This window comes from Tachyglossus aculeatus, chromosome X1, assembly GCF_015852505.1.
Source record: "Tachyglossus aculeatus isolate mTacAcu1 chromosome X1, mTacAcu1.pri, whole genome shotgun sequence".
NCBI lineage: Eukaryota > Metazoa > Chordata > Mammalia > Monotremata > Tachyglossidae > Tachyglossus > Tachyglossus aculeatus.
In genome coordinates this window covers 16,047,945-16,149,472 of record NC_052101.1, presented here as the reverse complement: position 1 = coordinate 16,149,472, position 101,528 = coordinate 16,047,945, and the positions used below count along the sequence as shown (strand labels likewise).

Here is a 101,528-nt window from a genome sequence, read left to right as displayed (position 1 = left end):
ATCAAGGCTACTCTTCGGGGAGCCGTTCATTATCACGCAATTATAAGCCTTCACCTCGGCATCAGCAAAGTTACAGGTGACTCTGCTAATAAACTTAAAGAGTAGCACAAGAAAATCATTCTTTCATTCAATCGTATTTATTGAGCGCTTACTGTGTGCAGAGCACTGTACTAAGTGCTTGGGAAGTCCAAGTTGGCAACATCTAGAGACGGTCCCTACCCAACAGTGGGCTCACAGTCTAGAAGGGGGAGACAGAGAACAAAACAAAACATATTAACAAAATAAAATAAATAGAATAAATATGTATAAGTAAAATAAATAAATAGAGTAATAACTATGTGGTCAAAGGAGTGATCCTTCCAGCCCAGTATTCTGTTTCCAGAGGTGACAGTGGGCTGGACGGTTGCTTGGAGAGAGAATAGAGTGGTTACTCGAGAAGATAATGATTCCTCCCCTCCAAGAGCTTACAGTCCAGTGGAAACTCCTAAACGTGCATCATGAGTCACTGACCAGTCAGTGTCTCTCAGCAGAAATGTCAGGAAATAATAATAATAATAATAATAATAATGGCATTTGTTAAGCACTTACTATGTGCAAAGCACTGTTCTAAGCACTGGGGAGGATACAAGGTGATCAGGTTGTCCCCCGTGGGGCTCACAGTTTTTTAATCCCCATTTTACAGATGAGGGAACTGAGGCCCAGAGAAGTTAAGTGATTTGCCCAAAGTCACACAACTGACAAGTGGCAGAGCTGGTATTAGAACCCATGACCCCTGATTCCCAAGCCCGGGCTCCTTCCACTGAGCCACAAAAGCTCTGGGCCCCGGGGGCTACAGGGAGAGGTTGGGAGGAGATGAGAGAGGCACACACGACTAAATTTCTCCATAGCCCCTCCCTCCATTCCTCCTTAATGCTCCCCCCCGGGCTGGCTGGTTTTATTCATTCAGCCATATTTATTGAGGTCTTACTCTGTGCAGAGCACTGTAATAAGCACTTGGGAGAATGCAACGCAACAATAAAACAAGTACATTTCCTGCCCACAGCAAGCTTACGGTCTAGTGCACAGGTTTGGGAGTCAGAGAACATGGGTTCTAATCCCAGCTCTGTCACTTGTCTGCTGTGTGATCTTGGGCAAATCACTTAATTTCTATGTGCTTCAGTTACCTCATCTGTAAAAGGGGATTAAGACTGAGAGTCTAATTTGGAACAGGGACTATGTCCAACCTTTCATTCAAGCAGCATGGAGTAGTGGATAGAGCACAGGCCTGGGAATCAGAAGGTCATGGGTTCTAATCCCTGCTCTGCCACTTGTCTGCTGTGTGACCCTGGGCAAGTCACTTCACCTCCCTGTGCCTCTGTTACCTCACCTGTAAAATGAGGATTAAGACTGTGAGCCCCATGTGGGACATGGACTGTGTCCAACCTGATTTGCTTGTATCCACCCCAGCACTTAGTACAATGCCTGGCACATACTAAGCGCTTAACAAATGCCATAATTATTTTTATTATTATTTAGTCCGTTATATTTATTGAGTGTTTACTGTGTGCAAAGTACTGTACTAAGCTCTTGGGAGAGTACACTGTAACAACAAACAGACACATTCCTGCCCCCAACGTGCTCACAGTCTAGAGGGGGAGACAGACATTAACATAAGTAGATAGATAGATAGATAGATAGATAGATAGATAGATAGATAGATGGATAGATGATAGATAGATAGATGGATAGATGATAGATAGATAGATGATAGATAGATAGATGGATGGATGGATGGATGGATGGATGGATGGATGGATGGATGGATGTATAGATAGATGGATAGATAGATAGATAGATAGATAGATGATAGATAGATAGATAGATAGATGATAGATGAATGGTTGGATGGATGGATGGATGGATGGATGGATGGATGGATGGATGGATAGATATATAAATGGATGGATGGATGTATAGATAGATGGATAGATAGATAGATAGATAGATAGATAATAGATAGATAGATAGATAGATAGATTACAGATATATATATACATACAGATATATACATATGTGCTGTGGGAATGGGAGAGAAAATGAATGAAGGAACAAATAAGAGTGGTGCAGAAGGGAATGAGAGAAGAATAAAGGAGGGCTTAGTTAGGGAAGGCTTCTTGGAGAAGATGTGCCTTCAATATGGCTTTGAAGTGGGGGAGAGCAATAATCTGTCTGATATGAGGAGGGATTGCTTTGTATCTATCCCAGTGCTTAGAACAGTGTTTGCCATATAGTAAGTGCTTAACAAATATCACAGTTATTATTGTGATTATTATTAATAGAAGGAGGGAGAGTCTAGTCATTTCCCTGAGTGTTGCCTCTGCTCCACTACATCTGCTCTTTACCCCTACCCTACTGCTGTCCCCTGTCATTAGACAAGAACTCTTGGGAACCAGGAGGCCTGAGTTCCAGTCTCCCTTCTGTCACTGGCCTTCTGGATGACTTTGAGCAAGTAGCCTCACTCCTGTGCCTCAGTTTCCTCATCTCTAAAATGGGGTTAAAATAGAGTGTGGTCCCTGTGTGGGACAGGGACTGTGTCCAATCTGATTATCTTGTAACTACACCAGTGCTTAGCCCATAGTAATAATACCATATTGAAAATACAGAAGCTTAGAATTAATGAAATAATGTCTACCAAGTGCATGGAACTTCTTCAGAGAAGGTCAGCAGAGGTCGTAAAAATAAAACTGATTTCTGGAATCCTTGGCATAGTTCTACAGAAAACAAGGACTCTAGGGTCACGTGTTGTCTCCAGCTTTAATGGAGTCATTATGTTGTTGTCCTTTCTTGATTAGTTTCCCTTCTTGTTTACTTCTTCCGCATTTACCCATCTTCCCTCGGGTCCCTGGGGAAAAGTGATATAAGGTGATAACTTGAGTGAGAGATGCAATAGAGGAATGCAGGGGGAGGACAGAAAATGCTTACTCTACTAGTAAGAACTGGAACATAAAAGGATTTTGCCTGCTCTTGAGGTGTTATCTGCCTTTTATTGATCTTTTGGTTTTACCCTGCCAACCTTGAGAAGGGAGCAGAACTTCCCAGTACATTTGGGAGGCCCAAACGTAGACTGGGGTGCCAGTACACACTCATACTTAGAATTGTCTTTGCAATAGAAAGTCAAGACAGAGCTCCTTATCTTCCCATCCAAACCCTGTCCTCTCCCAGACTTTCCCGTCACTGTAGAGGACACCGCCATCCTTCCCATCTCACAAGCCCGTAACCTTGGCGTTATCCTTGCCTCCTCTCCATCATTCAACCCACATATTCGATCCATCACCAAACCCTGTCGGTCCGACCTTCACTGAAAACATCGCTAAATTCCAAACTTTCCTCTCCATCCAAACTGCTACCACTTTGATACAATCACTCATCCCAATTTGATTACTGCATCAACCTCCTTGCTGACCTCCCAACATCCCGCCTCTCCCCACTCCAGTCCATACTTCACTCCGCTGCCCGGATCATCTTTCTCTAGAAACGTTCAGGACATGTCACCCGCCCCCCCCTCAAAAATCTCCAGTGTTTGCCTATCCACCACCATATCAAACAAAAACTCCTCACCATTGGGTTTAAAGCTTTTCATCATCTTGCCCCCTCCTACCTCACGTCACTTCTCTCCTTCCACAAACCAGTCTCCACACTTCTCTTCTCTGGTGCTAACCATGTCACTGTGCCTTCATCTCATCTGTCTTGGCGCCGACCACCGGCCCACATCCTACCTCAGCCTGGGATGCCTTCCAATCCTCAAATCCGCCAGACAATTATTCTCCCCCTCTTCAAAGTCTTACTGAAGGCACATCTCCTCCAAGAGGCCTTCCCAGACTAAGCCTCATTTTTCCTCCTCTCCCACTCCCTTCTGCATCGCCCTACTTGCTCCCTTTGCTCTCTCCCTCTCTCCCAGCCCCACGGCCCTTATAAAAATAATAATAATAATAATAATAAGGGCATTTATTAAGCGCTTACTATGTGCAAAGCACTGTTCTAAGCGCTGGGGAGGTTACATGGTGTTCAGGTTGTCCCACGGGGGGCTCACAATCTTAATCCCCATTTTACAGATGAGGTAACTGAGGCACAGAGAAGTTAAGTGACTTGCCCAAAGTCACACAGCTGACAAATGGCGAGGCTGGGATTTGAACCCCTGACCGCTGACTCCAAAGCTCGTGCTCATTCCACTGAGCCACGCTGCTTTTATTTGTCTTGATGTTTATTTATTTGTATTGTTATCTGTCTCCTCCACTCTACACTGTGAGCTCATTTTGGGAAGGGATTGTCGCTCTTTATTGTTGTACTGTACATTCCCAAGCGCTTAGTACAGTGCACTGCACATGGTAAGTGCTCAATAAATATGATTGAATGAATAATAATAATAATAATGGCATTTGTTAAGTGCTTACTATGTGCCAAGCACTGTTTTAAGCACTGGGGAGGTTACAAGGTGATCAGGTTGTCCCACATGGGGCTCACAATCTTAATCCCCATTTTACAGATGAGGGAACTGAGGCAGAGAGAAGTGAAGTGACACCCAAAGTCACACAGCTGACAGGTGGTGGAGCCGGGATTTGAACCCATGACCTCTGACTCCAAAGCCTGGGCTCTTTCCACTAAGCCACGTTGCTTCTGAAAAGGGGAGCTATAAAATCAGGGGGACTAGAAAATCTACTTAGGAACATTTACCCTACCTCATCTGAATGTATTAGGGTTTCTTGCAACATTTCCATTGCCGGATACAATCAGAGGTGCATTCTGCTGCCCAAGCAGGTAGGGACCATCTCTATATGTTGCCAACTTGTACTTCCCAAGCACTTAGTACAGTGCTCTACACACAGTAAGCGCTCAATAAATATGATTGAATCAATGAATGAATCAAAAACCTCCTTCTAGTTGTCCCCCATGGAACAGCGTGGCTCAGTGGAAAGAGCCCGGGCTTTGTAGTCAGAGGTCATGGGTTCAAATCCCCGCTCCGCCAATTGTCAGCTGAGTGACCTTGGGCAAATCACTTAACTTCTCTGGGCCTCAGTTCCCTTATCTGTAAAATGGGGATGAAGACTGTGAGCCCCCCGTGGGTTAACCTGATCACCTTGTAACCTCCCCAGTGCTTAGAACAGTGCTTCGCACATAGTAAGCGCTTAATAAATGCCATTATTATTATTATTATTATCATTATTCATGCAGACTTCTGCATGGAAACAGGCGTTCGCTCCATTGAGCCAGACCTCCGAATGGAAACAGGGCAAAATGCCCCCCCAGTCTTTTAACTTCCCCTCATACTCAGTGTAATTCTCGGAATGAAGAAAAATGCTGAACTCTGCCCCATTTATCTGTTATTTCAGGTGTGGCTCCCCTTTTAGTACTATAGATAAGACATCAGCCCAATTAACTGGTCAAAGACTGATTTCTCAAATCTCCTCCGAGAGGCCTTGCCTCCAAGAGGATCTCCAGGATCTCTCATCCCCCCACCCTATGACCCCACCCCCCCAACTAAACCGTGGCTCAGAGGCTCAGACTGAGCCCCCTCCTTCCTCTCCCCCTTCTCCCTTCCCCATCCTCCCACCTTATCTCCTTCCCCTTCCCACAGCACCTGTATACATGTATATATGTTTCTATGTATCTATTACTCCATTTGTTTATTTGTACATATTTATTCTACTTATTTTATTTTGTTAATATGTTTTGTTTTGTTGTCTGTCTCCCCCTTCTAGACTGTGAGCCCGCTGTTGGGTAGGGACCGTCTCTAGATGTTGCCAACTTGTACTGCCCAAGCGCTTAGTATGGTGCTCTGCACACAGTAAGCGCTCAATAAATACGATTGAATGAATGAACGGATGAATGGAAAGAGCACGGGCTTGGGAGCCAGAGGTCATGGGTTCTAATCCCGACTTTGCCACCTAGCTGTGTGACTTTGGGCAAGTCAATTAACTTCTCTGTGCCTCAGTCACCTCATCTGGAAAATGGGGATGAAGACTGTGGACCCCACATGGGACAACCTGATCACCTTGTAGCCCCTCCCCCCAGCGCTTAGAACAGTGCTTAGCACATAGTAAGTGCTTAACAAATGCCATCATTATTATTATTATTATTATTTGGGAACTCACACCCCACACTGCAGCACTTAGGCACCTTATCTTTACAACTCGCTACTTTCCCCTACCTATAACTTAGTATCTTTCTTCCCCACTTGATTGTAATCACCTTGAGGGCAGGGATAACATCTACTAATTCTGTTGCACTCTCTCCAATGTTGGGTAGACCAGAGGCATTATTCTCCACTCTGCCCTTCTACCCCTTCCCCACCAGGGCCTAATTTGAAAGTGTTGTTTTCCCTTTCCTTTCTTCAGCTCTCAGGTGCAGCTTAGATCACGGGCCTGGGAGTTATAAGGACCTGGGTTCTAATCCTGGTTCACCATCTGTCTGCTGTGTACCCCTGGGGAAGTCACTTAACCTCTATGTCCCAGTTACCTCATCTGTAAAACGGGGATTAAGACTGTGAACTCCATGTGGGACAGGGACTGTGTCTATCCTAATAATTAATAATAATTAAGAACAATAATTATAACATTTGTTAAGTACTTATATGTTCCAGGCACTGTTCTAAGTGCTCGGGTGGATACAACCAAATCAGGTTGGATTTAAACAACCGGGGGCTCCCAGTCTCAATCCTTATTTTACAGATGAGGTAACTGAGGTATAGAGAAGTGAAGTGACTTGCCCAAGATCACACAGCTGACAAATGGAAAAGGCTGGATTAAAACCCATGACCTTCTGACTCCCAAGCCTGTGCTCTATCCACTCTGCCATGCTACTTCTCTTTTATCTACCTTTTATCTAGAATGGCTCAGTGGAAAGAGCCTGGGCTTTGGAGTTAGAGGTTAGGGGTTCAAATCCTGGCTCCGCCACTTAGTTGTGTGACTTTGGGCAAGTCACTTAACTTCTCTGTGCCTCAGTTGCCTCATCTGTAAAATGGGGATTAAGACTGTGAGCCCCCCATGGGACAACCTGATCACCTTGTTACCTCCCCAGCGCTTAGAACAGTGCTTTGCACATAGTAAGTGCTTAATAAATACCACCATTATTATTATTGTTATTATTATTGATGCCTAGTAAGCACCTAACCAATACCATCATTATTATTATTATTATTATTATTATTATTAGTCCTTAGCTAATGGGCCCAGAGCTCCTCTAGATACCCTAAAGCATGCAACCATGTGCCCATTCATACATACCTAGGGGAATTTTCCATGGTTTTGGTAGCTATTCTCTTCTCCAGCCCAACTTTGTGCCTAAATCCTTCAAGCCCTAGGGCAGCATCACCCAGAACAGGAATTCCATCCTGGTTCCCTTCATTCATTCACTCATTCATTCAATCGTATTTCTTGAGCGCTTACTGTGTGCAGAGCACTGTACTAAGCGCTTAGGAAGTACAAGTCCAAAGCCGATGTGTTTCTGGGCAAGCCAGTGTGTGCATACACACACAAATACAGTCTTTTAGACTGTGAGCCCACTGTTGGGTAGGGACTGTCTCTATATGTTGCCAACTTGTACTTCCCAAGTGCTTAGTACAGTGCTCTGCACACAGTAAGCACTCAATAAATACGATTGATTGATTGATTGATTGATACACACACACACACACACACATTTTCTCTCTCTCTCACCTCTCACCCTCTCACTCTCTCTTTCTCCCCTCAACATGGAGTTCTGCCTGGCGGCTTAGTGATATAACGTGCCCAAGCCAACCTGTACAGTCAGAGCTATTTTATGTCACCTTTTCAACTGTTCAAAGGGCAGGAGTTGCTGCAACCGATGAAAACCACTCCCTGGGGAGGTATGTTACTATAAAGCAGCCAGTACTTCTACTCTGTTAATGCTAGGCCCCCGGGCACAGATAGATATTCTCTGAGGCTCAGTTAGCCGACCAAGCCAAGGCGGGTCTTGTCCCTTGAATTAGGATGGATAGTGTCCAGCCTTCCAAGCGACCCACACAATCAGTTTAAAGTTTGGCCCTGAAGCCCAAGAGAGAGACCTGGAGGGGGATCAGGAATGGTCTTCAAAATTCATAGAATAATAACTGTGGTACTTGTTCATTGCTTACGACAAGTACGGGCCCAAGCCCTGGTGTAGATACAATCTAAGCAGCTCGGACAAAGCCCGTATCCCATATGGTGCTCGGGAAGAGGGAGAACAGATATTGAATTCCTGTTAAGCAGATGAGAAAACTGAAGCACTGGGAAGTTTCCCAAGGTCACGCAGCGGGAAAATGGCAGAGTCAGAATTAGAACCCAGGTCCTTTGACTCTCGGACCCATGCTCTTTCCTCTAGGCATGATTAGCTTGGGCTCTCTGGAGAAAATGGTTGCAGCTATGATTTTTATGACTGTTGGATTGAGCCTCTAGGTGCCTGAAATACTGTTCCACTCCTCCTTTTGAATTTATCATCATTTTTGTTTGTTCCAACTTCTGTTTAATCTTTCCTTTGTGTCTGCCACCTACTGCCTCCCTGCCTTACACTTAAACTGTGAGCACTACGGGGGACAGGGACCTTATCTATACCTCCTCTGTACTTAATAACTGTGTTTTTTGTTAAGCGCTTACTACGTGTCAGGCACTGTACTAAGCTCTGGGGTAGATACAAGGAAATCGGGTGGGACACAGTCTCTGCCCCACATGGGGCTCACAGAACTTCTCTCTCAACACAGAGTACAGTGTTTTGTATTGTATCAGTAAATATAGTTATTACTACAACTTCTCCTAGTCTGGTAGTTAACACTGGTTTATGTCAGTCCAAGTGACTTTGCTGACTTTGCCAAGGGATTCGTAGTCGTCAGGCTGTATCTGAACTGTGTATTTGTAGCTACCACAGCATTTCGCCCTGAATTCAGTACATTATAAATACCATAATCAGTCAGTCAAACTTGGGTTGTCTTCTGTGTGTGCCTTAACAGCCCAGTCTTCAGCATTGCAGCATCATGAATCACCATTTAACACCTTAGTAGGAGTACGTGAAGGTAATTTTATTTTCAAGGAAGCTGCAGCACAGCTAACGTATTGGGCGGCCCAATATATAATAATAATAATGTCATTTATTAAGCACTTACCATGTGCAAAGCACTGTTCTAAGTGCTGGGGAGGTTACAAGGTGATCAGATTGTCCCACGAGGGGCTCACAGTCTTAATCCTCATTTTACAGATGAGGTAAATGAGGCACAGAGAAGTGAAGTGACTTGCCCAAAGTCACACAGCTGACAATTGGCGGAGCTGGGAATCGAACCCATGGCCTCTGACTCCAAAGCCCGGGCTCTTTTCCACTGAGCCATGCTGCTTCTCTAAATATATATTGCTGATTTCTGATAGCGGTCAGAGAAATTGAGATTTCTTCTAGTGAAAGACATGCATAACGGGACTGATGGGTGGAGGTTTGACTGGGAAGGAGTGGGATAACCAGGAGGAGGAACAAAGGTGGAAGGAGCAATGCAGAGACGTCGAAAGCGATGGTGGATCAAGGGGAAGAGTCAGTCAGCCATATTTATTGAGCACTTACTGTATACAGAGCACTGTACAATATAACAATAAGCAGTCCTGCCACACATGAGCTTACAGTCTAGAGAATAGAACTTTCACTCAGGAAATGATGGAGCCTCTACACTGCAGAAGAAAGTTTGCTCCAGGGCAGCTGGGTTTTCTCTAAGTCCAGCCCACCTCTCTCAGCAGCAGCAACAGCAGAAACTCCTTCAGCTCCAGGCTGGAGCCAGCGTCTGATGTATCCACAACTCTGATTGACTGGGGATATCTTCTCCTCTTGGGGGTCCCAGTGGACAGAGATTTTCTTCAGTCAGTCAGTTAGTCAATCGTATTTATTGAGCACTTACTGTGTGCAGGGAGCTGTACTGAGCAATTGGGAGAATACAATGTAGCAGACATCTCTCCTGCCCACAGCAGGATGGGAACTTGGAGAGATACTATTTAGTGTAACATCTTGTAGTAAACTAACAGAAGGAAGGTTGGTGTTGGGAAAAGAGACCATGACCACAGTCGCAGCTTGAAACCTACCTAAACTGACAGTGGGGTGGCTCGGTTGTGCAGACCGGACAGATATTGCTCGTCTCTAGATTGTAAGCTCGCTGGGGGCAGGGAATCTATCTGCTTACTGGTATAGTGTACTGTCCCAAGTGCTTAATGCGGTGGTCTGCAGACAGTAAGTGCTCAGTAAATATGATTGAATGAATTATTTCCTCCACATGGCATTTGCCCTCCCCCAGTCACTTAGAATAGTTGGGGAATCTTTGAAGACTGACACCCTTCCATATCAAGGCCAGAAAAATCTGGGGCAGAGGGAGATCATCTCTAACTGAATGAAGATTCCAGAAGGATAGACACATATCTGTTGATGAATCAATCAATCAGTGGTACTTATTGAGCACTTACTATGCGCAGAGCACTATACCAAGCACTTGGGAGAATACAACATGAGACTAGATAGTAAGCTCCTTGCATGCAGGGAACTTGTCTACCAGCTCTATTTTATTGTACACTCCTAAGCACGTAGCACGATGCTCTGCACATGATAACTGCTCGATAAATCTGATGAATTGATTGTGAGATGAAGTTGAGTAAATATGCAATTAAATCCTCAAGTTGCTATGTAAAACCCCCCACCCCAAAAAATGCCCTGTTGCTCTCCAGAGAGGGCAAATGAAGTCAGGGAGGCCTCCCCAGGGTGACTACAGAGCGGAAAGGGAGTGACTCAGTATCATCTTCACTCTTGGAAGACCTTTGAGGGTCTGGGAGATTCAGGAACTGGTCCACATCCAGGATTGCAGGTTGAAAGAGGAGCAGCAGGTGGGGAGAGAGAGAGAGAGAGAAGGGAACTGTTAATGATCGCATGATTTGGCACCAACTGCAAAACTCCCCAAATTGTTGCTCCCCCTTGGATGTCAGGATTAGGAGTCCAGAAAGAAAGACAGAACTATTTGTTCCTACATCGAGACAAAGAACGTGGCAGACCCAACCACCCCAGAGGTAGGCTATTTACAAAACAACTGTGAAATCTCAAGAAAGTTCCACGATTTGAAAGTTTGCATCCTGAGCGTTCACCTCCTCCAAGAGGCCTTCCCAGACTGAGCCCCCTTTTTCCCCTCCGCCTCCCCATCCCCCCTGCCCTACCTCCTTCCCTCCCCACATCACCTGTATATATGTTTGTACAGATTTATTACTCTATTTTACTTGTACATATTTAATATTCTATTTATTTTGTTAATGATTTGCATCTAGCTTTTTACTTCTCTTTGTTCTGTCAACTTGACACCTGTCCACATGTTTTGTTTTGTTGTTTGTCTCCCCTTCTAGACTGTGAGCCTGTTGCTGGGTAGGGACCATCCCTAGATGTTGCCGACTTGTACTTCCCAAGCGCTTATTATAGTGCTCTGCTCACAGTAAGTGCTCAATAAATACAATTGAATGAATGGATGAATCCATTTTTCACACCTTCTGCTTTTAAAAGATGAAAGGAATCAGGGCTTTCCGGGATTTCGGGTAGTTTGGAAAGACCTCGAGATAGAACCTGAAACAAAAGAAGAAAAAGTTTAAAATTGGAGCCTGGAGAGAGGAGATATCTGAGACTTTTTTTAATGGTATTTGTTGAGTGCCTACTATGTGTCAAGCACTGTTCTAAGTGCTGGAGTAGATACAAGTTAATCAGGCTGGATATAGTCCCTGTCCTGTCCCACATGGGGTTCACAGTCAAGTAGGGGGTAGAACGGGTATTGAATCCCATTTTGCAGGTGAGGAAACTGAGGCTCGGAGAAGTTAAATGACTTGCCGAAGGCCACACAGCAGGTAAGCGGTGGGGTCAGGATTATAATCAACTAGGCCATGCTGCTTCTTAACTTGAGGAAATTGTGTCTTCTCAAGATTGAAAGCGACTCTTGACTGTAAGCTCTTTGTTGGCAGGGAATGTATCTGCTTATTGTTGTATTGTACTCTCCCAAGCACTTAGTACAGTGCTCTGCACATGGTAAATGCTCAATAAATACCTTTGGCCCATATTGCAGCTTTTAGACTGTGAGCCCACTGTTGGGTAGGGACTGTCTCTATATGTTGCCAACTTGTACTTCCCAAGTGCTTAGTACAGTGCTCTGCACACAGTAAGCGCTCAATAAATACTATTGATTGATTGATTGATTGATTGAATAGTAACGGAAAGAAGTTGTCCAAATCACTAGATGACCTGCCGGGACAGGTGGAAAGTTCCTCAGTACTCTTGCTAAAATGGTCCCAATTTCCAAGGAAATGGCCGCTCCACTTTTCACTCCAGCCATGGGATTCCTTGGGTTGACCAGGCAAAATCCAATCGGGGAAAAACCCTTCAACTGGGAGCAGCCAGGAAAGCAATTCAGTAGAGGTGGGGGGAAACCATTGGCTGCAATGGGCTTTGGACTTACAACCTATGGATTTCATTTCTCTGGATCCTCTTCACTAGCTCGGCTATAACGGCAGGAGACCCCCCTGGGAGCAGTGCAGCAATCAATCAATCAATCAATCAATCGTATTTATTGAGTGCTTACTGTGTGCAGAGCACTGTACTAAGCGCTTGGGAAGTACAAGTTGGCAACATATAGAGACAGTCCCCACCCAACAGTGGGCTCACAGTCTAGAAGAGTGGGCTCACAGTCTAGAAGCAGTGAAGCAGCATGGTGTAGTGGAAAGAGCACGGGCCTGGAGGAATCAGAAGGTCATTCATTCATTCAATCGTATTTACTGAGCACTTACTGTGTGCAGAGCACTGTACTAAGCGCTTGGGAAGTACAAGTTGGCAACATCTACAGACGGTCCCTACCCAGCAATGGGCTCATGGATTCTAATCCTGGCTCCGCCACTTGTGGCTGCGTTGACCTTGGGCAAATGGCTTCACTTATCTGTGCCTCAGTTACTTCATCTGTAAAATGGGGATTAAGACCATAAGCCCAATGTGGGACATGGACTGGACCCATCCTGATTAGCTTGTATCTACCCCAGTTCTTGAAACATAGTAAGCGCTTAACAAATACCATTATTATAATTATTATTACTATTATCTGGGCATCGGTTATGGGAAGCAGCTTCGCTCAGTGGAAGGAGCCCGGGCTTTGGAGTCAGAGGTCATGGGTTCAAGTCCTGGCTCCACCAACTGTCAGCTGTGTGACCTTGGGCAAGTCATTTAACTTCTCTGTGTCTCAGTTGCCTCATCTGTAAAATGGGGATTAAAACTGTGAGCCCCCTGTGGGACAACCTGATCACCTTATAACCTCCACAGTGCTTAGAACAGTGCTTTGCACATAGTAAGTGCTTAACAAATACCATCAGTATTATTATTGTTATTGTTGTAAAATGGGCACCCTAGTGCTTAGTACAGTACCTGAAACATAGTAAGAGCTTAGCAAATACCATAATTATTATTATTATTAGTTGCCTGTGTTCTTTCAACCCCAGAGGACTGCCAATTAAATGGGGAAGGGACAGGGCTACGGTGTTCTAAATTTGGGTAAAGACAGTGGTGATTTCAAGAATTAACCTCAAACAATATGAGAAGCTACAGACTCTCCTCCCTGTCAGGCAGTCAGTCAGTCAGTCGTATTTATTGAGTGCTTACTGTGTGCAGGGCACTGTACTAAGCGCTTGGGAGAGTACAATATAACAATACACAGACACATTCCCTGACAACGACAAGATTACAGCATAGAGGGGAAGGCAGGCATTAATATAAATAAATTACACATATGTACATAAGTGTTGAGGGGCTGAAAAGGGGGGAATGAATAAAGGGAGGAAGTTAGACCAATGCAGAAGGGAGTGGGAGAAGAAGGAAGGAAGGCTTAGTCATGGAAGACCTCTTGGAGAAGATATGCCTTCAGTAAGGCTTTGAAGGGGGGAGAGTAATTGTCTGTCTCCAGGAAGTAATTATCTCCCTGGAGATGATGGGGTCCCAGAGATTATCCTAGAGATAATCTAGACCTAAAAATTTCCCTGCCCAGGTGGCTTTCTCTGCCTCCTCGATGCAGCTGCAGGGTAAGGCTGCTTGCTGATTCGAGGTTTCGCTAAAGTCTCCTGGTAGGGTCTAATGTGTGCAGCATTGAGATCTCCAAATGTCAGTTGTCAAGGTGAAAAGGTGAGGCAAAGGAGAAATATTTCCTCATGTGCACAGCTCAGACCTGCTCCTATCTCCGGAAGAGATAGGAGCAGGAGGATTTCAATACCATGGATTGATCGATTGACTGATGACAGATTTCTGTCATGTTGAGCCCCGCTGAAGCATTTTCTTTCGCAATCATTTCCTAATAACTAGAATGAATATTTGGCTATCTGATGATGGTGCCCTCTCTTCCATTGGTGTGACTGTGCAATCACCTCTCTGGAGATAAGGAAGCATGGAGGAATTTAGATGGTGTCTAGTACAGTGTTTTGTACACAGTAAGCACTCACTACGTAAATACAATTGAATGAATGAATGATTTTATACTGGGTGTCACTTTTCTAGGTTCAGTGAAAACCCCTGCAATACCAGGGTTTTGCATTACCGGATTTTCAAAGTGACTGTTTCAATTGTTTCTGCACATCTCTTAAGGTTACTGGCATACAACTACATTCATTTATTCATTCATTCAATCGTATTTATTGAGCTCTTACTGTGTGCACAGCACTGTACTGCAGCTTGAAAACACTGAAAAGTCTGAATGAATAAAATCAGGTTTTCTTATTTTTCGTGCCTGCCTGCTTTTGTGCACCTAAAAGATCGCATTTTGAGGGAGGAAAAAAGACGTTAAACAAAAAACAACATTCCGGCAGGGTGTTTTTACCTGTGATGATGGTAAGCACGGTTCCCAAGGAAGCACAGGGTAAAAAACGCAAACGCCAAAGCAGGGAGGGACCAGGTTGCAAGGGCAAAACCCATCCATTCCACAATCTCCCCCAAAAAGTTGGCTCCAGAAACGTAAGTGAACATTCCCCCTACATTCAAAGGAGACAGAAATGCATAGGACAATTTTCAACACATAATTAACCTCTTGTCTTTCAAATAAACATGCAGGTGGTCATTCTGTGTGTATGCATGTGTGTGTATGTGTGTTTGGTGTGTACATATGTTTGCACTATATGTTTGCATCCATCTGGATGTCTGCCCACCACCTAAAGCTCAACATGTCGAAGACTGAACTCCTTGTCTTCCCTCCCAAACCTTGCCCTCTCCCTGACTTTCCCATCTCTGTTGACGGCACTACCATCCTTCCCGTCTCACAAGCCCGCAACCTTGGTGTCATCCTCGACTCCGCTCTCTCATTCACCCCTCACAACCAAGCCGTCACCAAAACCTGCCGGTCTCAGCTCCGCAACATTGCCAAGATCCGCCCTTTCCTCTCCATCCAAACTGCTACCCTGCTCATTCAAGCTCTCATCCTATCCCGTCTGGACTACTGCATCAGCCTTCTCTCTGATCTCCCATCTTCGTGTCTCTCTCCACTTCAATCCATACTTCATGCTGCTGCCCAGATTATCTTTGTCCAGAAATGCTCTGGGCATATCACTCCCCTCCTCAAAAATCTCCAGTGGCTACCAATCAATCTGCCCATCAGGCAGAAACTCCTCACCCTGGGCTTCAAGGCTGTCCATCACCTCGCCCCCTCCTACCTCACCTGCCTTCTCTCCTTCTCCAACCCAGCCCGCACCCTCTGCTCCTCTGCTGCTAATCTCCTCACTGTACCTTGTTCTCGCCTGTCCCGCCATCGACCCCCGGCCCACGTCATCCCCCCTGGCCTGGAATGCCCTCCCTCTGCCCAATCTGCCAAGCTAGCTCTCTTCCTCCCTTCAAGGCCCTGCTGAGAGCTCACCTCCGCCAGGAGGCCCTTCCCGCAGTGAGCCCCTTCCCTCCTCTCCCCCCTCGCTCCCTCTCTCCATCCCACCCATCTTACCTCCTTCCCTTCCCCACAAGCACCCTGTACAATATGTATACATGTTTGTACATATTTATTACTCTATTTATTTTACTTGTACATATCTATTCTATTTATTTCATTTTGTTAGTATGTTTGGTTTTGTTCTCTGTCTCCCCCTTTTAGACTGTGAGCCCAGTGTTGGGTAGGGACTGTCTCTATATGTTGCCAATTTGTACTTCCCAAGTGCTTAGTACAGTGCTCTGCACACAGTAAGCACTCAATAAATATGATTGATGATGATGATGATGCACATGTGGGCGTTCACACAATACCCCTTGGTTATTTTACCACCAAACTCTTCCCAATATCTTCAAAATAATTGGTTTCAGGCAGGGTCTCTTAGCTGTACTGTACTCTCCCAAGCACTTAGTTAAGAGAAGCAGCATGGCTCAGTGGAAAGAGCATGGGCTTTGGAATCAGAGGTCATGGGTTCAAATCCCAGCTCCACCAACTGCCAGCTGTGTGACTTTGGGCAAGTCACTTCACTTCTATGGGCCTCAGTTACCTCATCTGTAAAATGGGGATTAAGATTGTAAGCCCCACGTGGGGCAACCTGGTCACCTTGTATTCCCCCAGGCTTAGAACAGTGCTTTGCCCATAGTAAGCACTTAACAAATACCATCATCATCATTATTATTATTATTACAAAGCTCTGCATACAGTAAATGTTTAATAAATACCATTGACTGATTGGCTGAATGATTGATTGATAATAATAATAATAATGGTGATATTTGTTAAGCACTTACTATGTGCCAAGCGCTATTCTCAGCACTGGGGGAGATACAGGGTAACCAGATTGTTCCACGTGGGGCTCACAGTCTTAATCCCCATTTTACAGATGAGGTTACTGAGGCCCAGAGAAGTGAAGTGACTTGCCCAAAGTCACACAGCTGACAAGTAGCAGTGTCGGGATTAGAACCCACAGCCTCTGACGCCCAAGCCCGGGCTCTTTCCACTAAGCCACACTGGCCACGGAAGCTGGGACAGAGTTTTATTACTCTATTTATCTATTTATTTATTTATTTTACTTGTACATATCTATCCTATTTATTTTATTTTGTTAGTATGTTTGGTTTTGTTCTCTGTCTCCCCCTTTTAGACTGTGAGCCCACTGTTGGGTGGGGACTGTCCCTATATGTTGCCAATTTGTACTTCCCAAGCTCTTAGTACAGTGCTCTGCACATAGTAAGCGCTCAATAAATACGATTGATGACGATGATGATGATGATGCAGTATGATCTCCTCGGGCCATCTGGCTCTCCTCACATAATTCAATTCATTCATTCATTCAGTCGTATTTATTGAGTGCTTACTGTGTGCAGAGCACTGTACTAAGCGCTTGGGAAGTACAATTTGGCAACATATAGAGATGGTCGCTACCCAACAGTGGGCTCACAATCTCCCCGCACGTCGGGGGAGAGAAGGAGCTCTCTCACCCTTTCTTCACCTTCCCATGCAGTTCTTCACAATCCTATTCATCTTCTAAATGCTTAGTGCAGTGATTTGCACACAGTAAGTGCTCAATAAATACAACTGAATGAATCAGTTAAGCCCCCATATTCTCTGGTACACTTGACACCTGGGAGCACACAATAGAAAGAGCAGAAGTGTTCCCACCTTTGAGAAGATCCCATCTATCTCTGGCTTGGAACGCCCTCCCTCCTCATATCCGACAGATAATGACTCGCTCCTCCTTCAAAGCCTTATTCAAGGCACATCACCTCCAAGAGGCTTTCCATTCATTCATTCATTCATTCAATTGTATTTATTGAGCGCTTACTGTGTGCAGAGCACTTTACTAAGTTCTTGGAAAGCACAATTCAGCAACAAACAGAGACAATCTCTGCCCACACTGGGCCTACAGTCTAGAAGGGGGAAGACAGACTTCAAAACAAGTGAACAGGCATTAATATAAATAAATAGAATTGTAGATATGTGCATATATACATTCAAGTGCTTAGTATTATTCAAGCGCTTAGTATCAATCAAGTGCTTATATTCAAGCACTTAGTACAGTGCTCTGCACACAGTAAGCGCTCAATAAATATGATTGAATGAATGAATATATACACAAGTGCTGTGGTGGGGAGGAGGGAGTACCTGTATATATGTTTGTACATATTTATTACTCTATTTATTTTACTTGTATGTATTTATTCTATTTATTTTATTTTGTTAATATGTTTTGTTGTCTGTCTCCCCCTTCTAGACAGTGAGCCTGCTGTTGGGTAGGGACCGTCCCTATATGTTGCCAACTTGTACTTCCCAAGCGCTTACTACAGTGCTCTGCACACAGTAAGTGCTCAATAAATATGATTGAATGAATGAATGAATATATACACAAGTGCTGTGGTGGGGAGGAGGGTGTACCTGTATATATGTATATATGTTTGTACATATTTATTACTCTATTTATTTTGCTTGTACATATTTATTCTATTTATTTTATTTTGTTAATATGTTTTGTTTTGTCATCTGTCTCCCCCTTCTAGACTGTGAGCCCGCAGTTGGGTAGGGACTATCTCTATATGTTGCCAACTTGTACTTCCCAAGTGCTTAGTACAGTGCTCTGCACACAGTAAGTGCTCAATAAATATGACTGAATGAATGAAGGAAGGAAGAAACAGATCAAAGGGAGCGAGTCGGGGTGATGCTGGACGGGGGAAGCTGAGGAAAAGAGAGGCTTAGTCTGGGAAGGCCTCTTGGAGGAGGTGAGACTTCAGTAGGGCTTTGAAGGAGGGAAATGTGATTGTTTGGTGGATTTGAGGAGGGAGGGCGTTACAGGACAGAGGTGGAACATGGACCGGGGTCGACGGCGGGACAGGTGAGAATGAGGCACAGTGAGAAGGGTAGCACCAAAGCAGAGGACTATGTGGGCTGGAATGTAGAAGGAGAGAAGGGAGGTGAGGTAAAAGAGAAGAGTGGCTCAGTGGAAAGAGCCCGGGCTTTGGAGTCAGAGGTCACAGGTTCAAATCCCGGCTCCACCAACTGTCAGCTGTGTGACTTTGGGCAAGTCACTTGACTTCTCTGGGCCTCAGTTCCCTCATCTGCAAAATGGGGATTAAGACTGTGAGCCCCCCGTGGGACAACCTGATCACCTTGTAAACTCCCCAGCACTTAGAACAGTGCTTTGCACATAGTAAGCACTTAATAAATGCCATTATTATTATTATTATTATTATTATTATTATTATTATTATAAGGGAGCAAAGTGATGGAGAGATTTGAAACCAGTAGTGAGGAGTCTTTGCTTGATACGGAGGTTGATAGGCAACCCACTGAGATTTTGAGAAGGGGAGTGACATGCCCGGAAAGTTTCTGTAGATTGATTGATGGCTGGGAGACCCATCTGAGCAGGCAAGTCATCATCATCATCATCATCAATCGTATTTATTGAGCGCTTACTATGTGCAGAGCACTGTACTAAGCGCTTGGGAAGTACAAATTGGCAACATATAGAGACAGTCCCTACCCAACAGTGGGCTCACAGTCTAAAAGGGAGAGACAGAGAACAAAACCAAACATACTAACAAAATAAAATAAATAGAATAGATATGTACAAATAAAATAAATAAATAAATAAATAGAGTAATAAATATGTACAAACATATATACAGAGTCCTCTGCCCTCTCTTTTTATGGTATTTGCTAAGCACTTATTCTGTGCTAGGCACTGTACTAAGCACTGGAGTAGATACCAGTTAAACAGTTGAATACAGTTCCTGTCCCACATAGGGCTCACAGTCCTACAGATGAGGTAACTGAGGCACGGAGAAGTAATGTGACTAGGCCAAGGTCACACCAGTGGTGGAGCCAGGATTAGAACCCAGGTCCTTCTGATTCCCAGGCCCCTACTCTATCCACTAGGCTTTGCTGTTTCTCGACTGTAAGCTCCTCTAAACTGTAAGCTCCTGGTGGGCAGGGAACATGTCTAGGAACTCTATTGAAAGGTACTGTCCCAAGCACCTAATACAGTGCTCCACACACTGTAAGCATCCAACAAATACCATTGATTAATTGATTGATTCTGCCTCTTCAAGCAACCTTGCTTCTCTTCCCCTCTCTAGCATCCCCAGATCTTGCTTCTCTTGCCCTCTTCATTTTTTATTGTATTTGTGAAGGGTTTATGTGTCAAACACTATTCCAAGTGCTGAGGTAGATACAGGATAATTAGGTGGGACACAGTCCCTGTCCTGCATGGGCGGTCACAGTCTAAGTTGAAGGGAGAACAGGAGAACTGAAGCATTGAGAAGTTAAGTGACTTGCCCAAGGTCACACAGAAAACAACTGCCAGAGCCAGAATTAGAATCCATGTCCTCTTACAACCAGCCCAGGCTCTTCCCACCAGGCCACGCTGCTTCTTCTCTTCTTCCTCCCATTCTCCTCCTACATTACAAGCTGCAAAGAAACTGTTCTTTACAGGAGTGAGTCATCTTACCAAATGTAAAAATGGAAGCCCCACTGTTGAGTAGGGACTGTCTCTATATGTTGCCAACTTGTACTTCCCAAGCACTTAGTACAGTGCTTTGCACACAGTAAGCGCTCAATAAATACGATTGATTGATTGATTGATTGAAGCCTCCTGTCATTTACAGGACAATAAAATCATGAGGGAATCGTGGGATTAATTCATTCATTTAATTGTACTTATTGAGTGCTTACTGTGTACAGAGCACTGTACTAAGTGCTTGGGAGAGTATAGTACAACAATAAATAGATACATTCCCTGCCCACGATAAGCTTACAATCTAGAGGAGGGGAGACAGACATATATATTTTCTTATTATTATATTATCTAATGGAAAAGGGGAGCTTAGTCAGGGAAGGCCTCTTGGAGGAGATGTGCTTTTAAAAAGGTTTTGAAGGAAGGGAGAGTAATTGCCTGTCAGATGTGAGGAGGGAGGCATTCCAGGACAGAGGCAGGAATTGGGCAAGATGTTGGCTGTGAGATAGACGAGATTGAGTCACAATGAGAAGGTGCCACCCAAAAGTTCATGTGGTCCCATACCAAACCTCCAAGCAGGTAAATGTTATGCAAGACAACTGGCAGCTATCATTTCTCACTGTTCATTCATTCAAACATTTATTGAGCACTTACTATGTGCAAAGCACAGTACTAAGCACTTGGGAGAGTACACTATAACAATAAACAGGCACATTCCCTGCCCACAACGAGCTTCCAGGGTTGCATCACACTGATGGCCAAGAAGTTCCTCCTAAGGGTAGGCAAAGGGGGTGCAATTTCCATAAGAAAAAAAAATAAATAAAATGGCATTTACTGAGTACTTACTATGTGCAAAGCACTGTTCTAAGCGCTGGGGAGGTTACAAGGTGATCAGGTTGCCCCACGGGGGGCTCACAGTCTTAATCCCCATTTTACAGATGAGGTAACTGAGGCACAGAGAAGTGAAGTGACTTGCCCAAAGTCACACAGCTGACAATTGGCAGAGCTGGGATTTGAACCCATGACCTCAGACTCCAAAACCCGTGCTCTTTCCACTGAGCCACGCTATTATGAATCCATCAAAATCCTATCAATTCGACCAATCCCAAGGCGAAGGGTTTGAACTACAATCCAGCATGGTGCCGCCTCCCCCTGACAGTCACATCATGGCCTCAGCATTCCCTGCTCTAGACTGGAAGCTCACTTTGGGCAGGGAATGTGTTTATTGTTATCTTGTACTCTCCCAAGGGCTTAGTACAGTGCTTTGCGTACAGTGGGTGCTCAGTAAATGAGGGTTCATCCATGTCTCAGACTGCTGCTGGCCCCCGGGGGATTTATTTTTTTTTTAGTCAGTTTCTTAAAAAAAAACAAGCATGAGGCTTCTCTTTTGTCTCCTCCATCAGCCCTGCGGAGAGTCAGACTTCAGGCAGCCAGAATCCTCCCAAAGAGTTGGGACAGCTTTGGTTTGCACCGCTTTCCTGCTTCAAGGGAAGGGAAAGGGGTTAATGGGAGGGGAGATAGACCCCTCTCCCATGAGGGGCTCACAGTCTCAATCCCCATTGTACAGATGAGGGAACTGAGGCCCAGAGAAGTGAAGTTTTTGTCTCCCCCTTTTAGACTGTGAGCCCACTGTTGGGTAGGGACTGTCTCTATATGTTGCCAGTTTGTACTTCCCAAGCGCTTAGTACAGTGCTCTGCACACAGTAAGCACTCAATAAATATGATTGATGATGATGATGATGGTGATGATGATGATGAAGTGACTTACCCAAGGTCAATCAATCAATCAATCGTATTTATTGAGCGCTTACTGTATGCAGAGCACTGTACTAAGCACTTGGAAGTACAAGTTGGCAACATATAGAGACAGTCCCTACCCAACAGTGGGCTCACAGTCTAGAAGGGGGAGAGGTCACACAGTAGACCAGTGGCAGAGGCAGGATTAGAACCCATGACCTTCTGATTTCCAGGCCCAGGCCTTCTCCACTACTCCATGTTGCTTCTCTTGCCTCTCTGCCCACTGGTCTGACTGTGGAGTAACCACCCCCCCACACACCCCCCACCCCTCCAGCCCTTTCTGCAAGGAAAACGAGGCAAGACAGTGGAGGATAACGCATTTTTCTGCTTCCCCAGTTCTGGCCGCCAGTCTGGAACCTGGGAAAATGAGCCAGGACGGAGGAGGAAAATGTGCTTTCTTAATCAATCAATTGTATTTATTGAGCGCTTACTTTGTGTAGAGCACTGTACTAAGCACTTGGGAAGTACAAGTTGGCAACATATAGAGACGGTCCCTACCCAACAGTGGGCTCACAGTCTAAAAGGGGGAGACATCTAAAAGGGGGAGACATAAAAATAATTATGGTATTCGGGAAGCGCTTACTCTTTGCCAGACACTGTTCTAAGCACTGAGGTAGATACAAGGTAATCAGGTTGGACGCAGTCCCTGTCCCACATGGGGCTCACAGTCTTAATCCCCATTTTACAGATGAGGTAACTGTGGCACAGAGAAGATAATTCAATTCAATCATATTTATTGAGTGCAGAGCACTGTATTTATTGTATTTATTGAGACTGGCTCTGCCAGTTGTCAGCTGTGTGACTTTGGGCAAGTCACTTAACTTCTCTGTGCCTCGGTTACCTCATCTGTAAAATGGGGATTGACTGTGAGCCCCCTGTGGGACAACCTGATCACCTTGTAACCTCCCCAGCACTTAGAACAGTGCTTTGCATGTAGTAAGCGCTTAGCAAATGCCATCATTATTATTATTTATTGTACTTACTGTATATATTGAGTGCAGAGCACTGCAGAACATTGTATTAACAGCTTGGGAGAGTAAAATACAATGACTTGCCCAAGGTCATACAGCAGACAAGTGGCAGAGGCAGGACTAGAACCCAAGTCCGCTGACTCCCAAGCCCGTGCTCTTTCGTTCATTCAATCGTATGTATTGAGCGCTTACTGTGTGCAGAGCACTGTAGTAAGCGCTTGAAAATGATGATAGCATTTGTTAAGCACTTACTATGTGCAAAGCACTGTTCTAAGCACTGGGGAGGCTACAAGGTGATCAGGTTGTCCCACGGGGGAGCTCACAGTTTTAATCCCCGTTTTACAGAGGAGGGAACTGAGGCCCAGAGAAGTTAAGTGGCTTGCCCAAAGTCACACAGCTGACAGTTGGCAGAGCCAGGATTTGAACCCATGACCTCTGACTACAAAGCCCGGGCTCTTTCCACTGAACCACGCTGTTGCTCTTGCCACTAGACCATGCCACTAGACCGGCCACCTCCCCAGAACCTGTACAGATGAGCCGGGACAGGGGATGAAATGTGCGCAAAGTCGGCCTGGTTTCCTTCCTCCTACGGCATTTCATGGAAAGTCCCACTTCCCTCTTCCCCTGCCACCGCCTCTGCTCGGAAAATCGGGCAGCCTAGTAATTCAAACTATAAAATGGATTGGGCAATTGCCATTAAAAAACACCTGTTTGTCACGATATCTTGAAGGATTTCACCCAAATAATATTTCACGGAGCAAAATGCTCCCACCTGCAGCAGCGCGACTTAATGGAAAGAGCCCGGGCTCGACTTTGGGCAAGTCACTTAACTGCTCTGTGCCTCAGTTCCCTCATCTGTAAAATGGAGATTAAGACTGTGAGCCCCACGTGGGACAACCTGATCACCTTGTGTCTACCCCAGCGCTTGGCACATAGTAAGCGCTTAACAAATACAATCATTATTATTATTGTGGACCCCTCCCTAAAAGCCAATCATTCTCACCAAAAAGGGACTAGTGGGTAGCGGAGAGTAGACCTAGAAGTATTATTATTATGGAACCCTCCCTAAAAGCTAATCATTCTCACCAAAGAGGGACTAGTGGGTAGAGGAGAGTGGACCTATAAGGGGCTGGAAGAGAGAAGGAAACATTTTTACCTTGAGGAATCTTATAGGTGACTTCTCCAGGTTTTCTGAGTTGACGTAGTAAATGGTCACTGTGAATATTGACTCCCATTCCCAAAAAAAACATTATGATACCTAGAAAAAGAAAACCGAGAAGACGAGAAGAGGTGATATTACATTCATAAACATCATTCTTCCTGGTTGAAAGGCTTTATTCACATCAGGAAAATTAATTCTAGAACTCACTAAAGTTCTCATTTTCTCAAGGCCTCAAAAATTGTTCTGATAAATGTAGAAATGGTAAAAAGGTGTCAAATGCAAGCAGACTTGATTTTCCCCTCTTTCAGCCTCTCAACCTCTTTTTTTTGGTATTCGTTAAGCATTTACTGTGTGTCATACACTGTACTAAGCACTGTGTAGATACAAGCTAATCAGATTGGACACAGTCCATATCACTGTACTAAGCACTGCGTAGATACAAGCTAATCAGATTGGACACAGTCCAAATACCTCATGGGGCTCACAGTCTTAATCCCCATTTTACTGATGATGTAACTAAGGCACAGAGAAGTTAAGTGACTTCTCCAAGGTCACACAGCAGAGACGTGGTGGAACTGGGATTAGAACCCAGATCCTCCTATTCCCAGGTCCATGCTCTCTCCGCTAGGCTATGCTTCTTCTCAATTATCTGTATAACTCAACTCCATTGCTTCCCCTTCCCGGTAATTTATTTTATTCTAGACTATCAGCTCCTTTTGAAATGGGTCTACGAATTCTGTTGTATTGTATTCCCCCCAAGGGGTCAGTCCAGTGCTCTATGCACAATAAGTGCTCAGTAAATATAATTGATTGAATGCTTAATTGATTGATTGATCTGCTACCCCCACTAAGTGATGAGCTCCTTGAGGATAAGGACTGTTTCTAAAACTCTAGTGTACTCTTCCAAGAACTTATTATGCTGCTCTTTACAGAGTAAGCACTCAATAAATTATATTGATTAATCCAAATTCAGGTTACAAACCCAGCAGGATATTGGGACCCCGAAAATTCCCAGCTAAGCATTGCCAGAGTTTTGAAATGCATGGAAACTGTGGTTGAGTGTATATAAGAATAAGTAAAAAGCTCGGCAGGAGACCTAAGAGTGAAACCATTCATAGGATTTCGGACAGATGAGCTTATCCTGTGCCTGATTTGGCAAGCAAAGTATGAGGAAAAGAAAGGTTTACCTAAAGTAGCCGGGTTTGTCTATACACAGTACTCAATAAATACCATTGATTGACTGATTGAGCTGCTTGCTGCCAGGTCTGACAGCAAAAGCCACATGGTCTCTAGTGGATAGAGAATGGACCTAGGCGTCAGAAGGACCTGCGTTCAAAAGCTGGCTCCGCCACTCGTTTGCTGTGTGAGACTGGCCAAGTCACTTAACTTCTCTGTGCCTCAATTCCCTCATCTGTAAAATGGGGATTAAGACTGTGAACCCCATGTGGGACAGGGACTGAGTCCAATCTGATTGGTTGTATTTACGCCAGCGCTTAGTAAAGCTCCCGGCACATAGTAAGCGCTTAACAAATGCCATTTAAAAAAAATATGCAGTGGAAAAACACCTCCACATCCTGTGGAGGTCAGGCCTATACTTCAGCACATGACAAAATTATCTTTTTTAATCTCTGTTGCCTAAAATATCCTATAAAATGGAAATCTCTAAAAAGGGTGTAAGAATAAAGACATGAATCCATCCATCTCAGAGGAGGCTCCCAAATGGGTTAGAATTATGTGATCTCAAGGTCTTTGTTAGTTTTAGGCCCTGGGGTGGAAGACCATCTGAGTCTCCATCTGAGATTCACCTGGGAACAACGTTGGGGATCAATTAATCGTATTTATTGAGCACTTACTGTGTGCAGAGCACTGTACTAAGCGCTTGGGAAGTACAAATTGGCAACACAGAGACAGTCCCTACCCAACAGTGGGCTCACAGTCTAAAAGATGCCTTTGCAGGTGAGGTGGGGGTTGAAGGAATGTTTCTGGGACACTGTGGATCCCACCTGGATTCCATCAAGCATGGCGTCACTTCCCTTTGTTTGGGGAACAAAGGCAGGACTGAGTTGCAGATTTCGGTGGCTGTTGAATTGTCCTCTTTCACCCCTTAAATTCACAGTTAGAGAAGCAGCATGGTGTAGTGCATAGCGCACAAGCCTACAGAAGGTCATGGGTTCTAATTCCAGCTCTGACACTTGTCTGTGGTGTGACCTTGGGCAAGACACAACTTCTATGTGCTTCAGTTACCTCATTCATTCATTCAATTATATTTATTGAGTGCTTCCTGTGCGCAGAGCACTGTACTAAGCTCTTGGGAGAGTACAAAACAACAATAAGCAGACTCATTCCCTGCTCACAACAAGTTTACCGTCTTACCGCATCTATAAAATGGGGATTGAGACTGTGAGCACCATATGGGATAAGGACTGTGTCCAACCCGATTTGCTTGCCTCACCTCCAATACCTGGCACAAAGTAAGTGCTTAACAAACGCCACAATTATTATTATTATTGTTAGTTTATTGGGCTGGGCAGAAACTTGGGTGGGGGACCCTCCAGGAGGGTGTATCCAGGTGTTAGAAACCCAATTCCTCCTCGAGACATTCCTTGTCGGAGTCATTCCAAAGCCTGTTTTATAGAGCCTGAGTAGAAATTCAGGGGAGGGGGAAGTAGGTTCCTTTGTTCAAATTCAGAAAGCAGGTTTGTGGGTTTAGTGATGATGGATGATTAGACAGGAGGGATTTAGTGGTGGGATCTCAGCAACCATTCCAGACTGATCTTCCATCTTTCGGCCCAGAGGGTGACTCCAGATTAGCTGGGCGATCCCTCAGGATCAAGCACTTAGTACAGTGCTCTTCACACAATAAGCGTTCAGTAAATAATAATAATAATAATGGTATTTGTTAAGGTCTTACTTTGTGCCAGGCACTATATTAAGCACTGGGGTGGATAAAAGCAAATCGGGCTAGACACAATCCCTGTCCCACATGGAGCTCACCAGCCTCAATCTCCATTTTACAGTTGAGTAACTGAGGCCCAGAGAAGTGAAGTGACTTGCCCAAAGTCACCCAGCAGACAAGTGGCAGAACTTGGATTAGAACCCATGACCTTTTGACTCCCAGGACCGGACTCTAGCCACTACACCACTGCTGCTTTATCATTGATTGATTGATTGATTGATTGATCATGCTCCAAGTGAGATGGCTGACGGGAAGACAAAGTGGATGCAGGAGTATCAAACTTTGGTCTAATAATGATGACATTTATTAAGCACTTACTATGTGCAAAGCACTGTTCTAAGCACTGCGGAGGTTACAAGGAGATCAGGTTGTCCCACGGGGGCTCACAATCTTAATCCACATTTTACAGATGAGGGAACTGAGGCACAGAGAAGTGAACTGACTTGCCCAAAGTCACACAGCTGACAATTGGCGGAGCCGGGATTTGAACCCATGTCCTCTGACTCCAAAGCCCATGCTCTTTCCACTGAGCCACGCTGCTTCTCTACAGTATTAAGTACAAAGTAATTCTGGGATTCCTGCCCATTTGGGTGGCTAGAGAATTCAGGAATAGAATATTTTGGCAGACAGTCCTCTCTTCCTTCTCTGAGCGCCTACTACCTTGGCTCCAAAAAGCTCCTAAGGGATTGGGCTGAAATGGCCAAAGCCTTATTCGCAGCCACTGGGATACCCCATCTGCTTCTTTAAACCTAAATGGACAGTGGGCTGGATTTTAAATAAGAAATCAGAGCCCAGATCTTCCCCTACCTCATCCATCATCAAAGCAGAAGGAAACAGTTTTAGTGATCTTGTCTCAGCCCGCTCTGACCTTGATGAGCCATTGAAACACCCCAAGGGGAGAGAAACCTGTTACTCCAGGTTGGAAAAGGGGAGAATAGGGTGTAGCAAATCTTTAATTTGAAGAAGGACCTCCCTCAGTATTTCTTTAAAAAAATGGTATCAATGCAGTCTCAGTTTGAAGGATTTCCCCATGTTTCTAAGAACTGACCCAGTCCTTAACCTTTAATCAATTTTGCCTGGTAATAAATTTTCAAACTAGTAAAAAGAAAAAGCACCGTGACCCAGGGGAAAGAGCACCGACTTTGGAATCGGAGAACCTGGATGTTATGTTGAACTAAAGTGACAGGTGGAATGCCCCAAGAACCAGGAAAATGCAAAGTTTGTCTGAGATGTTGGAATATTTTAATTAATCAATCAACCAATCAAAGGTATTTTTTGAGCAAAACTGTGTGCAGAGTACTGTACTAAGTGCTTGGGTGAGTACAATGCGGCAGAGGTAGTAGATACATTCCCTGCCCACAATTAGCTTATAGTCTAGAGAGGAAATGGACATTAATATAAATAAAGTAGTTATGCATACGTAAATAAAATGCTGTGGGGCTGAGGGAGGGTTGGTTATCAAGGGCTTAAACAGAACAGATTCAAGTGCACAAGTGATGCAGGAGGGACAGCGAGTAGGGGAAATGAGGCCTTAATCAGGGAAGGCCTCTTGGAGGAGGTATCATTTTAATAAGGCTTTGAAGGTGGGGAGATTGATGGTCTATCGTATATGAAGGGGAAGAGAGTTCCAGGCCAGAGGGAAGAGGGTCACCGGTGAGAAGTGAGTAGGTTGGCAATGGACGAGCAAAGCGTGCAGGCCGGGTCGTATTGGGAAATCAGTGAAGGTAGGAGGGGGAGAGTTAATTGAATGCCTTCAAGCCAATGGTAAGGAGTTTCTGTTTGGTGCGGGGGTGGATGGGCCACCCCTGGAGGTTCTTGAGGAGTGGGAAAGCATGGACTGAATGTTGCTTTAGAAAAATGATCCAGGCAGCAGAGTTAAGTATGGACTGGAGTTTGGAGAGGTAGGAGTTAGGGAGGTCAGTGAGGAGGATGATTCAGGAGTCCGACTGAGAAACCACTTAGAAATTGGTTTCTCTGATTCTCTGAGACCATTTAGGATGAACACTGAACCAAGATGAGAAATGTTCTGAAAGAGAATCACTATTTGGCCAAAGCACATTTTGGAGGGCGGAATCAAAATATTGTAACACCCAAGAGCTGGACTGTAAGCTTGTTATGGGCAGTGAGCAGATCTGCTAATTCTGTTGTATAGTACCCTCCCAAGTGCTTAGTACAGTCTCTGCCCATAGTAAGTGCTCACCAAATATGATTGATTGATTCAGTGCTCTGAACAAAGTAAGTGATCAATAAATTCCACTTATTGATTGACTGAAATAAGCTAGAGAATTCAGTCCTGTGGAAATCAGGCATAAATCAATCATTCAATTGACTGTATTTATTGAGTGCTTACCTTGGATAGAGCACTATCTGTAAAACGGGGATTAAGGCTGTGAGCCCCTGTGGGACAACCTGATCACCTTGTAACCTCTCCAGCGCTTAGAACAGTGCTTTGCATATAGTAAGCACTTAATAAATGCCGTTATTATTATTATTTTTATTATTATTACTAAGCCCTTGAGCAATTACAAGATAGCAGAAATGGTAGACATATTCCCTGACCACAAGGACATTACAGACCAGTGGGAGGAGCTTATAGTCCAGAGGAAAAGAGATTGCCTTCTTGGGGGCCATTTGATGCCAGGACATTCAACAAAATAACAGATTTTTTTCTTTAATGGTGTTCGTTAAAAATTGAGAGGGACCCAGTGACCAGCGGAAGTAAGTCAGGGACCAATTGGAGAATCACTGCTAATAAACTTCTGTTTGGGAGCTACTTTTTAAAGTGAGTTATGTGAAAAAGAACAATTTTAGATCTTCTGAGAATATATGGATGGAGTTTAGCAACTTTATGCCCTTTATCCAGAGTGGAAATATCTGGAAAGAATCTGGGGGCATGGGCAGTTCTAAGATGACAAGACGCCTAGGTCAAATTTAGTTAGCGTCATGAGCTGAAGGAACACCTACCTTTCCTGGAAATAGTAGCCAAGAAATATGTCAAAGATTAATGTTGGAAGACTAGCTATGAAGAGCCTGGAAAAAGTCATGAAATGTGCTGGTGTAATGATTGCAACAAAAATAGAAATTGGCAACTCTGTGGTATTTCCAGTGACATGTATGGATCCGAAAGCTGGGCAGTGAAAAAACAGGATAGAAAGAACAGCAGTTCTTTAGAAATGTGGTGTTGGAAAAGGGTTTTGCAAATACCATGGGCTGCCCAAAAGACAAACAAATGGATTTTAGAGCAAATTAAACCAAAGTGGTCTTTGGAAGGCCAAATGACTCGTCATAGATTAGCATATTTTGGACACATAATCAGGAGGACTAATTCTCTGGAGAAGACACTAATGCTTGGAAAAGTCCAGGGAAAACATGGAAGAGGCAGACCAGCAGCTAGATGGATAGAGACCATAACAACGATAACGGAAGAACCATTAGAAAGGTTGCGGATTATGGCAGAGGATGGGACGTTCTGGAGAAAGTACATCCAGGGAGTCACTATGAATTGGAAATGACTCGACGGCACTTTATAATAATAAAACTGGATCAAATTCTCCCTGACCTATCTTTAATACGCTTCCTAGTTCCATGTAGAAGTAAAATATGGGAAGGGAAAAGGCTTCATTAAGATACTGGTGGGCCTAGGTGGTGAAAGCCCTGTCATTCTTTCATTCATTCAAGTGTATTTATTGAGCTCTTACTATGTGCAGAGCACTGTACTAAGCGCTTGGAAAGTACAATTCAGCAACAAATAGAGACAATCCCTGCCCACAACGGGCTGCCATTCAAAGGAGCCTTCTCCAAGCCCTCTTCTATTTCCACTGTTTGTAATTTATTTTAATGTATGTCTTCCTCTGTAGGAATAGCATCTTTCAATTTTAATATTGCTGTATTTTCCCAACCTCTTAGTACAGTGCTCTGCACAGTCAGCATTCAATAAACGCCACTGATTGGTTGACTGAGAGAGGTGGTGGCCCCCACAGCTGTCAATCAATCAATCAATGGCATTTATTGAGTGTTTATTATGTGCAGATCACTGAACTAAGCACTTGGGAGAGTACAAGAGTACAATACAACAGAATTAGTGGACACAAGCTTAGAGGGGGAGAATTCTATAATGTACTGACTGCTTGGGAGAGTAAAATTCAACAGAGTTGGTAGGCACCTTCCCTGCCCACTGCAAGATTACTGTCTGAACTGGACTTCCAGATAGAGAATCAGCATGGCTCAGTGGAAAGAGCATAGGCTTTGGCATCAGAGGTCATGGGTTCAAATCCCAGCTCCGCCAATTGTCAGCTGTGTGACTTTGGGCAAGTAACTTAACTTCTCTGTGCCTCAGTTCCCTCATCTGTAAAATGGGAATTAAGACTGTGAGCTCCCTGTGGGACAACCTGATCACCTTGTAACCTCCCCAGTGCTTAGAACAGTGCTTTGCATGTAGTAAGTGCTAAATAAATGCCATTATTATTATATGCTCATCCCATGCCTTTAGTTCATTCCTTCAATCATATGTATTGAGCACTTACTGTGTGCAAAGCACTTTATTAAGCGCTTGAGAGAGTACATTATAACAACAAACGGACATCTTCCTGCCCACAATAATAATAATAATGGCATTTGTTAAGCACTTACTATGTGCAAAGCACTGTCCTAAGCGTTGGGGAGGATACCAGGTGATCAGGTTGTCCCACATGGGGCTCACAGTCTTCTTCCCCATTTTACAGATGAGGGAACTGAGGTCCAGAGAAGTTAAATGACTTGCCTAAAGTCACCCAGCTGACAAGTGGCAGAGCTGGGATTAGAACCCATGACCACTGACTCCCAAGCCCAGGCTCTTTCCACTGAGCCACGCTGCTTCTCTACAATGAACTCACAGTCTAGGGACAAGCTCACGGGGCCTGCAAGTTTCCAGTCAGGGCTGACTGGTGAGCTTTTTGAAGCTTATCCCCTCCCAATCTTCACCCCAACCCGCCTCTTCACCCTCCACTAGAATTTGTGCCACTCTTCCACTTCAGTATTCAACATGAAAAGTTGGCATCTCTGCTCCCATTCCCCCAGGCCAAAGTCCAGCCCCTCCCTGCTTACAAGTCTACCCATGGTTCTATAGTTTTGTCTGTAAGGCGACTGTGAGAGAAGGAGCGGGCAGGGGAGCAGGAGGGAAGGAAAGAGAAGTTGATGCTTTTGGGCCACAGCGGCCTACCGGACAGCCGTATGGCCAGGGAAATTGTTCTGTTCATCTTGAAGCAATACAATTCAGCTAGGAAACACCCGGTTCAGCTAGACTCCAGGCCCAGGTACCAATTCCTCAACTTCCTAAATTGAGTTTTCCAAAGAAATTCTTCCTACTCCAGAAGATGCCATCAGTTATGCCTAGAAGTTGGGCGGCCACAAAAGAACAAGGTTCATTCATTCATTCATTCAATCCTATTTATTGAGCGCTTACTGTGTGCAGAGCACTGTACTAAGCGCTGGTTGTGTATCATCAGCTTGCTGGTGAAAAATCTTCATTTTTAGCACCATTTTGGCCTTCTGGAGTGGAACTTTGCTTCTCCTGGTTTTGGACTCAGATCACCCTAAGATGCAGCTTTTCTGGGATATTACTAAGTGTAGAAAGGGTGGTTAGATATTTGAAGATTTAACAATAAATACCACTGATGAACTGGCCAGCTTATTTGTTTTTTGAACCTATGTACAAAGCTGGACTAACTCCTAATAAAAATGTCTCAAATTTTTATAGTGCTTTCATTTACCAAATGATTTCCTTTAATCTTCCCAATGTCCCTGAGCGATCAGAAGAGGCAGGCATTTTAAGAGCACTTTATGTATGAGGAGACCGAGGCACATAGAGAGTTCATGATTTACTATAGGTCGTCCAGCAGATGAGAGACAAAACTGAGACCAGCTCCCAGATAAACCCATACTCTAACCCCTAAACCACACTGCCTCATGGCTCCACAACACACTTTCAAGAATTAGGACACACAGGGAATAGTATGGCCTAGTGGAAACAGCACTTGTCTGAAGTTAGAGGAGCTGGGTTGTAATCCTGGCTGTACCATGTCTATGCTACAATTGGGCAAGTCACTTAACTTCTCAGTGCCTCAGTTTCCTCAGCTCTAAAATGGAGATAACTAGCCATTCTTCGGACCTCTTCGACAATGAGCCCTATATGGGATCAGGACTATCAATTTGATTGGACTGTATCTACCCCAGGGTTTATGACAATGCTGGGCAGAGAGGAAGCATCGAACAAATACTATGATTATTTTCAAAAGCAAATGTATTTTTGGGGAGAAATGGGTAAAAAGTCTGCTTCCATAGTGCCCTCGGTTTGAGGAGGGGAATCATGAAAGGCTCCCACTAACATTTGAACCCCACTCCCTTCCCCAGCCCTCTCTCTCAGCCTCCTTCCCCCCTAAACCTGAACTGCTGTAACTTCTGAAGATAACAATAATAATAATAATAATAATAATAATAATAAAATAAGCGCTTATTATGTGCTGAGCACTGTTCTAAGTGCTGGGGTAGATACAAGGTAATCAGGTTGTCCCACATGGGGCTCACAGTCTTAATCCCCATTTTCCAGATGAGGTAACTGAGGCCCAGAGAAGTGAAGTGGCTTGCCCAAGGTCACCCAGCAGACAAGTGGCGGAGCGGGATTAGAACCCATGACCTTCGGATTCCCAGACCCATGCTTCTGAAAAGCCTCACCTGCCACGAATCGGATGTCAGTGTACCAATCGTCAGGGTATTCGGCACAGTGTGTCAGGTAGTAACCTTGAAGGAGGCCGTTGATAGTACAGAAGAAAGCGGCCGATATAGCCAGCCTAACTGGGAAAGGCCTCCCTTTGGTGAGGAACGGGTAAATGAGTGCCCTGCGGAAGATGAAAAAGAAAAACAAACAAGTGGATGAGCCAAAAAAAGTCCAAGAAGTGATAAAAAAAGATTTCAAACAGACCTTTAGTTTTACGATATGTCATCAAAATACAGACAATCCACTCTCAATCTCTCTGTTTCAAATCATTACTTCATTGTGACCATGCTTGTTTTTCATTTCCTTTGAGTTGATGATAATCCTGATGTTACATAACTGGCGACTTCAAAAGAAATTTACAAGCAATAGGCCTATTAAAATAATTACATAAAACAATTCACAGTAAAATAAACGGCAACCAGCTGAGACTTGGTGAAATCTTTCTACATCTCTCCCTGCTCTCAGTAGACCTCTAAAGCTGCATTGTCCTCTATGACATTTTCCAGGCTCCCGCTGCCTCCTGTTCTCTCTGCATCTGACTACCAATGGATCATTTCAGCTCCCCCGTCCTCACCCTCTCCGCCACTCCACAACCTGGTTGATTTCTTTCCCACTTTCCTCAGGTTCTCTTCTGGCCCACCCCCAGCCAGGCCCCCTTCTTCCTTCTCAATCAGTCGATCAATCAGTGGTATTTACAGAGTGCTTGCAGGGTGCAGAGCACTGTACTAAGCACTTGAGAGAATACAACACAACAGAGTTGGAAGACACATTCCCTGCCCACAGTGAGCTTAAAGTCTAGAGGGGGCATGCTCTCAACTGGGCATGTTAGGTATCACCCCTGTCGGCTTTTCTTCTCCATAGCTTGAGCTCCCTCTCTGCATCCCTGCCACAGCCTACCGACACTTACCACTGGATTCCGATTCTCTTCCACTCTCTGTCCATTCCCTCCCCAGCTGACAGTTCCGCTATCCCCTCACCAAGCCCTCCTAACTCCCCTCCTACCGACCAGCCACACTCTTCCCGAGCCCATCCGTCTTCCCCTGACACACTCTTCCCTCCTTTCCCCTTCTCCCTCACCCTGACTTGCTCCCTTCACTCACCTCCACCACCTAGCCCCACAACATATATGTACATATCTGTCATTTATTTATTTATATTAATGTCTGTCTCCCCCACTAGACTGTAAGCTCCTTGTGGGCAGGAAATGTGTCTTATTGTTCTATTGTACTCTCCCAAGTACTTAATACAGTGCTCTGCACACCATAAGCACTCAATAAATACAGTTGAATGAATAAATCTTTCCATGCCCATCCATCTTCCCATGCCACACTCTTCCCATTCATTCAATCGTATTTATTGAGCGCTTACTGTGTGCAGAGCACTGTACTAAGCGCTTGGGAAGTACAAGTTGGAAACATATAGAGACGGTCCCTACCCAACAGTGGGCTCACAGCCGCCTATCCATCTTTCTGTGCCACACTCTTCCATGCCCAATAATCATCAACTCTTGCCTTTCCTATGTCCACCCCCTCCTCTCTCACTGGCTTCCTAATTCATTCATTCATTCACTCAATCATATTTATTGAGCGCTTACTGTGTGCAGAGCACTGTACTAAGTGCTTGGGAAGTACAAGTTGGCAACATATAGAGACGGTCCCTACCCAACAGTGGGCTCACAGCCGCCTATCCATCTTTCTGTGCCACACTCTTCCATGCCCAATAATCATCAACTCTTGCCTTTCCTATGCTCACCCCCTCCTCTCTCACTGGCTTCCTAATTAATTAATTATCAATCAAACCTGGCATTTATTGAGCACATACAGTGTCAGACCACTGTCCTGAGCACTTGGGAGAATGCAACACAACAGATTCGGTAGACAAGTTCCCTGCCCACAGCAAGAAGAAGCAGCTTGGATCAGTGGAAAGAGCCCGGGCTTGGGAGCCAGAGGTCGTGGGTTCTAATCCAGGCTCTGCCACTTGTCAGCTGTGTAACTTTGGGCAAGTCACTTCACATCTCTGAGCCTCAGTTACCTCATCTGTAAAATAGGGATTAAGACTGTGAGCCCCATGAGACACAACCTGATCACCTTGTATCCCCCCAGCGCTTAGAACAGTGCTTTGCACATAGTAAGCGCTTAACAAATACCATCGTTATTAACAAGCTTACAGCCTAGAGGGACTGTATGATATACATCATAGTATTAGTTAAGCACCTCTCTTCTGTCAAGCAGTAGGGTACACATGAGATAATCAGGTCAGATACAGTCCCTGTCCTTCTTGGGGCGTATTACCTCTAAGGTAAGGGACAATGGTATTAAACCCCCATTTTATGAGAAGGACCCCTTGAACCTGCTTCCATTCATTGTGTAGAGAACATGTCTACCAATTCTGTTATACTGTACTTCCCTAGCACTTAGTACAGTGTCCCACACACAGTAAGTGTTCAATAAATACGATTCTGGTCGGTAAGGCGTCAGTCTCAGCCTTGGCACTCTCTGTCCACGTGTTTTAATAATAAAGATGGCATTTGTGAAGTGTTTACTATGTGCCAAACACTGTACCAAATGCTGAGGCAGATACAGGATAATTAAGTTGAACACAGTTTCCGTCCCACATGGAACACCCAGTCTAAGTGGGAGGGAAAACAGTTATTGAGTCCTGATTTTACAGATGAAGCAATGAAGGCACAAAGAAGTTAAGCGGCATGCCAAAGGTCACCCACCACATCTGTGGCAGAGCCAGGATTAGAATCCAGGTCCTCTGATTTCCAGGTCTGTGCTCCTTCCTCTAGGCCATACGGCCTCCCACTCTCTACCTTTGGTCCTAAGCCTCACGTCTCTCCTTCCCACACATGGCAGGTTAACAGTGTAAGGGAGCCTCACCACAGGCAGTGATAACTCTTTATTAGTTATTCTCCATTTTACAAATAAAAATCGTTCAAGGTGGGCCGGCTAAGTATTATTATTACTAATAATAACAATGGTATTTGTTGAGCGCTTAGTATGTGCCAGACACTGTTCTAAGCCCTAAGGTAGATACAGGATAGTTGGGTTGGACACAGTCCCTGTCCCAAACAGGGCTCACAGTCTCAATCCCATTTTACAGAGGAGGGACCTGAGGCACAGAGAAGTTAAATGACCTGTCAAAGAAAAATAGCAGATAAGTGTCAGAACTAAGATTTGACTTCAGATCATTGAGCCAGGCCCATGCTCTATCCACGAAGAGAAGCAGTGTGGCTCAGTGGAAAGAGCCCGGGCTTTGGAGTCAGAGGTCATGGGTTCAAATCCCAGCTCCACCAATTGTCAGCTGTGTGACTTTGGGCAAGTCACTTAACTTCTCTGTGCATCAGTTACCTCATCTGGAAAATGGGGATTAAGACTGTAAGCCCCCCCGGTGGGACAACCTGATCACCTTGTACTTCCCGAATGCTTAGAACAGTGCTTTGCACATAGTAAGTGCTTCATAAATGTCATCATTATTATAACAATGTTAATACCCCAGAGATCAGGTTCAACCAATTAAGGACATTTATTGAGCACTTACTATGTGCAGAGGACTGTGCTAAGCACTTGGGAGAGTACATTACAACAGAATTAGCAGGCACATATGCTGCCCAGAATGAGTTGACAGTCTAGAGGGCTCCAAAAGAGAGGATTGTCCAGAGAATTCAGGCCCACCTAAAAAGCTGATCCTCCTTTGCCTGAAGGTTTGATTGGGTGGTAGACCAGACTGTCCCAGATTCATCTGAGGCTGTTAACTCACTGTGGACAGGGAATGTGTCCATTTATTGTTGTATTGTACTCTCTTAAACAGTACAGTGTTCTGCATACAGTAAGCGCTCAGTAAATATGATAGAATGAATGAATGAATCCTACCTGGAAAGACCTGCTCAGTGAGTACCTTGCATCAAAGAACCCTGGTCTTCCAGCATGGCAGCCTCAGTTTCTGTTCTTAATTTTGGCTAGTAACGCTCCTTTTCATTCTGCTTTGATCAGGACAAAAATCTAAGCCTGCCAGACTCACATGGTTAATTCATTCATTCATTCAATCATTATTTATTGAGCGCTTACTGTGTGCAGAGCACTGTACTAAGCGCTTGGAAAGTACAAGTTGGCAACATATAGAGCCAGGCCCTAGTCAACAACGGGCTCACAGTCTAGAAGGGGGAGACAGACAACAAAACAAAACATGTGGACAGGTGTCAAGGCATCAGAACTAATAGAATTAAAGCTAAATGTACATCATTAACAAAATAAATAGAACAGTAAATATGTACAAGTAGAATAAATAGAGTAATAAAACTGTACAAACATATATACAGGTGCTTTGGGGAGGGGAAGGAGGTAGGGTGGGGAATGGGGAGGAGGAGAGGAAAAAGGGGGACTGAGGAATGATTAATCCATTCATCAGGTTCCTGGAGCAATTCCATTCGGCCCTCAGGCAATCTCAGCTCTGGTGCCGTTTTTTGGGGGGTCTGGGGAGAAATTAACTGTATTCTCAGCTGACTCAACTCAGCTGCCTTGGTTAATCATAATAAGCTTTACTTCTCTCCTTAAAACTCTAACCTTTTCAGTGTGCCTCAATCTCCTCTATCTTGCTGCCAATTTCTCGCCTACCTCCTACCTGGATCTGGCCTGAAACGCCCTCCCTCTTCATATCCGACAGGCAATTACTCTCCCCACCTTTAAAGCCTTATAATAATAGTAATAATAATGGTACTTGTTAAGTACTTAACTATGTGCCAGGCACTGTACTAAGCATTAGATTGAAGGCACATCTCCTCCAAGAGGCCTTCCCTGACTAAGCCCTCCTTTCCTCTTCTTCCCCTCCCTTCTATGTCGCCCTGACTTGCTCCCTTTATTCATCTCCCTCCCAGCCTCACAGGTATTTACAGGTATTTACAAAACTTTCTGTAATTTATTTATTTATATTAATGTCTGTCTCCCCCTCTAGACTGTAAGCTCATTGTGGGCAGGGAATGAGTATCTTATATCGTTATATCGTACTCTTCCAAGCACTTAGTAGAGTGCTCTGCACACAGTAAGTGCTCAATAAATTCAATGAACTGAATGATTAAAAGGCCTTCCCTGATTAAGCCCTCATTTTCTCTTCTCCCACCCCACCCCAGCAACCTTTATTTGCTCCCTTTATTCACCTCACCCTCAGCCCCACAGCACCTATGTACATATCCATAATTTATTTATGTATACTAATGCCCATCTCCCCCTCTAAAGTGCAAGCTCATTGTGGGCAGGGAATGGGTCTACCAACTAATATATTGTATGAGACTAAGCACTCAGTACAGTGCTCTGCCCACAATAAGTGATCAATAAATGCAATTGATTGATGATTGATCAATTCTACCTTGCACTGAGAAAGCAAACAGAACTTGTAAGACTCCAAGCTGCCAGGAGACTCCATGAGGGCTTTGTGAGCATCAGAGATTTTAAGACTCAAGTTGGTGAGCCACTTTCTAAGGTGCCACCTGAGTCTCCAAAGACATTCCCGCGATGTAGTCAACCAATCAACCATATTTACTGAGTGCTTGCTGTGTGCAGAGCACTGTACTAAGCACTTAGGAGAGTACAATACAATAGAGATGGTAAACGCATTCCCTGGCCACAACGAGCTTACAGTCTAAAGGTGGAGGACAGATGTTAATTGAAATAAATACTTTACAGATATATACATAAGTGCTGTGATACAAGAAAAGAAAGTTCTTCATATTCCCTAGGAAGAGATTAAATGGACTGAAATCTCCCCCTGATAAACTGCACACTCCTTGAGGGCAGGGACGTATTCGTTCATTTATTCAATCGTATTTATTGAGCAATTACTATGTGCCAAACACTGTACTAAGTGCTTGGGAGACTCCAATACAACAATAAACAGAAATGTTCCCTTGCTTGAGCGAGCTTACAGTTTAGAGTACTTTACTGTACTCTTCAAAGAATTTAGCGCACTGCTCTGCACATAGCAAGCACTCAGTGAATGCCATTGACTGATTTTAAACTGTGTGCTAGTTACCTGCTATCTGGTGAAATCAAATAAATCCCCAATGTTAGAGAGAGCAGGTGGATAGTCAATTGAGTGTGGGAAATCTCAGCTACTTCCATGAATTAGGTGGAACTCCAGACAATTCATGGAAGGGGCTGAAGTAACAGCTTGTGATAATGCTTTGTGGCTTAAAAGGAGTCTGGCGGGACCATGATGATGATGATGATGGCATTTATTAAGCGCTTATTATGTGCAAAGCACTGTTCTAAGCTCTGGGGGAGATACAAGGTGATCAGATTGTCCCACGGGGGGCTCACAGTCTTCATCCCCATTTGACAGATGAGGGAACTGAGGCCCAGAGAAGTGAAGTGACTTGCCCCAAGTCACACAGCTGACAATTGTCGGAGCCAGGATTTGAACCCACGACTTCTGACTCCAAAGCCCAGGCTCCCTCCAGTCAATCAATCAGTCGTATTTATTGAGCGCTTACTGTGTGCAGAGCACTGTTCTAAGTGCTTGGGAAGTACAAGTTGGTAACATATAGAGACAGTCCCTACCCAACAGTGGGCTCACAGTCTAAAAGGGGGAGACGGAGAACAAAACCAAACATACTAACAAAATAAAATAAATAGAATAGATATGTACATTAAATAAATAAATAGAGTAATAAATATGTACAAGCATATATACATATATACAGGTGCTGTGGGGAAGGGAAGGAGGTAAGATGGGGGGATGGAGAGGGGGACGAGGGGGAGAGGAAGGAAGGGGCTCAGTCTGGGAAGGCCTCCACTGAGCCACGCTGCTTCTCTGAGCTTACAGTCTGGAGGGGGAAGGCATTAAAGTTAATAAACGATTGATGATGTGTCATTTACAGATATGCAAGTAACTGCAGTGGGATTGAGGGTGGGACAAATATCAAATGCCCCCCCAGGTCACAGATCCAAGAGCAAGATGGGGCCAAGGCCCTCCTCCCCTGGGCCACGAAGCCATCAGAACAACTCATAGCTAATAATAATAATTGTGGTATTTGTTAAGCACTTACACTGCGCCGGGGTGGATACGAGCAAATCGGGTTGGACATGAGGAACTCCGAAGTTGAAGCCACATTCCATGCTGTAAACATCTGACACTCTTATGCTCTAAGCGTAATCCCAGAGGGTCTTTAGCAATATCAGAAATTTGGTGACCTTTTCCTAAGAGATCTTGGCTCTCTTGATTCTCAGTGCTCAGTGGACCATTGACTGAGTGGTATTTATTGAGCCCTTATCCTGTGCAGAGTACTATAATCCCGGCTCCCTCACCTGTCAGCAGTGTGACTTTGGGCAAGTCACTTAACTTCTCTGTGCCTCAGTTCCCTCATCTGTAAAATTGAAACTGAGAGCCCCACGTGGGACAACCTGATCACCTGGTATCTACTCCAGCTCTTAGAACAGTGCTTGGCACATAGTAAGTGCTTAGCAAATACCAACAGTATTATTATTATTATTATTATTAGAGAAGCAGCGTGGCTCAGTGGAAAGAGCCCAGACTTTGGAGTCAGAGGTCATGGGTTCAAATCCCAGCTCCGCCACCTGTCAGCTGTGTGACTTTGGGCGAGTCACTTAACTTCTCTGGGCCTCAGTTACCTCATCTGTAAAATGGGGATTAAGACTGTGAGCCCCCCGTGGGACAACCTGATCACCTTGTAACCTCTCCAGTGCTTAGAACAGTGCTTTGCACATAGTAAGCACTTAATAAATGCCATTATTATTATTATTATTACTCCCCCAAGCACTTTGTATAGTGTGTTACGCACAGTAAGCACTCAATAAATACAATTGATCGATTGTATAGCACTTTCATTTTTCTAAAGCACGAGCACATCAGTTATCTAATTTTAGCCTCACATCTCTGTGAGGTAGATATTATTAACCCCACTCTACAGATGAGAAAACTAAATCCCACAGCAGAGGGTTCATCCTTCCAAAGATACGTGTTTGCCCAGTGGCTTGGGAGCAAGCAGAAGTTATGGCACCCACTTCTCGTCCTTGGGCTACCTCTTTCCTACCCAGGCAACCATGGGGCCCGGGCTAAGCCCAGTCACACTCCATAGATCAGCTCACTAACTTAGGCCAAAGAAGTTTCTGTCTGAACCAAAAACATTTTAAACGAAAGGTGGCAAATAATTTAACTCTCCTCATCAGGCTCTCCCAATCCAACACATACTCAAGCATGGCGGTGCATTTTCCAGCACCGCAGCCAGTTTTCTCAAACCCCAGAGTTGAAATTTTCTGGTCTGGCGGGTCTCACACTCTCTTACTTAATGTGGAAACATGGCTGCACTGATGAAGTGCATTCCTTCATGTTTCCAGGCAATTGCCAGGCAGTGGAAAAGGAGAGAAATGTTATGAAGCTCTGCTATGATCCTCAAAGAGATCCGCTCTCTAGAAAGGATAGTAGAACCCAGCAACAAGGGCTTCTCCTTTTATGATGATCTATAGATTCTGCTTGAGAATGGCAGTCAAACCTATTGAGTGCTTACTGAGTGCTTCCCTTCAAAGCCCTACTGAGAGCTCACCTCCTCCAGGAGGCCTTTCCAGACTGAGCCCCCTCCTTTCTCTCCCCCTCCTCCCGCTCCCCCTCCCCCCCCGCTTTACCTCCTTCCCCTCCCCACGGCACCTGTATATATGTTTGTACAGATTTATTACTCTATTTATTTTACTTGTACATATTTACTATTCCATTTATTTTATTTTGTTCATATGTTTTGTTCTGTTGTCTGTCTCCCCCTTCTAGGCTGTGAGCCCGCTTTTGGGTAGGGACCATCTCTATATGTTGCCAACTTGTACTTCCCAAGCGCTTAGTAAAGTGCTCTGCACACAGTAAGTGCTCAATAAATACGATTGAATGAATGAATGAATGCTTGGAAGAGTATAATATAACGGAGTTGGTAGACACATTTCCCGCCCACACTGAGTTTACAGCAATGTCAGGTCCCCAACATCACTACTGTTGGGTAACAATTTGTCTATGTCTCCTAAAGGGTCCTTTGCTCTGGGCTTTCAAAATCCCAAGTGTGATCTATTAAGTCTGTTTTCTCACTCTAAGCACTCTCACAGACAACACGGATGTCAAGTTATCAGCTGGGATGTCAACTGAGAAGCAGCGTGGCTTAAAGGAAGGAGCAATGACCTAGGAATCAGAAGAACCTGGGTTCTAATCCCACCTCCGCTGTGTGACTTCAGACAAGTCACTTAATTTCTCAGTGCCACCGTTACCTTATTGTGAGCTCAATGTGGGACTGGACTGCATCCCACCAGATTAGCTTGTATCTATCTACCCCAGTACTCCGAACAGTTCCTGGCCCACAGTAAGCACTTAACAAATACCATTCAAAAATAAATAAACATTGGCCTCTTTTGGTCTAGGGCAAGGAGGGCTTCCTCTAAACTTTGGTCACTTCAGTTTAAACATGAAGTTGGTAGTCTGCTTGCAGTTTGAAGTCTCAAACGGCTAACAGGGATAAGGAGTTGCCCATAAGGATTGAGGTGGGAGACCTGTAGCTAACCACAGATCAGGCATACAATCCTCAGCCCCAATTATTCTGCAGCACTTGAAACCACCTTTTTCCTCGCGCAAAACCTCCTCTTGGGAAAGAGAACTTTGTCCATGAGATTCAGCCGGTTTGTTTTGCTTTGTTTTGTTTTTTATCATATTTGTTAAGCACTTGCTATGTGCCAGGCACTGTCCTAAGCACTGAGGTAATCAGGTTGGACAAGTTCATGTCCCTCATGGGCTCACAGTATTAATCCCCATTTGACAGACGAAGTAACTGAGGTACAACGAAGTTAGGTGACTCGCCCAAGGTCATACAGCAGACAAGTGGCAGAGCCAGTATTAGAACCAGGGTCTTTCTGAATCCCAGGCCTGTGCTCTATCCACAAAGCCATGCTGCTTCTCATCTTGGACTTGGCTAATGATATGAGAGGGAGGAAGGCCACTGGGAGAAGGTGGAATCAAGTTATACAGCAAAATTTCCATCCACCCTTTTAGCGCAAGTACAAGCCTCCTCTGCGAGTGGTTTCTAACAAAACCACTTGATTCTTCTACTTTGGGACCACTACTTTTTTACTCACTTTCTTCTTATTCTGATCATCCAATTTTAATTTCTTTTTTTTTTTATTTTCTGGACATAATAAGACTGTTAAGCATCCTGCAAATATAAAGTGCCTTAGCAATGCTAAACAAATACTAATTTTGAAGTGTTCTTGGTTTTCAAAGGTTAACAGAAATTGCCAATCTCAATTAAAACGAGGGAAAAAACTTCAATCTCCACACGGTGTAGGCTGACTAATATATTTGTAAGCCCTTTGTAAATATGTAACCTATTGCCAAGAATCAGAGAGCCTGTGGAAACATTCTCCCAATATGAGGTTTTTAAGATTCCATTGCCAGTCAAGTAATTGTGACGCACTGTGGGTAGGTACATAATTGCACACAGACGCTTAGTATTTCACATCTCCCTGAAATGGAAGTGTTGAGCGTGTTGTTCTTGGTGTAGTGAGTGGAGCTGAAGGGGCCAAAGGGAAAAACCAGCGGTCGCATTGACTCTGAGGCCCCATAAAGACTCTCACACAGCTTGCGGTTGCAGCGTGTGGTTGTGGGATCTGACAGTGCTGGTACCCATCCTCTTTGCCTGGAAAGCACCGTGATCTAGGCCTTGCATAAGTCCCTGCTCAACCAACAGTAGCCTCCCAGCTGTTTTGTTTCTAGCCCTACTTGATTGTCTCCTAACCATCTTAAATGAACAAGAGTCACTCCTGTGGCTAGAGTCCCCAGAAGTGGTAAAATACCAAGAGATGGAGTGCGATGGGCCTTTAGGCCTGGACTCCATTTTATCTTTCCAAGCCGCCATTTACTGGAAGCGAGCACATCAGCATAGAGAAGCGGCATGGCTCAGCGGAAAGAGCACGGGCTTGGGAGTCAGAGGTCATGGGTTCAGATCCCGGTGCCGCCAATTGTCAGCTGTGTGACTTTGGGCAAGTCGCTTCGCTTCTCTGTGTCTCAGTCACCTCATCTTGAATGAAAATGGGGATTAAGACTGTGAGCCCCACGTGGAACAACCTGATCACCTTGTATCCTCCCCAGCACTTAGAACAGTGCTTTGAACTTAATAAGTGCTTAATAAATGCCATCATTATTATTATTATCCTCCTCTCTCCTTTGTTTCCTCCTATCTAGGTGTTTTTCTTAACAGAAAGTTTGGTGTGGCAAGGTTTTGAGACAGGATGAAGCCAGGTCAGGATTCCTAACCCACTTACCAGTAATAATAACAATGATGGCATTTGTGAAGAGCTTATTATGTGCCAAGTACTGTCCTAAGCACTGGGAGAGATACAAGGAAATCAGGTTGTCCCACGTGGGGCTCACAGTCTTCATCCCCATTTTGCAGATGAGGGAACTGAGGCACAGAGAAGTGAAGTGACTTGCTCAAAGTCACACAGCTGTCAAGTGGCAGAGCCACAATTTGAACCCATAATAATAATAGCATTTATTAAGCACTTACTGTGTGCAAAGCACTGTTCTAAGCACTGGGGAGGTTACAAGGTGATTAGGTTGTCCCGCAGGTGGCTCACAGTCTTCATCCCCATTTTGCAGATGAGGGAACTGAGGCACAGAGAAGTGAAGTGACTTGCCCAAAGTCACACAGCTGACAATTGGCAGATAGATGGTTGTCTGGGGAGGAACAATGACAGCAAATTGGGGAATAACAGGGGAAGAGAAGCCAGGGAAGGTGAGACCGGATGGTGGAGAGCCCTGAAGCTGATTGTGAGGAGTTTTTAAGTGGGGAACTAGAGGCCAGCTAAGATCCTTGAGCACGGGGGCAGGTCCCCACATCCTTTTATGTACAACTCATTCCTTTCTGCCTCCCATTCTAGACTCTAAACTCCACGGGGGTAAGAAATGGGTCTACTGGCTCTGTTTCTTTGCACTCGCCCAAGAGCTTAGTACAGTGCTCTGCACACAGCAAATGTTCAATAAATACCATTGATTGAATCCTGGGTGAATTTGTAAGAATCCTAGTTTCCTCCCAACCTCTGCTTCACATTGGCCCTGACGTAGAGCCCTCCGAGGTCAGGTGGAAGGTAACTCTAGAATAAGGCCACTCGAATAAAGCCTCTAGAACAAGACCCCGGGTTCATTCAGTCATATTTATTGAACACTTACTGTGTGCAGAACACTGTACTAAGTGCTTGGGAAGTACCGTCTTCGAGCGACAAAGCTACAGCTGCATATGAGAAAGAAATATGAGAAAGAGGACAAGTAGGTCTAATGCTGAGAGACCAAGACCCTATAGAAAAAAGCATTTCTAGACAGGATTTGGAGGATGCTCATTGGGACCTACATTAACATGCATGTTCAAAGCCTCAGACATCCACATTTCAGCTCATTCTCTGCTCTGGGTAACTGGGGGACTGGAAGGAGTTTAGGAGAGTCAGGGATGCTCTAGAATATGACCTGGGGCAAGTCACTTCTCTGTGCCTCAGTTACCTCATCTGTAAAATGAGGATGAAGATCATGAGTCCCAGGAACTGTGTTCAACCTGATTATCTTGTATCTACCCCACTGCTTAGAACAGTGCCTGGTACATAGTAAGCACTTAACAAAGACGATAACAAAAAATAGTTACTGTATGGCCACAGGTCCCGGGGTAATAATAATAATAATAATGGCATTTATTAAGCTCTTACTATGTGCCAAGCACTGTTCTAAGTGCTGGAGCACTGTTCTAAGTGCTGGGTAGCCACACTGCACACTGATTGTGGTGGAGGAAGGGCTGGAATCAGATAGTGCGCAAGGTAAATGTCCACCATCGAGCACCACGGTAGCCAGGAGGCCACGTTGGTCAAGAGGCAGTGGCCGGGAAAACTGTAAAACGACCCAGAGGGACCGAAGAGGGGAATGCAAAGTTTTCTGGAGGAAGTGGGAGGTTAATTGAGGTCCTCCCATAAAAGCACTCTTGGTCCAGGGGTTTCGCTGGGCTCCCACATGATGTCATCACATTGCACTGCATGATCGTGGAACAAAGCATCATGACATGGAACAGAAAAATGTCATCATATAGACATCTACAAGGATGTGCTGGTGTAACTTGATGACATCATACAGAACACGAGGGACTGGCCAATATTTCCCTGCTTTGGCAACCGATGTCTGAAACTGGGCTTGGGTGGAGAGTCTTCCCAATTGATTAAAAATCCAGTCTTCATTTTGGCCTTTGACCTAGAGAAGCAACATGGCCTAGTGCAAAGAGCACAGGCCTGAGTGTCAGAAGTATAAATACCATAATTATTATCAAATGACCTGCTCTAAAATGCAAATGAAGCATCTATGTTAGGTCCACAATTCAGAACTCTAAAACTGGTTGGACACCAAAATACTTGATTTGAATTGTGATGCCTTGTCGGCCCGATATTGTCTGTTCACACTAGCCTCCATGTTTCCCTTTCCTACTTCCTAGTCTAACCTTTCATCATTGAATGATCTGCTACTCAAGTAACAGAATCCACACAAAAGGATTGCTTAGTGATTAGAGCACAGGCCTGGAGGTCAGAAGGACCTGTAGCCTAATCCTGGATCTGATACTTATCTGCTGTGTGACCTTGAACAAGTCATTTAATTTCTCTGTGCCTCAGTTACCTCATCTGTTAAAAGGAGATTAAGACTGTGAGCCCTGTGTGGGACAGGGACTGTGTCCAGCCTGATTAACTGGCACACAGTACACACTGAACAAATACCATAAAAGAAAACAAAACAAACACTGATAGCATTTAACTTTGGTTGGGCATAAAGTTAGCCAGCTGCAAGTGGTAGAATACCTTCTCCCCCTTGTGACTGTAAGCTCCTTGTGGGCAGAGAATATGTCTATTGACTCTGCTATATTGTACTCTCCCTAGTGCTTAGTACAGTGTTCTGCACCCAGTAATCACTCAATAAATATGACTGATTGGTTTATGGTGTGATTGGCCTTTGCGAACTCTCACTTTGTTGATTCAAAGAAGTGGTTCATAACCACCTGTGTATCTTCTGGACATATGCCTCCAAAATCCCGCTATCACCATATACAAGTTCCTACATGTATGATTCAAATTTTTAATGATGTTCCCAAATTGTTTAGTTAAAAGCCTTTCCCAAAGGATCATCAACATTTTCTGACACCAACTTCCAGAATCCTTGTTGCATCCTCAAGAATGGCTGCCTAGAACTGGTTGGGAACAAGATAGGTCCTAGTACATCAATCAATCAACGGTATCGCTTCACTTCTCTGGGTCTCAGTTCCCTCATCTGTAAAATGGGATGAAGACTGTAAACCCCCCGTGGGACAATCTGATCACCTTGTAACCTCCCCAGCGCTTAGAACAGTGCTTTGCACATAGTAAGCACTTAATAAATGCCATTATTATTATTATTATTATTTATTGAGCACTTACTGTATACAGAGCACTGTACTAAACACTTGGGAGAGTACAATACTTCAGAGTTTATGGACACACTTCCTGCCCGCAATGAGCTTACAGTTTAGAATACATCACCCTGATTACTTTTGTTGGTAATGGGAAAAGGCTCTCCTTCTAATCCTGGTGTGATGAGCCACATTACCGCGGAGTAATTTTCGGATACCTAATAAATTTTTCAAGGCAGCCAAATTATTTCAACAGTTACCAGAATCAAAGTCTACCAGTGGTGTTGAATTCTTGAGTCAGGTCTATGAGCGCCATAGGGAAATCTTAATATTGTTCTCAATATTTCTTTTTTCCTAAAAAGGTATTTATTCAGCACTTACTACGTGCCAGGCCTTATACTAGGAATGCCAGAGTAGATAAAAGCTAGTCAGGTTGGACACAGTCCACATCGCACATGGGGCTCACAGTCTTAATCCCTATTTGACAGATGAAGTAACTGAGGTATAGGGAAGTGACTTGGCCAAGGTCACACGACAGACAAGTGGCAGAGCCGGGATTAGAAACCAAGTCCTTCTGACTCCCAAGACCATGCTGCTTCTCTGCTGCTGCTCTCTCTTATAGGTAATGGCCAACAAAGATCGTCATTCAACAGATCACCAAAATGTATTAAGCACCTACTGTGTAAAGACGGGAGCAGCAAGGCTTCGGGGAAAGAGCACAGGCCCCGGAATCAGAGGACTTTAGTTCTAATCCCGGCTCTACCAGTTGTCTGCTGTGTGACCTTGAGCAAGTCACTTAACTTCTCTGTGCCTCAGTGTCCTCACCTGCAAAATGGGGTTTCAACACCTCCTACTTAAATCTTAAATCCTAAATTTAAATTTTTAAATTTGAAGATTTAAATGTAAATTTAAAACATTTAAAGATTTAAATTTAAATCTTAAATCCTTAAATCCCTCCTACTTAAACTGGAAGTCCCATGTGGGACAGGGACTGTCTCTAACCTGATTAACTTGTATCTACCCCTGCACTTAGAACAGTGCTTGACACATAGTACGCACTTAACAAGTACCATAATAAATAAGAACTCTCTCCTAAGCACTTGGAAGAGGAAAAAGATTTAGAAGATCTCTCCCCAGAGGAAAGATGGTGGGGGAAAAAGATCCTTAAGTTACAGAAAGAGGGAGAAATAGAATCAGTAACGTGTACATAGGAAATACAGGGGTTGTGGTAACTTAGATGCTTGAGTCTTGAGCCACATTGCAATTCTGGGAGAACATAACTGACGATTCTTTCTAGGAGTCCAGGAAGATTTTGGCTACGATCTTGCCAGCAGCAGAGAGCGGCACTATCTCACAATAGTTTCCACATACAGCGCCAAACCAACCGGATTCTAAAATTCCATTCTTACACTTTCTTCTCCCATTACCAGTAATTTAAACCGGGAAAATATCCCAGAAGTTTTCACAGTTGCCAACAAACAGCACCGGGATGGGGGGAAAGGGTGACTGGTCTGTGGCAAGTTCTGTGGATGAACCAATCACATGACTTGACTAAATAATCCCAGTTGTTTAAGAAGGAGGCTGAACTGGTCAATGACTTGTGCTGCATTTTATTATACTTGCAGATTAAGCACCTTAGTTAAGATGCTAATACTAATCGGAATGTGCTTTCTCAGTCGTATTAAAACACCTGGAACGGTTTAGTTTATACTGTTCATTGGGTTAAACTCAGGTTTAATGTTTTTCCTTTTCTTTTTTTTTTAACTCCTCAATGCCGAATTTATGGACTGGTAGCCTCCACTGACTAGAACCGCTCCTGAGTTTAAAAACCCTTGGGATTTAGGAGAGCGTTTGAGCTACAGAAGGAGAGGATAAACCAATTTTTCTCCCCCATGCCTAGTCCCCTGTGTATGGTCACGAATATTTCCTTATTCTTCAACACCTCAGCTAACAATAAATATGATTTTCTTGCCTTGTCCCTTGTTTCCTTAAATATCTTCAATTCCAACTTCTTTTCATTTCTAAAGCAATATTCTCTTTTCTCCATTAGCAGACCCTTGTGAAGACTCTTTGCATAGCATCCAGTCATTTTTCCTTCCCCAAGGTTCTGGCAAGGTGTAACCCACAGGATCAAGGCCAGAAGGAAATTAACTGATACCTAAAATAAATCAGGCTAGTTGCAAGTAAGAATGTTAATAAAACTTCTTCTTCTGGTATCTGTTTAGTGCTTACTATGTGCCAGGCATTGTTCTAAGCGCTGGGGGAGATACAAGATAATCAGATTGGACACCGTCCATGTCCCACAGGGGCTCCCAGTCTTAGTCCCCATTTTGCAGATGAGGTAATTGAGGCACAGAGAAGTGAAGTGACTTACCCAAAGTTACACAGCGGAAAAGTGGCAGAGTTGGCATTAGAACCCAGGTCCTTCTGACTCCCGGATATGTGCTCTATCCACTAGGCCATGCTGTTTCTCATAATAAGAATGGTATTTGTTAAGCGCTTACTATGTGCAAAGCACTGTTCTAAGCACAATACGACTCTCAGCCTGAGTCTGTGCTTCCAACCAATGCTCGCTGCCGTCTATGGCAGCAACATGGTCATCATAGAGTTCATTTTTTCATCATTATTACCTAGATTTTGCTTTACAGTAGAAGATTCTCAAGGGCAGAATCCATATCTTTTCTTCCTCTGAAAATTCTGCCATACCCAACCTTGAGCAGCAAGACAAAGTGGAGAGAGCCCGGTCTTGGGAGTCAGAAGGTCATGGGTTCTAATCCCGGCTCCGCCACTTGTTGGCTGTGTGAGCTTGGGCAAGTCACATCACTTCTCTGGACCTCAGTTACCTCATCTGTAAAATGGGGATTGAGACTGTGAGCCCCATGTGGGACAGGGACTGTCTAACCTAATTTTCTTGTATCCACCCAGCACTTAGTACAGTGCTTGGCACATAGTAAGTGCTTAACAAATACCATAATTATCATTATTATTATTATTATTATTATAGCTCTGATCAAAACTTAATATGAATGGCTAAAACACAACCAGTATGATCTTGGCCAAAATGTCTGGTCTTGCTAAATTTATGATTCCCCATCTCTAAAGTGCTGATTATCATGCTGGTCACCTTCATTCTAAAAGAGATAAGGTTAATGAGGGCACATAGAGTGAAGTATCCTGAACTTCGGAAATGGAAATTAAATGAGTGATATTATTTAAGAATATGCAAGCATCGGTGCTATTCACAGTGGTGAAGATTCGGAAGTTTTTGTGAGAAATCACTGCACTCTTGATTAGATTAAAAATTGAAATTGTTTTTCCCCCATCCCTAAAGGAAAGCTAGAATGAAACCGAAAGTCCATAAAGTTTAACGAAATGTCACTACTGAGGTACCAATCCATCCATCAATCAAAGTTATTGAACTCATACTGTGTGAAGAGTACTGAACTAAGTGCTTGGGTGAGTACAATATAATCAATCAATCATATTTATTGAGCACTTCTGTGTGCAGAACACTGTACTAAGCGCTCAAGTGAGTACAATATAACAGAGTTGGTAGACATGTCCCCTGTCCACAAGGCGCTCACAGTCTTTTCTGAGGTATATGTGGAAAATGAGTACACACCCAGAACTCTAAGAATTTATTCTCATCAATGAATCATTTTTGAGCATCTGCTAGGTATCTGGCACTGTGCTGGGTATTTTAATTACAGAAAAGCTTTTCTGCTTTCCACGATCTCAGATGTAATCCTGAAAGAATAATAATAATAATAATTGTGGTATTTGTTAAGCGATTACTATGTGCCAGGCACTGTACTAAGCGCTGGGGTAGATACAAGCCAATTGGGTTGGACACAGTCCCTGTCCCACATGGGGCTCCCAGTCCTAATCTCCATTTTACAGATGAGGTAACTGTGGCCCAGAGAAGTGAAGCGACTTGCCCGAGGTCAGGCAGCAGACAAATAGCATAAATAACTCCATGGCAGGCCTTGCTAATCTCAACTAGAGTTTTTAAATATCTCTGAGACACGAAAAACCGGAAGGTTAACCAAAATGAGTTTGTTCACTTCTGAATTTTGGAAAAACCTGTACATCTTTCACTGCCTCTTACAGTCCTCTAGACTGTAAACTCATTATGGGCAGGGAATGTGTCTGTTTATTGTTGTACTGTACTCTCCCAAACGCTTAGTACAGTGCTTAGAGCACTGACCGGAGTGAATGAACTGAACTGAATTGAATGGATGAACTGAACTGAATGAGTGAACTGGCCATAATCTATAGTATCAGAAAGGGACTGATCAGAAGGCAAGAGGACACTTGGGAGTTTAGTACTTTGCAAGCTTTGAGATTATGCTTTGTACTCTTCCAGGGCTAGGATCAGAAAGTCCACATGTCCTGGTGAGAATCTAACCCAGGGGAATGAAACCCTATCGGACTTTGGTCTCCCGTTATCTAGAGAAGGTGTATTCCCAGCCACGAATAGTTAGACTGTGAACCCCACATTACACAGGGACTGGGCCCCCCGGCCTGATTATCTTCTGTCTACTCCAGTGCGTAGTATGCAGCACTTGGTTCAGAGTAAGCACTTAATAAATACCACAGTTATTATTGTGAAAGAGAGAAGACCTCTCCCTTCACCCCTTCACCTCTCCCCAGAGTCTCCAGTTTATCGGAGCTGTCATCTGAGTGAAGATGAGAATGTTCTGGGAGCTTCATGCCCCATCGGTGGTCATCGTTGAGGGCTTACTGTGTACAGAGCACTGAACTAAGCACTTAATCCGGATTGGAAGGGAGTGTTTAGAATCTCACTGCACCAAACTGCTAACTTTGTTTTTTTTTTTTATAATGGCATTATTGAGCGCTTACTATGTGCAAAGCAATAAATGCCATTATAAAAAAAAAAAAGTTAGCTACACCTAAAAGGCCTTGGGAAGGACTCCCAAATATCCCCAACCAGTTCAAACCTCTCCCTAATGATTTGCTTTCAACTCAGAAGCTCACCAGCCCTCTCTGAGTCTGTCAACAGCATGCAACTGGAGACACTTGGTACAGCCACAAAAAAGGAAACCACCACTCAACAAAGGAACTCCCATTTAACCGAAGTCATTAACGTTCCCTCTCATCATTTTTATGAAGCAATTAGACCTTTCTATTTCAAAAGGCCTTTCCTGAAATGACTGCTATTGTTGCTCACCTTTCATGAGTCATTCCACTTTCTTTGCTGAAAGAAATCTGTTGCCTGACGCTCCTGAGAGTAGGAAGATGTCACAACCGTGGGCTTGGTTTCCCTCTTAAGGTGTGAGGGAATGGGTGGGTGGGGAATTATTTTTTTAGGGCTCAGTGTGCCAAGCACTACAGTAAGCACTGAGCTGAATACAAGCAACTCATGTTGGACGTGGTCTCTGTCCCACATGGGGCTCACAGTCTTAAACCCCATTTTACAGATGAGCTAACATGCACAGAGAACTGATTTGTCCAAGGTCACACAGTAATAATAATAATAATTGTATTTGTTAAGCACTTACTATGTGTGTGTTCTAAGTCACTGGGGTAGATACAAGCTAATCAGGTGGGACGCAGTCCCTGTCCCACGTGGGACTCACAGTCTTAATCCCCATTTTGTAGATGAGGTAAGAGGACCAGAGAAGTGAAGTGACTTGACCAAGGGCACATAGCAGATAAGTAGCAGAGATGAAATCAGAAAGGTGCTTCTAACTCCCAGGAGTTGCTCAATCTATTTGCCCATGCTACTGCTCTCATTCATTCATTCAGTCATTCAATTGTATTTATTGAGCACTTACTGTGTGCAGAGCACTGTACTAAGTGCTTGGGAAGTACAAGTTGGCAACATATGGAGACGGTCCCTACCCAACAGTGGGCTCTCATCATCTCATCTCATCTCATCCCATGATGCTTCTCATCTGAGAAGCAGCATGGCTCAGTGGAAAGAGCCCGGGCTTTGGAGTCAGAGGTCATGGGTTCAAATCCCTGCTCTGCCACTTCTCAGCTGTGTGACTTTGGGCAAGTCACTTAACTTCTCTGCACCTCAATTACCTCATCTGTAAAATGGGGATTAAGACTGTGAGCCCCCTGTGGGACAACCTGATCACCTTGTAACCTCCCCAGCACTTAGAACAGTGCTTGGCACATAGTAAGCGCTTAATAAATGCTATCATCATTATTATTATTATTATCTGTTTGCCATTCTGAGCTCTTCTCTCAAAAGAAAGAGAAGAGGTAACTAGGTGTTTTTGTTTGCAAATTCCTAACAAACCTCCAAAGGTTTCAAGCTTGAATATTCAGGGCTAGAAAAGTCATGCCCCTTTGCAGGGGTCCAGATCCTCTAAGAGAAGAGTTGGGGGGAATTCCTCCATTTAGGGGGACCCTAAATGAGCTGAAGGGGGGACAACCACCCCCACACTCCCACTCAGCATCTCTGGCACCAGGCAGGCAGCTCCTTCCACAGGCAAAAACTCCTCACCCTCAATTTCAAGGCTGTCCATCACCTCGCCCCCTCCTACCTCACCTCCCTTCTCTCCTTCTCCAGCCCAGCCCGCACCCTCCACTCCTCCGAAGCTAATCTCCTCACCGTACCTCGTTCTCCCCTGTCCCACCGTCAAACCCCGGCCCACGTCATCCCCCTGGCCTGGAATGCCCTCCCTCTGCCCATCCGCTGTGGCGGACTTAACATCTGGGCCTAGGTAGTAAGCCAGGCCACCTGGCCTTCTGTGCTCACAGGAAGACTTACAAGGAGCAATGAAGGAAGTCAGACTGCTAGATGAATAACTTGACGCAGTTCTGAGAATGGGAACGTGCAGATCTAGGCATGAGCTCAGCCTTGCTGATAAGCTTAGCCTTGGTGATGAGCTCAGTCTTGCTGATGAGCTCAATCTTGCTGTTAAGTTCAGCCTTGCTGATAAGCTCAGCCTTGCTGATAAGCTTGCAGTCATCCGCCTGTCCCCTGACTCCCTTGAGGCTCCTCACTGTATAAAATTCTCCACAGTGTGCTGAATAAACAGTCTCCTTGTCCACCTTGAGACTCGCCTGGCCTGCGTTCTTCCATTGCGAGTGCCCGTCTCCCCACTGCGCCGGACGCGTGGAGGCAGACGGCAACAAATGGCGCCCGAACAGGGACAGGGACATGAAGCCTGGACCCTCAGACTCAGCACCGCAACCCTCACGAAGCAACTCATCACTGCCTAGTGACTCACCAAAGAAAGGAACCGAAGAGGTGAGGGCACTTAAGTTTACTTTCATTTTCAAACACCAGGCTTACAGCAGGGAAGAAAATGGGACAAATTCAATTCCGTTCTCGGAATCATTATATCCAATTACTTAAGGATGTTGTAAAGGAGCGTGGGTTGATTATCACCACTGCCCGGATTGAACAATTTTTGGAATGCGTGGAAAAATGCTGCCCTTGGTTTCCAAAGGAAGGAATAGTGGATTTAGAACGATGGGAAATAGTGGGAAGGCAGATGAGTTCCAGACTACGAGAAGAAGGACCCCAGGCTTTTCCTATCGCTGCATTCTCCTTATGGAATGTATTAAAGATTTGCCTTACTCCTGAACACAAAATTCCCTTGAAGGAAAAGTTGGCGGGGATAGTTGTGGCCTCCGGCCCGGACGAAGCTATGATTTGTCCGGACCCCCCTTTGCCTCCCCCGCCTGAATCTGCATTGATAGACTGTAATCCTGAGCTATGGCCGAAAGGAGAGTGGAATCCTTTCACTGAGCCAGCTCCGTCCGCACCACCCCCTCCACCACCCCCTTCATGGGTCCCGAAAGCAGCACAAACACCTCTGCAGCGAGCGATGGGGGCTGCTATGGAAGGGGGAGAGGAGATACCTATTGAACTGTTGATGGGTTTCCCTGTGATGGAGCAACCGGACCCTGCTAATCCTGGTCAGGTAATACGTACCCACGAACTCTTGAATTTCAAATTATTAAAAGAAGTGAAACAGGGTGCTACGACATATGGACCCACGGCTCCTTATGTGCTGGCACTCATAGAAAGTATTGCTTCCTCAATTCTTTGCCCGTATGATTGGCAAACCTTAGCCAAGACTGTCCTGGATGGCGGAGACTATTTGCTTTGGAAGGCAGAATTTTTTGATTTGTGCGCGGAGCAAGCGCGTCGCAATGATTGCGCCCAACCTCCAGTTCAAATCACTTTCGAGATGCTTACAGGGACTGGGCCTTTTGCGGACACTGCCAATCAATTAACTTACACTCTGCAAACATATCAACAAATAATGATAGCGGGGAAAGCTGCATGGCAAAAGCTCCTGGCGAAAGGAGAACAAAACTCCAGTTTTACAAAAATATTACAAGGACCATCAGAACCATTTGAACAATTTGTCAGCCGCCTGACGATGGCTATCCAGCGCAGCGTCAGTGATAATGCGGCGGGAGTTATTTTATTAAGACAGCTGGCTTACGACAATGCTAACCAAGACTGCAAGCGTGCCTTAGCTGGGGGCAAACGGACCTTGTCCATCACTGACATGGTACGCCGATGTCAGGATGTAGGGACAGCCTCTTTCAATGCTAATCTAATGGCCGCAGCAATGCAAAGACAAACTAAGGCAGACATGGTGTGCTTTCACGGTGGAAAGAGCGGACATATTGCGAAGGATTGTTGTAGCTCACGACAGAACTCTTCCAGACCGCTACCAGCCTCAGTATGCCCAAAATGCAAAAAAGGACGCCACTGGGCTTCTGAATGCTGCTCGATGTTCTCAAATAATGGCAGCCCTGTGCCGGGAAATGGATGCAGGGGCCGGCCCCAGGCCCCAACAACAATAGGGGCAGCGATCTCTCTGCAACACGCAGCTGTTCCGAAGGAACAGGCTCTGACTTCTCCCGACAACTGTCCACCATTGGCGAATTGCAGCGAGCCACTAGCGGCTCCGCTGGCCTCGACCTCCCCGTGGTGGGACACTTGATTATAACCCCTGAAATGGGGGTTCATCGAATCCCCACGGGGGTCGCTGGCCCTCTCCCAAAGGATACTGTGGGACTCATCCCGGGCCGTAGCGGACTAACCCAAAAGGGGTTGATTGTCTTGCCGGGAGTGGTGGATGAAGACTATTTGGGGGAATTAGCTGTTTTGCTGGTGCACCAAGAGCGATTATTTTTGTTGCACCACTGTTGGCTCCGGCTCTTCTCCCTTTGGACGCTACAGCCGCAGCCTCGCAAGCCCACCGGCGCTTCCACCAAGAGGCGGGAATGTTGCGCCGTCAATTTGGCATTTCTCGGGAAAGCGCGCGGGCCATTGTGAAAGCTTGTACCTCCTGTGTTACTACATTACCTACGGCCTCTGAAGCCACGAATCCCCGTGGTCTTGCACCAAGAAAGCTGTGGCAAATGGATGTCACGCATTACCCTCCTTTTGGCAGATTGGCTTTTATTCATGTCACTGTTGATACCTGTACATTATTTACTTTTGCATCGGCTCACACTGGTGAATCAGCCAAACATGTTATGGATCATTTGTTTCTTGCTTTTGCCTTTATGGGAACTCCACAGGTATTGAAAACCGACAATGGTCCCGCATACACTTCTAAAGCGTTCCGGTCTTTCTGTAATATTTTTGCTATTCGCCATGTTACGGGTATTCCATACAATCCCACGGGTCAAGCCATTGTCGAAAACCGTCATCGTTGGCTCAAAGCCTTTTTGGAAAAACAAAAAGGGGGAGATGAACTGACCTCTCCCCATAGACAATTACAATCTGCTATATATACCCTTAATTTTTTAACTATGGATGACAAAGGTCTCACCCCTGCTGAAAAATGGGGTGGCAGGGACACTAAAGAACACCCCGAAAGAGTAAAATGGAAGGACCCTCTCACGCGACAGTGGCGAGGGCCAGATCCCTTATTAACATGGGGCCGAGGGTATGCTTGTGTCTTTCCAGAAACTGAGGACCGCCCGATCTGGATACCCACAAAGAACATATGTCGCGTCCTTTCTACAGCACGCCCTCCCTCACCCTGCATACTTCAGGAGCTGACAGAGAACCAGGATACAGACTACGCGACCCTTCCTCTGGAGGATCAGCAGCAAAGTTCCTGAAAATGATGATCGCTTTCCTGATTCTCGCCTCCTCCACTGTTGTGACTACTGAGGACTATTGGACTTTTGTTCCGTACCCTCCGTGGGTGCAGCCAGTTACGTGGCAGGACCCGGTGGGAGATATTCTCACTAATGCTTCTGACCTTGTAGGGGGGGATGCAATTCCATGGGAAGGACCAGGGGAAGAGGCGTTTGTCAATGTCTCCCTCCTTGCTACTCGCACTCAACTTTCTTTTCAATGTTGTGATTATCGTTACCCTCATATCTGTGTGACCCCATATTATTATAATGCCACGTTTACCGGATTTTCGTGGTCCGCGATCTGAAATCGGCTCCAAGGAGCCTGGCATTCTTCGAATGTCTCCCTTGATTTGTCACACCTTGCCTTACTCTCCGATGCTATGCAAAATACCCCTCCCTTGACCATTCCTGCCGATATTGCTTCACCGATCATTTCTGCCCTTGAGGCGGTTAATCCTTTTAATTGGCTCTCAGTGCTGCTTCATAGTCTCCCATATATTATTTTGTTGATCTTGGCCCTGTTTTGCCTGCCCTGCCTTGCCCGATGGCTATCTGTTTTCCGGCGCCCGCTTCTTACTCAACTCCATGCTTTGCAATTGTTTCAAAAACAAAAAGGGGGACTTGTGGCAGACGTAACATCTGGGCCTAGGTAGTAAGCCAGGCCACCTGGCCTTCTGTGCTCACAGGAAGACTTACAAGGAGCAATGAAGGAAGTCCGACTGCTAGATGAATAACTTGACGCTGTTCTGAGAATGGGAACGTGCAGATCTAGGCATGAGCTCAGCCTTGCTGATAAGCTTAGCCTTGGTGATGAGCTCAGTCTTGCTGATGAGCTCAATCCTGCTGATAAGTTCAGCCTTGCTGATAAGCTCAGCCTTGCTGATAAGCTTGCAGTCATCCGCCTGTCCCCTGACTCCCTTGAGGCTCCTCACTGTATAAAATCCTCCACAGTGTGCTGAATAAACAGTCTCCTTGTCCACCTTGAGACTCGCCTGGCCTGCGTTCTTCCATTGCGAGGGCCCGTCTCCCCACTGCGCCGGACGCGTGGAGGCAGACGGCGACAATCCGCCAAGCTAGCTCTCTTCCTCCCTTCAAGGCCCTACTGAGAGCTCACCTCCTCCAGGAGGCCTTCCCAGACTGAGCCCCCTCCTTCCTCTCCCCCTCCTCCTTCCCTTTCCATCCCCCCCGCCTTACCTCCTTCCCCTCCCCACAGCACCTGTATATATGTATATATGTTTGTACATATTTATTACTCTATTTATTTATTTATTTTTATTTGTACATGTTTATTCTATTTATTTTATTTTGTTAATATGTTTTGTTTTGTTCTCTGTCTCCCCCTTCTAGACTGGGAGCCCACTGTTGGGTAGGGACCGTCTCTATATGTTGCCAACTTGTACTTCCCAAGCGCTTAGTACAGTGCTCTGCACACAGTAAGCGCTCAATAAATATGATTGAATAGAATAGAATAGAATACAGTCAGGGTGGTTTGCCACCCCCTCCTAACTCTGGAGCCAAGAGGAACAGGAGCCTTCTCTTCAAATGAGCCCCAGTAATCTTTCATTTGTTTTTGATAGCTTCCTTTTTTTTTCTCCCTCTATCCTTCTATCTGTGTTATTCTTCTCCACCTTAGACCAGGAGCCCTTTGTAGGGCTGCTTAGTCCAGTGCTATGCACGTCGTGAATGCATAATAACCTGGCTCAGTGGAAAGAGCCCGGGCTTGGGAGTCAGAGGTCATGGGTTCAAATCCCGGCCCCGCCACTTATCAGCTATGTGACTTTGGGCAAGTCACTTAACTTCTCTGTGCCTTAGTTCCCTCATCTGTAAAATGGGGATTAAGACTGTGAGCCCCCTGTGGGACAGCCTGATCACCTTGTATCCTCCCCAGCGCTTAAAACAGTGCTTTGCACATAGTGAGTGCTTAACAAATGCCATTATTATTATTATAACAATAAAATTGTTATTTTAGATTGATTGCACTGTGGGAGGGTGACCAGATATCTGGTTTTACAAGAGACTGGGCTGTCTCCTGTCTGTAGGTATTGATTCAGAACCAAACTCCTTTAATTCTTTACAAGTCACTTAATGTCTGGTTTGGGTTTTTTTTTTTTGGGGGGGGGGTTGTTTTTTCGGGGTTTTTTTAGCCCAACCTCCCTGAGGCCCAAGTCATAAAACTGTCGGAGCTCAGGCATGGCATCCAAGTTTATCGGGCCTGAGAGGAGAAACCAAAGGCTGAACTGCCAGGGAGGGGTTGAGAGATGCCCTCCCTCAGGAGACAACTGAAAGATCACACAAGATTGGCACACTCCAGCAAAATGTCTGCTGTGACATCTCCGTGTTACACCAAGAGAAGCAGCGTGGCTCAGCGGAAAGAGCCCGGGCTTTGGAGTCAGAGGTCACGAGTTCAAACCCCGGCTCCGCCAATTGTCAGCTGTGTGACTTTGGGCAAGTCACTTAACTTCTCTGGGCCTCAGTTCCCTCATCTGTAAAATGGGGATTAAGACTGTGAGCCCCCCGCGGGACAACCTGATCACCTTGTAACCTCCCCAGCAGCTTAGAACAGTGCTTTGCACATAGTAAGCGCTTAATAAATGCCATTATAAATAAAAAATAAATAAATAAACCAAGTGCCCGGTGTAACATATGTGTTATCACATGCCAATCCTTGCTCCGGGCTGCAATTAGAAAGGTCCACCAGTGGCCACCCTAGATAGGGGACGGGCTTGACCACTCTGACCACTCACCCTCTGGATGGGAGAGGGACAATCCTGCATAAGGAACTTGGATTTGTGACCTTTGGCCATTTGGTTTTCACCCTCAGCCCACTGACACTTTGATGATGATGATGATTCATTCATTCATTCAATCGTATTTATTGAGCGCTTACTGTGTGCAGAGCACTCTACTAAGCGCTTGGGAAGTACAAGTTGGCAACATATAGAGAGAATGATGATGATCAAGGCATTTGTTAAGCGCTTACTATGTGTGAAGCTCTGTTCTAAGCGCTGGGGAGGATACAAGGTGATCAGGTTGTCCCACGTGGGGCTCACAGTCTTCATCCCCATTTTACAGATGAGGGAACTGAGGCCCAGAGAAGTGAAGTGACTTGGCCAAGGTCACACAGCCGACATGTGGCTGAGCCAGGATTAGAACCCATGACCTCTGACTCCCAAGCCCGGGCTCGTTCCACTGAGTGATGCTGCTCCCGTATCTATAAACTATGTATTTTAAATTGTTTGTATTAATGTCTGTCTCCGCCTCTAGACATTAAGCACACTGTGAGCAGGGCATGTATCTACCAACTCCGTTCTACTGTACTTTACCAAGAGCTTAGTACCAGTGCTCCGCACACAGTACGCTCTCAATAAATATCACTGACTGACTGATAAAGAACAAAAAATAATTCACTGCTTTATGTTCCTGCATTATCCATGGAAATGTTTCTTGGCTCCTGAAGGAATTAATTAAGCTGAAGCCGCCAGCCCTTCAAAACACACATAAAAGGATTAACGGTGGAAAAGTATTTAATGAAAAATGAATGGTTTGTGCAATAATCTCTTATTCCTTCAGGGATTTGATGACAACACAAAAGAAAATATAACTTTAACTGCGGTTCTTGGAAGAGAGTAATGGGTGATGGACCTGGGGCAAATCAGAGCCGATGGGTGGCCCAAAAAGAGTCTGAGAAATATTCATTCAGTCGTCAATCATATTTATCGGGCGCTTACTGTGTACAAAGCACTGTACTAAGCACTTGGGAGAGTACAACAACAAATGGACATATTCCCTGCCCACAGCAAGCTCACAGCCTAGAGGGTCTCCTTAGAGGATCGAACCAAAGGGATTCCTTTTTTTAAAGGATTAAATCCAGTTGCAACAGTATTTATTAGGCACCAACTGTGTGCAAAGCACTGAGAATAGTTCTCACTTGTGGTACCCCGACACGGTCCCTGGCCCTGAAGGGGTTCACAGTCTAATAATAAGTGGAGAGGAGGGGACTAGCGTCAGATACACAAGGAAAGATGTAATAAAAATATACAAAAATGAAATGAAAGGCAGGGGTAAAGACAAAAGCTAAAAACAAGAACAATAGGGCCCTGGGGCTATAGGAGCAGAGGTTCAAAGTCTTGCGCTCGGAGTCTAAATAATGGTCACAACAACAGCCCCAGTGACGGTATGGGAAAGTACAATTCAACAGAGTTGGTAGACACATTCCCTGCCCACAACAAGATTATCTATCTGTTCATTCAACCGTATTTATTGAGTGCTTACTGTGTGCAGAGCACTGTACTAAGCGCTTGGGAAGTACAAGTTGGCAACATATAGAGCCGGTCCCTACCCAACAGCGGGCTCACAGTCTAGACGGGGGAGACAGACAACAGAACAAAGCATATTAACAAAATAAAATAAATAGAATAGTAAATATGTACAAGTAAAATAAATAGAGTAATAAATCTGTATAAACATACATAACGGTGCTGTGGGGAGGGGAAGGAGGTAAGGCGGGAGGGATGGGGAAGGGGAAGGACAAGTTGGCAACTATATAGAGATAGTCCCTACCCAACAGCGGGCTCACAGTCTAGAAGAGGGAGACAGACAACAAAACAAAACATGTAGACAGGTGTCTGCTCTCCCTCTTAGACTGGGAGCCCCATGTGGGAACTGATTATCTTGTATTCACCCCAACACTTGGTCTTGCCACATATAAAGTGCTCAACAAATACCACAAATATTATTATAATACCTACATCTGGTCATCCATGAGCGCTTGTTGTGACAGTGTGACCAGAGTGGAAGGTGCTTAATTGGTAAGTCTTCATGGTGAGCGCCTTGTGGGCAGGGAACAGGTCTACAAACTCTGACTCCTCCAAGCACACAATATTGTGCTCTGCACCTTGTAAGCACTCAGTGAATACCGTTGATTGATTGACCGGCTCTTCAGAAGAACTTTGAGAGAAGGGAGAGAAAGGGCAAGGAATGTGTCTAATAATAATAATAATGATGGCATTTATTAAGCACTTACTATGTGCAAAGCACTGTTCTAAGCGCTGGAGAGGTTACAAGGTGATCAGGTTGTCCCACGGGAGGCTCACAGTCTTAATCCTCATTATACAGATGAGGTCACTGAGGCCCAGAGAAGTCAAGTGACTTGCCCGAAGTCACACAGCTGACAATTGGTGGAACCAGGATTTGAACCCATGACCTCTGACTCCAAAGCCCGGGCTCTTTCCATTGAGCCACGCTGCTTCAATGTCTGTTTACTGTTGCATTGTACTCTCCCAAGCAGTTAGTACAATATAGAATTCTCCCCCTCTAGACTGTAAGCTCGTTTTGGGCAGGGAACGTGTCCACTAATTCTGTCAATTGTCAGCTGTGTGACTTTGGGCAAGTCATTTCACTTATCTGTGCCTCAGTTCCCTCATCTGTAAAATGGGAATTAAGACTGTGAGCCCCCTGTGGGACAACCTGATCACCTTGTTACCTCCTCAGCGCTTAGAACAGTGCTTTGCACATAGTAAGCTCTTAACAAATGCCATCATTATTGTTATTATTATTATTATTACTCTCCCAAGTGCTGGGTTCAGTCACTGGGGCTCTGGTGGTGACTGTTATTATGTAAGTGTTCAATAAATACTATTGATTGATTGATTGCACACAGTAAGGGCTCAATAAAAATACTAATAATAATAATGATAGCATTTGTTAAGTGCTTATTATGTGCCAAGCACTGTCCTAAACACTGGGAGAGATACAAGGAAATCAGGTTGTCCTACATGGGGCTCACAGTCTTCATCCCCATTTTTACAGATGAGGGAACTGAGGCACAGAGAAGTCAAGTAACTTGCCCAAAGTCACACAGCTGGTCACTGGCAGAGGCGGGATTAGAACCCACGACCTCTGACTCCAAAACCCGGGCTCTTTCCACTATGCCACACTCCTTCTCAATAGACTGACTGGTGAGAGGAGTTCCAGGTTGGGAGATTTGCATTAATGACAGAGCGGGAGGTCAGGGACCGAGGAACCGTGGAGACCAACTAGTCATTTTCCAATGAGTCCTCAAGGATGGGCTTTGGAGTCAGAGGTCATGAGTTCAAATCCCGGCTCCGCCAATTGTCAGCTATGTGACTTTGGGCAAGTCACTTAGCTTAGAGAAGCAGCGTGGCACAGTGGAAAGAGCCCGGGCTTTGGAGTCAGAGGTCATGGGTTCAAATCCCAGCTCCTCCACTTGTCAGCTGGGTGACTTTGGGCAAGTCACTTCACTTCTCTGTGCCTCAGTTACCTCATCTGTCAAATGGGGATTAAGACTGTGAGCCCCCCGTGGGACAACCTGATCACCTTGTAATCTCCCCGGTGCTTAGAACAGTGCTTTGCACATAGTAAGTGCTTAATAAATGCCATTATTATTATTATTATTCTCTGTGCCTCAGTTACCTCTTCCGTAAAATGGAGATGAAGACTGTGAGCCTCCCATGGGACAACCTGATCACCTTGTAATCTCTCCAGCGCTTAGAACAGTGCTTTGCACATAGTAAGCGCTTAATAAATGCCATCATCATCATCATCATCATCATCATTTGGAGAGAGATGGTCAAGAACCAGGTCCTGAAAGCTCGGGGACCAGACAGAGGCTGAAGAGACCAGACCAGACCTCCGGCCACCGAGGATAGAGACCACTCACAGCGTCTCGAGGCAGAAGGTGACTCTCGCTAGCTCTCACTTTCTAGCATTTGGATGGAGTGGTACCCTTTCAACTGCAGTCCCAAGTCCCTCTCACTCCCTGGATGGCTCTTCTCTAGAGCCCCAGCCCGAGAATCATTTCCAATCAATCAATCGCATTTATTGAGCGCTTACTGTGTGCAGAGCAGTGTACTAAGTGCTTGGGAAGTGCAAGTTGGCAACATATAGAGATGGTCCTTTTGCAACAGTGGGCCTCTGGGACCCAGGAAGCAGGGGACGTGCCAGGCTTGGCTCAATGGGCTCCAGGTAGATGAGCAGACTGAATCTCCACCTAACTGAGCAGCCAGCGAGGGATGCCAGGCAGCCGAAGGCTGCCAAGATGGTGAAATACTGCCTCGCTCATGCCAACCAACTCTACTGCATCGTTCTCTCCCAAGCACGTTGTACAATGCTCTGCATCCAGTAAGTGTTCAATAAATATTATTGATTGATTGATTGATTGGAATGAAGAACTGGTCAGGAAGGGAGGACCATCATGGAGGGAAGCAAAGGACAGGGGAGAGAGGACAGAGTGACTGCCCTCTGGGAAGACAGACTGCAAATAACTACTTACAGGCCAACTCCTCTTTAGTGAGAGGCAGGTGCGAGCTTGCCAGGCTGCCGTCTTGACCTCTTTCGTCTCTCGTCCTTCATGTAGATACAAGCCCCCATGGAGAAATAATAATGATAATAATAATGATGGCATTTATTAAGCGCTTACTATGTGCAAAGCATTGTTCTAAGCACTGGGGAGGTTACAAGGTGATCAGGTTGTCCCACAGGAGGCTCACAGTTTTCATCTCCATTTTACAGAAGAGGTAACTGAGGCACAGAGAAGCTAAGTGACTTGCCCAAAGTCACACAGCTAACAGTTGGCGGAGCTGGGATTTGAACACATGACCTCTGACTCCAAAGCCCAGGTTCTTTCCACTGAGCCATGCTGCTTCCCTATAAAGAAAGACAGGAACAGAGGAAGAGAGGAAGACAGGAAGAGTTTAGAATAATGCAGCGCCCTTCCTGATTTAGACAAGCTAAATGGTGTTTAGTTTGACTGGGACTTGATGGGGGAGAATGGAGGGGCAATCAGAGGTCTTCCCGAATAGCAGAGCACTACTGCTCCCGAAGAGGTGTAACGCAGCAAAAACATGGATCGTTCCAAGCATGGCTCCTTTATGCCCACTCTCTTCTGAGAGACAGTCGGCTTAATGGATAAAGCACAGCCCTGGGAGTCAGAAGGAGCTAGGTTCTAATCCCACTTCTGTCACTTATCTGCTGTGTGACCTTGGGGAAGTCACTTCACTTCTTTGTGCCTCACTTACCTCATCTGTAAATTGGGGATTAAAAGCGTGAGCCCCATGTGGGACAGGGATTGCATCCAACCTGATTAACTTGTATCTACCCCAGGCCTTAGAACGGTACTTGACACATAGTAAGCGCTTAACCAGGGTCATAAGTATCCATTATTTTTCCGGGGAGGGGGGGTCCTCAGTGATAGGGAAGGAAGCAGTAGTCAAAAATTCCATTTGCCTTACAGTCTTTACTCCCTAAGCCAGCAGCCTCCCTATTTGCTATTGTCTTTTTAATCAGGGACTCCCTGCTTTTCTGGAAGGACCTTGGAGTCCCTATTCTGCTCCCTTCTGATTCAATCATTATCTAGGCCCCTATTCTGTCCCCCTGACCCTTGGGCTTAGTAGAGTGGCTCTGCACCCACTAAACCCTCAATAAATACCATTGATTGATTCATTCATTGACTGATTTCTCCACTAAGGGTGAGAGCAGACTGTGAGCCCGTTGTTGGGTAGGGACCATCTCAATACATTGCCGATCCGTACTTCCCCATCATCATCATCACCAATCGTATTTATTGAGTGCTTACTATGTGCAGAGCACTGTACTAAGCGCTTGGGAAGTACAAATTGGCAACATATAGAGACAGTCCCTACCCAACAGTGGGCTCCCCACCGTCCTTCTAGACTGTGAGCCCGTTGTTGGGTAGGGATTGTCTCTATCTGTTGCTGAATTGTACTTTCCAAGCACTTAGTACAGTGCTCTGCACACAGTAAGTGCTCAATAAATGCGATTGAATGAATGAGAGGAATATAACTGTTACTTATTAAGTCTGGACTACGTATCAAACTGAGATGGATGCAAGATTGTCAAATAAGTCATTGTCCCTGAACCACAAGGGAGTTACAGTCTAATTCATCCCTCCCTACTTCACAGATGATGAAATAGCTGGCAAGTGGACAAGGTTTTGGGCTGGTTTTTGTTTATTCTTTAATGGTATTCGTTAAGGGCTTATTATGTGCCCAGGCACTACACTAAGCACTGGGGTAGAGATAATAGGTTGGAAATAGTCCATGTCCCACTTGGGACTCACACCCTAAATCCCCATTTTATGGATGAGGTAACTGAGACACAGAGAATGACGGTATTAAGTACTTAATATGTGCCAGGCACTGTACTAAGCACTGGGGTGGATTCAAGCAAATCGAACTGAGCATAGTCCCTGTCCCATGTGGGGTTCACAGTCTCAATCCCCATTTAACAGATGAGGTAACTGAGGCCCAGAGAAGTGAAGTGACTTGCCCAAGGTCACACAGCAGACAAGCATCAGAGGCAGCAATAGGACCCAGGCCTTTCTGACTCTCAGTCCCATGCTCTACCCATTGGGCCACCTTGCTTCTCTGTTGGGACTGGAACCCAGGTCTCCTGACTCCCAGCCCTGTCCTCTTTCCATAAGGTCATGCTATTAATTAATTAATCAATCAATCAATCAGTGGTCTTTATTGAGCACTTATATGTGCAGAGCACTGTTCCAAGAGCTTGGGAGCATACAATACAAGAGAATTAGCAGTTAAGGTTCCTGCCAACAGTTAATATCTTGGTCCCACTGAGTCATCCTACCTCCTTAAATCCGCCAAACAATCACTCTTCTCTCCTTCAAAGCCCTACTGAAGGCACACCTCCTCCAGTGGGCCTTCCCAGACTAAGCCCCCCTTTTCCTCAGCTCCTCAGCTTCCACATCACCTCGGCTCGCTCCCTTTACTCCTCCCCCCGTCTCCCCGCCCCACAGCACTTATGTCTATCTGTATATGTCTATAATTCTATTTATTTATATTGATGCTTGTTTACGTGTTTTGATGTCTGTCTCCCCCCCACACTAGACTCTAAGCCCTTTGTAGGCAGGGATTGTCTCTCCTTATTACTGAATTGTAGTTTCCAAGCACTTAGTACAGTGCTGTGCACACATTAAGCGTTCAATAAATACCATTGATTGAATGAATGAATGAGTTTGGAGCCATAACATCCAGAGTGACCCAGAGCTTTAAAGGTTTTCTCAGGACAGGGCAGTCTCCAGCCCAGCTTCTCTCCTTCTTCCTCCCTTCTTGCCTCCTATTTATTCATTCATTCATGGAGAAGCAGCGTGGCTCATTGGAAAGAGCCCGGGCTTTGGAGTCAGAGGTCATGGGTTCAAGCCCTGGCTCTGCCAACTGCCAGCTGTGTGACTTTGTGCAAGTTACTTAACTTCTCTGGGCTTCAGTTACCTCATCTGTAAAATGGGGCCCCCCGTGGGGCAACCTGATCACCTTGTAACCTCCCCAGCGCTTAGAACAGTGCATTGCACGTAGTAAGTGCTTAACAAATGCCATTATTTTTATTATTATTATTATTATTATTCCCTTCCCTCACCAGCTGGTAGCCACAGCCATTGCTCTGAAGCAGCCGTGCAGTATAATAATGTCACATTACACCATGCTTTCACAAGTCTCATGGGGGCCCCCCCATAAATAGTAGAGTCCTGGACCCCCTGATGGTGAAATCAGAGCACTAATCTGGGCTAGCACCTACTGAGGGTCGTTGCATGGGGCAGGGGGATTAAGGCATTTAAAGCCATTTGATTCTCAATGAAGTAAACTATGTTAAAGTGTATACTTGGCTCCGTGCACCAATCACTCAAAGGTTTGATTTTATATTTCAAAATATAAATATAAATATAAATATTATATATAAATATTATATATAAATATTATATAATATATAAATATAAAAGTATAAATATATTTCTCCCCCTTTTAGACTGTGAGCCCACTGTTGGGTAGGGACTGTCTCTATATGTTGCCAATTTGTACTTCCCAAGCGCTTAGTACAGTTCTCTGCACACAGTAAGCGCTCAATAAATACGATTGATGAGGATGATGATATTTGTCTCTTCTGCACCAAAAGCTGCTGACTTCTGAGCTGGATGCTTTATTTCTGCGAAATTGGGTAGCTGGATAAACTCTGGAATGGGACAGCAGGGAGTTTAGTTGTCACATCTTTTGTGGCTTTTTCATTTTAGGAAAGGCCTTTTGCTTTTTTGGGCAAGTTGGAGTGAGCGGAAGATTTGGACCACAGATGTGCCGTGGGCACGTAACCCGAATCCCCATCCTCTCCACAGTCTCTATCTCATTCCTTCTAGGCACCTTGGACAAGCGCACAATCTCCACTGTTTGCAATAAAATATGCTTATCCTCCATATGTCCTGTGAATTCTCCATGTCCAATACAACATGCATCACCAAGCCATGCGGTTTAACAGTCTGGCAGGCCTCACACTTTTTTTATGCCTTCGGGGAATTGGTCCGGATGTTTCTCAGAAAACCAATAGAGTGCAAATTAGCCTTCCAAGAGCTCAAGAGGGCAAACTGAGTTATTATCTATTTACCCACAATGGAGACTCAGAAATTTGAACCAGATAAGGGGAGAGATAAACAGATGGCGGGGGGGGGGCATAAAGGTGTATAAATTCAAAGCTCTGGAAAATTTCAGAGGAAGTCAGGAGGAAAGGTGTCCGGCTTCAGAATGTCACAGCGATATTCCCATTTTCCCTGGGATGAGACAATAAGCAAGTACAACCTAGGGGGTGTTCAATTTTCTTAGGGTCGGGGGTTCAACAAGTAATGCTCCGAATATCTTCTGCCAGTGCTGCAAAATGAATTTCACCATTTTTATTTCTTGCAAGACTGGGCACCCTTCTTCAATTACAACAGATACAACTCACTACTAATCAGTCAATCAAGTATTGAGTGCCTACTGTGTGCAGAGGACGGAACTCGGCACTCAAAGCAGCCACAATGAAGCAGCATTTTGAAGAGGTAATGGCAAATGTATACAATGTGCAAATAGCTGAATAGCCGTGCTAGCCAAATAACTCTGGCATGTACTTCAATAACAACAGTAAGTCAAAATCAAACAATAAAACCCAACCCCCATACCCATTTCAGCAGAAAAGCTGTTTAGAAACTCTCTCCTTATATACAAAGTACCCACTCTAAAGGCCAACTGGACCAAAACTCTGAATCCTTTGTGCTTATTTTTGTTCTTATTGTTGCTACACACATCAGAGAGAGAGAGAGAGAGAGAGAGAGAGAGAGAGAAAGAGAGAGAGAGATCAGAATCTCTGGGAATTACTCAAATGTGGTTTCCAGCAGATAAGGCACCTGAGTTTATGTCCCGTGACATAGTTTTAACAACCTTGGGAGCCTCACAAGTATAATATCACTGACAAGTTCTTCCTAAAGAGAAATACCACCTCCAGTCCACCTGAATGCCCAGCTCCCCCATTACTTTCTATCACTAGATCATAAACTCCTTGTGGGCAGGGATCATCATCATCATCAGTCGTATTTATTGAGCTCTTACTATGTGCAGAGCACTGTACTAAGCGCTTTGGAAGTACAGATTGGCAACGTATAGAGACAGTCCCTACCCAACAGTGGGCTCACAGTCTAAAAGGGGGAGACAGAGAACAAAACCAAACATACTAACAAAATAAAATAAATAGAATAGATATGTACAAGTAAAATAAATAAATAAATAAATAAATAAATAGAGTGATAAATATGTACAAACACATATACATATATACAGGTGCTGTGGGGAAGGGAAGGAGGTAAGATGGGGGGATGGAGAGGGGAACGAGGGGGATTATTCCTCACGCTCCTTTTGTGCTTTCCCATGCACTTTGTACTGTGTGTTGCACTCAAGGGGTCCTCAGTAAACACTATTACTACTACTATTACTAATAATAACAATAATTATGGTACTTGATGAGATGTAGATATGGTCCCTAAACCCCAAGAAGCCCACAGTCAAAGAATAAGAGGGAGAAGGGGTTGGTGACAGGCACATGTGCAAAGGTGAACAAAAATTATGAAAGAATGCTATCTGCTGAACCCAGGAATCTCACTCAGGGTGGCCTCCCAGCTTCCTCCCGCTTCCCAGATCCTGCCGGACATATTCAGTCGGGTGAAGTCATTCCGTCTAATCTCCTTCTGGCTGACTGCCTTGGAACAAGCCCTCAGCAGCCCCAGCTGGGAAAACAGAACCCTGTCCTTGCTTTGTTACTCTACGTTTGCTCCTTCTAGGTTCTAATCAATCAATGAATCAATGGTATTCCTTGAGCGCTTACTGTGTGCAGAACGCCAGACTAAGCGCTTTTTATGGTATTTGTTAAGCACTTACTATGTACCAGGCACTGTACTAAGCACTGGGGTAGACACAAGCTAATCAGGCTGGACCCAATCCATGGTCCACGTGGGGCTCACGGGCTTATTGGCCATTTTACAGATGAGGTAGCAGAGAATTTAAGTGACTCGCCCAAGGTCACACAGCAGACGAGTGGCAGAGCCGGGATCAGAACCCCGGTCTTTCTGGAAGCGCTTAGAAAAATACAATATAACAGAGTTGGTAGATGCGACTTTGCTTTAGACTGTGAGCCCACTGTTGGGTAAGGACTGTCTCTATATGTTGCCAATTTGTACTTCCCAAGCGCTTAGTACAGTGCTCTGCACATAGTAAGCGCTCAATAAATACGATTGATGATGATTGATGATGATGCGATCCCTGTCCACAAGAAGCTTACAGTCTACCAGGGGAGACAGACATTAAAATGAATTGCCTCTCGGCTTGGTGTCCCTGCCTCCCGTCTTTCCCTTCTCCAGTCCGTATTTCCCGGGCCACTTTTTTAAAACATTGTTCTGCTCACCTCTCCCCACTCCTCAAGAGCCTTCAACGGGTACCCCGTCCTCCCTGAATTAAGCAGAAATTCCTGACCGTTGGTTTTAAGGCACTTAATCAGCTTTCTTCCTCCTAACAATTCTCTCTTCCCACCGTGCAAAGCCCTTCTGAAATCCCACTGCTGTAGGTGTTCTCCAACTCACTCTTCTTCTCTCCAGGTCATATCCTCCCAGCTTTGGCATCACTTTCAATTCATGCCCTCACACCCACCCGGGGCACTTTGTAACATTCACACGGCATGACATGGCACTTTAGTTTTCTACTATTGAAACATTCATTCAATCATATTTCATTGAGCACTTACTATGTGAAGAGCGCTGCGCTCAGACTTGTACTTCCCAAGTGCTTAGTACAGTGCTCTGCACACAGTAAGCACTCAATAAATACGATTTAATGAATGAGTGCACGCAGACTTGTACTTCCTGAGCGCTTAGTACAGTGCTCTGCACACAGTAGGTGCTCAATAAATACAACTGAATGAATGAATGAACTGGGGAGAGTACAGTATAGCAGTAAAAAGACACATTCCCGGCCCACAATGAGCTTACGGTCTAGAAGGGGAGACAGACATTAATATAAATAAATAAATTACAGGTATTTTCGTAAATACCAGGAGGCTGGGAGGGAGATGAATACAGGGAGGAAGTCAGGGTGACACAGAAGGGAGTGGGAGAAGAGAATAGGAGGGCTTAGTCTGGGAAAGCCTCTTGGATGTGCGGACAGAAGACAGCTCTCTTCCACCTTCCCATCGTTTTCCCTATTTGTATTTTGAGTCTGCCTCCCCTGCTAGATTGTAAGCTTTTTGAGGGCAGGGATTTCACATTCTGACCCTATTGTACTCTTCCTAACTTTTACAACAGTGCTCTGAACACAGCAAGCACTTGATATATGCTATTGAACTGTGGATTGTAAGCTCAATGTGGGCAGGGAATGTGTCACCGACTTTGCCCCGATCTCGTCTATCTCACCCCTGACCCCTTTCCCACATCCTCCCCCTAGCCTGGAACTCCCCTCCTTCCTTTATTCATTCATTCAATCGTATTTATTGAGTGTTTACTGTGTGCAGAGCACTGGACTAAAGCACTTGATAAGTACAATTCGGCAACAGAGACAATCCCTACCCAACAACGGGCTCACAGTCTAGAAGAGGGAAGACAGACAACAGAACAACAACAAGTAAACAGGCATCGATAGCTTCAAAATAAATAGAATTATAGATATATACACATCATTAATAAAATAAATAGAATAATAAATATGCACATAGATACACAAGTGCTGTGGGGCGGGGAGGGGGGTAGAGCAGAGGGAGGGAGTAGAGGTGATGGGGAGGGGAGGAGGAGCAGAGGAAAAGGGGGGCTCAGTCTGGGAAGGCCTCCTGAAGGAGGTGAGCTTTCCTTCCATATATGCCAGACCACCACTCTCTCCACTTAGCATTATTATTATTATTATTACTTATTATTATCATTGCTTATTTACTCATATTACTGTCTTTCTCCCCCACTGGACTGCAAGGTTATTTTTTATAGTATTTGTTAAGTGCTTACTCTGAGCCAGGCACTGTACTAAGCGCTAGGGTAGATACAAATTAATCTGGTTGGACCCAATCCCTCTCCCACATAGAGCTCCCAGGCTCAATCCTGTTTTTACAGATGAGAAAACTGAGGTAGAGAAGTGAAGTGAGTTGTCCAAGGTCACTCAGCAGGCAAGTGGCAGAGCCAGGACTAGAACCCAAGTCCTTCAGATTCCCAGGCCCTCGCTCTAGCCACTAGGCCAAGCTGAATTACGGACAAGGAATGTGTCTGCTAATTCTGTTGTATCGTGCTCTCCCAACCACTTAGTACAGTACTCTGCACATAGTAAGTCCTCAATAAATACCAATGATTGTTTAGTTGATTTATTATTGTACTGTACTCTGCCAAATGCTTATTACAGTGCTCTGCCCACAGTGAGCACTCACTAAATACCGTTGATTGATTGGTTGATTATACACCCATTCCCTCTGGCATCCTCATCCTCAGTTTGTTCTCCAAACCCAGGATCCACTGGATTCATTTTCTTCCCTGGCTGCCCAGCATGTGTGTGGAGGTGGGGGAGTGGGGTGTCACTTGTCACAGGCATGACTCCTCTTCTCCAGGCAGGCCCAAAGACCAGCTGAGGGGCAGCCGTATGGGCATGACTTTCACAGGTGGCAGGGGGGATGGAGTGGGGAACAGGGCAACAGAGCCCTGTTGTGGGGCCATTAATAACTTCTCAAGTGGCTCACTAGCCCTCTGAGTGGGCTTGGAGGGATGAAGAACAGAAGAGAAGAGGGGAGGGAGGGAAGGAAGGGAGGGACAGAGGGAAAGGAGGGAGGGGAGGGAAAGGAGGGAGGGAGGGAGGGAGGGAAAGGAGGGAGAGAGGGAAAGGAAGGAAGGGAAGGGAGGGGAGGAGAGGAGGGAGAGGAGGGAGGGAAGGGGGAAGAGGGAAAGGAGGGAGGGAGGGAAGGGAGGGAGAGAGGGGAAGGAGGGAGGGAAGGGAGGGAAAGAGGGAAAGGAGGGAGGGAGGGAAGGGAGGGAGAGAGGGGAAGGAGGGAGGGAGGGAAGGGAGGGAGACAGGGGAAGGAGGGAGGGGAAGGAGGGAGGGAGGGAAAGGAGGGGAGGGAAGGGAGGGGAGGAGAGGAGGGAGAGGAGGGAAGGAAGGGAGAGAGGGAAAGGAAAGAGGAGAGGGAGGGAGGGAAGAAGAGGGAAGGAGGGGAAGGAAGGGGAGGGAAGGGGGGAAAGAGGGAAAGGAGGGAGGGAGGGAAGGGAGGGAGAGAGGGGAAGGAGGGAGGGAAGGGAGGGAAAGAGGGAAAGGAGGGAGGGAGGGAAGGGAAGGAGAGAGGGGAAGGAGGGAGGGAGGGAAGGGAGGGAGACAGGGGAAGGAGGGAGGGGAAGGAGGGAGGGGAAGGAGGGAGGGAGGGAAAGGAGGGGAGGGAAGGGAGGGGAGGAGAGGAGGGAAAGGAGGGAAGGAAGGGAGAGAGGGAAAGGTAAGAGGAGAGGGAGGGAGGGAAGAAGAGGAGGGAGGGAGGGAGGGAAGGAGGGGAAAGAAGGGGGGAGGGAGGGGAAGGAAGGGGAAGGAAGGGGAGGGAGGGAAGGAGGGAAAGGAAGGGGAGGGATGGAGGGAAGGAGGGCAGGGAGGGAGGGAAGAAGAGAGGAAGGAAGGGAAGGGAAGGGAAGGAAGGAAAGGAGGAAGGGAGGGAGAGAGAAAGAGGAGGAAAGGTGCACAGATAGCATTTTTTTTCATTTGGAGATGGGAGGTTGGGTTTTGGGGCTCGGGAATCTGTTCAGCCCCACCCTGGGGGGCTCTTGTTGGAGCCCCGGATTGTGCCAAAGGATGGGATCCTGCCCCTAAAGCTATGGGGGTGAAAAAGTGGCTTCCGGGGGCTTGGGTGGGAGCGGGGGGAAGAGGAGAGGGAGGGAGAGTGTGAGGGAAACAGGATGGGGGGAAAGATGAAAGGTGGGGGGCGGAGGAGGGATGGACAGCCATAGTGTTTCCTCCCTATTATCCTCCATTGCCTGGGGATGCCCTGGAACTTCCCCGCAACTAGACTAACCTCGCGCTGGTTCGAAATTGTGCCGGAGCGCGCAATCCGCCGCTGCCCGCTCAGTTGATTCTCGCCTCCTTTCTTGGGAAACCCTTCCCAGCCCGCTCCCCTTTCCCCAGCTACCTCTTCCCCGGTCTGGGCTGGTCCCTCACTTGGGAAAGTCAGGGAATGGGAAGGGAAGGAAAGACCCTCCACGTGGGTGGGGAGGGATGGGATGGGATGGGAGGGTGAGAGGAAGGACCGGAGACCCCCAGAGAGGGAGGAGAGGTCCGGGGGTGGAAAGAGATGGGGCTGGGAGAGGAGGGGGGGGGGGGGGGGGGAAGCGGGGATGACAGGAGAGATCCAGGGATGAGTGGGCCGAGGGACCTGGGGGGACGGGGGAAGATGGGAGCATCCCACGGGGATGGGGGGCACACGGCGAGTCCTGGGGGGCGGGGGAGTTGGCTGGACGGAGGGACCCCGAGGAGATGGGGGGAAGTGGGTGGACAGAGGGACCCCCCGGAGTTGGGTAGACGGACAGATCCGAGGGTGGGGGAGATGGGGAGGGACGGCGGGAGCTGGGTGGACGGAGGGACACGGGGAAAGGGGGAGGTGAGTGGACAGAGCGACACGGGGGACCGGGAGGGGATGGGGGGAGCGACAGACACGGGGGACGGAGACCCGGGGGCCGGGGAGGATGGGCTGGACAGAGGGAGGTGAGAGAAGGACAGTGGGCAGGGGCTGGCTGGCCGCAGGGACCCGGGGGAAGGAGGAGGGGAGTGGACAGAGGCTGGCTGGCCGGACGGACCCGGGGGAAGGAGGAGGGGAGTGGATAGTGGACAGTGGACAGGAGATGAGTGTCCGGAGGGACCCGGGGGAAGGAGGAGGGGAGTGGACAGGGACTGGGAGTCCGGAGGAAAGCGGGGGAAGGAGGAGGGGAGTGGACAGTGGACAGAGGATGAGTGTCCGGAGGGGCCCGGAGGAAGGAGGAGGTGGGGGACAGGGGAGGTGGGGGGGACAGTGGACAGGGGCTGGCTGTCCGGAGAGACCCGGGGGAAGGAGGAGGTGACTGGACAGGGAACGGGGACTGGGTGTCCGGAGAGACCCAGGAGAAGGACGAGGTGAGTGGCCGGGGGTGGTGGGTGGACAGAGGGAGGAGGGAGAAGGAGAGATGAGTGGGCAGTGGACAGGGGATGAGTGTCCGGAGGGAGCCGGGGGAAGGGGGAGGTGAGTGGACAGTGGACAGGCGATGAGTGTCCGGAGGGACCCGGGGGAAGGAGGAGGTGGGGGGACAGTGGACAGAGGATGAGGGTCCGGAGGGGCCCGGAGGAAGGAGGTGGTGGGGGAACAGGGGAGGTGGGGGGACAGTGGACAGGGGCTGGCCGTCCGGAGGGACTCGGGGGAAGGAGGAGGTGAGTGGACAGTGGACGGGGCCTGGGTGTCCGGAGGGGCCCGGGGGAAGGAGGAGGTGAGTGAACGGGAAGGTGGGGGGACAGAGGGACCCGGGGGCCTGGGGAGATGGGGGTGGACGGCGGAGGTGGGGGGACAGAGGGAGGAAGGAGAAGGAGGAGGTGAGTGGGCAGAGGCTGGGTGTCCGGAAGGGCCCGGGGGAAGGAGCAGGTGAGTGGACAGTGGACAGGGGATAAGTGTCCGGAGGGAGGACCCGGAGGAAGGAGGAGATGAGTGGGCAGTGGGCAGGGGCTGGCTGTACGGAGAGGCCCGGGGGAAGGAGGGGGTGAGCGGACGGGAAGGTGGGTGTCCCGAGGGAGGGAGGAGGAGGAGAATGGACAGTGGACAGGGGCTGGGTGTCCGGAGTGCCCCGGGAGAAGGAGGAGGAGAGTGGACAGGGCCTGGGTGTCAGGAGGGAGGCTGTCCGGAGGGACCCGGGGGAAGGAGGAGGAGAGTGGACAGGGCCTGGGTGTCAGGAGGGAGGCTGTCCGGAGGGACCCGGGGGAAGGAGGAGGTGAGTGGACAGGGGAGGTGAGTGGGCAGTGGGCAGGGGCTGGCTATCCGGAGGGGGCCGGGGGAAGGAGGGGGTGAGCGGATGGGAAGGTGGGTGTCCCGAGGGAGGGAGAAGGAGGAGAATGGACAGTGGACAGGGGCTGGGTGTCCGGAGTGCCCCAGGAGAAGGAGGAGGAGAGTGGGGAGGGTCTGGGTGTCTGGAGGGACCCGGGGGAAGGAGGAGGTGAGTGGGCAGGGGAGGTGAGTGGACAGTGGACAGCAGCTGGCTGTCCGGAGGGACCAGGGGAAAGGCGGAGGTGAGTGGACAGAGGGAGGAAGGAGAAGGAGGAGGAGAGTGGACAGTGGACAGGGGCTGGCTGTCCGGAGGAACCAGGGGAAAGGCGGAGGTGAGTGGACAGGGGAGGTGGATGGCCAGAGGGATGAGGGAGAAGGAGGAGGAGGAGAGTGGACGGGGGATGGCTGTCCGGAGGGGCCCGGGGGAAGGCGGAGGTGAGTGGACGGGGAGGTGGATGGCCAGAGGGAGGAAGGTGAAGGAGGAGGAGGAGAGTGGACAGGGACTGGCTGTCCGGAGGGGCCCCGGGGAAGGCGGAGGTGAATGGCCAGGGGAGGTGGATGGCCAGAGGGAGGAAGGAGAAGGAGGAGGTGAGTGGGCAGGGGAGACGAGTGGACAGTGGACAGGAGATGAATGTCCGGAGAGACCCGGGGGAAGGAGGGGGTGAGTGGACAGTGGACAGGGGCTGGCTGTCCGGAGGGATCCAGGTGAAGGAGGAGGAGAGTGGGCAAGGGTTAGGTGTCCAGAGGGACCAGGGGAAAGGCGGAGGTGAGTGGACACTGGACAGGGGGTGAGTGTCCGGAGGGACCAGGGGAAAGGCGGAGGTGAGTGGACAGGGGAGGTGGGTGGCCAGAGGGAGGAAGGACGAGGAGGAGGAGGAGAGTGAACAGTGGACAGGGGCGCTGGCTGCCCGGAGGGACCCGGGGGAAGGCGGAGGTGAGTAGACAGGGGAGGTGGATGGCCAGAGGGAGGAAGGAGAAGGAGGAGGAGGTGAGTGGACAGGGAGCCGGGTGTCCGGAGGGACCCGGGGGAAGGAGGAGGTGGGTGGACAGGGGAGGTGGGGGGCCAGACGGAGGAAGGAGAAGGAGGAGGAGGAGGAGAGTGGACAGTGGGCAGGGGCTGGCTGTCCGGAGGGACCAGGGGGAAGGCGGAGGTGAAGGGACAGGGGAGGTGGATGGCCAGAGGGAGGAAGGAGAAGGAGGAGGAGGTGAGTGGGCAGGGGAGGTGAGTGGACAGTGGACAGGGGGTGAGTGCACAGAGGGACCCGGGGGAAGGAGGAGGTGGGTGGCCAGGGGAGGTGGGTGGCCAGAGGGAGGAAGGACAAGGAGGAGGCGAGTGGACAGTGGACAGGGGATGGGTGTCCGGGGGGACCCGGAGGAAGGAGGAGGTGGGTGGCCAGGGGACCAGAGGGAGGAAGGAGAAGGAGGAGGAGGAGGAGGAGGAGGAGGAGGGAGTGGGCAGTGGGCAGGGGCGCCGGTACCTGTGGAAGTAGTGGGCGCAGAAGAGGGCGAGGAGGAGCAGGGGGGTGGCGGGGGGCGCCGTGCGGCGGGGGCCGGAGGGCGGCCAGGGCGGCGGGCACGAGGAGGGCGGGCAGCTCCTGCAGGCACCAGGCGGCTTGGGCCGGCAGGCGGGCCGCCCCGGGCAGCAGCCGCTCCGTGCCCCGCCCGTAGGGCGCCGGCCGGCCCAGCAGCGCCGACGCCGCCCCCAGCCCCGCCACCGCCCCGCTGCCCGCGCCCACCGCCCACACCCACCCGCAGGACGCGGGCATCGCCCGGCGACACCCGCCGCCGCGGGACACCGCGGGACGCCGCGGGCCGCCACGGGCCGCCACGGGCCACCACGGGACACCACGGGCCACCACGGGCCGCCCGCCTCTCTATACGCGCACACCCACCCACCCACCCGCACACACACACCCACCCACCGCTCACACCCACCGCACACACCGCACGGACACGCCCCCGGACCCTCCTCCGCTCCTCCCGGACGCACCCGCCCTCCGCGGAACAAAAGAAGAAGAAGAAAGAAGAAAGAAAGAAAAAAAGAAGGAGAAGAAAGAAGAAGAAGAAAGAAGAAAGGAGAAGGAGAAGGAGTCATTTCCAATAAGAAGAAGAAGAAGAAGAAGAAGAAGAAGAAAGAAGAAAGAAGAAGAAGAAGAGAAAGAGAAAGAAGAAAGAAGATGAAGAAGAAGAAGAAGAGAAAGAAGAAAGAAGAAAAAGAAGAAGAAAGAAGAAGAAGAAGAAGGAGAAGGAGTCATTTCCAATAAGAAGAAGAAGAAGAAGAAAGAGAAAGAAGAAAGAAGAAGAAGAGAAAGAGAAAGAAGAAGAAAGAAGATGAAGAAGAAAGAAGATGAAGAAGAAAGAAGATGAAGAAGAAGAAGAAAGAGAAAGAAGAAAGAAGAAAGAAGAAAAAGAAGAAGAAAGAAGAAGAAGAAGGAGTCATTTCCAATAAGAAGAAGAAGAAAGAGAAAGAAGAAAGAAGAAAAAGAAGAAAGAGAAAGAAGAAAGAGAAAGAAAAAGAAGAAGAAGAAGAAGAAGAAGAAGAAGAAGAAGAAGAAGAAGAAGAAGAAAGAAGGAAGGAGAAAGAAGAATGGAGAAGAAGAAGAAGAAGAAGAAGAAGAAGAAGAAGAAGAAGAAGAAGAAGAAGAAGAAGAAGAAGAAGAAGAAGAAGAAGAAGAAGAAGAAGAAGAAGAAGAAGAAGAAGAAGGAAGAAGGAAGAAGGAAGAAGAAGGAAGAAGAAGAATGGTCATTACTACTACTACTACTAATAATAATAATAATAGGGATGATGGGGATGATGATGATGATAATGTTGGTAGTTGTTAAGCGCTCACTACGTGCCAAGCACTGTTCTAAACTAATAAGAATAATGATGTTGGTAGTTGTTGATTGCTCACTGTGCCAAGCGCTGTTCTAAGCTAATAAGAATAATGATGATGATGTTGGTAGTTGTTAATTGCTCACTGTACGAAGCTCTGTTCTAAGCTAATAAGAATAATAATGATGATGATGATGATAATGTTGGTAGTTGTTAAGCACTCACTATGAGCCAAGTGCTGTTCTAAGCTAATAAGAATAATAGTGATGATGATGATGACGATGGTAATGTTGGTAGTTGTTAAGTGCTCACTATGTGCCAAGCATTGTTCTAAGCTAATAATAAGAAGAATGATGATAATAATAATGATAATGTTTGTAGTTAAGCGCTCACTATGTGCCAAGCACAGTTCTAAGCTATTAATAATAATGATGATGATGATTGATGATGCTGATGACAATGTTGGTTTTTGTTAAGCACTCACAATGTGCTAAGCACTGTTCTAAGCTATTAATAATAATGATGATGATGACTGATGATGATGATGACAATGTTGGTTTTTGTTAAGCACTCACAATGTGCCAAGCACTGTTCTAAGCTATAAATAATTATTATTATTACTATCATCATCATCATCATCATCATGACTGATGATGATGATAATAATAATGTTGGTATTTGTAAAGCACTCACTATGTGCCAAGCACTATTCTAAGCTAATAATAGTAATGATGATGATGATGATGAAGACGATGATAATGTTGGTATTTGTTAAGCACTTACTATGTGCCAAGCACTGTTTTAAGTGCTGAGTTAGATACAAGGTAATCAGGTTGTCCCACATAGGGCTCACAGTCTTCATCCCCATTTTACAGATGAGGTAACTGAGACACAGAGAAGTGAGGTGACTTGATAATAATAATAACAATGTTGGTATTTGTTGAGCGCTTAGTATGTGCCAAGCACTGTTCTCAGCGTGGGGGAAAATTCAAGGTGATCATGTTGTCCCACGTGGGGCTTAAAGTCTTCATCCCCACTTGACAGATGAGGGAACTGAAGGCCAGAGAAGTGAAGTGACTTGCCCAAGGTCACACAGCTGACAAGTAGCAGAGTAGGGATTAAGAATCCATGACCTCTGACTCCCAAGCCCGGGCTCTTTCCACTAAGCCACACTGCTTCTCATGATCCCAATCACATTTCTTATGGGAAAAATCAGGATTCTTCATCATCATCATCATATTGTGCAAATTTATTACTCTATTTTATTAATGATGAGTATATATCTATAATAGAATTATAGATATATTAATATAATTATAGACATATTAATAAAATAGAGTAATTCATCATCATCATATTGTACAAATTTATTACTCTATTTTATTAATGATGAGTATATATCTATAATTCTATTTACCTATTCTACTTCTGTCTACTTCTATTTATCTACTCTGTCTACAGTAGATACCTGTCTACTTGTTTTGTTTTGTTTTATTTTGTTGTCTGTCTTCCCCCCTTCTAGACTGTGAGCCTGTTGTAGGGTAGGGAATGCCTCTATGTGTTGCCAAATTATACCTTCCAAGCACTTAGTCCTGTGCTCTGCACACAGTAAGCGTTCAATAAATACAATTGAATGAATGAAGGAATCATAAATCCTAACGTTTAGACTTGGACTAATGTTTGGCATGGGGTAAGTGCTTAATAAATACTGTAAATATTGATGCTAATGATGATGATGATGATGATGCCTACTTTTCTGGTCAGACCAGCAGGAGAACAAATGAAAAAGGGAAATAACCTACCCACCTTCCTACCTTCCCTTAAACTCACTGTGGGAAGGGAACATTTCTATCAAATCTGACATATTGTAAAAATAAGTGGTAAAAATAATAATAATAATAATAATAATGATATTTGTTAAGTACTCACTATGTGCCAAGCACTGTTCTAAGCGCTGGGGGAGATACAAGGTCATCAGGTTGCCCCACAAGGGGTTCACAGTCTTCATCCCCATTTGACAGGTGAGGGAATTGAGACCCAGACAAGTGAAGTGACTTGCCCAAAGCCACGCAGCTGACAAGTAGCAGAGCCGGGATTAGAACCGATGACCTCTGACTCCCAAACTCGGGCTCTTTCCACTGAGCCACGCTGCTTCTCTACCGTATTTGTTAAGCACTTATTAGGTGGCAGGCACTGTACTAAGCGCCGAGGTCATTGTGAGAAAATCGAGTTGGACCCAGCCCCTGTCCCATGTGGGGCTCAAGGCTTGATCCCCATGGCTCAATGGAAAGAGCCTGGGCTTTGGAGTCAGAGGTCATGGGTTCAAATCCTGGCTCCGCCAATTGTCAGCTGTGTGACTTTGGGCAACTCACAACTTCTCTAGGCCTCAGTAACCTCATCTGTAAAATGGGAATGAAGACTGTGAGTCCCCCGTGGGACAACCTGATCACCTAGTAACCTCCCCAGCGCTTAGAACAGTGCTTTGCACATAGTGAGCGTTTAATAAATGCCATCATTATAATAAAAAGGATGGTATTTGTTTCGACTCCACCAGGTTCCTCTGGAAAACGGGGATTAATAAATCTTAATAACGATGATGTTGTAATGTTATAATGTTATCCTAATAACGATCGTGGGGTCAGCTAAGTGCTTACTGGGGGCAGGCACTGTACTAAGCACTGGAGTGGATGCAAGCAAATCGAGTTGGACCCAATCCCTGTCCCACGGGGGGCTCACAGGCTCAATCCCCATTCTACCATCATAGCAAGGATGGTATTTGTTAAGTGCTTACTAGGGGCCAGGCACTGTACTAAGCACTGGGGTGATTGCAAGCAAATCGAGTTGGACCCAATTCCTGTCCCACGTGGGGCTCACAGGATCAATCCCCATTCTACCATAATAATAAGAACGGTATTTGTTACAATTCTACAAGGTTCCTCCGGAAAATGGGGATTAATAATAAATACAATAATAATAATAATGACACTTATTAAGCCCTTACTGTGTGCAAAGCACTGTTCTAAGCACTGGGGAGGTTACAAGGTGATCAGGTTGTCCCACGGGGGGGGCTCACAGTCTTAATCCCCATTTTACAGATGAGGTAACTGAGGCTCAGAGAAGTTAAGTGACTCGCCCAAGGTCACACAGCAGACATGTGGCTGAGCCGGAATTAGAACCCATGACCTCTGATTCCCAAGCCCGTGCTCTTGCTGCTAAGCCACACTGCTTCTCATATGATCGATTGTCATACGATTGATTGATCAGTGCTTTGTACAACCCGTGTATCAATGCCAAAATATTAGCCCCACATTTAAAGGGCAGAAAGACTTGAAAAACATTATTAAAGCAGACTATATTTCTACTGGTTGGAGCCATTGAAGGAGCATACTATGTTAAATGCCAGGGAAAAGTCGCAAAAATGTCAAAGAACTAGTTCAAAGGCATCTTGGTCAATCTTAAAACCCAATTTCTGGAGTACAGGCTGTTAAATGAGTGCCAACGATGGTCATAAATCTCAAAGTTTCATGAATGTAACAAAGCAATACAACTCATAGTTCAAATGCTGAGGTCCATCCTCAAACCCTTAAGATAAATTTGGCCAAAGGGCAGTTTGCAGAATTATTTAGGGAATGGGAAATGAGATTTTCCATCCCTTTCCTCCATGCAAAGTACCAGAAAGTCTCTATTTTTTAAAAGGTGAAGACAATTTCGAATTCAGGAGGCTCATCTTCTCATCCTGGATGGTCAGAAAGAAGACCCAGTGTAATTCCGGTGCCCATATAGACCCCCAAACCGGGAAGGAGATGAGCTCAAATTTGCCCTTAATTTAACCAGCAGGAGGTCACCCACCAGTGACCTCGGACAGGGGTCTGTGAGGGTCTGAGGAGCAGACCGCAGGAGGTCATTAGGGAATTGAAGGAGTGACTGTAGAAGGACGGGAAATAAACTGTGTAATTCTTGAATTTAGATGCTAGTGGCAGTCAGTAAATCGATTGAGCACAGGCCTAGAAGTCAGAAGGACGTGGATTCTAATCCCAGCTCTGCCACTGGCCTTCTGTGTGACCTCGAGAAAGTCACTTATTCATTTCTCTGCTCCTCAGTTACCTCATCTTTAAAATGGGGATTAAAACTGTGAGCCCCACGTGGCACAGGGACTGTGTCCAACCCAATTTGCTTGTATCTACCCCAGCACGTAGTACGGTGCCTGGCACAGAGGAAACGCTTAACAAATACCACCATTATGATCATCATTATTATGATCGTTATTATCAATTGTATTTGGTAAGTGTATTGACTGTATGCAGAGCACTGTACTAAGCACCTGGGAGACTACCGAGAGAGTTGGTAGGTACAATCCTGCCCTCGAGGAGTTTACAATGTAGTGAGGAAGACAGACAGTAAGATAAATTACAGAAGGAACAGAGGATAAAGATAGGCACTTATGTACTGTGAAGGTAGAGGTGGGAAGAGGATCAAAGTGCTTAGGGGGTCAGAGATCCAAAGCCGTGGGTAATACAGAAGGGAGACTGAATAGGATGGGGAGATGAGAGATTAATCAGGGAAGGCTGCCTGGAGGTGATCAGCTGTGTGACTTTGGGCAAGTCACTTAACTTCTCTGTGCCTCAGTTACCTCATCTGTAAAATGGGGATGAAGACTGTGAGCCCCCCGTGGGACAAGCTGATCACCTTGTAACCTCCGCAGCGCTTAGAACAGTGCTTTGCACATAGTAAGCGCTTAATAAATGCCATTATTATTATTATTATTATTATGTGAATCTAGTAGGGCTGAGAAGGAACAGGAAAGAGAAGGGATTCATTCATTCATTCATTCACGCAGTCATATTTATTGAGTGCTTACTGTGTGCAGACCGCTGTACTAAGCACTTGGAAAGTACAAATCGGCAACGGCTTGGCTTTTGGAGTGGAAAGCCATCAGCAGGGATGGCTTTTGAAGGATGGGCACCGGGGGTGATACAGAGAAAGTTGTTCATGTTTGCCTGCATATGGGAAAGAGGGAGGCGAAGATGCGAAGAAACAAAGGAAAGATAACAATGAGAGAGAGAGACAGAGAGAGAGAGTGAGAAAACGGGACAGAGAAGGATGGGAGAGACGGGGGTGGCGGAGAGAAAGATACCCTGGACCCTCTTTATCATTCACTTTAAGGTACTCAACCAGCTATTCCCCCTCCTACTTTACCTCGCTGGTTACCCACCCACCCCCCATATTTCACTCCTCTAACACTAATCTTCTCACTGTACTTCGATCTTATCTATTCCACCACTGATCCCTTGCCCGCATCCAAGCTCTGACCTGAAACTCTTTCCCCTGCATATTCACAGACAGTCCACCCACCACTCTCCCCAATTTCAAAACCCTCCTAAAATCATATCTTCTTCAAGAGATCTTACCCAACTAAGCCCTCATTTCCCCTATACCCTTTCCCTTCTGCATCATCTATGCACTTGGGTCTGGCCCCTTGAAGCCCTTGTTTTTCTCCCCAACCTCAGCCTCATGGTACTTATGTACCTATCCACAGTTGATTTTAACGTCTGTCTCCTCCCTGGACCACAACAAGCTCCTTATGAACAAGGAACGTGTCTACCAAATCCGGAGCACGGGCCTCGGTGTCAGAATCCCGGCTCAAAATCCCAGCTCCGTCATTTGTTTGCTGTATGATCTTGGGCAAGTCGCTTAACTTCTCTGGGCCTCTGCTTCCTAATCGGTAAAATGGGGATTATAAAACTGTGAGCCCCACTTGGGACAAGGACATGGACCGTGTCCAACCTAATCAGCTTTTATGTGCCCCGGTAATTAATACAGTAATTAATTAAATTAATAATAACAAATTATTATTATAATTTGTATAATTAAATTATATAATTTAATAACAAATTGTTATTATTAATAATGATAACAAATAATCCATCCATAAACTGTATTCATCGAGTTCTGCTTCTTCATTGGAGAAGCAGCGTGGCTCAGTGGAAAGAGCCTGGGCTTTGGAGTCAGAGGTTGTGGGTTCTAATCCCGGCTCTGCCACTTGTCAGCTGTGTGGCTTTGGGCAAGTCACTTAACTTCTCTGGGCCTCAGTTCCCTCATCTGTAAAATGGGGATGAAGACTGTGAGTCCCACTTGGGACAACCTGATTACCTTGTATCTACCCCAGCGCTTAGAAGAGTCCCTTGCACATAGTAAGCGCTTAACAAATACCAACATTATTATTATTATTATCGAGCGCTTACAGAGTGCAGAGCACCATACTAAGCATTTGGGAGAGTACGATATAACTGAGTTGCTTAACAAATACCATTAAAAAAAATGACCTTCGATGTATAGTACTCTCCCAAGCGCTTTGTACAGTGCTCTGCACACAGTAAGTGCCCAGTAAACATTGTTGATTAACTGACTGATTGGCTGATTCGTGGCTGGTCCAGGGCACTGACTCAGCTGCCTTCTTTTGGTCAAGTGTAACGGGAAGCTAATCTTAATGACGGCATTTGTTAAGCGCTTACTACGTGCAAAGCACCGTTCTAAGCGCTGGGGAGGTTACAAGGTGATCGGGTTGTCCCACGGAGGGACTTACAGTCTTAACCCCCATTTTACAGGAGAGGTAACTGAGGCACAGACAAGTGAAGTGACTTGCCCAAAGTCACACAGCTGACAACTGGCGGGGCCGGGATTTGAACTCACGACCTCTGACTCCAAAGCCCGTGCTCTTTCCACTGAGCCACGCTGCTTCTCTAATAATTACCTTATGGGTAATAATAATAACAATAATAATCAATCAATCAATCAATCGTATTTATTGAGCACTTACTGTGTGCAGAGCACTGTACTAAGTGCTTGGGAAGTACAAGTCGGCAACACATAGAGACGGTCCCTACCCAACAGCATCAGGTCAGTGGCCTGGGTGCTGTTCAGATGGCAGATGTGATTCTGTTGCGGCTACTCCGGCCACTCTGGCCAGGACTACAAGCCCTTTGCTCTAGCTCTTTCTCACCTTCACAGACAACGTCTCCGTGGCTCCCAATGTCATAACATTTACGTAGCCCTGGTATTTACCCGATGAATTATTTCAGCCTGGCCCAAGTCGACTTGGGAAAAGTCTTCGAAGGGAACACTGAAGGTCACCCGGGTTTTCGCTGACCGGAACTGAAATTCCATCTACACCAGCAATGTTCTAATTATTTCATAATTCAGCATGTGGTAGGCGTTCTCTTTCCTTCACTCTCGCTGTTTTTCTCCTTTGGAGGAACCCACATTCTTCATGGGAACAGACATTTCTCATATATCCTGCTTAGTCTCTCTCTCTTTACCAACTTTTTCCGTTGTCTTCTGAATTTCGAGCAATAAAAACATGATGTTCGTGAATTCTGCTTGTAAAACATCGTTTTGTAAAAGGGAAAATTTCAGCAATCCCAGAGAGGGAGAAAAATTAAAACAACATCAGATAAAGGAGTAGTAAAATTACAAACCGCACCGCTTCAGAAACTTTCAGGGTGTAAATTTTCTGACTTTTCTAGCGGAAACTCAGATACCCACCTATTTCGATTGGTGGGAGCTAGGGCCTGGAACTGATTCTGAGCCAGTCTCTGTGTTACTCCCACTCTTTCCCCTTTTTACGAGAACTTGAGACTTTTAGCCAGACCAAAGGTCCATTCTGACCTCTGATAGAGGCCCCGGTGATCTCCGGAAGGATGCGTGGGGTGGCATCCCTAGTTGCTATTCATCCTTACGGTTACAGTTGGATCACCTTACTACAACCCCATCTTCCCTGCTAGTGACCCAACGTAGACCGCCCTTTTTGAACCTTTAGATATTTTGGACGGCGCAACTTCTGATGAAAATGAATTCTATAATCTTAACCCCCACTGTGAGAAGCAAGAGTGTTTCCATGTGTTGCACTTGGATCTGAGACCTTTGGGCATTTGATAGTCACCCCACCCACAACTCCATAGCAATTACTCACATATCTAATAAATTCTATATTGTAAATTATTCATATGCACACAGTAAGTGCTCAATAAATGCTACTGATTAAATTTATATTAATGTCTGTTTCCCGCTCTAAACTGAAAGCTTATGGGCAGGGAACGTGTCTACCAACTCTGTTGTACTGTACTCTCCCAAGCTCTTAGTACAGTGCTCCTCACACAGAGGCACTCAATAAATACCATTGATGATGATGATAATGATGATATTTGTTTGGAATCTGCCACCTTTAAGTTTCATTATTGTGTGCCCCCTCCCCCTGGTGTTCTGGAATTTGATGAAGAGCAGTTCTGTTTGCTTTGTCTGCCCCTTTCTTGAATTTGTAAACATCTATCTCCCCCTCTGCCTTCTTTCCCACTTTTTCCTCTCTAATCTTTCATTTTAATGCCTCACCTTCCTCTCTCTCCACATCCCTTGCTCTATTTCTCCCTCCCTCCCTTTCTCTCTCTATTTCTCTCTCACTCTCTATTTCTCTCTTCCTCTCCCTTTCTCTTTCCTTCCTTCTCCCTTTAGAGTCCTCTCTTATCCCAGACTTATTCTTCCACGGAGGCATTACTCTCCCCATTCGATCACATCTACCTCTTGTCTCCTATCCTGCTCCTGGGACATCTCCGATTTCTCTACAGCATCACTGGACAGCTGAAGGGGAAGTTAGAGCTATTATTCATCTCTCACTCAACCGTAAGATTCTTGAAGGCAGAGATTATGTCTGCTAATTCTATTGTTTGCTCTCAACTGCTATTAATAATGGCATTTATTAAGCGCTTACTGTGTGCAAAGCACTGTTCTAAGCGCTGGGGAGGTTACAAAGTGATCAGGTTGTCCCATGGGGTCTTAATCCCCATTTTACAGATGAGGTAACTGAGGCTCAGAGAAGTTAAGTGACTTGCCCAAAGTCACACAGCTGACTACAGTGCTCTGCCCACAGAAGATGCTCAATAAATACTATTGATTGATTGAGTCCAGTTCAAGGCAGAACCTAATGATCACCGGTGCCACTGACGGAAAAATGTTCTCAAATGACACTGTCTTTAAATTAGTCAGTCTCTCGGACTTCTTGATGATTTGATGGGTCTTGTAATGTCCAACTCGTCTGCCCCGCTTCCTTCCCTCCCATCCTCCCACCCCCAAAGGCTAATGAAGGCTCTAAAGGAAGGAACCTGAACAGCCAGCTCCAGGAGTATAAACTACCCAAAACGGTTGCACATTTTCCCTTGCTCCAAGATGGAAATAAATCGAATGTCACCCCAATGACAATGAACTAAAAAGTTGAAATTATCATCACGGATGCTAATAATCCTTTGCACTTGGTTTTTCATCTGGGAATTTCCGCCTGCTTCGCAAACATGAAATTCACAATTGGCCGATTCTCCCAAACCTCCTGGATTTTCTGCCAAGTCACACTAGTGGCTGACCCAGCCTGGTTTTTCTTTAAAGAAAGAAAAATCTCTCTGCTGCTCCCAACTCCCACCCCTTCCCCACCGCTCCAGCTCTGCGGGCACCGAGACCCCGCTGGAGGGGGAGTCTTTGTCAAGGACGATGGAAAAGCCAGGGAGAGTGGTGGCAGGAAGACCCAGGGAAGAGGACGATGGTGGGTCCTGGAGCTTGGCAGGACAGGAGGCCAGTGCTCTCTGCAAGTGAAATCGCAACATTAAAGACAAGGTGCAGTGTGGCTCAGTGGAAAGAGCCCGGGCTTTGGAGTCAGAGGTCGTGGGTTCAAATCCTGGCTCCACCAATTGTCAGCTGTGTGACTTTGGGCAAGTCACTTCACTTCTCTGTGCCTCAGTTACCTCATCTGTAAAATGGGGATGAAGACTGTGAGCCCCCCATGGGGCAACCTGGTCACCTTGTAACCTCCCCAGCGCTTAGAACAGTGCTTTGCACATAGTAAGTGCTTAATAAATACAAAAAAAAAAAGGTGGCTGAGCCCTGATGGCTTGTTGCAGGTCCTAGTCTCAAACCTTATAGATGCCTCAGTGTATTAAGGTGTCACCCTTAATCGTGTTAACTGAGCGCTTTCTGCATGCAGAGCACTGTACTAAGCTCTTGGGAGAGTAAAATTTAACAATAAAAAGACACATTCCCTGCCCACATTGAGCTTCAACAGGGGTTCTTCCAATATGATAGATGAGCCCTTCCAAAGTTTTGCAACAGTGCAAAAACACCAACTTCTCTCCTTTATTCCTTCTCCTTCCCAGATCATCATCCAATCAATCACTGTGGGCAAGGAACGTGTCTACCAACTCTGTTACGTTGCTATATTGTACTCTTCCAAATGCACACAGTAAGTGCCTAATAAATACACTTGGATGATTGACTGATTGACTGGTATTTATTGGGTACCTATTTATGCAGAGCACTCTCCCCCTTCTAGACTGTGAGCCCGTTGTTGGGTAGGGACCGTCTCTATATGTTGCCGACTGTACTTCCCAAGTGCTTAGCACAGTGCTCTGCACCCAGTAAGCACTCAATAAATACAATTTAATGAATGAATGTACTAAGCGCTTGAGAGAGTACAACACAATAGGGTGGGTGGACATGCTCCCTGCACTCGGGAAACTTAAAGTCTTAGTCGGGCAGCTGAGTAGCACTTTCAAGGTTTTCCTGGAAAGAATTGTGCGTCAAATAAACTAACACATCACTATCTCCAGCTCCTCACAGAGCACTTTGGCCACCGCACTTTTGCTGCAGAGGTTATGTGAGGATGCCTAAAGAGTGCTGCATGGGAAACTGGAATGGAACGTGCAAACCTCCTTCCCTTCCCCACTGCACCTGTATATATGTATATATGTTTGTACATATTTCTTACTCTATTTATTTATTTTACTTGTACATATCTATTCTATTTATTTTATTTTGTTAGTATGTTTGGTTTTGTTCTCTGTCTCCCCCTTTTAGACTGTGAGCCCACTCTATATGTTGCCAACTTGTACTTCCCAAGCACTTAGTCCAGTGTTCTGCACACAGTAAGCGCTCAATAAATACAATTGATGATGATGATGATGATGAAAGGGAGGATAAATGTTTTACATGCAGAGTGAAGCTTAAACCATGAGGAAAGAGCAACAAGGTTCTGGGAGAAAACTGCAACAAGTCTGCTGGGGGGCTTTTCTCTTTGAGCAGAACCTTAGGAAAACCAGGGGACAGCGAGGCAAAATCTAGTGGGAAATGCATCAGTGAAGCAATGTCGGTCAGTTAATCATCTTCACTGAGCACTAACTGTGTGCAGAGCGCTGTACTAAGCGCTTGAGAGAATACAACAATATAACAGACACATTCCCTGCCCACAACAAGCTCACGGTCCAGAGGACAATCGCTTTTGCTCAGAGGATGGAATAAAACATCAGTTATATATGTGCAGTTTGTACATATTTATTACCCTATTTATTTTACTTGTACATATTTATTCTATTTATTTTATTTTGTTAATGTGTTTTGTTGTCCATCTCCCCCTTCTAGACTGTGAGCCCGCTGTTGGGTGGGGACCGTCTCTATATGTTGCCGACTTGTACCTCCCAAGCGCTTAGTACAGTGCTCTGCACACAGTAAGCGCTCAATAAATACGATTGAATGAATGAGTACGCTATGTCAATCACAGCTGCAGGCTATGATAGGATCTCTCCAGACTGAACTGTACACTCCCTGAGGGGAGGGATTGGGCCTTTGACTCTATTCAATGCTCTGCATACAATGGACCCTCAATAAACACTGAAGACAGGGGTGATCTCACCCACCAATAGCACTGGGGAAGCAGCGTGGCTCAGTGGAAAGAGCCCGGGCTTGGGAGTAAGAGGTCATGGGTTCGAATCCCAGCTCCACCGACTGTCAGCTGTGTGACTTTGGGCAAGTCACTTCACTTCTCTGGGCCTCAGTTCCCTCATCTGGAAAATGAGGATGAAGACTGTGAGCCCCCCGTGGGACAACCTGATCACCTTGAGTCCCCCCAGCGCTTAGAACAGTGCTTTGCACATAGTAAGCGCTTAACAAATACCATCCTTATTACTATTATTATTATTCTCTGGGCCTCAGTTCCCTCATCTGGAAAATAAGGATGAAGACTGTGAGCCCCCCGTGGGACAACCTGATCACCTTGTCATCATCATCATCATCAATCGTATTTATTGAGCGCTTACTATGTGCAGAGCACTGTACTAAGCGCTTGGGAAGTACAAACTGGCAACATATAGAGACAGTCCCTACCCAACATTGGGCTCACAGTCTAAAAGGGGGAGACAGAGAACAAAACCAAACATACTAACAAAATAAAATAAATAGAATAGATATGTACAAGTAAAATAGAGTAATAAATATGTACAAACATATATACATATATACAGGTGCTGTGGGGAAGGGAAGGAGGTAAGACGGGGGGGATGGAGAGGGGGACGAGGGCGAGAGGAAGAAAGGGGCTCAGTCTGGGAAGGCCTCCTGGAGGAGGGGAGCTCTCAGTAGGGCCTGGAAGCCCCTTTCTACTCTTTCTACTCAACAGCCTCAACAGCCGTCACTTGGAGGCTGAAGGCTCTCAGTAGGGCCTTGTCACCTCCCCAGCGCTTAGAAGAGTGCTTTGCACATAGTAAGCACTTAATAAATGCCATCATTATTATTATTATTATCCTGTCTCTGGCCTGGAATTCCCACCCTCCCTCCTTGTATCTGATAGACAATTACTCTCCCCCTCTTCAATGCTTTATTGAAGGCACATCTCCTCCAAGCGGCCTTCCCTGACTAAGCTCTTTTTTCCTCTTCCGCATCGCCCTGACGTCCTCCCTTTATTTATTCCCCGACCCAGCCCCTTGGAAGCGAGTTTCCACAGCCACTGCCTGCTTGGCATCACCACCGGCCCCCGTATGAACTGGAGAGGGGCTGCTCAAGGGCAAGAGACCATTTGAGCCCAGACAACTTCAGCTCTGTGGCAGCCAGACTCAGCGTCAGGGGCTCAGGGCCTGTAGCATCTGCAGGTTTTCCTGAGCCCGGGCTGGACTCAACATCCGGAAGCTTCCTCTTGCCAGCTGAGGCATCCCTTCTGTCCTACAGCGCTCAATAAATACGATTGATTGATTGATTGATTCTGTCACAAGCAAACTTTTGGGAGGGAAGGAGCACGTGCATCCACGAGGGTTAGAATGGAGCTTGGATTGTGGGCCTGGGAATCAGAAGGTCAAAAGTTCTAATCCTGTGCCTGCCTCTTGCCTGCCATGTGAGCCTGGGCAAGTCACTTTATTCATTCATTCATTCAATCGTATTTATTGAGCGCTTACTGTGTGAGGAGCACTGTACTAAGCGCTTGGGAAGTACAAGTTGGCAACATATAGAGACGGTCCCTACCCCACAGTGGGCTCACAGTCTAGAAAGGGGAGATGTGCTTATTGTGTGCAGAGCACTGTACTAAGCGCTTGGGAAGTCCAAGTTGGCAACATATAGAGATGGTCCCTACCCAACAGTGGGCTCACAGTCTAGAAAGGGGAGACAGAGAACAAAACAAAACATATTAAAAAAATAAAATAAATAGAATAAATATGCACAAATAAAATAAATAAATAGATTAATAAATTCATACAACTTAACAAATACTTAGCTTAAGTGTTAAGTTACGTCTCTGGACCTCAGTTACCTCATAGAGAAGCAGTGTGGCTCAGTGGTAAGAGTCCGGGCTATGGAGTCAGAGGTCATGGGTTCAAATCCTGGCTAGGCCAATTGTCAGCTGTGTGACTTTGGGCAAGTCACCTCACTTCTCTGAGCCTCAGTTACCTCATCTGGAAAATGGGATTAAGACTGTGAGCCCCCCCATGGGACAACCTGATCACCTTGTCACCTCCCCAGTGCTTAGAACAGTGCTTCGCACAGAGTGAGTGCTAAATAAATGTCATTATTATTATCTGTAAAATAGGGATTAAGACCGTGAGACCCATGTGGGACAGGGACTGTGTCCAACCAGATTTGCTTGTATCCACTCTAGTGTCTGGCGCATAGTAAGCACTTAACAAATTGGATTAAAAAATGCAGGTTTCCCACACAGCATCTCAAAATAGAGCCAGAGGTGAGAGGAGGGGACTACCCATTCTGTTATTCTGTACTCTCCCAAGCGCTTAGTACAGTATTTGGCACACAGTAAGTGCTCAATAAATACAACTGATTGATTGAAGGCCCTACAGAACCTGGGGCCACTAAGCTTAGTGGAGGGCCTGGGAGCTGGGAATAGGAGAGTGCCTTTCCCCCAGAGTCAGTCCCCTCCCTGTCACCAAGATGATAGGAATGTCAAGACTACCACATCGAACAAATGGTCCATCCAGCCTGATGGTCTGCCTCCCTCAAGGAATACTTGGAAGAGCAGTGTAGTGGTTGCCAGGCACTGTACTAATCGCATGTCTCATGTTCAGTTCACAATCTTAATCCCCATTTTACAGATGAGGTCACTGAGGCCCAGAGATGTTAAGTGACTTGCCCAGACTCACACACAGGGGACAAGTGGTGGAGCTGGGAGTAGAACTCAGGTCCTCTGACTCATCATCCATCATCATCAATCGTATTTATTGAGCGCTTACTGTGTGCAGAGCACTGGACTAAGCACTTGGGAAGTACAAGTTGGCAACATATAGAGACAGTCCCTACCCAACAGTGGGCTCACAGTCTAAAAGGGGGAGACAGAGAACAAAACCAAACATACTAACAAAATAAAATAAATAGAATAGATATGTACAAGTAAAATAAATAAATAAATAGAGTAATAAATATGTACAAACATATATACATATATACAGGTGCTGTGGGGAAGGGAAGGAGGTAAGGTGGGGGGGATGGAGAGGGGGACGAGGGGGAGAGGAAGGAAGGGGCTCAGTCTGGGAAGGCCTCCTGGAGGAGGTGAGCTCTCAGTAGGGCCTTGAAGGGAGGAAGAGAGCTAGCTTGGCAGATGGGCAGAGGGAGGGCATTCCAGGCCCGGGGGATGACGTGGGCCGGGGGTCGATGGCGGGACAGGCGAGAACGAGGTACGGTGACTCTCGGGCCTTTGCTCTTTCCTCTAGGCCACGCTGCTTCTCACGGTGAAGGATGGCCCATTTTAACATCCTCATCTTTCTTCTAACAAACCATTAGGAACTTCTTGTTCATTCATTAATCAAAACCCCTCTTGAGTCTCCTGAAATATTCTGCCTGCCCAACTTCCGACGGTAATGAATTCCTGATGCTTACCACCCGCTGAGGGAAGAAGTGTTTACTCGGGTTTGGTTTGAACCTATCACCTTCTAGCTTCGGCAGCCCCTCTTCCTGTTGCCGTGGGAATCGATTAACGATTCCAGGCCTGTCTTGCCCACATCCTTCATGATTTTGGAGATTTCAAGCGCAACTTCCAGGAGGCTTCGTTTTTCCAGGCTGAAGAGTCCTAATCGCTTCCGTCTCTCCTCATATTGATGTTTTTCTATTCCCTGATCAGCTCGATTGCCTTTCTCTGAGCCACCGCCAGTTCTTTGATGTCTCTCTTAGTCACAGTGACAAGGCGCGGCGTGGTAGACAGACCACGGGCCTGGATGTCAGAAAGTCATGGGTTCTAGTCCCGGATCCTCCACTTGTCTGCTGGGTGACCTTGGGCAAGGAACTTGGCTTCTCTGGGCCTCAGTTACCTCATCTATAAAACAGGGATTGAGATGGTGAGCCCCATGGGGGACAGGGACTGTGTCCAAACCGATTTGCTTGCATCCACCCCAGAGCTTAGTGCAGCGCCTGTCACATAGTAAGCGCTTAATAAATACCACAATGATTATTGTTAGTGAGGATCCATCCATGCATCCTTGCACTCACTCGCAGAGCTGGGAATGGTACAGGGAATAGGAGATATGGGTATATCTGTAATTTATTTATTTATGTATATTAATATCTGTCTTCCCCCTCTAGACTATGAGCTCACTGTGGGCAGGGAATGTGTCTGTCTGTTGTTGTATTCTCCCAAGCACTCAGTACAGTGCTTTGATCTCGTCTATCTCACCGCCGATCTCTCGCCCACATCCTACCTCTGCCCTGGAACTCCCTCCCTCCTCACATCAGACAAATAATTGTTTTCCCCCACTTCAAAGCCTTATTGAAGGCACGTCTCCTCCAAGAAGCCTTCCCTGACTAAACCCTCTTCTTCTCTTCTCCCACTCCCTTCTGCGTCACCATGACTTGCTCCCTTTATTCATCCCCTCTCCCAGCCGCACAGCACGTACATACATAGACTGTGAGCCCGTTGTTGAGTAGGGATTGTCTCTATTTGTTGCCAAATTGTACTTTCCAAGAGCTTAGTACAGTGCTCCGCACACCGTAAGGGCTCAATAAACACGATTGAATGAACAAATTCCTGTAATGTGTTTATTTATATTAATATCTGTCTCCCCTTCTAGACTGTTAGCTTGTCATGGGCAGGGACTGTGTCTGTTTGCTGTTGTACTGTACTCTCCCAAGTGTGCTTTGCACACAGTTTAAAGTGCTCAATAAATAAGATTGAATGATTGCTTTGCACACAGTATGCGCTCAATAACTATGACTGAATGAACTGAATGGGAAGGAAGCATCTGCTTAGGATGCTTTTAGACTGTGAGCCCACTGTTGGGTAGGGACTGTCTCTATATGTTGCCAACTTGTACTTCCCAAGCGCTTAGTACAGTACTCTGCACACAGTAAGCGCTCAATAAATATGATTGATTGATTGATTGATTGATTGATTGATTAGGAGAGGTGGCCAACTGAACTGGTATGCTAGCCAACCCACCGGATCCCAGGCAACCTGGCCTTAGACCTGGGGTCGGACCACTGAAGAGATGAATTGCACATAAAAGTTAAAATCCAGACAGTGTTGAATAATAATAATAATGATGATGATGGCATTTATTAAGCACTTACTATGTGCAGAGCACTGTTCTAAGCGCTGGGGAGGTTACAAGGTGATCAGGTTGTCCCTCGGGGGGCTCACAGTCTTAATCCCCATTTTACAGACAAGGTAACTGAGGCACAGAAAAGTGAAGTGACTTGCCCCAAGTCAATCAATCAATTGTATTTATTGAGCACTTACTGTGTGCAGAACACTGTACTAAGTGCTTGGGAAGTACAAGTTAGCAACATATAGAGACAGTCCCTAAATAACAGTGGGCTCACAGTCTAGAAGACTGTCACACAGCTGACAATTGGCGGAGCCGGGGTTTGAACCCATGACGTCTGACTCCAAAGCCCGGGCTCTTTCCACTGAGCCACGCTGCTTCTCTAAAGCAAGAGTGAGGTAGTTAACAAGGGACCTTGGAGAAACTCTTGCTCTAAAGGTTCATAATAGAAGCGAGTCATCTACTCAACCTGTCAACCTACGCATCAAGCAAAAGCCCCTCACTCTCGGCTTCAAGGCTGTCCATCCCCTCGCCCCCTCCTACCTCACCTCCCTTCTCTCCTTCTCCATCCCAGCCCGCACCCTCCGCTCCTCCACCACTAATCTCCTCACTGTACCTCGCTCTCGCCTGTCCCGCTGTCGACCCCCGGACCAAGTCCTTCCCCTGGCCTGGAATGCCCTCCCTCCACCCACCCGCCAAGCTAGCTCTCTTCCTCCCTTCAAAGCCCTACTGAGAGCTCACCTCCTCCAGGAGGCCTTCCCAGAATGAGCCCCCTTTTCCTCTCCTCCTCCCCTCCCCAACACCCCCTCACTGCCCTACTTCCTTCCCCTCCCCACAGCACTTGTATATATTTGTACACATTTATTACTCTATTTATTTTACTTGTACTTATTTACTACTCTTATTAATGATGTGCATATAGCTATAATTCTATTTATTCTGACGGTTTTGACACCCATCTGCATGTTTTGTTTTGTTGTCCGTCTCCCCCTTCTAGGCTGTGAGCCCATTGTTGGGTAGGGACCGCCTCTATATGTTGCCGACTTGTACTTCCCAAGTACTTAATACAGTGCTCTGCACACAATAAGCGCTCAACAAATACAATTCATTCATTCATTCAATCAATCGTATTTATTGAGCACTTACAATTGAATGAATGAATGAATACTCAAGACGGTTTAGACTGTATCAAAAAATCCATCTATCAGTGGTATTTGCTGAGCACTTACTGTGTGCAGAGCACTAGTATTAAGTGCTTGGGAAAATACAGCACAACAGAGTCGGTAGACATGCTCCCTGCCCACAGTGAGCTTGCAATCTAGCAGGAGAGGGAGATATGAATATAAATAATTTATAATGTATAATTTTATAGATATGCAAATAAGCGCTGTGGGGCTGAGGGTGGAACCAACCCCAGATGCCCAAATGTCACTGATCCAAATGCAACTGCATTGACCATGCCTGTGGCTTTTATGAAGCAGCGTGGCTTAGTGGGAAGAGCCCGGGCTTGGGAGTCAGAGGTCATGGGTTCTAATCCCGACTCCGCCACTTATCAGCTGTGTGACTTTGGGCAAGTCACTTTCATTCATTCATTCATTCGTTCATTCATTCATTCAATTGCATTTATTGAGCACTTACTGTGTGCAGAGCACTGGACTAAGTGCTTGGGAAGTACAAGTTGGCAACATATAGAGACGGTCCCTCCCCAACAGCGGGTTCACAGTCTAGACTTCTCTGTGCCTCAGTTACCTCATCTGTAAAATGGGGATTAAGATTGTGAGCCCCACGTGGGACAAGCTGATTACCTTGTATCTACCCCAGCGCTTAGAACAGTGCTTGGCACATAGTAAGTGCTTAACAAATACCATAATTATTATTGTTATTGTTTGAACTCTCTTTATATATCCATTACCAACCCCCCTCCACCTTATTCTTAGGCCGTGAGGCCCTTGGGACCAGGAGCTTGACTTAATTCTCATCAGTATATTTTTTCCCAGGGCTTATCGCATAGTAGGCACTCAATAAATATTAATGAACGAATGAAAGAATGAGCAAATCTTCAACCATTTCCAAATCTGCCTTTGGGGTTGGGCAGAAAACTCAATCAATCAATCAATCAATCAGTGGTATTTATTGAGCACTTACTGTGTGCAGAGCGCTCTACTAAGACTTCAAAGCCTGGGCTCTTTCCACTGAGCTCCGAGCGCTTACTATGTATGATTCAACCTCAGTGAACCCCACGCCAGTGGGAGAGCTTGGCCTTTCCATTCTCCCGGGGGGGCTGGCCTAGGAATAAATGGCCACCAGCTTCCCAGGACTCCAGCCGCTGTGACAAGGCTCCCACCCTCCTTGCTCCCTTCCCCACAGCACCTGTATATATGTATATGTGTTTGTACATATTTATTACTCTATTTATTTGTTTATTTTACTTGTACATATCTATTCTATTTATTTTATTTTGTTAGTATGTTTGGTTTTGTTCTCTGCCTCCCCCTTTTAGACTGTGAGCCCACTGTTGGGTAGGGACTGTCTCTGTATGTTGCCAACTTGGACTTCCCAAGCGCTTAGTACAGTGCTCTGCACACAGTAAGCGCTCAATAAATACGACTGACTGATTGATTGATTGCTCCCGGGAGAGGGGCCACGTTCCTGACTCTGGCGAGTGGTGATGATCACGGGGTGCTGCTAAAATAGGGGTTTGGTAAAGACACAAAACTCTGGATCCACTACCAGAGCGATGGCTGATGGAGATGCAGCCATGGAGCCGCTACGGGGCAGACACAACTCCACAGCAAAGACACACAACTCCACAGCAAAGGAAGACAATGAAAGATTAATTTCCCACCCCAAGGGCCTGACTCACCACCTCTGGGCCTTCATGGCCACAGGAGTCTTCAGAAGCAGCGTGGCTCAGTGGAAAGAGCACGAGCTTTGGAGTCAGAGGTCATGGGTTCAAATCCCGGCTCCGCCAATTAGCTGTGTGACTTTGGGCAAGTCACTTCACTTCTCTGTGCCTCAGTTACCTCATCTGTAAAATGGGGATTAAGACTGTGAGCCCCCCGTGGGACAACCTCATCACCTTGTAACCTCCTCAGCGCTTAGAACAGTGCTTTGCACAGAGTAAGCGTTTAATAAATATATTATTATTATTATTGCCAGGGCAAGTGGTCTTGACAAATCCTTAAGAAGAGAAGCAGCATGACCTAGTGGATAGAGCCCGGGCCTGGGAGTAAGAAAGACCTGGGTTCTAATCCTGGGTCCACCAGTTGTCTGCTGTGGAACTTTGGGCAAGTCATTTCACTTCCCTGTTTCTCACTTACCACATTTGTAAAAAGGGAATTAAGACTGGGAGCCTCATGTGGAATGCCCTCCCTCCGCACATCCGCCAAGCTAGCTCTCTTCCTCCCTTCAAAGCCCTACTGAGAGCTCACCTCCTCCAGGAGGCCTTCCCACACTGAGCCCCCTTTTTCCTCTCCTCCTCCCCATCCCCCCCGCCCTACCTCCTTCCCCTCCCCACAGCACCTGCATATATGTTTGTACAGATTTATTACTCTATTTATTTTACTTGTACATATTTACTATTCTATTTATTTTGTTAATGATGTGCATCCAGCGCTTAGAACAGTGCTTTGCACATGGTAAGCACTTAATAAATGCCATCATCATTATTATTATTATTATTTAGCTTTAATTCTACTTGTTCTGATGACTTGACACCTGTCCACATGTTTTATTTTGTTGTCTGTCTCCCCCTTCTAGACTGTGAGCCAATTGATGGGTAGGGACTGTCTCTATATGTTGCCAACTTGTACTTCCCAAGCGCTTAGTCCAGTGCTCTGCACACAGTAAGCGCTCAATAAATATGATTGAATGAACGAATGAGTGAATGTGGGACCTGATTACCTTATTCATTCATTCATT

General features: G+C 46.0%; 1 protein-coding gene across 1 annotated transcript; it reads right to left on the bottom strand.

Annotated features, from left to right (window-relative positions):
* Positions 1 to 10,545: 10,545 nt before the first annotated feature.
* Positions 10,546 to 87,936, bottom strand: SRD5A2 (steroid 5 alpha-reductase 2). The gene is given in 10 exon segments (XM_038771665.1): positions 10,546 to 10,829; positions 11,517 to 11,592; positions 14,864 to 15,014; positions 24,366 to 24,467; positions 34,036 to 34,199; positions 79,436 to 79,504; positions 79,506 to 79,831; positions 84,622 to 84,696; positions 85,668 to 85,769; positions 87,835 to 87,936. Coding segments are annotated over 9 exon segments (1,158 nt in total). The 3' UTR covers positions 10,546 to 10,829; positions 11,517 to 11,525.
* Positions 87,937 to 101,528: the final 13,592 nt, after the last annotated feature.